The 142,901-nt window shown below is 36.7% G+C and overlaps 11 protein-coding genes, 1 long non-coding RNA gene and 2 pseudogenes across 13 annotated transcripts; 7 read left to right on the top strand and 7 right to left on the bottom strand.

The window, feature by feature from the left end:
* Nucleotides 1-427: 427 nt before the first annotated feature.
* On the bottom strand, nt 428-20,900 carry LOC145228353 (calcium/calmodulin-dependent protein kinase type 1-like). The gene is made up of 11 exons (XM_080093390.1): nt 20,738-20,900; nt 20,255-20,386; nt 20,110-20,184; nt 19,861-19,999; nt 17,955-18,081; nt 15,892-15,967; nt 14,884-14,996; nt 9,295-9,373; nt 6,567-6,654; nt 3,941-4,024; nt 428-2,640 (listed from the first exon to the last, which is right to left on the bottom strand). The coding sequence occupies exons 1-10, from the start codon at nt 20,800-20,802 to the stop codon at nt 3,950-3,952; spliced, it is 969 nt and encodes a 322-aa protein (XP_079949516.1). The 5' UTR covers nt 20,803-20,900; the 3' UTR covers nt 428-2,640; nt 3,941-3,949.
* Nucleotides 20,901-45,730: 24,830 nt separating this feature from the next.
* On the bottom strand, nt 45,731-46,843 carry LOC145229695 (uncharacterized). Its single transcript, XM_080095028.1, has one exon. It carries the CDS (start codon nt 46,841-46,843, stop codon nt 45,731-45,733), a length of 1,113 nt encoding a protein of 370 aa, XP_079951154.1.
* Nucleotides 46,844-51,723: 4,880 nt separating this feature from the next.
* Nucleotides 51,724-56,892, top strand: LOC145229935 (alpha-L-fucosidase-like). Its single transcript, XM_080095274.1, has 7 exons — nt 51,724-52,117; nt 52,645-52,777; nt 53,209-53,419; nt 53,696-53,876; nt 54,525-54,725; nt 55,825-56,623; nt 56,801-56,892. Exons 1-6 carry the CDS (start codon nt 51,782-51,784, stop codon nt 56,239-56,241), a joined length of 1,479 nt encoding a protein of 492 aa, XP_079951400.1. The 5' UTR covers nt 51,724-51,781; the 3' UTR covers nt 56,242-56,623; nt 56,801-56,892.
* An 80-nt stretch (nt 56,893-56,972) lies between these two features.
* Nucleotides 56,973-58,688, top strand: LOC145229936 (uncharacterized). Its single transcript, XM_080095276.1, has 3 exons — nt 56,973-57,241; nt 57,871-57,942; nt 58,307-58,688. The coding sequence occupies exons 1-3, from the start codon at nt 57,040-57,042 to the stop codon at nt 58,354-58,356; spliced, it is 324 nt and encodes a 107-aa protein (XP_079951402.1). The 5' UTR covers nt 56,973-57,039; the 3' UTR covers nt 58,357-58,688.
* A 1,903-nt stretch (nt 58,689-60,591) lies between these two features.
* On the top strand, nt 60,592-71,226 carry LOC145229694 (uncharacterized). Its single transcript, XM_080095027.1, has 13 exons — nt 60,592-60,678; nt 61,494-61,592; nt 61,799-61,987; nt 63,457-63,573; nt 64,775-64,876; nt 65,027-65,107; nt 65,243-65,362; nt 66,121-66,234; nt 66,984-67,052; nt 67,127-67,318; nt 67,740-67,851; nt 69,714-69,892; nt 70,307-71,226. Exons 1-13 carry the CDS (start codon nt 60,592-60,594, stop codon nt 70,472-70,474), a joined length of 1,629 nt encoding a protein of 542 aa, XP_079951153.1. The 3' UTR covers nt 70,475-71,226.
* On the bottom strand, nt 68,118-69,692 carry LOC145227955 (uncharacterized; annotated as a pseudogene).
* Nucleotides 71,227-74,165: 2,939 nt separating the features above from the next.
* On the top strand, nt 74,166-76,847 carry LOC145229693 (uracil-DNA glycosylase-like). The gene is made up of 6 exons (XM_080095026.1): nt 74,166-74,213; nt 74,337-74,411; nt 75,508-75,576; nt 75,647-75,817; nt 76,007-76,121; nt 76,636-76,847. Exons 1-6 carry the CDS (start codon nt 74,166-74,168, stop codon nt 76,845-76,847), a joined length of 690 nt encoding a protein of 229 aa, XP_079951152.1.
* A 6,814-nt stretch (nt 76,848-83,661) lies between these two features.
* On the bottom strand, nt 83,662-85,042 carry LOC145230413 (uncharacterized; annotated as a pseudogene).
* A 1,422-nt stretch (nt 85,043-86,464) lies between these two features.
* On the top strand, nt 86,465-91,246 carry LOC145230414 (myeloid leukemia factor 1-like). The gene is made up of 7 exons (XM_080095841.1): nt 86,465-86,563; nt 86,680-86,761; nt 86,907-87,032; nt 87,443-87,559; nt 87,619-87,691; nt 88,016-88,102; nt 90,488-91,246. The coding sequence occupies exons 1-7, from the start codon at nt 86,526-86,528 to the stop codon at nt 90,667-90,669; spliced, it is 705 nt and encodes a 234-aa protein (XP_079951967.1). The 5' UTR covers nt 86,465-86,525; the 3' UTR covers nt 90,670-91,246.
* A 787-nt stretch (nt 91,247-92,033) lies between these two features.
* Nucleotides 92,034-103,208, top strand: LOC145230409 (uncharacterized). Of its 2 annotated transcripts, XM_080095838.1 has the most exons (18): nt 92,034-92,114; nt 92,168-92,307; nt 92,919-93,180; nt 93,783-93,898; nt 94,013-94,148; nt 94,212-94,301; nt 94,554-94,647; nt 95,421-95,626; nt 95,971-96,208; nt 97,049-97,288; nt 97,780-97,914; nt 98,353-98,598; nt 98,667-99,205; nt 99,279-99,454; nt 100,093-100,182; nt 100,485-100,677; nt 101,306-101,505; nt 101,783-103,208. In XM_080095838.1, the coding sequence occupies exons 3-18, from the start codon at nt 92,941-92,943 to the stop codon at nt 101,898-101,900; spliced, it is 3,057 nt and encodes a 1,018-aa protein (XP_079951964.1). In that variant the 5' UTR covers nt 92,034-92,114; nt 92,168-92,307; nt 92,919-92,940; the 3' UTR covers nt 101,901-103,208. The 2 variants fall into 2 exon arrangements, with proteins under 2 accessions (XP_079951964.1, XP_079951963.1); XM_080095837.1 differs by having other exon boundaries at nt 92,034-92,307.
* A 313-nt stretch (nt 103,209-103,521) lies between these two features.
* On the bottom strand, nt 103,522-111,629 carry LOC145230412 (lipid droplet-regulating VLDL assembly factor AUP1-like). Its single transcript, XM_080095840.1, has 10 exons — nt 111,542-111,629; nt 111,283-111,432; nt 109,919-110,066; nt 109,126-109,298; nt 107,806-107,881; nt 106,092-106,232; nt 105,546-105,657; nt 105,270-105,359; nt 104,726-104,838; nt 103,522-103,779 (listed from the first exon to the last, which is right to left on the bottom strand). Exons 1-10 carry the CDS (start codon nt 111,571-111,573, stop codon nt 103,642-103,644), a joined length of 1,173 nt encoding a protein of 390 aa, XP_079951966.1. The 5' UTR covers nt 111,574-111,629; the 3' UTR covers nt 103,522-103,641.
* A 467-nt stretch (nt 111,630-112,096) lies between these two features.
* On the bottom strand, nt 112,097-126,751 carry LOC145230411 (sulfite oxidase-like). The gene is made up of 14 exons (XM_080095839.1): nt 126,486-126,751; nt 126,155-126,219; nt 125,510-125,566; nt 125,045-125,156; nt 124,680-124,800; nt 124,224-124,354; nt 123,097-123,287; nt 121,922-122,116; nt 119,515-119,703; nt 116,208-116,394; nt 115,544-115,699; nt 114,669-114,788; nt 113,990-114,060; nt 112,097-113,032 (listed from the first exon to the last, which is right to left on the bottom strand). Exons 1-14 carry the CDS (start codon nt 126,495-126,497, stop codon nt 112,987-112,989), a joined length of 1,653 nt encoding a protein of 550 aa, XP_079951965.1. The 5' UTR covers nt 126,498-126,751; the 3' UTR covers nt 112,097-112,986.
* A 724-nt stretch (nt 126,752-127,475) lies between these two features.
* LOC145229954 (uncharacterized) lies at nt 127,476-135,129 on the bottom strand. The gene is made up of 13 exons (XM_080095296.1): nt 134,957-135,129; nt 134,598-134,653; nt 134,474-134,532; nt 133,671-133,857; nt 133,096-133,233; nt 132,553-132,629; nt 132,418-132,486; nt 132,147-132,221; nt 131,538-131,719; nt 130,991-131,058; nt 129,874-129,946; nt 128,867-129,000; nt 127,476-128,185 (listed from the first exon to the last, which is right to left on the bottom strand). The coding sequence occupies exons 1-13, from the start codon at nt 135,017-135,019 to the stop codon at nt 127,951-127,953; spliced, it is 1,416 nt and encodes a 471-aa protein (XP_079951422.1). The 5' UTR covers nt 135,020-135,129; the 3' UTR covers nt 127,476-127,950.
* Nucleotides 135,130-135,435: 306 nt separating this feature from the next.
* Nucleotides 135,436-141,645, top strand: LOC145230323 (uncharacterized). The gene is made up of 5 exons (XR_013860628.1): nt 135,436-135,560; nt 135,771-138,575; nt 138,639-138,778; nt 138,846-138,967; nt 140,362-141,645. It is a non-coding gene; the product is annotated as an uncharacterized LOC145230323 (long non-coding RNA).
* The last annotated feature ends 1,256 nt before the right edge of the window (nt 141,646-142,901 follow it).

The raw sequence follows: 142,901 nt of genomic DNA, 5'->3' as shown, positions 1-142,901 counted from the left end.
CAGTTTTTAAACCCGTAAGTGTTATCTGCAATGCAATGTTAAACTATACAAGGATTTTGACCGTGCAGTGTGCAACAATTTGAAATTCGAGATTTTCGACACGCCCTGTGGCTGTAAATTTACGTATTCTTCAGTATGTTGTTCCAAAATCTATAATTTGTGGTGGTTATTCCCAAAAAATAAAACAAACTGCTACTTTAGTGGTTCAGTCCCTGTTTAACTCTAAACAAATGGGGCCCAATTTCGGTTCGCGTTTTAAAAAACTGTAAATTACGTTCCCGGTCTGCGTTAAACGCTCGAACCGGTTCCTTTATCGGTTCCTATTCGACTCCCCGGTCTAAACTGTTCATTTTACTCAATACACATCTTGCGCCACACATAAGACAAATATCTCTACTACATAAGAGACTTATGATGCAAAAAATAGTCAAGTTATGTCGAAAGTCTATTTCATTCAACAGACACAAACGTCAATACAGAAATATAATAGATTTTTCTCCGACGATGTACCAAACAAAATATACACATACACGAGTGCTGAGAATTAAAACTGTAGCATTGGGGTGGCAAAAGACCAAAATCTTGACGGCAGTAACAATATTGCTTTCTAAAAAAAAACAGTTAAAAAACTGTAATCCATGTTAATTTGACACGCTTGGGCCTTCAGCGTTCTATAAGTCTGGATGCAAAAATAGATATATTGAAAACTGCTAATGTACTAGTTGAAATAGCAATACTGTAGAGAGGGTTTCTTAACAAAAGGTACAGTTTAAAGCATTTTGAAAATTTTATCTTTAAAATTTACCACGGGGTAAACCAGATAAAAAATTTGAGGGCTTCCAATATAGGGGTAAACAACGAAAAAGTTTTTTTTTTGCAAATTATCAATAAAAAAGAGTCTTGGGCAATGGTTTACAGCAAATAAAATAGGTGAAATAATTTGGGGAACGAAATGTAGGCCAGAAAATGGTCATTCTTTTTTGTTGCATGGCGAAAATCATACTTAATTGTAAATATACACACGATGCCTAATAATAAAACAAAAGGCAACTGCATGATATTGATGGCACACTTCAGTGGAAAAATGAAATCTCAGGGTCTTGGAATTGAATGTATTAAAAAGTGGAAGCTACTTTGGGTTTGGTAAAATCACTGCTCTTTATAATTAAATTGTTGCCCGCTTGTTGGCGCAAGAGAAACAACAACCCACACGGAAAAATCTTTTTCTAAAATTCAGCAGCAAAAAAATATACCAAACTGGTTAATGTTGAGAGGATGTAAGCTTTACAGAAAACAACGCTTGAATTAGAAAGCTGTTGCGAATTGACATGATAAATAGGAAGAAATTAAAGAAAGTCGAAATTTCATTTTCAAACACACCCCTTTCATATTTTAACCAACACCTATATAACCAAGCCTATAAAAGTTCGACAGGGCAATGAAACTTTGAAAAAAATTGTGCTGCTTACGACAGAGGTGTGGAATCAGGTGCAAAAACAATGTACAAGTTTCAGCGGTTTAAAATCTCTTTTTATAACCGTAATAAAATCTGTAATGAAACTGCAGCAAAATAAGAAAGTGCTTTTTGGTTAAAACAAACATTTGAGAAACTGTTCAGTGCAGATTTCATTCCGTGGGCCATCGACAAAACAACGCGCATTCTTAAAAACAAGCACACATGTTAAAAAGCCCGTAAATGGTCAGAAAATATCTAAGAGTATAATGCGCTTCATTTTTTGTTGACCGTTACTTTTTGGTTGCACATGCGATTTTATCAATGTTCTATTTTTGTGTGGTTGGCCAAAAGCGAACGTTTTTATTGCAAAAATTATAAACACCTATTAGCCATATTCAAAACTTTGAGTTGCACTTTGCTGTAAGAGACGAAGTACCATACCAAATTGACCAAAATTATAGTTAAGCCATGATATACTATTTATGCTAGAGTAGATTTGGAAACTTTAAAGAAAAAAAAAAATTAGTTTAGGCCATACTAAGTTTATGGTTTTACCCAGGGTTTTTTTTAATACAAAAATAATGATGCTTGTACTTTGGGGCTAGGATATTATTACATGTAGCAGTGACATTTTTTTACACAATTATTACCCAAAACAATCAATCACAGTAGCCATCTTTGCTAATTTCCGGTAGGTGACGTAAAGAGTGCAGTTATTTGAAAAAAAAACAGTGAGACTGGGAGAAGGTTAGGGAGAATATTTAAAATACAGAGCTAGTTTTTTAGGTCGATTTTATTGTTATTATCATTATAATACCTCAGACCAACCCTAAAAGCTTTAACCGTCAGCATTTTTTTACACGAATTGCATTTAAAATATACCGGATATTAGCAAACCTAGCTACTGTGAGTTTTTACGTTAGCCAAATTTGACCTTTAACCCGTGTTTAACGGACCGGAACGCAACGTAAAAGTGCAAGATTAATAAAAATTACGAAACATGATCGCTAACAAAATAACAAATAACAAACAAACCACCGAAAAGCATCTTAAAACGAAGCCACAAAAAAGGTTTGGGTTGCTACCCGTGACGCAACTCCAGTGACGTAATTGTATTGTGACGTAATATTGCTTCGAAGCGCTGATAAATGGAAGGCTAGAAAGATGCAGGGAGACGATTGATTCTAAACAAACAAAAGTTTAATTTACGCTTGTAAATTTGGAATAAAATACCTAGTGGTCTAAAACGTCGGAAAGCCGTTTCGATAAAAGTGGTTATAAAACCGGGGAGAAATTTTAAAACTCGAAGGAAGGAATTTACTTCAATTTTTACATGTGGTTTGTAAATAGACACTTAAGCTCTGAGAATATAACCTGTGAAATTGATAAAAGGCCCAATTTAAATGATCTTTGTATGGTTTAGCATCTGCTATGTAGTCTGTTGGGGAGGTTTGAAAATGTTTTGAATTGTTGAGTGAGGAATTCGACGATAAAGATTGATAACCACTGGCCAAGACAATCTTTGGATTTTCTTAAAAATCGCTACAAAATTATCTTGCAGTGATGTTTTTATGTTAGATAGTCTTTGATGGTTTTATATTTCTTATGCTGTCTAAATTTAGGCTTGAAATTTGCCACAAATACCTGGTCGTTCTGGCATAAAAATTACTCAAATTTACGATTTTACAATAATAATAATAATAGTAGCGTTCAAAATAGTAAAACGTGTTGGTTGTTCACAAGCTCTCTGGGGGCTGATCTGGTCTCATAAACAGTTTTGCACACCAGACCACCCAATCTTGCCATATACATGTCTGAATTAATTCCGCCATATTAGCACATCAATTATTCAGTAGTGTGTCCACACGAAACGCCCACGTGACTCGTGCGTCATTAATGGCCATTGTGTGGTCACAATTACCTAAATACGTTTAAACTCCGCAATATTACGCATTATTACATACACTTGTAAGGCAGGTCTAGCATATGTCCTTTTTTATGGTGAAAATGTTTTTTTGAAGAAATTTAGCTTGTCCTCTGAAGACATTACAAATATGCCCCAATATTCATTATTTGAGAAATCTCAAAAAATATTGATTAAAAAGTTGCAGAAATAATCTTTGACTATAATGTGTTCTTTTTAGGTCATAAAAATATGGTAGGTCTATTTATGATGGGAAGGCAAAAAAAGGTTAAACAAAATTGGCGTTTTTGCAGAACAAATGTGATTTACCCCTTATTATTAAAATATTTGTATTTGTTATAAATAATCATGGCCGTTTTAACAGCCTGTTTCGGTAATGTTTAAATCTGTAATGGATAAATGCTGTAAAAAAGTTCAAACAACTAACAGTATGAAAGTGTACAAGAGTTGCTGGAAAAAGGGCAGGGGCAATGACCTTTAGAAACCCGACAAATTGACCTGCAATAACCTCACAACAGGTGGTAACTCCTTTTATAGCAACTGAGTACGCTTTTCTATACCTTGAAGCCTTATGTAGCCGGCTTCTGTGAAGTCATATTCATCTTGCGAATGCGTGCCGTTGCCGTGGCGACGTTGATGGCTTGCTGCAAAAAAAATACAACATATGTATAAGTTTGAGGGATTTAAAAATCATTAAAAAACCATTTTATAATTCCTACGTACTCCCAACGGTTAATAAACTTGTTCGTTTTGTATAATAGTCTTTTTTTTCAGCAGAACGGAATAGTTTATAGGCAGTGGTGGGATTTGATTTTTTTGTCAGCCGGTTCTATCACAAAAGTCATAGTTTTTTTAGCCGGTTCTGTTACAAAAAGTCGATTGGCAGTAACCAGTAATGCTAACCGGTTCGCTGATCTCATAAAATTTCGTGAGACGGTTCTATATAGAACCGGTGCGAACCGTCTGAGTCCCACCACTGCTCACAACTGTTTAAAAACTTGTTCGTTTTGTATAATAGTTTTGTTTAGCAGTAAGGAATAGTTCATAGATGAGCATTTAATCCTTTCAGGTATATATGGCAGTTTTTAATAGTTGGGAATAATTGATAACTGAGGCTTTATACCTGCAGGTACCATACCATCTCTCGGGCAGTTATGTTATTTAATTGAGTTCCCCTAACACTTAAAACCTATACAAGGCAGGTAGAGTGATTCAAAGCAGTTCACATCATAGCCTAGCAATATGCAACATAATAATCAACAGCCCTCATACAGAATCGCACAATGCTAATCAGGAAACCACAAACTTGCAACAACTCGAATTAGCTACAGACCACACAATGCTCGGGAAGTGAATGCATGATAAAAGATGTTAAGAAACCAAATCTGAATATTACATTGTAACAAAAAGCGTCTCGTTTACATAGCATTTGTCATAACATTGAATTGCGACTTGCTAGATCGGTGTAACGTTTGTAATAAATTTTATCACACTTACAAATTATAAACTGTATGTAGTATATTATACGATCACGAGTCACCATAGAGTCAGTATCAGAGATGGAGACAACAATCGCGTATAATAACCGACTGAAATCTTTGATAGGTCTTAAGTCTTCCACAGTTTTTTAAAGATGTATACATAAGGCATACATAAGGAAAAAAGGTGATTGCCGTGTTCTACAGCTCGATCGACAACCTGCACTGATGATGACAACAGAGATTGTTGAAACGTCTGCATGATGTATTCAATATACACCAGTACTTTGGCAATTATGTTTATAATTAAATTACTTTTCAAGTCCATGTATAGTGTTTCTAAATATATATATATTTAACCTTAGTAATAGGGATCTTTAGTGTCAGAAAGCAACAAACAACCCCAGAGAACCGCGTTAAAAAGTAAAGCGTAAAAATGGCTGTAAAATATAGTGACGTTAACTTTAGAATGGACCTTTTGTAAGCCAGCCAAAAATATGTAGGTTTAGTGTATTCGACATTGGTATCATCGCTAACAGCAAGCTCAGCTATTACAAGAAAACCAGCTGTTAAAGACGTGTTTTAAAACAAAATGCAATTATGCGGTCAGTAAGCAATGTATCGACCTACAAGGCCTCATCATAGGACGAAACAGTGTGCACTGTCTGCAGCTTATTGGTCATGCAATGCTTCAATGCTTTTATGAGAAAAATATGCTAGAGTACAAAAGATTCATAAAAAGACGTTTGTACACAAAACCCGAATGGAAGTTGTTTGTTAAAGCTCAAATTTCGCTTTCTGGGCTTCACACGGAAGTTCTGGCTGGAAGTAAAAACCTTTGAGTGAAGCTTGACGTGAAATCGATCAGTGTATTGAAAATCTAACAGCTCGTGGATGAAATTAATGACCAGGCTTTTATAAGTAGACTAACTTCCCTACACCCTAGCTGGTATACGAGCGCCATAGACACCAAATAAATGTACCCATGGCCTACACTAAAATCCGCAAATTCATTTTTAATTGTTTTTTTAGGTTTAACGGTAACAGCCTTGCGTGCACAAAACACTGCAGTGCCAGTATTTCACCCCAGCAAATCAAGGTAACTTAAACAAGTACATATGTTCGTTGTCACGAAATATTACTATTTCGGGCTTGGTGAGTCGCTTGTTACTACAGGATTCCTACATTTTTCTTTTTTGTTTGTACAAAACGATGTCGTATCCACACCAGTTATTACAGGCTTTAAATAATCCTTACAAAACCCAGCAGACTGTGAAAACATTCCATGCCACGAAAACCGCTTCAAACAGGACTTTCTCACGATTTTGGCGTTGCCAGGTCAAGCTAGGATGCGTCTTAAAGTAAATTTTGATTGACAGTTGATACGGAAATGCAAGTTCTGTATTGCACTGTGTTAAACATGTTCATGTGCCCTATTTGGCAAATGTGTTTGTGAAGAATAATGCAAGACTGTATGGGACTGTGCAAACCAACGTGGTATACGTTAATGGCGGAAATGAGTGACGCAGTCATGACGCATAATACGTTGTGACGTAATAATTATCGGAGATTTAAACACTGCTTGCAACCCCCTTTTGATATTAACAAAAGAAAACTGCATTTTGAACAGTCGAGCAATGGTCCTTAACCGGTGGCAAATTATGTACATACAGAAGAAACAACTGGGTTTTTGATCGACTTTTCTCACCTTCCATTTGTTCCTTGCAAAATTCTTCTTGATATTTTTGCTCACATTGTCATGGATGTTCTTACTGCTTGCCGCGTCACCGGCAATCCTGACGTAACAAACAACTGTTAGTGACGTCATAGTATCGAAAACCTGCCAAACGCAGACCACCCGTCTTATACAGATGGCCATTTCATAGCATATCGCTTACTATATTAGGATTTTTGAATTTAAGCCCTCAAGAGAATTAGAGGTATAAGCCACCACCTGCCTCATTAATAAGGAGTTGTTCTAATTATTGTCCAAACGTCGGATATTAAGCTATACCAATATCAGTGTTTATTATCCACGAGATTAAATAGCCCGGAAAAGGTTTTCAGGAGTCCATGGCCACGTTACAACAGGCAAAAATATTTTTCAGGTCATTTTGTAACCTATTACTTTTGTCTGTGAATGTGTAAACTCAGGCCGAAACGTAACTGGGTTGAAACGGTTGACAAACACTGTGTTACATTAAACTAAAATTGCTTCATCTTTATTAAATCCATTCCTACTTTCTGTATTACACAGATGTTTTTAAAGCCAGTAAACCTATTTTAATTAGGATTCGGTTAATCCAGATCTTCGCCCAATTCGGACAAAACTCGAAGTACAAATTATTTGTAATGTGGAAGGCTTTAACTAATCGACATCGGGTAAACTGGTTCTCCGCCTATAATCCGGACAATTTTTTGGTCCAAACGGGAATTTTTATGGTGGGTGTTTAGCGCAATATAGGATTTGAAATCATCTGCCGAAACTTTTAAAGTAAAGCTTTTGACAGCCTGGTAATTCATTTACCCCACTTTCATTTTGACGGAGGTTAAAACGCCAAGCAGGGTCACAGACTGTACGACCCAGAAACTGTCAAACGGGCGTCGAAAAAATGATAACTGGCAACTTTATCAAGGCAAAAAGTCCGTGAACGGTTAATAAAGTGTTGAGGGTGTGGTTGGCGGTAGAAAACCAACCATGTGTGACGAAAATCAACAAGCGTGACGAAACTAAAGTTTTGTAGACAACCTAGACGTGATTTTTTGTGCTTAGATTGCCCGTTTGGCTTTTTCGAGTGGCCTGGGCTTTATTTTTACAAATTTCGGGCTCCTTGTAGGTTTTTGGGCCCTACTTCAGACCTACTTACAACTTTATTTTACTAGACTGAGTAATTATATTGTCTTGCAGTTAGTTTTTTTAGAAACATCATAATGTGCACATTTTTTGCTTTCAATTCATTACGTTTTTAAATTGAATCTAAGACAAGTTTATTCAATTTGTAAAGTGTTTATACGGGTCTAAGCGCCCAATTCCGTTTCCACAAGTTGAATAAATTATTGCAAAACAAGGGATTTACACTACTAATGACTGCTCAACTAAAATTAACCGTTTAAATTTACGATTAGGGAAGCCGGTAGCGCTGTAAGAGTTGTGTACAGGGCCCCAAATTGGCAAAATTGTGACACAAATGAGCCAAATGTGCAGTCAGAGTCAAAATAAGCCTATTTTATTCATATTTAGGCCCGTAGTGGTCCCTCACATTTTGGGCAGTGGTCCCGACCTGGGGTTTACGGAATTCATTAGGGGTCTTTGAGAGGGTTACACAGATCCATGAAATCAAAAAAACTAAAAAAAGCACTTTTAGGTTCTAAAATGTTTCCAAAATACAACTTTACAAATCCATACATCCATTCCCGTTCGAACTATAAAAATTGTCAGGATTATGCAAAGATCCGGATTTACCGATGTCGATTAGTTTAAGCCTTACCACATTACAAATCATGTGTACCTCGAGTTTTGTCCGAATTAGTATTTCATTCTAGGTTTGCCGAATTTAAGTTTTATTGGAAAAAAATGCGGAAAGGCAAGAGAAATTTGAATAAAAATTGGTCGGTTACTTCAAAAGGGTTGAGAACCACTAGAAATGGGAGTTGTTTACGAGTCTTTGTAGCTGGAGTTCAAAAAATTATAGCATTTATCGAGGTTTGACAATAAACACAAATTTCACAGTGCCATCTTTTCAATCGTACTGTCGGAAGCGTGGAACGTTAAAATCGATTTTCAATCTATAATTGCGCAATTGGATTGCCCGATTGCCGCAAGTTGTTCGCGAGAAATTGAAAGGCGAACAGAAGTGCTCACAGGGGAATACTCGGCCTTTTGAACGAGGAAAATTACGTAAAATGACACCTTTTAGTGAAATTGCGAATTGCTATGTGTTGTGGATTTGTAAACGGTTTTCAAGGTAAAATGCTTATTGGAAATATATATTTGGTGTTGTTGAAGGGCTAGGTTTGTCATATGGGCAAAAAGGCTTTAATTTCGTTTTTTGTGCAGTATATGTTTTGGGTTTTAAGCTGAAAAACAGCAATATGTTTTAAAAAAAATAATAATAATAAGATTTAAAAAACGGCTTTTTTGACACTAAAACGGTTGTTTTTATAAGCACTACACATTTATATTTTTGTAGATAGGCTTCATATGCAAACCCACGAAAACATCTAACACACAAGGCTATGATAGAAAATCCATCCAAATTCAATTTGCAATCATTCCGAGCTAAGTGGTCTGTTACCAACCACGAATTATAGATCAAATTTTTTTTATGTCACCAAAAAATTCCATACAAAATCAAATTTAATACATACAGGTCTGCATTTTCTTCGGAAAAAACTTAAAGCCATTATAGTGGGTTTAAAATTATGCACATATTTACCATGGATCTGTAAGGGCTTGCTTGCAGGTATATCGCTTCGATGGTGTTTTGTGCATGAGATGTCGAATAAAGGACTTGGCTAAAAACAAAGAAAAACAGCAATGTTTATTTACATTTAGTGGATCTTTGGTGGCCTAAAACACTGTACACCAGTAGTTCTCAAACTGTGCGTCGCGACGCCCTGGTGCGTCGTTTCAATTTTCCAAGGGCGTCGCAGAATGATTACGTTTCGTGGATTTTTGTTGTTGTACCAATAAACACAACTTTTATAATAAGTTTCCTCATTGACTTTTATTTGCTGGAGCGTCATAAGTCCGGAAAACTTTTCCAGAGGCGTCGCAACAAAAAAAGTTTGAGAACCACTGCTGTACACGGATCTGTTCATAGTTTTACTACGGCAGTGATAGTTAACAGTTATTCCGCAAAACATTTATTATTTTGAATATACTACATAGAATACCTGCCTAAAATCACTGGTTTGACACAGTGGACGTAAATAGTTTTTCATTTATGAAAGTAATTATACAATATCAACAGTTTGAATATTCCGCCTTGATTTGCTTTATTTATTGCTGTGTCTAATAATAAGAATGTAATTGCGTGGGCCTGTTGCTGCTTGAGTACAATATAGCATTTAAGTGTTTACTTTATTGCATCATTGTAAAAATTCGTTTGGTGTTCCGCAAAATTATTCTAATGCATAAAGTGTTCCGTGGCCCCAAAAATGTTGAAAAACAGTGTACTAAGGAATACAAAGGCCGAAATAGACAGGGAAAAGCGACATGCTTTATTATTCAAACGTTTCGACAAATGCTCGTGCCATCATCAGTTATGTTTGTGGCCATAGGCGCCGAGTAGGCGGTGACGGGGTGGCGCCGCCAACTTGGGTTTGTGAAGCAGGGTGGCGGCCACCGTTGACATTTGGTTAGTTTGTAGCGGTATCGTACCAAATATCGTCAAATCTGAAGAAAATTAGGAACAATTTTGGTTTTAAATAGTGATGTACCGAATCGGCTAAATTTCGATTCGGCCGAAACCGAATATTCGGCGGTTTTGCCGAATAAATTCGGCCGAATCAACCGAATCGTTTATGACGTCACGCGAAGTGGTAGGCTACGCTTTTGACATAAAAACAAAAGTTTATCTATCAGGCAATTAGTGCAGAATGGTTGTGTTTCGTCCTCATTTTGGTTCTGTGGGGTTTAACATAGCCTTAAGCATAATTTGCAGCCCGACAATGAATTACTGATTAGTTGTCTGCAGTGGGAAAAACGATAATGTGTCAAAAAATACAATTATTTACGGGATTTTCGTTGGTACAAAGGAGAAGAGACACGCTTAACGCTTTAAATGTGTGTTCGTAAAAGATTCGGTTTCGGCCGAATCGCAACAAATTATTCGGCCGAAACCGAATCTTTGCAAAAGTGGCGGATTCGGCCGAATAAATTCGGCAAACCGAATATTCGGTACATCTCTAGTTTTAAACAAACATGTTGGCGATACAGCCACAAAACGTGACTTAAAAACTACAACCTGTTTTGGTTAGTGCTTTGTTTATGAATTCAAACACACAATTGTCTGCAAGTGAATGTTGGGCCACTGTTATGTACAGTGAAAATGTGTTGTAATAAATGGTCAAACCTGACGAAACATTTTTTAAATTTGTCAAATTTTGGTCAACATAGGCAATAAAGTAGATGGTTTAATTCATTTTTTATTGGCTATATAATATATCTTTGGTTCTATTCCAATGAGATTAACCAAATTTCCTAATTTTTAGTTATATTCCTTGAGGGATTAAGAGCCAGTGTACAAAGGTTTAGTAACACCACAATATAATCAGTCCATCCGCAAGTTTTAACCTAATCACGCCTCAAATATATTGCATACGACCTTGCTAGTTTACTAAAGAGAGAAACACACAGGTTAATAGGTATGTATTTTCTAAATTTTTTACGTTAAAAGACTCCCTGTCTTAGGTAAATTTATAGCCGAAGGGGTAAATGGGACATTTTTTGGGATTCAAGAATAAGATGACATAATTTTAATATTTATTGTGACACGAAAAAACGATATACCTAATTTTACTGTGTAGTTTTAACTGTATCAAGTATGCACGCAAGCAAATACAATATTAAAAACCAAGATTTTGTTTTGAATTTTTCTAGAATTTGTCTTCGAAAACGGGTAAGGCAGTGGTTTCCCAACTGTAACACGCGACTAATAGCTGTATGCGAAAGCCTTTAACTTGTTGTACAAGCTTATATATTAGTACACTAAAGTTTAACCAAATCATTATAACTGGTATGTCCCCATAACTATTGTTTCATAACGGAACGGAACGAAACCAAATAACGTTATTCGTTCTGAGCAAATTATTTATTTCGTTATTACGTTCTGGACCGATATTTTCATTTCGTTCCGGTCTGACCGAAAAAAAATTATAACGGTATTTTTCGGTATTTCGATCTTAACAAAAGAACATTTCTTTGTTGTCTTTACAACTATTAACGGAAAAAAGGAAGAAAATTGCAACACACAAGAATTATTGTCGGTAGTTGTTACGTCATTTAACATTTGTCAATAATGGTCAAACGGATGTTAATTGTAGGAGCCTCAATTTTTATTATATCTTATCGGCGCGAAATTTTCAGGAATATTTTTATGTCAAATGTCTAGAACGAAATACCGGAATAAAAAATACCGGTATTTCGTTCCGTTATTTTGAATATTTTTTATTTCGGTATTTCGTTCCGGTATTTGAGCCAAATATTATTTATTTCGTTCCGGTATAACGTTCCGTTCCGGTATAAAACACTGCCTATAACTGTTAATTGTGTACCATAAATTACTTCTAGTCAAATTTTCGGTGTTACGCGCGAACTGAAGAAAACATCTAAACTCGTTCTCAACTGGTGGTCCATGATAACTTTTTTGGGTGGTCCACAGGACGTTAATTATATTTTGTGTTAAATTGGAAATAGTTGCATATAATTGATTTAATATTAAGTACGAAAAAGCTTATCAAAGTTTTTGGCTATTAATTGTTAGCTGTTAATTGTTTGATATCACTCCTTGAAATTATGCATTGAAGGAATATATTTCAAGCCAACATGCTTGTCGTGTATGCTTTCTTTATCCTTAGTTAACAATGACTGGTCCACGATCATAGGCGTCCGCAGGGAAAAATACAGGGGAGGGCAATTCTATCGTCACATCGCCGTTCGATAAACGGTATTTGAGAACAAAAATCATCTGACAGTGCTACTCATTCTTGCCATTCCCAATGTAGCAAAGTAGTGCAATAAACAGAATATTAACTATCACTGAAGTTTGTGGTAGGTTGGCAAATACTTATTTCACGGAAGTAGGATTTGCATACACGAACCTTATCAGATGTAACAATAGATACAGTGAAGGTATCACATAATGGCTTTTTGACACATCAATCAATGACGTAATAATATGCTTATTACCGAGCTATTGTTAAGTAACAATGTTCGACACGCGCCCCCTCTTGCTCTTAAGCGGTTTGTGAGTGGAAAGTTTGGGAATCAATGGGCTAAGGGCTAAACCACAGGAAATTGTTTAGGAATCACTGATCTGAGGGCTAAACAAGGCAAAACAATTTGGGAATCACTGGGCTAAGGGATAAACAATTTGGGAATCACTGGGCTAAGGGCTAACTAAACAAAAAAAATTGGGAATCACTGGGCTCAGTTCCACACGGTAAAAAAACTTATGAAAGACGAAACAATTGTTACAAGCGTCTCCATTACAAATTTGGGGTCAATTTGCGCACGGGCTATTGTTACGTGACATTACGGTTTCGGTTTTCACTTGTGACGTGATAAAGACACATGAAGAACTCCAACACCTGTGAACCTTAATTGTGACGTCATAATCATAAACAAACGTGAATACATGTATATCCATCATCATTAACAAAAATTGACAAAGACGTAAGAAACGAACTTAAATTTCAAAGGAGAAACACATCTTCTGTTTTTAGCTTTACTTGGTAAACGTAAAATCAGTGTTGTCAGGGTGGCGTTTTTTCCGCGAAATTGGGCTTGTTTTTAACATTGAGTTGCGGGTTACGTTTTTTGGGCGGCGGTATTGTCCATACGGTTTGTCTCTGTTTTTTTTAAAACATTCATTTTAATATGCAAGCAGTTAAATGACGGTAAAATTTGGCTCGTTTTGGGCTTGTTTTTAACTCAATTCGTAGTTGCGGTTTTGGGCTAGTTTGACAAGCACAGTTGCGGTTATGGAGAATTTGACCTCGCAACGCTGTGTATAATGTTACCGTTTTTTTATTCATGCGTAACTTCGTAGGGCCCAAAATGGCTTTTTTGTAGGTATTAAGTGTGTAAATCGATTCTATGACTGCAAATTTAACAAGCAAACTTTATATTGACTATACATCGATTTTTACATAGCTTTTAGCATTGGTTTGTAAGCCAGCAATTTCGCGCTTTGTTATGCACTATTAAAAGGTTTAACTAAAGCCGCACGAAGCTTACTCCAAACCGCACTTACATAACAAAAGTAGTCAAGTGGGACAACAGGTTGCGGTTTTCTGGCGCTGTGTTTAGAAGCTGAAATTGCAATGCGGTTTTAGGTTTCTGAAGACTCAAATCCGAAGTACAGCACATTGAACTCGGTACACAGCGTTTTAAGTTGAACTATTATATGGATGTCTAAGCCCGAAACCATATTGTTTGTAAACAAAGTCAAATTTAGGCCTGAAAGTTGGTAAAACGATACCTGGCGTGAAGTCAGGCCCCCATCAAGCTTGCTTTATTGAAATTGAGGCCTAAAGTCTACAAGAAAAGCCTGACCCGACTTGCAACTCTAGTTATACTTACTAATGTGCACCTACCATTAACGTTTTAACAATTTTAACAACACATAAATCAGATGTAAAAAAATTGCCACCAAGCTTGTTTTAACAGACTAATACAGGATAACGTTTTTTGCTTGTATATTAGTGCCTCTGGCCTATAATAATCAGGGTTGCCATTGACATGTTCCCCAAAATAAGGACAACTGAAAAATTAATTTTCATGGGAACGAAACAAACGTTTTTGAACCATTTTTTGCATTTAAAAGAGCTTTTACATGTCGTATTTTGTGCAAGAAACAATTTTTTTTTGTTTTTTTTTTTTGTTCAAAATACTTTGTGCATCTCATGACAGCTCAGGTCTAGGTTTGCCTTTTTGTAGCAGGGATTTGACTTTTAAATGTTGAAATTAAGACAAAATAAGGACTCAAGTCAAAAACAAGGACATTTCTTAGAATTAAAGACTTTGCTCTTCAAAATAAGGACAAATCTTACAAAATAAGGACAGTATGGCCAGTAATGGGATTCACATTTTTTATCACAAAAGTATTATTTTTCAGCTGGTTCTGATACAAAAAAGTCCATTGACAGTAACCAGTAATGCTAAACCGGTTCGCTGATCTCATAAAATTTCGTGAAGCGGTTCTATAGAATGGGTGCAAACCGGCTGAATCCCACCACTAAGTATGGCAGCCCTGCCCATAATATACTCTATATTTTTGCATTCAAGTCTGGCAACATACCGGACTCTGAAATATCATCCCAGTAGGGGGAGTCAAACTCATAGTCAGCCTTCATGATTTGTTCGAACAGTTTTTGATCATTTTCGTCATAGAAAGGTGGATATCCACACAACCTGCAATGTAAACAAACAAGATGTCACTCAACATGCTGTCAGGGCTCTCTTTAAGGATGTAGATCAATTTTCTACATCATTATTAGATTGACTGTTACAGGATTTCCTTCTCTAGGCCTTGACTTGTTCAATAGGCACTTTGCCTAGTTGATTGACTTTGACATGAAATTTGACTTTCAAGAACACAAATCTTCTAAGCCTTTTTTGTTTACATTAATAAATAACATAATTAGGTCTGCTGGCAGGTAAAAAATGCAGACATTAACACACTTTCATGAACACAAATCATTTGTGTATATTATTAAGCATTTTTTGTTTACATTATTAAATAACATAATTAGGTCTGCTGGTAGGTAAAAAATGCAGACATTAGCACACTGCCGTCAATGTTTATCTTTCTTAAACTTTCAAAGCTACAAACTATATAGCGTGAATACATATTTACACAAGTCTTTACTATACTTACAGGTTGTGGTACACATAAAAAGTTGTTTTACAGATCAAAATGTGGATATCAACACTATGGTCAAAATATATGGCACACAATACCTTTACGCACAAGACATTTTCTTTGGGTTGGGTTATGGGCAAATTTTCAACAAAAGATTCTAACCCAATGCAAACATAGTGGCAGCCTGAAAACGCGATGTTTATGTGAGAACAGCCACATATTGATTCTTGGTTTGATTTTAAGACTGCGGTTTTATTTTCAAACGAAAAAGGCTTCTGTTGGACTTAAAAACTAAAAATTTCTGTTGTAAATAAATGCTACAAATGTTTATATGTTCAGCTACGTTAAGACTTGTTTGCAAACAGAATACATATGGAAAATCCTGTTAGAAAAAGCTTACATGTCAATCTTAAAGTATCTGACAGTTCTGAAAATGGTACTCACAAGATATATGCGATGACGCCAATCGACCAAATGTCTACTTCCTTTCCATACAGTTTTTGCTTCAATACTTCAGGTGCTGCAAGAAAAGCATTAGATGAAACGGCAATCATGCTGCATAATGCACTTAAGCTTGAACACATTTTACCACAGAGGAGCTTTTTTGCCAACATAACCACCATTTGAAGGGCTGTTGAATGTAGTAAAGCAGTTTGAGCAAAGTTTACCAAATCAGTGGAACAAACCGAGAGCAGAATAGTGTTTACATGAAATATATATACGCACAAGGGCAGTGTGAAACTACATTTGTTACAAATAACAGTTGTACAAGTGTTGGGTTGTGAACAGAAATGCTAAAAAAGATTTTCTAACACATGCCCTAGGGATATAGGCACACACATTAAGTACAACTAGGTTTGTCTTTTTGACATTTTTGCAACCAAGCTCTTGACAGCAAAGAGGTTTAAACGAAACGTAACCATGGACAATACATGATATGCCATTTATGAGTCACCCTTCTGTTTTTTGGTTTCTCCGAACTTATTTTACCCTGGAGCTAATGCAACACAGTAATATAATATGCAATGCAAATACTGAACAAGGGTTTCGTCCACCTGGTTGCACATTTAACAAATTTGTCATTCAACTGGTGTAATGCTATACAACACACTAATGACAAATTTGTTAAAAAATGCAATGCAAAGATAGAAAAATGGAAGAATCAACTTTAGGAGTGTTTTTTATGTTTTCTTTGTGGCACAGTGAGTTACAAAAAACAGACCACTATGGATAATTTTGACAATGTCAACAAAACCACAGCAACCACAAAACTTTGACTTCCCGTCTTTAAGAGCCATGAGAAAGTCTGGCGATCAAAAGCAACTTTATAAAGTAGCGACAATGGGCGTGTTTATTTGCGTAATGCCCTTTCATTGTGTGGTTCAGCCTGTTTTCTGTTTCGTTTCGGAGTCATAAATACACCACTCGTCAAAGCAAACATTAAGGTTAATGCTCAACCTGCTTTGTGTTAACCGCCAACTGCCCGCCATAAAATGGTATGTGGGCCAGTGCACAATACTGGACCTACAGTACATTGATTGGAAAATACACAGTATTGAATGTTAGCTATGTTGACACCTATTTAGCTGAACTGATTTTATTGATTGGATACACATAAAAAATCTATAGAACCACAAAATTGTTATGACCAATTATATGTGTACCAAAGGAAAACACAATCTGACAGATTTTCAATGGTCGATTTAAGGATGTTTTATTGAAATAGACATCAATTTCAAATTTGATTTGCAAAATGCTAACATATCTACAACCCATTTTGGTTACATTAAATATTTTAAAAAAAGTTTTGTATTTTGACTTCAATTTGCATTTTTCTTTGTTTTCATTTTAAAAAGTAACTAAATTTTTTTGTACTTGATATCAATAAATTACAAATGGTTTGCATATTGCAGGACATCTATAAATCCATTTGTATACATAGGGTTACCAATTTAAGAAAACCAATACACAAAATTAAAAAAAAATGATTTGCAAAAATGCAGCAGAACAATAAGCCGTTATTGCTTGCTCTGGGCTTTTGTAAAACGAGGTGTTAAAAATTTGCTCATACATGCCAGCGCCAACATATTGCTGTTTAATAATTCATCCAATATTTAACAGCAACTAACAAAACCACATATCAGCAGTGATTTACAAAATACACTCTCCCCAGAAACACTACCTCTAATTATTCGAGAGCGAGTCGAAAAGGGCCCCTGTAATGCACTGCACTAATGGGAGAGATAATGGATACGCTTTTCACTTCACATTAATAATGCACTATGTCTGAGAAACAGCATGCATTTGGTTGTCAAGCATATTGCTGAAATACACATCCACATTTCGCAGTTATGTAATATTTTGCCTAATGCATAAAATTTTTTGGGTCGAAATGGGTGTGGATTAACCCACATTTAATGTGTTCATTGAAAATATAGTTTTTGGATATAACCATCAAAACCTCAGTTTTACTGGATATAACCATCAAAACCTCAGTTTGAACCTACCAACATATCCAGGGGTGCCACAGGCAGTTTTTAACTGTTGTCCATCCTCTTCTACTTTTGACAGTCCAAAGTCACTGATCATAATCTTGGAATCTTCATTTGAGCTGTGGTACAGGAGGTTCTCTGGCTGTAGTGCAAAACAAACTGCAATTACTCATATGTAAACATAGTGCTTTGAACCTATGTACATTGCAGAGAACTATGTACATTACATATACAAAGTGCAACATTGGGTGGAGTTTGTATGTGACATTTGTTTTCCAAAAGATTTTGTTTGCATAAGCTATTTATATTTTCCATGTTTTTTCAAACACATCTCTTTGCAAGCAAATACAAGCAACACAGGCTTGTGTAAAGAAGATAGAACGACCACAAACATGTGTACAATGCAGAAGTCAAGATTATGTATATGTTAAATATATCAGAGGAACTAATAGCCCAAGATATTGACTTGCTTCAAGTAAATTTGGGGCCAATCGCTTGCACTTCGCTTACACCGATTCGCTTTGAAAGGTTCTTTTCCAATTATTTATTCAATACATTTTATTAAAAAAGTTTGACTCAAATTATTTCCTTAACCTCTATCTGAAAAAGCTGCACTTTATGCCTTAATAATGTTACTGCAAAGGTCAAAAAACAAGGTTATTTCCTGATTAAGATGGAGGCCACAGTATCAACCAAGCATTGCAAACTTTGCAAGAAAATGTTAACAAAACATCCCATTATATGCCATTACTTCATAGCTACGCCGAGAAAAGATAACACATTGTTGACACACATATTTTGGGCATGCTCTGACTAAACAGGAAAATAGCACTACATCATTATTTTCACACAGGTCTGCATTTGTGTTTATTTGCTATTAAGTTTAGCTCCCAAACTTCTGACAAAAAATAACATGTACACACAGAAAAAAGGGCTTGAACTAAGCTACCTGTAGTAAATAAATTTCGCATGCACAGACAAATGTGCTTTGGTTACTATCTATAGCTGCGAACAGAAGGTATAATCTTGAAATTGCATTGTTGGTTTAGTCTTGAAAGTACGCAAGCATGCCTTACAATCATAACATTGAGAGGGTTTAATACCAGGTTGGTATGCATGCTTGGTATAAGTGTTAAAAGCAAAGGAGAAATATTGTGACAACTTTAACCTAGTGTAAAGCGGTTCTCTCTGTTTTGTGTGGTGTCTGGGCATACACACAAGCTCCTTGAATACGCCAAGGACAATTGTAAGCAACATGTTTTGCTTCAAATACTTTACATTGTATTTCTATTTTTATTTTATGTGCAGCACATGTGCCAACAATGCACAACCGCATAAGTGCCCAATTTAGAGAAAGCATATAGTGTATTGTTAACACATTGAAGAGAGTGCAACCAACATTTATGGAAATAAATCTCCAGACCTAAGCCTGCAAAGTTAATGACCTCAGTTTAGTCATAAACTAAATTCCCCAGGGTTTATTGCACATTGACAGACTGGATAAATTAGCCAAGGTTAACAAATTCAATTATAAATTGAATGGGAAATATTAATAGTGTCTGATGATATCACTGATACAAGTAGCAATTTGTGATACTTATGAGTGGGTGGATTGCATGCTAACTGAAAGTGCACAAAGCTGCAAGTGTTTGCAAAATTTGCAGTTTTGTTTCACTTCACAACACTTTCACAACACAAGAGCAGTGACCTGCATAGCTTGCATAGCAAACAAGGCAAAAACCCACATCTAAAAATAGCCTAATACTGGTTAGGAAACCTGTGGTGAGGTTTGTTTCCAAAAACGGGCGGTTACTTCATACCAAAACTTAACTCAAGAACACAGACAATATGTGGTTCATACTGTCATTTGCGCTTACACAAAACTGTAAAATTCTGAAGACTTAAACAACGACAAAATTACCTTTAAATCTCTATGCACAATATCTTTGGAATGCAAATAAGCTACTGCATCTAGAATTTGAGTTATGACGTGGCTAGCATCCTTTTCTGTGTAACTTCCCTTTTCAACGATGCGATCAAAAAGTTCTCCACCAGTGACTCTGAAACGAAAACATAAACATATTTCATGGACCAGTCAAGGCTTGGGTACACGTTTATGCTGAAATGAAATTGTTTAATGCTATTTACATGATTACATTGAAATACTTACAGTTGCATGACCAGATATAAATGCGAAGGATTATCATAGATCTCTGTTAGTTCAACAATGTTCGGATGTCTGAGACTAAAAAGATAGAAAATACCTTGTTAGTGATCAGCAACTTTGTATTGAAAACATAAATTGTTACACTTGCCATTTCAAAACTGCAATTTCATTATAAATGCTGTTTTCTTTTCCTTTGATCAGTCTTCTTTGTATGCATTTTACAGCAACCATGGATCCGTCTTTACGATGCTCTGCCAACCACACCTTTGAAAATGCTCCTCTGCAAAAAAAAAAAAGTTTTTCAATACGGGATTAACATTGCTTAGCAGGCAAACTGAATCTATTTTAGACCAAGAACTCTTTTTCTAACCAATTTTAGCCAATGTAAGCAGACAGCTTAATGACAAGCATCAGCACATTGTTAAGATTATTGTAAACAAATTCAGGAAATGAATAAGCCAAAAAACAATGTGCTGAATTTAAACCTTCAAAATTCTATTGTCAAGGATATACATGTATTTTAACAATCTGCACTTCAAATCAGAAATCGCAAAATAATATTTGTTAACATAATCATAAAGCGTTAGTGTTTGTATCGTAACATTTAAAAACATTGGTTCCCAAAACTTACGTTCCCAAAATATCTTTAAAGTCATATTTTGTCCGAATGTCTACTTTGTATGATTCTGCAGTCATTCTTGATGCTTAGGCTGGCAATAGTTCGTTCAAGATAAAGTTTGTTCACACAACAAATAACTTATCAACGCCACATTCTTAAAGATAAAGTAAAATTGAATTGCAAAAACATAACAAACACAAGTAAATGCAAGAAAACTTTTCATATTTTCAGTTTCACTTAAGTGAACTTAATTCCTTATTCTGACAGGGGTAATATAAAAAAGCAACTGTGCTTTTAAAATACACTAAAACTCAACTTATATTAAAATGCATTCACTACTGGGAATTTGGGATCAGCCCATAAGCGTTTAAGTTCATTAGGACCAGCAATCACAGCATATATTACACATAGTGTACAACGACCTATTACATGATTTATAAACAACAAGAAAAAAGTTATCTGCAAAGCAAAACGTAACGTAATTCTACTAACTGCATGATACAATATGTTAAACTGGGTCAAATACAAGTCTTTCACTGCCAAAAAACTAAGACGGCAGTGAACTGATTACGAAAACTGAGTGAAACTTGCTTTTTGAATGCAGCAACCAGCAATAACACAGCGGATTTTTTTCAGCGAAGAAGTCACTATGACGGAACAATTCAAACGAAGACAACCACTGAAATGCGCCGGAGGCATTTCAGCCTGTAGCAACACGATACATAAGATCTGTTTTACGCTCGCTGCTCTAGACTAGAATGAAATGAAGCTGAACGGCGAGAGGCGTGGTAAAAATCCGAGCCGCTGTTTTCTTTTTCTTTTTACGCAATCGCCCATACCATACTTTATTTCCAATCGAAAAAAACTTTGATTTTTAAACAGTATCTGTAGAATTCATCTATTTGTGAGTATTTTAACGTGCTTTATTAAAAATCAGCCAATTCTTAGCCTATGCATTATCCCGTGTAGCCTACTAGTTGTAGGCCTAATCTTAAATTGAACAATGAATCGATAATATTTGACTTGATGATTTAGCTTGAAATCGACTTACTGCGCCATAAACATCAGACTTTTAGAACACTCAAGAATAAACAGTCAACAAAACAGTGGTTTCAAGTTCTACAGGACACGCAAAAGCTTTAAACTGGTTACTTCCGCGTTTGCTGCAATGTGCCGTATCTCTTTGGCAGACATAAGGGGCCAAATCCTGTTCGATTTAGGGCTATGGGCAACAAACACAAGTTCCAAACGTTTAAAGAAAGCTCCCATCCAACGTGCCATTGACATATGAGAATTAGGGTTGCAATATAGCAAATAATTACACATGCCGTCGATTGAAAACACTTTTGTAAAACGACCTGGACCAATGTCTAAATACCAGATTCTTCACTTAAACAATTTTGTTCTGCTCACAGGCAAGTGAAGCTCATGACAGCACTTTTTTGTTGTTCAATGTTTTGCAACTTCCATGAAGTAGCCTAGGCAGGCTAATTCAGCTTCCATTTCCACCTATGTTTTTCGACCAGCCGTAACTTCAGCGCCTCTCGCTTTTCCAGCGAATTTTCATACCTTCTTAGCCCCCCTTTCTTCAACCAGGTGTATCTGCAGCATTTTTATTATTGTTTTGTCTCATCTACTGTTGTATTACCCATAGTTGTTTGCAGATGCGTCCCATGTTTTTTTCCACGTAATTACAATGTGTTACTATCTTTGTTACATCGGCGTGCATCTGGAACAGATCGAATAGCTACAGTACAGAAGGTTGTCAGATCTTTAGCGCCCACTTTCAGACAATAGTCTAACAATACGTAGCCGAAACTACCAAGCCAGGCGAAATAATTAGGTCTCGAATGAGAGTTATTTCGCTTGGTGTAAGAACACGTCGAGATTGCGGCAAAACCAACCTAAAAATAGCTGCGCAACGTAGGAACGTTTTGAACAGGAAAAACAGTGAAGGGCACAATTTGTGGATTATGACCAAACGCTACGCAGCTACGCAGCTACGCAGCTACGCAATGTTATAAAGTGTGGGTCACATTCCAGTTTTTGCAGAAACACAATTGGTGTTAGTACCGGGTTCAATAAACTCCTTCGAAGGTGCATCTTTTAAGTTTTATATGAGCGTAGTTTACACACATGTCACACAATACCAAGAATAAGACGGTTTTTATTTGTGGTATCCATAAAATTACTGAAATCCCGCTTGTCATTAATATGTTCTCATTTGGACCAAAAACAACATGAGCCTTATTTGGGTCTTGTTTTTTGGGGAGTTCGGGACGGGCTTCGGGCCCAAATTCAGGCCAGTTTACAAATCTGACGCAGGTATTTCGATTCGATGATGGTTTTAAGTTCCAACGTGATTGAGTAGGCCTAATATTTTTTCCACAAATTCCAAGACGGTCCCAAAGGGCAAATCCCTATCAATTATTTCAAAAGTATGTATATGGGTCAGGCGCCCTTTCCAAGTTCCACCAGGTGAAACATAATAATTTTTGACTTATCATCAAGCGCACAATCAAAATACAAATTTACTAACACTAGATGTCAGTCATGAGCTTGTGTACGAGAAAATTTTGATCACAGACTACGTAACAAAGATCATAACACCAAACGTACGGCAATACGACTGAACACATGTTTCACACGAAAAGTAATTAAAAGAAATAATGATAAATGGTTGAAATGAAAGCCTATAGGCCTATCTGTGTGGAACAGTATTTCAACAATTAAATGCAGAAAATGTATAAGGGGTATGTATGATATTTTTGGAGCAAACATTATGTATTTTATTAATACACACAGTTTGAAGATTTTTGCACGTTTGGATCACCTAGTGATAAATACATAAAGCCTTGTTAAGCTGGCAATTGAACGCATTAGATCAGAAATGTCATGACACTCTAATGCAAAACGCAGTTTCTTCCGGAGAATTGATGTTTATTAACTAAAAATTTAAACCATGTACGGTTGCATGATTTTGCTTAAATAAGTCTCAAATAAGCAAATAGTTCTAAGCAATAAAATTAAATGTTTCAAATAAGCAAATAGTTCTAAGCAATAAAATTGTACAACACCTCAGTAAAACGTCTCTTAACGTTCGTGTGAGTCAATTACCCCACCAAAGTCATTCTCGTCTTTCCGTTGTACGATAAAATTGTATAAATCTATCAACACCATATATCCGCATGTTGTGATAACGCACCATGCTTTCGCCTTTGCAAAAGCAAGCGATGCCTATAGTGGTCGTTTGATTTCTACTTAGCCGTTTTCCGTCCTTCGCTATATAGGTCTCTTTGGCCATGACCAAGGTTTAAGATTTTGTTTGTATTTGCACCGGTTTTTAATACAACAGAAAAGATGAATAATGTAATTGGATTTATGAGCCTATTCTGCATGGCTAGAGAAAACGGGTTTGGAGAAAATTTATCGGTAGAAAGAAAAAAGCTTATGCTATATGTAGGACTGATTCATACACCGTGAAATGCGAAACGCCTGTTTGTTTTGTCAACTAATCAGGTCATATACTAAAAACTAGAGATGTACCGAATATTCGGTTTGCCGAATTTATTCGGCCGAATCGGCCACTTTTGCAAAGATTCGGTTTCGGCCGAATAATTTGTTGCGATTCGGCCGAAACCGAATCTTTTACGAACACCCATTTAAAGCGTTAAACGTGTCATTTCTGCTTAGTACCAACGGAAATCGCGTCTATCATTATATTTTGTAACATACTGACACTTTTCCCACTGCAGACAAAAAAATCAGTATTTCATTGTCGGGTTGGCAATCATGCTTGAGGCGATGTAAAACCCACATAACGAAAATAAGGACGAAACACAACCATTCTGCACTAATTGCATGGTAAATAATCTTCTGTTTTCATGTCAAACGTGTAGGATACGACTTTGTGTGACGTCATAAATGATTCGGTTGATTCGGCCGAATTTATTCGGCAAAACCGCCGAATATTCGGTTTCGGCCGAATCGAAATTTCGCTGATTCGGTACATCACTACTCAAAACTAACAATTTAAGCCCAGAACTACAAATTAATAGTGAGAAACAACAAATTAACAGTTTTTTTACGGTTAGAAAGCATTCCGATGCATGAAGTTACTAAATTTGAACGCGCCAGACAAGTTTGACCTAAAGTAACCTTGCCTTTTACGCCTAACAATCAACGGACCTAAAATGTTTTCAGCAAAGAAAAATGCCTTTAACCGAGGATGCTCCAAAAATAGCTAAATCTAAATCAAAGGAATGATGATTTACAGAGTGTTTTCCTAATATATGTATATGCAATAAGTTTGTTCAAGTGTTCAGGCATTGGCACTTGTTAGCCGTTAAGTGTCAACTTTAGGTATAATACACATGAACTGACAATAACAAGAGGTGTTGTAAAAACGTCTTTATAACACGAATTCACATTTGTTATCTATCGTTTTTACGCGACGCTTGTTTCACATCGTTTTTATCAATCTTTTACGTGGCTCAAGCCATAAACGGGTATCACTGGCGTGGCCCTTCATATCACTGATAATGGCAACAACATTTGCCGAAATATTTGAACAATAAAGCATGCCGCTTTTACGTCTATTTGGGCCGTTATTTTCATCACTAAACTTATAAACAGATTTGCATATAGCGTTCCAATGAATTCACTTCAAATCAAACAAGAATGAAACGTTTACGTTAATGACCAATCTACTTTTCACAAAAAATCTACCTATCCATGTTTTAAGTCAAGTAACATTCAGCCTGTTTGTTAAAAGGGCGACAGCAAGGAGCCCACGATCGCCGAGCAGTGGTCAAAGCAATGTCCTAGCAATACATCACAACAAGTTTCTCGACGTTAAACCTGCCAAAACCGCTTTGAAGCAACTTGACGCGACGCGTAATTCCTGTTTACTGTAAACTCCAAGAATATCGCTTCGAAGGCGTCCGCAATCATCCACACTTTGATCGGGCGGCGCTGGTTGTTTATGCCGGGTTATGTCCCATAGATTGTCGGCACCGTCTCGGCCACGACGCCTCGATATTAAGCTGAAGTCAAAGCCGATTAAGCAACCAGTACGAGAAGATTGATTACTGTCGCCGGAGAGTCGGGTTTATTTTAAGGCGCCCGACAAATTTAGTGGTCGTCGTTTGAGGTTCCAACCACAGCTTTAGGATTCGAGAGATAGAGTCTTGTACTGTAAACTGTTTCGGCTTAATCCTCTTTCTTGGTCCCTTTGATCCTAATTCGCAGCCGAAAAGTTTAGATGCCGTCATGGGAATCAGACATTGACTGGAAAACGTGGCAAACACGTGTTTTTTGCGCAAAGTTGCAACTAATCCGTAACATAAAGCCCCTAAAATCCTAAGAAATTTCTCCTATTGTTGGGAGGTCTATTTATAAAGAGCGTGTTACATGTTTATCACAAACAAAACTATAGGAAGATCTTTTTTTGTGTGTGTTTAAACCAGTAGTTTAAATCTCGTTTCAGGCCATGGACCACCAGTTCAATTAAATGAACGTCGCGAACCAGCCCATTGTTAGGTAAGGATAAAAAGCCTACACGCTAAGCATATTGGCTTTAAATATTTTCCCTCAAAACAGAATTTCATGGAGTAATATCAAACAACAGACAGCTATCAATATATGCTTTGGATAAGCTTTTGTTTCAACAATCTCTCTTGTCATCATAAGTAGGAGCGTCAAAATCCCAATTAAATGATAATTATATAGTTTTCCTATCTACTCCCATTTAGCCATCAAATTCCCACAATAGCATTTGGAGGTGATTACAACGTAAGCCCTTGGCGTGTCTGTATCACAAACGGACGCCATTAAACCGACGAGAACCGGCGTTTTAGCGTGACAAGCTTTTATATTAAAGAGCTACGGTGGCTCGTTTTTGATAAGGATGAAAGCAGCAAGGCCCAAGCGGTACCTTGTCGTTTGCATCTGTCAATCAAATGTGATCTGTGCGCTAGCAACCTCTCGGTATAAACCCTGGTGTTGCTCTCTTGTGCAAGCAACATACAACAGATGTTAGGCTTAAAACGGCATTGAAAAATGGTTCTTTAAATCAGTTAGTTTGTATATCAGACACAAGCAAACGCGTTTGCACACATGCACTGGAGCCCGGGTAAAGTCCTTGTAGGCCAGCAGTTTATAAACCAAATATTGAACAACCCTTTTGCTGGATATTAGGCTAATAATGGGACCTATTTGGCTGGAAATATACCAAATGTTTCTTGCTAGACTTTTTATTTAGGTCTAATAGACACACTTCCAGGTCTATAGAAAAATAAGAGTATATTATGCAACTGGCAAACAACAAGTATGCACAACGAACAATTTGCTCACATATATACACACTAGTTGTGGTCACAACTATACACAATAAGCTAAACATATTTAAAAAAACAGTGTTGTTTTGGAATATGGGTCGAAAAAGGGCATCGATTAGTTTGATGGACAGGTACTGTTGCTTTAAGTAATAGGCATTAGCGGATTTTGAACTCAAACTCACGAACCGTTGTGAGAAATCGCCTACATTTTTAAAATCTAGGTTAAACTCAAAAACGGATTTTCAAGAATAACTTTCTCAAGTTGTGAGTGGTTTTGCTGAAGTTCAACTTTGCGTTCAAACAGCATTCCAATCCTCTTTATTTCATAGCCACAGTTGTTGCAACTAAAAAAGGGTTAAAGCCCAGCCTGTTATTTCAAGTAATTCATCCCATTTGACCTACAGCAGCAACATACTGGCGGCAAAACCGATGACAAAGCACCGTAAAATTTTCCCACAAATTAGTTGGCAGACCGCTCGGCTCCTCATAGAGTCTAAGGCTTTTGCCCAAATCCCTATTTTAATCTCGCCTTCATCGCAAGAAGCAAACATTTTGTTTACAGCTTTCGTTTAGCCTCGTTACGCATAAACAAACTTCGTTTTTGCCTCTCTATCGATTACAACGCATTAAGAAAGGATCCGGATTCAAAATGGCGCCCGTCTTGCTTAGGGGCAACCAATGGGAACTGGTAAACAATGGCAAGGCAATTTACTTGTTGCAGTTGCTTGATTTCAGGCTTAAGTCTGTGGACAATATGTCGGCATGCGCTATACCAAACGCTTAGATGTTGTTCTTTTAATTTTTCAGTATTTTGCAACACAGAAAAAAACGTTTTTTATCACTTTAATATACATTAGACTCGAGTTATAGATGTTTAAAGGTGACGATGTATATAATAAAAATGTCCGTTGGTCGTCTGTTCAATTTTTAAATTACAGCCACAGCTTGTCGGTTTTACTTTAAAGTTCCAGCAATTCGCAGCTTCTTGACAATTAACTGACGTTTGTTTACGGCGACACGTCACAATTGAGATATCCCATTCATCAAGCGTTCGACGACAGAGCTTAGATTATGACGTATGATTGACGACATCCACTTTTTCAAGAAACTTCGGAAACAAACTGTCATCGGAACTGATAATTAAATCGCCACTAGCTTGATAAGCGCCAATTTCCAGCTTTCGCATGCGTTGTTTGACGGAAAACCATCAAAAGTGTCTCTAAAACGATTACTGCCATTCGCTGGTCATATAGTTTTGAAGCATTTAAACGCTTATAAATGTCATTTTTTTGGCGCCATATTCCACTTAATTACAATTCTTTAGAATGGAATTAATGGAGTAGCAAGTTTACGCACTTTACGGACACCCAAGTTGAAAATATAACCTTAATAACGACCTAAAGTAATCTCATCAAAAAAAATACAAGTGTAAAACTTTCCAACGTTTTAACAATCACTATTTTAATCGACATGTGAAATAAAAGCCAAAGAAACGACGTATATCCTACATAACAATAGTGTTAATGTCGAAACTTTGCGATGCTTTACAGAAATTTATTGGCTTGCATTTATTTGCAGACAATATTAAGAACCCGACCTAGTAAATTTTAAAATAAATAACAGGCGTTTTTTCTACTTTTCTTCAAAGAAATACCAATGGATTAGAGTCAAACACATAAGTTTGGAAACGGTATCATGTCAAGGCGCTGGTGTTTCAAAATTTTGCGGCATTCGTTATCTATCTGTTATCGAACAATCAGTATAGAACGATACAGCAAACAGCTGGTTATTACCCTATCTGCGTTCGCGCTATAATTTCTATAATCTCCGAATAATTGCGAAGTATTACTCAGCCTTCGTTTGTTCAGCATTTAAACTTAGCATTATTACCTCGGCAAAATCTAAAATAACTTTGGTTGTGTTTTAAGAAAGACAAAACATATTTTACCTAGAGTCCAAAAATCCTGGTTTTGACCAAATAAAGCGACTGAAACATGTTTTGCAAACGGTACTTTATTAATTACATATGCTTCTTTGCAGTTCGTATGAGGTCATAAATTGTATGTTATATATTTCAAATACGTCTTATTGTCTTTAAACGTTTTTTTGCTGCTGAATACATTGTCTCAAATTAGACCATACAAAAACAATTAAACGTTTAGGGAAAACGAAAATCAATTAATCTTTAAAAGTGAAATGTTGGATCACAATTAAACGATAAACAAGATTACAAAATTGAAACTCTTTGTGGTAAAAAATACCCTAACCTAAAAAACATTAAAACCGGAATAATGAATAAAAAACATGTGTCTTTTTGTCAAACAATGCTTTAAATAGTGAAAGTCATAAAAGAGTTTTTATTGGGGTTCTTAGTGTTTAGGAGGTATAATAGAGTCTGAAAAATGTAGAACATCAAGGAACTTATAAACCTGGACAGAATATTTCTGCAGGGAAGACAGAATGTACGAACCGACTGAGGAACGTGTAGCAAACAGTGGAACCGTTAAAGTCGCATCGGGAATGAAGAATTTAAAACGAGGAACAATAAAAACATAGGCACAAACAACGGAAAAGTAAAATGTGTTATTAGGTAAAGCGTAAATGCCAACCACTTTAGTTGCGACTTGGCAAAATATAGGTAACAAAAAAGAAAAATTATTATCACTTTAGCAAAAAAAAATCAAAATTTTGCCGCAAATATGATATTTTAGCTGAAACTTTGAACAAACTATCAAAGCATGAAAAACTAGTAAGATTTTTATGTGTTTTACACCACCTAAACCATGCAGCAGGAAAGTTACAAGCGCAGCAATCACTGCATTTATTTATTTGAAACACTGCAGAAACAGATAGTTTTATGTGTGATGTGAACAACTCCGAGCATTAATTTTTTGTGGAATAACACAACACGCCAAATCTTAATATTTTTGTGAGAAACACTGCACGCCAAATGTTGTCATTTTTTGTGTGGGAAACACTGCTCACGCATTCTGCAGCCGAGCTTGGAGGTTGTGTAGAGCGAATAAGGAAGCGTTCCGCAGACACATCGCATCGGGAGCAGGGATTGGAGTTCGGGCCAAGGCTTCCTGCTGCAGTTGGCTGATCAGACGTTGGGCCGCTTGTCTTTCTGCCTCTCGTTCTTCGGTAGTTTGGCGTCTGTTAATAGAACACAAACCATGTTACTTAGTGCAACCAAATGTCGACAAACAATAGGTCATGTTTTATCTTAGCCATTAAATAAAATAGTTTTTTTTTTAAAATAGCAAATTGAAATGCGTTCTGAATATTGTTTCAAAAGTGTAATGGTTCAAAACATGGTTACCTAATATGAAATGGCTTAACAACATGGTTACCAAAAATGAAATGGTTCAAAACATGGTTACCTAATATGAAATGGTTTAACAACATGGTTACCAAAAATGAAATGGTTTAAAAACAAGGTTACCAAACATGAAGTGGTTTAATAACATGGTTACCTAAAATGAAATGGTTTAAAAACATGGTTACCAAAAATGAAATGGTTTAAAAACATGGTTAAAAAAATGAAGTGGTTTAAAAACATGGTTACCAAAAATGAAGTGGTTTAAAAACATGGTTACCAAAAATGAAGTGGCTTAAAAACATGGTTACCAAAAATGAAGTGGCTTAAAAACATGGTTACCAAAAATGAAGTGGCTTAAAAACATGGTTACCAAAAATGAAGTGGCTTAAAAACATGGTTACCAAAAATGAAGTGGCTTAAAAACATGGTTACCAAAAATACAATTAGTTTCAAAAACGAGGTGAACAAAAATAAAATGGTTGCAAATATGGTTAAAAAATGAAATTGTATGAAAATACGGTTACAAAAATACTATGGGTTGAAAACCATGCCATAAATAGAGAAAGGTTTTTCTGAATTCTTTTCGATGGGACATTAAAAATAACATGAATGAAAACGTCCGCTGTGGTCAAGTAAACTAAGCCTACATGTTTCTTGCATTATTACAGCAGTACTCTATTATACGCGGCGACCAAATGAAAACAATAAGGTATTTTTGTATCCGACTCACAATAAAATGATGAAATCGCCTATTAAACAAATTGTAATTAAAACAAAACAAAATCGAGTCAAAATCGAAAAATGTTCAAGTTTAATAAAGATTGCGTTCAAGGTCTGTCGTAGCAAAGTAGACATGCAAAAAATGTTCAATTTGTCATAATTAATCTGTTCATTAATATTGGACACAAAACGAGCAGAGCAATTTGTTTCACGTCGTGAAAATGCGACAGGCGGCGTCAAAATTCAGCGCGTGAAATTCGTTCGCGAAGCCCTGTTAGAACTTCTTCAATCCAGAACGAGATGAAACGATAAGACTCCAACAGTTTGGGCGGTCAAAATCACCTTCGAAACCCTAGCCCTTCGCCCGCTTTGAGCAAAACCTCATTTCTTTACTAGCAGAAAAATTAGACCGGCTGTGGTGACCAGGTGTGCTTGGCTTTATCGTAACTTGGCATGACTTGATTTTGCGCCCACGGCGTGGTATCAATATTTGAACATGCACACGTTTCATAACCGCGATTTTGTCACGCCTGTTCCGCTCTGTAACGGTGGTTAAGTTATATTTTTTTGCTAGGCATAGTAACAGCTGTTCCGTCATACCAGCTGCTGAGGATTTGAATTAATATTTTTTGGACAATAAAAACTTTTTGATTGCGTTTTATAGAAATCAACAAACATTTTTCTTATTAAATATTGTGTACAAATTTGACAATTTTTGTGAGTTCATATTTTTGGTTTATGTTTAATCCAAATAACCAATGAAAGGCAGAAGTTTCCAAAGACGATAACTTTACACATCATGATGGTTAAAAAAATGTAAAATTTGGTATGATAAAAACGTGTTCGTTTTGGCACGCAACTGTAAAAGAGAAACCATCCAACACCACAAGCAAATTGCAATGCTATAGTAAAATTTTAAGGCACCAATAAGTTTCAGCCAACTTCAACGAATTAATAACGATGTGGCCAACACCTTTACACTGATGAAAAGATTCAATTTTTTTTATAATGCGTCGCTTTTATATGCTTGACTAGAGCATTATTTCCCAACCTTAAGAAGTGGAAAACTTGAATGAATCTAAGAAAAGTGATATTAAATTCCTCATACTGTTTTCATTATTTTATATTTATAATCAAAATACAAACGCTTTACGTTTTTAGACTCAGGTGTTAAGGGAAAAAATAGATGTAGACCTAAATAGGTTGGGGGCACTAGAACAGACCATACATGTCTGTTTCATGCCCTCATCTCGGCGCAAGGCTTTCGTCAATTAAGCTTACTTGTGTTGTTTTGCATCGTTGTTATCACTTCAAGCTCTTCGACACGGTTAGTTTGGAAAGTATTAGGCAATTGCGCGTATCTAACGACGCGCTAAAAACGAGCGTTATCGAAGTAAAATCGCTATCGAAATTACACACAGGTTCCGACCAAGTCTTTAAAATTCAATTTTTGTTGAGGAGATCAACATAATATAACTGTGTAACGCGAATTTGTCAACCAAGTCTATTTTATTCATGTTTTTGTTGGAATTTATGTATAATAGTGGCGCAATCGTTTGTAAAATACACTAAGGGACTAATTCAAACGAGATGAAAGAATTTTGTCGAAAAATGATAGCTTTATCATTGAATTTTTAAGATGCAAAAAAACAACGTATTGTTTGCAAAAGCTTTAATTTGACAATTCATAAACACGTTTTGCAACAGACAATACGGCAAGCAATTCTCAATTTCGAACGACAGAAACCAAAAAGCAAATTTTATTATTTACAATACTCGTAATTGAAACTTAAAGCTGGAATCACCCAGTCCGTTGCTTGGTGGATGAAGACTAAAAAGCCTTATAGCAATAGATGTAAGTTCAGAAAAACCACTTAGCCGTTCACCCTTTGGTTTTAAAGATATATATATTTCGCTATTACAGCATCGTCAGTATCTACGAACAAGCAGAAAGATTCATAAAAATAAATGAAAACGGTATTCATAAAAAATATTTTATTATTTACTTCCTAATTTTTGTTGAAAATAAACCCTTTTAGTGGGGGTTCATTTAAGAGCAGACAGGACGAAAAGAATTTGGCGTTCAAAAAGGCGCGTGAGTGCTAAGCCCCGACTAAAACAACATCGTGCGCACGGGCCAGGTGCGACCCAAGCCCCGCGCAATCGCAAGTCAAGCCCCGATGTCAATCGCCACCTGGGTTAAGGGAGCGGTATGACAAAGGGTCAGATTGGTATCACCGTTTAAAGACAGCTCACTGCTTTGCTATGGATAAAAGCGGTGCTAAGGGCAGCGCTGGTATTGCACCCAGCTGGGTTGAAGTCTAAAGATCTGAATGTTTTGTTATGTTGAAAGGGGCTCTATTACCGGTAAACAAGTGAAAAATACGGATAAAAATATCTTGTTGTATTCCGCTTAAAACAATACACATTTTGGAGTACAGAATAACCCGTCTTAACGAACAGTTTTTCATAATGACAAACAATCAGTTATCTTACTTGTCATTCATAATAGATTTTATGGTCAGACTGCAAATTTGAACAAAAAAAAATTGAAAAGCAGGAGAAAACCTTACTCTGAAACTGAAACTGTCTGGTGTGAAATTTTACCAAATTCACACAAAATCGATAAAAATTTTGCCGCGTAGCAGTTTTAGAGATAACGTTATATTTTGCTGTTCGCTCTATAACAACGTTTCTTTTGATTTTTCGACGTTGCTATTTTATAACAAAAGAAAACTTACAAGGAAATTTATTATGCGAAACAAAATGGCGGTGCATAAGCAAAATTTTTACAACAAAAAAGCTTTACGTTGGCAAATTATATTTCCTGATTTTCGAAAATCAAACAAATGTTGTGAAACAATCAGAACAACATCTTTTAACATAATGTCACTTCAAACTACAAACATAAAACTGTTAGTTTTTAAAAATATCAAAATTTCCGAATATTTAACAAAAGGGATCCACAATACATTGCTTCAGAAAAAAGAAGGTCGCTTTTAGTTTCAAGTCTTTAAAGTTTTCTTCGTATCTAATGAAGTCAAAAGTTGTGTTTAAACGTGTTAAAGAGGGTTCGGGCCATTAACTAGAGAAGCTAATGGGGTCAAAAAAGAACCCAAAGTTCAACAGTCCGGCTCTCTCTTGGCAGGGGGCCTTCAACCCGAATCCGGCTCCCAAATGAATTGTTTCATTTCTCGTCTTTTCTGGGGTCACGGCTAATTGGGAAAACTCGATAATAAACAGGGCGAATTGATTTGTCTTAGCGGCCTTGACTTTTATGCGTCTTTTATTGGGCGCTAATGTTCGCGAATTGATTCAAGAGGCGCTAGGGGCACGAAACCGGCGCGAATCGATGCAGAATTTTGTCGTGGCACGATGGAAATCGCATTTTATAGGAGACGCTAACGCGGTTATCGCTCGCTTTGCCAGATGCGCAGCGCTTCTATAATCAAGGGCGAAATTAAAAACGCCAAAGCGCGCGATTTTCTTGCTAATATTTAATGACATTATAATCACAGGCAAATTGAGAATGAAATTTCGACTGACGGAGGTCCGAGGGGTTGTTTATGTCGTCACAATGCAAGCGCGGCGAACAAAGATTAATGTTTGGTTCGTTGGAATCGATAAAAATTCGATTATCGCAGATAGATTTGCGTGTGGAGCGAATTATCGCCAATTAAAAAATATTGTTAAGTTCAGACGTCATTACTTGCGCCGTTGAGCATTTTTAAGTGTTCATTAAAACTTTTCACAACGTTTCATTTTGTCCCGCTGTCACTGAGCGCAGCATTAACCCTCGGATGCAATACGTTTTTATCGATTTTCCAATGTTTGCTTTTTCAATGTTTAACTGATATTTTCAATTTCTATGCTTGGGAAATAAGGACATTTAACTACCAGAAAATAATATTTAAACTTTTGAGTACATGCTGTTCAAAAGGCGCTCTATGTTATGGATAGGAATTTTCACAATAAAATTTCAACTGAGGAAATAGATATCTGATTTTTGAAGGTAATAGACAACCTCACGCCGGTTCTAAATGATAGGAAATAAGATTAGTGACATTTTTTGGACTTTACCCAAATACTGGTTTCAGGAATGTTGTAAAAGAGTTTAACCTAACTTAACTTGCGCAAAGGGATTATAATTTAGACAGTGGTGGGATTCAAGTTGTTTGTCAGCCGGTTCTATCACAAAAGTCATATTTTTTAGCCGGTTCTGTTACAAAAAGTCTATTGACAGTCCCCAGTAATGTTAACCGGTTCACTGATCTCATAAAATTTCGTGAGACGGTTGTATAGAACCGGTGCGAACCGGCTGAATCCCACCACTGAATTTCGACCAACAATACAAGGGCATATCAATGCTTGAAAGTTTAGCTTGCTTGGACACCACACAATAGCATTATGCACACAAAAACATTTTCTCGAACAAAAACTTTTAATATAACGGCATAAAGCCAATAAATGACAAGTAAGCTGCAGACAGTGCACACTGTTTCGACCTATTTCTCAAAACTTTGAAAGTTTCAAAATTTACTACATCGGTATTGTCTGAAATTTTTAGTGGACGTTCCAGCTTGAAACGGTAAAGCACCGCGGCGTTTCATATATTGATGGACCAACACACCGTTTTATAAACAGTTTTTGCTATGCTTGTTAAAAATATTTGTTGCCAAATTCGGGTAGTGAAAAATTTTCAAGAGAAAGAAGGCGAATTACCAAAAGTTGAAACCACAATTGTCCTTATATGGATGAAACCGGGACGATTGATCGAGCTTCAGGCTTTGTATAAAGTGACACGACAGAATAACGTAAACAAGTGATATCGGATCAATAAGATTTATGTGTGATGACGAGCCGCATGGACGTTTAGGAAGAATCTATAATCTTCAATGTCAATCATAATCGACTAAGCGCGAATGACAAATGAAGACGCTTATTCACCAAGCGTTCCATTTGTATATGGCGGGCATAGCACCAATGAAGTCAGTATTAATGACCAAATTTTACTTTCTAAGAACATTAAAAGTATTTAGATATATTTATTTTTGATTTACAATTACCAGTCCTTTGAGTAGCACACGACGTTTTTATTTTGAAAGGTTTTTAAAGTAGGGTATATTTAGCCAAGATAAACTTACATTCATGTTGGTCAGACCTGAAGCGTTCACGCAAAGTTGCAAACCTAATTCGGTAAAACGCTTTTAATGGGCCTGACGTATGATTATTGTATATTTATCATTACAGATGCTTTGACGAGCGATTCTGAAACACATAAACCAGCAACACACCAAGCAACAAAATTTTCTTTCGCGTGAAATTTTGCAAGTTAAAAAAAATCTTAGCAAGTGGCCCTGTTTCAGTATAGCAAAAAAGATCGAAAGGAGGTATGGCCTTGTTATTTATGATACTATTTCGACACCAAGCCCTATAATGCGTGAAATTGCATTTAAATATTTCGCTGTACGCTGGGGAATCACTAAACGCGCCACGGCCTACAGTTCAGGGACCACTGCATAAGGTAAGTACACCGCGTTTTTGCAGTTGTTGTTTGTCAAAGGTTCGATAAAACATGTTACTAAGCCTAAATAGGTCTAAAATATTTGACCAACATCATAATATTATTGCATCGTAATGACGCGGTTTTAGTAAAAAAAAGTCTGGGTTGAGTGCAAATCTAAATTTATTTTAAAATGCCACTGCTTTGTAAAGACTGGAAAGTTTTGCTTGAAATTGTGATATCTGTTAAAAACGTTTTTGGCAAAATCTTTAAACCGCAGATGTTCTGAGGGGTAAATTTGGCATTTCCTTTTCAACAAGTGTAATTCTTTTCAACGAGTTTTAAATCAAGAAGAATATTAAAATATGATTTTTCGGTCATCCTTTATTGACGATCATGTTGACACAAACGAACAAAACTTATTGGTAATGCTGAAGCGTGGTGCAAACAAAAACAACGTTTGTGGTGGAAGACATAATAAATAATGCATAAATATGAGGGCGGTCGCGTTCCTGTCAAAACTGAACGCGGAATATCAAGTTGGTGACATGATGTAAAACTTTTTATTGTCGCCGACGTTTTGCATCAAACGTTATGCAAGTTTGTGACAACAGATAACAAATATTAAATCAATAGTTTGTGGAATTGGTGACTGTTTATTGAACGCATTTTATTGCTTTGAATATTATGGCATGGTTCTGACCTGTGGGTTGCAAAGCGGGAAACATCTTTTGCAGCAAAGATGTTAGGCATGCATTTAATCATTTTTTCTGCCTAAAACATGTTTTGAATCAGGGGAAAATTCGGAATGCTTTTTTGGAAAAATATATATTGAAGATTTTAGAATATTTTTTTAGACATTTAATATATTTAATCTGACTGGTTTTATAGAAATGTGTTCTTAAAATGTTACAGACACGCGCTAGCCGTATACTGTTAATACAGGTTCTTACCTATATTGTTTTGGTTCAGTTTTGCGTTTTGTGTATGTCAGGGAATAAACAAACTCTGTAAAACGATATTAGCGGTTGTTTAAATTTGCGTGATAACTGAATTCAAGATTTTTTCGATGTCTAAACTCATTTGGCCCACTAAGAATTGTTTTTGCAAGGATTACTCAATCAATGCCAAATAACCATAATCAAAAATGCAAATATTACATTGCGAAACCTAAACACGAAATACAACTTCATCTTTCTAAAGTGAGATTTTGAAAAAGGCTTATTTCGTAAGGCCTTGCTAGATATACGTACAATACAAAAATGGCCGTTCGTGTTTTTTCCCTTCTACTGTCTAAATCGGTGGTTCAACTTTTTGTAGGATCGTTAATCAGAGAAATGCTACATTACTTTAATTAAAAAACCAAAATTCCCAATTCTGACATCACACAAGGATGACATCGCAAAAATGAAATAATGATATTGCATTAACCCTAGGTTAAGAACCACTGGTCTAATTAAACGTCAAAAATCACTGTACAACTTGCAAAGAAAATGACATTTCTTTGCGAAATGTACACAGACCTTAGCATTTGCATACACTTGGTTCTGAATAGCACGTACATTTAAGCAAAAGTATCTTAAAATCTGTAAAAACTTGTGAAATCCTTTTAGCAAAAAACTTTAAGGAGTACAGTTGAAAGATGGAAGCGTTCCCGAAAGGACAATATGTCGTGAAATATTTCTCTGTTTTGAAAGCAAACACAACGGTTGTAGTTACGAGTTGAGAACATCTGCTCTTCCAAGCCGGATGAGAGGAGTGCAAAGCTACGAAAACACCACAAAACGTCCGACTGCTCACTTTATAGTCGGAATTCTTGGTGTGGCATTGTGAATTCGAACCGGTTCCAGTTTGTTTTAACAGTATTACCAGTGCCCTGTATCTTAAGGTATAAAATTTTCAGTTGTTTAAGCTTATTGCATTTTGGTGTTTAAATAAATTTGCCCATTTTGAAACAAGGTTGTAAAATAAAGTATTTTTTTTTTCATTGTGGAGGCTCTTTATATTTTCTATGGAAATAGATATGTTGCTGGATAAGAATGTGTTTAAGCTGTCTTTCATTATAAAGAAGGTGAACCAAACATATTTCTTTAATATTTTCAGGAAATAGATAGAGGGTAGGGTAATTTATTCACTAATGATACACTGGTGATGATATCAGTGGTTGTTAGAAGTCTGAAATAAAACAGGTCAAAAAAGGCTCGATGTTTTTCCAATAAAGTAACGGAATTGAAAACCCACTCATCATGCTACATGAATCAAGTTGATGATCTAAAATTAAATCAAAACACACAAAAAAAACCGCTAGCAGCATGTTTTTGTTTATCTCTGTTTAGTGGTTTATAAGAGCGATGTTTGCGATGTGTTTTACATCATGTATTTTCTTGACGAAACGTCGGTTACTTAAAAGTACAAATGCTAAAATCGCACCAAATATAAATGCAGACAGATTGACTGGCAGTAACAGCTTTTTTATGCCATTATAAAATTCCATCATCTATTACATCATGAGGTTATTGTACAATGTGAAAACCCTAGCGTTGCGCAACTCTTAGAACAATGTATTAGCTACAAAAACGTTTCACCGCAATTGACGTTTAAGGGGTGTGGATTCACAATATGTTTTGACAGTTTTATGTCAGCATTTAAACTTCAATTTCATACTTCCACCCTCCGGTCATCCGACGAGTCAAAACAGCGAAAAGGGGAGTTGAAATATTTTAAATTAATTGACGTTTACGGTCGGCAGTCGGCGTTTACGCTGAAACCGCAAAGTCTTAGTCACTGGCAGAAACGGCAGGATATTACCAGGTTCAGGAATTTAGGGAGGGGGGACACGACGGACAGAAATTGAAAAATTGTCAAATATTTAACGACAATTACGCAATGTTTGGTTATTACCGATGTTTCAAACATTTTATCATGTGTCGAGACCACTGTGAGCAACATTAGATGCGTAAAAATATTATTTTACGTGCAGCAAAAATTTTCGTGTAGTTTGACATGTACATGAGTTTCCCGGGTACACCTGGGACCACTGTAAGCAACATTAGATGCCAAAGTTGTGGCCACACACAATTGTATGTGTATCATAATTTTTTTCGTGTTTGGGCATACCCACAAGCTCCCAAAGTGAGGCCACTGTAATTAAGATACGTATACGCTGTGGTCACACCACTTAAGGACCAAAACAAAGATTTTTATATGTCTTTACATTCCCTTAAGCTCATGGATAAACCGCAGTGCGTTGGTGTTTTAAAATGGCTCACTTTCATACCAACGCACCTTCGGGTTACCTGAGGCCTACATTTTGTTTCTTAGATATACTGTATATACTGACAGTGGTGGGATTCAATTTTTTGGTCAGCTGGTTTTATCACAAAAGTATATTTTTCAGCAGGTTCTTGAACCAAAAGTCGATTTACAGTAACCAGAAATGCTAACCGGTTCGCTGATCTCATAAAATTGCGTGAGACGGTTCTATGGGAACCGGTGCGAACCGGCTGGATCCCACCACTGCATACATATATGTATAGATGTGCATACATATTTTATTAAACTATAGTTTAAGCAAAATTGCATAACTTTGCATGCTATGATGTGTCGTTGAAGAAATGAATCATTTACCTCCACTTTGTTCGTCGATTCTGAAACCAGGTTTTTACTTGTGCGTCGGTCATCTTTAGGTTTTTGGCCAGCGACGCTCGCTCGGAGCTTGCCAGATATTTCTGCCGGTGAAATCGCTTCTCAAGCTCGCAGATTTGAATTCGGCTGAACGATGTGCGTGGCTTTTTCTTTTTTGGCGGAGTTCGGTTCTGATACGGATGTCCAATCCGGCGTGTCACTGAAAGATATTTTTTGTGAAAACATTAGATTTTGGTTGATATACATACCGGGCTTCTGAGAAAAAAAACTTATTCAAATGGAATAAAAACTTTTTTTAATAGCATTATTTAAAAAAGGGTTTTATAAGATGGTTGAAAGAAGTTTGAAACTTTTCCTTAAAAATTAAGTATTTTTAAAGTATTATAGACATACATCGCAAGGTGTTTGTGTAACGTGAACCGGTGTTCACTAGAATACAATCGGGATAGTTGGGAAGGTTTAGCGGTAAAGATCTCGCACCCAAACAACTTTCTCTAAATTTCGAGGTTACCAAAATAATTCCGTAACATTTGTGATAACGTACTCCAAACATTCTGTTTTCATTTGAATGTTCACATGCGATAAAACATTTTTTAGAAGTTAAACAAGGTGATGTGTATACCAAACAATAAAGAAAACACCCATTTCTGTGATATTTATTCAAAAGTGTGACAGGAAAAAAGACCAACGTTCAAAACACAGTATTGGTGGGTAGAGCAAAGTTTGTCAAACAATTGCAAATAGTTTTACATACAAAATAAATCTCCGGAATGAAACGTAAAAATATTACGTATATATATCAACTTTATGATGTATTTTAGTTTTGAGAGTTTGTTCGAAGTAACAAAGTAGTGTACAACCTACTCCAAAGCTGTAGATTTCAGTTTGTTTAGTACAGTGCTTTTCAACCGGGGTTCCGCGGAACCCTAGGGTTCCGTACAACCCTTAGAGGGGTTCCGTGAACTTTAAGAGTCGCACAGGGGTTCACAGCGGTTTGGTGTAGCAATTCAAACAAAAATGATTCATAGTGTCATTGTCATAGTGTCAACAGCAATGCTCGCCTGTACAATCTAGTTAACCTTGGTTACACCATTGATCAATTGTGACGTAATAAACACAGTCTTGATACATTTTGGCTAAGTTGCAAGAATGTGGAAACAACCGACCCAAGTAACATGGCAATGCATTTCAGTGAATCGTTTAATTGAAGTCAACTTTTGCGCTTGGGGTGTGTTTTTTCTTTGATACTTGTATTAAATTAAAATTATTTTATGGGGGGTTCCGCAAAGTTTGACAAAACACCTTAAGGGTTCCGTCCACTAAAAAGGTTGAAAAGCACTGGTTTAGTACCAACCGACCAGATAAAAACTAGTCCGTGCTCCATAACAAGGAAAACTGTTGAAACACACCAACTATAGCTACACCACATTAGTCATGGCAGCCAATGGTATTTGTTTATTATTCTAAATCCGAGCAATTATTGTGCAAGCGCCGGTCGTTCAGCCATCGAGCCTTCTATTGAATTCCTACCAAGTCTAGCAAAGCACTATTAGCGTGCGAAAATACATGTCTGGTATTTATCTACAGTTTGTGTTCACCAGCCTGACACAGCGGCAAAAATGTTGGTTGCTCTTTAAGTAAACGTTGTTAAACTGCCAGGCCATTACCAGTGAGGCTACGGGTGTGCCTTTTGCCATGACATCGTGTCAAATACAAATCATCGCCAATTAAACACTTTTCAAAGTGGTTACTAAATTTCTTGTTCAAAAACGAGTTCAATTGATAACTGTTTTATATTTTACAGATATATTCTACTGCATCTACAGATCTATTATATTGTCTCATTCAACAAACGCTTAAAATGACAATAGCCATTGTTAGCCACTTCTGCAACAGAATGTATTTACAATGTACAAGCTATCCAGCAGTTTTATGTTTGAGTAAGTCTTCTTTGCAGGTTAATTGATGACCTTACCGTAACACGCAGATGCGAGAAAATGGCGACATGATTCCTTCAAAGCATTTTAGGTTTAACACCGCAAATTTGAAACTGCCTTTAGTACTTGAAAAGAACCTGTCCTTTGGTGGTGGTTTTGGCAAGTTTATCTAATGTTTAGTATAATCAGAACTTGCAAAATAAACAATTGAATCAAAAAGAATCCACGCAAAACAATTTGGAAACAGACATAGCAAAGTCCGTGTATATAGTGTTCCTAAGTATAGCAATACAGTTGTGGAGATTTAAAATTCATTTTGATAAATTGTTTATTATCAAGAAGCACCACATGGAATTAAACTAATACGATTATCATTGAAACCTACACACGAGCCATGAGAGATCCAAGCATCGCTTTTAGTCAATCCGTTTGTCAAAAAACAAACGTTTTTGAGAATGACACATAAGAATTGTCGAAACATGTTTTTTTACATATATATAGGCTTTATTGTTGTCAAACATTTTTTTAGTTAATTGTGTGGTAAATAATGCCTACCTTTTACGATTTAGAAACCAAAAACAAAACCTGACCTCTTATCATCTTAAATGGTTGTTTGGCCGGAAAGTAATCACATTTAACATGCGGATCGGTAATGAGGACTTTGAAGTCGCTCTGAAAAAGTTTTTTGGAACATCATGCTTAACTTGTCTTAAATATATATGCTTGTCTCTATTGCACGAATTGGAAATGACCGGTTGGCTAGATTTTAACAAAAGAAATTGTTCACCGCATTAATCAGGTATTACAAAACACTTTTGTACAGCAATAATTAGCAACTATGGTACGTTGCTCAAAATCCAGAGACAGAACAGTTTTGGAAGCAACATAAACGAAAGCAATCTCATCAAAGAATGTTTAAACTCAGGCAAATCTCACATTAGTAGCACAGACCACGTTTCAAACCAGTGTCCTCATTTGCATCCTACTATCTGTCTATATATAGTCTCAATAAGCAACTTTGAACACAGGCGAGGATAATCTAAATCACCACGACAAAGCTGACTTGCCCAAAAATAGTATATGCTGGTAATTCACAATGCAGTTTAGTCAACACCGGCTATGGATTGGTAATCGGGTTCACCGGTGCCATCAAAAGCATACCAGAGCGAACGGTGGGTCGTGTTGCACAAATCGGGCCTTCATTAGACGATTACTGCGAAAATCCATAGCTCGTACTAATCCCTACACGGCCGACAGAAGCTATCGCAGATCAAAACAACTTCAAAAGTTTGATTTTGGTAATCGCACCAAGGCAACGGTTTTATCATGAATCAAAAGTTATGATGCCTTGCGACACCAATTGGTTGTTTACTTATATTGTTTATAGATTGTTAGTGAAAAACGTACATTCTATTTGAATACGAAAATGACAATGTCATTTTTTGATAAAAACTTTTTATTTTGAATTAAACTACTTAATTAACATAAAAGTGAATCTAGTAATTTACATTGCAAGACCTTTGAACCTCGCTATCCATCCTTTAGCTATAATCAACTTAACTACATGCCTGTTACTTTGTAAACAAGTGTGGCAATTTTCGTGTAGTTCAATCAGATAAAGTTTGCAATGTATCCCGTTGACCTCATGAAGGTCAGATTTCAAAAACAGTCCTGTGTCTTTAAGAAGTCATGCGTGTAATTGGCAATATTCAGTTAGTGTGAAATCTTGCAACTGCAACCGTTATTTAAATGCACCAGCACCAAAGGCGTCTGACTTTGAATAAACAACCTTTCTTCACAATAACTATACGTTATGTAAAGGTATAAAATCTCATTGGTTGTCGTAAAGAGCGTTTTTAAATTAGTTTAGTTTCGGAGGGTTATAGAATCAAAACAACAGGTAACTTATTTAAAGGGTACACGCAAACTGCCAATATAGAAAGAGACTTTAAATACATATCCTAAGCAAGTATAACATGTTAAGTATACGACTTTTTGTCAAAGTATTTTCAGCAGTCTTTGAGCGACTTTGCGGATAGAACAAGTTGCTCAAAATGAAAACAATTCTTTCGATTTTTAGAAAAAATATGTTGGTGAGGTACAGATATTTCTAACACACGAAACAGAACAAACCCCAACAAAATGGCGCTGGTAAAGAGAGTTCCCTACATACCCAGCCATTACCTTGCGGTTAAACGGCCTTCGTGATTCCTAGACCGTACAAGGGGCGGTTATGAGTTGACCCCACTTACCCCCTCATTTGTTTGGTCCGTCCTACGGTAAAAGCCTATGCGGTAGCACGGACATTTTAATTAGCAGTGCACTGGTAACAAACATAGAAATATATGTTACAGTAACACTTTGCAATACGTGTGATATGGTTTTCATGGGCAAAACTCTATGTGGCGGTTCTCAATCTTGGCATTACCTTTGGGCGTTTCCTAAAATTCGGTAGGCGGTAGACACTTCACCACACAATAAATCGCATATATTGCATTGGTGGATAAAATGACTCTAATTTTGCAATAATTAAAAAGTATGTAGTAAAATAAAAAGATCTGCGGTATGCCATACTTTAAGACTTTTAGATTTGATAGAGGAATCTTGGTAGACAATTTCGTCAGCCTAGTACTAATTACAAGCGTTTTTCAGCAAACGCAATGTTACCAAAACATGTAGACAAGTCATGACAACTTTTAACAAATCGCTATCATACGGTTTACTATTATTGCTCAAGTAAGCCGATATTATGTATTTATAATTACACTTAAGTATCAACACTCAAACCATTGATACTTAAACCATCTTCAACATGACAACATATTGAATAAAACATAACCACCAAAAGGTATGTGTATATGGAACACCTGTTGTTATAAACTCTACAGCGATAATGTTGATAGTTATACATTTAGCAAGAAAATGCCTTCACTAAATACACAAGTTCTGTATGTATGCTTCAAATCAACCTGTTAGTATTTAGTAATGTTCGAAAACATAAGTTACATTAGAATACACACACTTCTCACAAACTGCCGAGAACAGAATCAATTGAACAAAAAAGTATTTGAGGGTAAACATTTCGCGTGGCTCTACCCAAACACCAAAGTGATTATACCGAAAAGAATTAAAAACTTTCTCACCACAAGTTTCGACATAAATGTTGGTAAATGAGAAGATAGATTCTATATACTCGTATAACGTACCAAGCATTTTTTTTTGGTCAAATGTGGTTTTTGAGGTTAGCGCCAGAAACTTGCATGCGCCATATAGAGTGGATTTAGATTTTATGTTGTAGTTTCGATTGTACTTTTTTAATCACTGCAGATGCGTTTTTGATTTTGCTCTTTCAAACTATTTAAGGTTTGCAAATACATAAAAGCGCAAGAACTTTATCAATTTGTCTCAAGTTTGACACCAAGACAATTTTCACTAACCTAATCCAAATTAAACGTTTCATAATTTGCTATCGTTTTAGTTGCATTTTTCCCTAAACAAACGGCTACAACGATCTAATTTTGTACCTTAATTGCATGCCTACTATTGAATGGACAGATCTAAGTTCTCAAACCAGGGATCATCTGTTACTTGGCTGCAGGGTAACAAAAACAAACTTAATGACTCACAAGCTATTCTTTCCCGTCGACTTTCCATCCAAGGGAATGTTAAGAGGGAAGGCCTGGACAGTTGTCGATGTGGAGGCATCCGAAGTAAACTTCCATTCGCTACTGACACAGCTGCAACCGCTGAGTCAACCGCCGCAATCGCCGCAGCATGCTGATTTAAACCCGATTGGGAATTATTACAAGTAAACGCCGGACCAGGAAGACTCGAAACCCCGCAGGAAGCAGATTGTAATCCTGAGCTTAACAAAGCCGCCGCTGTTGCGTAGCCATTGCAGCAATTTCCATAGCATTTTGCCGCCGAAAAAGCGCCCGTATAGCCACCTTGTTGGGTGTTTGTCCTTTCGTTGTGGGCACAGCTTGACCCTTGGGTGACGTCATTGTTGCGTTTTGCGTCACTACCGTTTTCGGCGTCTTGGTGGTAGCGACAAGTGCTGTAGGCGGTAAAATGGCGGCCTGGGGTCTGTTCGTCTACCCCTTTGGTGCGGGGGTCGTCCGACTGATGGTTCTGCTGGTTGCCAGGCGAACCTGAGTCGGATGAGTTCAAGGACGGGTAGCCGTAGCAACCGTTGCCGTGGTTACCGACCGTATGTCCATTTGTTTTGTCATAAGTGTTAGTTGTTGAGTCCATGTTAAATTTTTGAGTGTTGTTGTTGTCCAAGGGGAGGTGAGGCGCTGAAGGATAGTCGTGGCCGTAAATACTGGAGCTACGATTTCCATAGCCGTGATAATAAAAAGAAGAATCTCGAAGTCGACTGTTGTAATATTGACCATTGTACAAGTCGCCACCCCAGTAGTTGCCCAACTGCGGGTAAAAGTATCCATTACCAAGGTTGCCATTGCCGCCGCCATTGTTGGCATTGTTCAAGTTTCCCTTGTCAGCAAGGCTAGCACCTTTGCCCTCGCAATACGGGTTATAGCTGTATGGTTCACGATTATCTTCGTCCATTGCTGATCCGTCAGAGTTGGGGCTGAGAATCTGGTTAATGCTGAAGGATATATTCTCCTGGCCTTGCAAATGCGGTGGCATGGGTCTCGTTTGGTGCATTTTGCAGTGACACAACAAGTTCAAGGCCTTACAAAGTCAGCAAACTGTCAGTTATTATACTCGAGCGACCATTTTGAAATACACGCTGTTCCTAAGAATGAAAGCTAAACAGTGATACTTAAACTTACCACACAAGCTTATCAAGATGTCAAGTAAGTTTAAAGTCAAGAAAGTTATGTAGTGCGTAAATGCTTATCACATTAGCATCAACTTTTTGTATTAAACGATTTCAATTTCTTCTAATGTAAACTTATTTTCATATATTCTACCCTAAACTGTTAACCAACCTAGCAATGCAGTCATACTGTCATTTAAGTACTTTCAAACAATTACAGCTTGATCAGAAAATATGAATTCACCTTCCAATCAGCCCTTGAGCAGTCTGTCTGCCTAGTGACTAATCTCTTCTTGTCTTGCGCATTCGACTCCTTTACGCTCAATTCAGCCTTAGGAAACCTTTTTCTTGTCATTACAGATTCTCTCCGTGCCAGACTGTGCTGCTAGCATAAGGGAAGGAATCGACCATTTTGTAATGTTTATTCCACAATTGGAATTCGATTGTTGTTGATATGGGTAGCTAGGCTCATTGTGCTGGACTGGGAAAAGTTGTTAAATGCCTGGCGCCCAAAACAGCAACCTCCTTATTTTAATTCATTTTTTAGTTCAGTAAAATTTACAAGATATCCAATATAATTCGTTTACTGACAAAAGTGCAAAGTCTACATAGTTAAATTGGTTTGCAAACTTTACCCAAAAAAGTAAATGTTTAGTGGTCACAGATTGTTTTTGAGGACAGCAGATTAAACACTTGATTTTTAGTAATAAACACTTGCAGTATTTCTGGGTTTATTAAAGATTTAATACACAATAAAACTGAAAACCTTGTTACCGGTTTACGAAAAGTCCCACTTCGAATTACTCTTTTACTAAAGTATAAAATGAATTTACAATCAAATCGAATCTAAACAAATCTAAACAACCAACATTTTAAGTTACCTGTGCAGATATAAAAACGATTTAAAATAGTTGGAGAGGCCAGACGTCAATCATGTTACACCCAGAACGCATTAAATTCAAGGACCATCGATCAAAAATGCTTCTCCCATAGAAGGTGTGAAATTGGTGACAGGCGTAGCAGATTCGGTTAATTTCGAAGCGCGCAGTTTAATGCGCTTCTGAAACGGCGATTTACTACACCCGTTTAACACAGAACAAAGTATATCGAAGTAATGTAAAAACCGTTTATGCGATACCGGTTGAATATACGTTGTCTACAATAAGTGTGAATTTAATGAAAACGAATTTTTATGTCTGGTAACTGCCTTAAAGTATCAATCGAAGTATTTTAGTAAAGCGTTGTTAACAACATAGCGGAATGACATATTGTTGGAGCCGTTACTTGTAACAATATGATTCTCAAACCTATTATTACGTTAACGTCGTCCGTTTAAATAAGAATATTGTTTGGCAGCATGCAGACGATAAATTCAAAGCAAAATTAAACGTAAAGATATGAACAAAAACAATTTAAAATTCAGTGACACATATACGATCAATTTAGGCAGCTACCTAATAGAATTTTTGTTTTATGTGTAGGATTCGCCGAAAAACCTGTTTTAACAAAGTTTGGGAATTTCCATTTCGGTCTATTGCACACGTTTTGTAACGTTTTACAAATTTCAAATGTTGCTTTTATAAGTCGGTAAATAAAATGTTTTTTTTTATGAACGACCATTAATTGCTTGTTTATCGATATGTAAACAAGGCAAACAAAAGGTGCATTTTGCAGTACATAGTGATCCACATATTCTTGTAGGATCAACGCATAGTAACTTCTCGTTCACAAACATTTCCATCAGACTATTGTGCTACCATTTATATCGTCAAAATGGCAAATATGTCCACTCGTTGCCTCGTTGAACTTAACTGATCTTAATACTGACAAAAACTAAGACTTATTGCCAATGCAGAAGCAAGTGGCGCATAAACATGCACAGTAGGCAAGCCGAATTCGGTCTACTTGTAATATCCTTCACTATGTCGGCACACTGCGATATGCTAAAGGGACACAAACGCGCACAAAATGAAGTCCTATCAGTTCGCACGGGGCTGTAGAGCATTCCTCAACGAATTAGCTCCCCCCAGCGGACCGCGGGCAAAAGATCAAGTTCAAAGACTCTGCAAAATCGGTAATCAGCTGTTTGGCAACAATGATCAGGCGCTAATGGCAAAATGCCGCCGGATTAATTTCTGTTCGTTCGGTGGGCACCCTGTGGCCGTCTAGGATCCGATGTCTTCGGGTCCCTCCGATAAGCATCTCCTCAGTTCCGTCATCGCTGGCGCTAATGAGGCGTGACGTAACACCATCCGAGCGTGACGCTTGTTGTGATTGGAGGATTTCAACTTCTCGCCACCGCCGCGTGGATTATTGCCAGTTTTATTAGCGGATGAGAGTACAGATTTTGCACGGACGCGGTCGAATGACTAACCTTATGATACTACTTGGATTAGTTTTATGGCAAGAAGTCGATTTCATAGAACAAGGGAAGACGTTGTTTGAGAGCATTGCTTCTTAAAGAAATATATGTAAGCCTTTACTTTGTAATAATGTGCACATCTTTTTGCAAAATTCCACTTTAAATAGGTCAAACAATCTTTGCCAACCCCATAGAACCGTGTGCAAATTTACATTTTTAATGTGCACTCAAATCGCTGATAGAAACTATAAGATTAATGTGGCATTACAAGAATAAGTGGGCCGACACAGAATTGACAAAATACTAATAACCTTTAACAACAGGGACAAAGCAAAACCCATTAGCAAACATTTTGCCTATTAGTTATAGTGATTCCATCATAGTTAAGATTGTAACAAATACAGGCATTTGCCTTCTTAGTTGAAGTAACAATTTAACAAGCTTCTCCAAGTTGGTGAAAATCAAAGCACAAAAAAGGCTTCTCGCAAGCAGCTGTTTACAGCACTACAGGCAAAAATCAACGAGGCCATTCATTGTTGGCTGAATCCAAGTTTTAGGCCACACAGGAGCTGTTTGGCAGCAATTTTCTGCCATCGACAGCCTGCCACCCAGTACTTCAAAGCCGATGTTAAGCGCCTTGTCCAACTGCGGGGTTCTATGTACAAAACACGACGGTATATCTCCTTCAATTAACGCCCTCTCAGCTTACCAACCGCCGTTGAAGCCGTCAAAATAATTCCCAATCGCCGTGTTGTTTTAGTGCCCGAACAGGCATCGCTTATCGAAGGACGTCTCCGGGTACATCGTGGCCACTACTCGGCCCACGTGCAGTCCCAATCAGCGCCGGTCTCAATGGGCCGTAGCAGGTATTTAGCAGTCAAAACGCTTTACACAAGCTGGACTTTAAAAACCGGTGATTACGGCCCTAAGCACGCGACACAACGGGCAGTATGACATCACAATTCAAGTGGTGTCATCCATCACAAGTGGTGACGTTTGACGAAGCGGCGCACGCAGGTTTTGTTTTATTTGCTTGTGATATGATTTTGCGTTTACTTTTGCAAAATGGACGGCCAATTGAGCAGCCTGTTTTGTATGACAGGCCATTGGCTTATCGTCAAACCACTTCCGTAGCATGGGCCTCTGGTATTCATTTGCAGTCATTTCACCGTGAATTGGCGTTTTTCCGCCTTGGTCAGTTTCTGTCGGTGCCGAAACGATGCTCTTTTGGAAAATCAACTTAAATTTGCACATCTGAGAGCACTGAATTGTGCCTTCAACTTTGTCTCGCTTTATGTCGTCTCAACGTTGCGCAGCTATTTCCAACTTGATGCATATTTTAGCGCTATTGTGCTTCTATGATTTGTTCCAGCCGGCGAAATAAACCCAACTCATGTTTTTCTCTTAGAAATGCAGTAACTTTAACATTGTGTGTTTTAGTTTCAAGAGAATGGACAATAATATATGTTTTGGATGTAGTTGTATGTTGTTTAAAACTAGGTTATTTTAGTACAAAATGCGGCATATGTGGGCTTCATTTACAAACCCTTTTTGCTTGGCAGAGTTGGAACACCAAAGCAAATCGCTTATTTGTGTTTTTCAAAACAAACTAGATTTTTTTAGAGCGCTGTTGTTGGTCAAAAATTATAGGCAGCTGAAATTCAACACGAAATGTTGCTTAAATCAATACGGACAAACTTAAATAATACTGATTCTTAACAGTTTGTAGGTGATTCCACAAACAGGCGGGGAACAATTTAGGCAAATGCTACAACAGCGCCATCGAGCGACAGAAAAAAATGCATGGCAGACAATGCAGCATTATTGTCACATACACGAAAGGTAAACTTTGTCGTTTTAGGAATGTTTGCTTTTCTTAATAGCCAAAGATTTACGCATGTTGAACAACTTTAGTATTTAAGATGTAACCTTATCAATGCCCATGCATTAAACCGCCTTCAAAAGTGTCAACAATTGTGATAATACGATAAACATTACAGATACAAAAGCTTTTAAAGCTGCTCTTTATAAGACCCAATATAAACGACTGAATATGGTTATAATTACAAATTTTCCGTGTTAGGTGATTGCAAAACACAGACGTTACTAAACAACAGAGAAATAAAAAGGTTGCGGTTCTCAAACGGGGATTTTTTACCCTTGCGAAAAAAAATTCCCTGTTGTGGTAAAAGTATGTCCCGCGAAAGTGATTTCTTGCTAATAAACCATTCGTTTTTGTGGTTGTTAGGTCTTTATACGTGTGATTGAGTTTGTAAGAGATCATAGGCGTAAGGAAAATGATATTACAACTGCGAAATTGGCATTAAAATTCGTGATGTTTCATACTTACACATTTTGTGAATAGTTTTGTGACATCGTGTTCAGTTTCACTTAAACATGTCCTCCAATTTAAGGTGTAAATGTTAAGGTTGCTATTTTGGACATGAGAACAATAAGAATGCTTACAGGGGCTGCACGGTTTCGTGTTGTAACCGTCACTGGCATACTTGCTCTGGTAGCTATTATATACATGTATAACCATAACCAATCTAAAGATAATGAAGAAACTAACCAACTTCGTATGGATCATCAACTTTTGGCTAAAAATCAAAATGAGCCTTCATTGAAACACAGTACACTTTATAAACCAACCTGGGAGTCTATTGACAGTCGACCACTGCCTAAATGGTTTGATGAAGCAAAGTTTGGTATTTTTATTCACTGGGGAGTTTACTCTGTACCAAGCTACATATCAGAATGGTTTTGGTGGGAATGGCAGGTAAATTGAAGTTAAGTGATTGCAACTGTTTGTGACTCTCACCTTTATTGAGATCAATAAAAGCATTATAATAAACATTATGATACCCATTAAGTATATGTCCGGTAAGTCTAAAACTGCAAAAAAATGGGACTAAGCGACCACTTAGTAGACAAACTAGGCTAAAGGTCTTTTATTGGATTGAGCGCGGACTAAGCGTCCTTAGTGTAGGCTAAACAAGCTAAGTGTAAGCTAAGCAGGTTTGTAGTTTTAGACGGCACCTGTGTGTCCTGAATTGTTACATTAATAAATGTGGTGCAGATAAGTCTGGTTAATTGCATAGTGGTAGAATTCACATGTTATAACCACTATGTTCAGTTAATAGCATTGTGATGGTAAATCTAAACTTAATATTTGTTGGTAATGAACACTCATTTATTGCTGATGCAATTCAGTCTGACTGCATAAAAGAGCTTGAAAAATTGTAATTAAGTATGTGATTTACCTCTATTTGGTATGCTGTAAATATAAACTGTTTGTTTACAAAGGGACCTAAGCCCAACCCCGATGCAGTAGAATTTATGAAGAAAAATTATCCACCTGAATTTACATACAAGGATTTTGAAAAAATGTTTACTGCAGAAAAGTTTGACCCCAAACAATGGGCAGATTTATTCCAAGGTATTAAAATATAGCTGCTAAAAACCTGGTAGTATTGCAATGAGCTGTGTCAACAGTCAATCTTTCAAAACATCCCACTAATGCGGTATATATTAGGAAAAATAACTCTAGATTACAGTGACAATGTCATTAGCGATTGGTAAAATGTCTACTACAAAATGCATTAACTATGTACACACTATATACACAGTGGTGGGATTCAGTCGATTCGCACTGGTTGCATAGAACCGTCTCATGAAATTGTATGACATCAGCGAACTGGTTAGCATTACTGGTAACTGTTAATGGACTTTTGACTTTTGTGATATAACTAGGTGACAAAAAATTTGAATCCCAACATTGTATATGCCACATTTCTGACAAAAACAAGGAAATTACCTCTTTCTGTAAATTGTAATGGAAGAAAATAATAACATGATGTTTTCTCACAGAGTCTGGTGCAAAGTATATAGTTTTAACAAGCAAACATCATGAAGGATTCACAAATTGGCCATCACCATACTCAGAGGGTTGGAATTCAGTAGATGTTGGTCCGCATCGTGATTTAGTTGGTGACCTCGCTGATGCAATTCGAGGCAATACTGACTTAAAATATGGCCTGTACTATTCCCTGTATGAGTGGTTTAATCCAGCGTTTTTAAGGTGAGGTTTCCATCAGGAAATAATTTTTACTTCAAACATGTTCAAACTGTAAGAAAAAAGCATTACCGTCTTCTGTATGGCAATGTTACTACAATTAATCATCTTTTGTTCCACTTGTTTCTTATAATGTTTAGCAAATGATGAATTTTACAGTAGATGTTTTTCCTGGCATTTTTAAATTTTCAATTATTGTTTACTTTCAGTGCCAGGCAAAAAAGACACTGCTTTGGTGGTAAATAGTGCTCTGCTATCCAAAAAACTTGTTTTCTTTTTAAGTGACAAAAAATCAGACTTCAAAAGTTCTGAGTATATCAACACTAAAATGGTGCCTGAGATGACTGATTTGGTAAACACTTATAAGCCAGATATAATGTGGTCTGATGGAGATGAAGGCCCTGATAACTATTGGAGATCAACAGAATTCCTTGCATGGCTGTACAATGAAAGCCCAGTGAAGGTATTATTGTGTTGAAATATATCGGAGTTGGACTTAAAGCAACCTAAATAGATTTTAATGGTAGCAATGCACTAATGCTACTAAATTCAGGTTACCATATTCATATAAGCAAAATTCCTGATGGTTTTAATAAATATCTTTGGCAACACCGAACTGTTGTTTTGACAGGGTTTTGTTGGCTTTCAAGATGACTTTCTATTCATGCTAATAAGTTGTTTCGCATGTATGTAGGCTGTATTGTGCATCAGAAACTGCACAGAAAACAGTTAAAACATAAAATTTTAAGAACTACTATAGGTTAGGCTACTAGACACTAAAATTCCAGGCATTAGGAGTGTTTTTAAAACACTTTTAGACACAGATTGTACGCCCAAATTGCTAACATGTCCAGGAAATTCCGGATGTCCGGGAACCCTACTATAAATAGGTCGTTTTTACACTTTGGGGCCTTCAGGTAAACCGTTAGTAAAGACTGTAATATGATGTAAAGTTTTTAAAATGATATTTAGGATACACTTATTGCTTTACACAACTGATCCTGAAAAATCTTGGTTTTAGTCATACTCATGGAGTCAACCAATGTTTACTTCCTAAAACATAAGTACACAAAGACAACAAATAAAATTTTGCACAATTTTTTTTGTGCAGGATGTTGTGGTGACAAATGACAGGTGGGGAACAGGGAGCGCATGCCGTCATGGTGGGTTTTATTCCTGTTCAAACAGGTATGACCCAGGTATTATTCAGCCCCATAAGTGGGAGAATTGTATGACGGTTGACAAAAAGTCATGGGGTTATAGAAGAGATGCAAAACTTGAAGATTATTTGACAATTGAAGAGTTACTGTCAGTAAGTTATACATATATATTTGTCACAGTACGCCAGGCCTATTGAAGGGACCATACCAAATCAGTCGGTCACCAAGCATTCACCACCATATGGCAAGGCATAGACTAGAAAATCTAGCGTGCGGTGGGATTCGAACCAACGGCAGGAGTCTATCCTGGACTCGCGCTCTACCAACTGAGCTAAACTCAGTGGAGAATCCGACGAAAGTTAAATCACAAGCACTTTGCCTGCCTTGTATGCTGCACTGCATAGACACTTCAGGGCTGATCCCAGTTATGAATTTATGTTCATCTTATACATATATTTGTGTTTGAATAGCAAGTTGTGATGTTGTTAATGCTGCACATTATTAAGTTTGTTGGACGAAAATTGCAGACAAAGATATTTTATACAAGTAAAACACCACATGAAATAACACCAACATGATACCAATGTTGCAAAGTGTTTATACTTTTAATGGGATTTAGAGCTATTATAACTTGTTGCATTGCACAATAAAAAAGACAGTCATATAATGTTTGTGACCAGATGATGATAGTCACCATCACCCATCCACCCACCCACCTAACATGTCTAAAATAACTTACATCTAGCTGTCATGAAAATTTAGCATTTTTTAGCTGACTTGCTGTTTAAAAAGGTCAAATAATTATGGTTTACATTGACTGAAGGGGAAATTTAGACAGAATATCAGGTTTACATAAAGAAAACCAATGTTTAACACACTGCTTAATCAATTGTTTTTGTGACTATAGTCAAGTAGAATCGTATTTCCTTGTTTGTTTGTTTCATTTTTCTAACCTAGGTGGGCGGGCAACGCCTGAATCCATTATGCTCACAATGAGTCCGCAGTCGAGCTGCCTGTTTTATTGCAAGTCCGTTGACCATTTTTTATTTGATTTTTTTTCGGCAGTTTGTGACTTTAATTTAGTTCAACCCATCAGGAACCACTAGGTTGGAGCAATGCCGCTTAAGTTTCCTGCTCAGGGAAACACAGGTAACCAAGATAGGAAAAAAAGTTAAATTGCGTCATTTTAACAAGGATCACTACTAGTATGTTAAAACTATGTTGAAAGTAAATAAGTATATCTACCTTTAGACACTCGCATCCACTATTAGCTGTGGGGGAAATCTTCTAATGAACATTGGCCCAACTGCAGAGGGAACTATTCCTCCAATCTTTAAGCAACGCCTGAGAGAAATGGGACTTTGGCTGAAACTTAATGGACAAGCTGTTTATGGAAGCAAACCTTGGAGGCAACAAAAAGATAAAACTGCCACAAATGTATGGTTTACAACAAAAAATGAAAAAGTTTATGCTTTTTTGCTCTCCTGGCCTGATGATAGGCAAGTTGTTTTGGGAACTCCAGTACCAACTCCAACATCTGTTGTTAAGATGTTAGGCACTGAATCAACTATTAAATGGTCCAAAACGAGTGATGCTATTAGTATCACTTTACCAGAAAAAAGTCCTTGTCCCTGGGCCTGGGTTCTGGAACTTACTGGATTTGAATAGTTTGTTTGGTTATGCTAATGGTGCAAATGTTCAATCCATACTTTAATACATTGTTTTTAAATTATAAACCTTAATTGTGTTGGACACAATGCATTTTTTATTTGTTTTAAAAACATTATTGCAGTAAAACTATCAAATTGCTGAAAAATTCGTTAGTTTTCAAGGTCCCCAACTGTAAATGCTTGAATTGTATGCAACTGTGTTATTTTTTTGGTGCTCTTATTACCGACTTGTTCATAAATTGTTCGTACTGAGATTAAAACGTAAAACACGAATTGTACCTGTGCGGAAAACAATCCTGGTTCCACAAAGTATGCTGTAACAACACAAGTGTTCTGACGGTGCTGTGGCACTTCTATTGAATTATCTTCTGTATAGTGAGGTAATAGCGCATTTTTTATGTTTTGATTTGGTCATAGTGGAACCAGAGCCACTATATTGACTATAGTGGCTCTGGTGGAACATAGAATAAGTTTCAATCTTATTTTTTGTTTTATTGCTTGTAGAAATTTAGATGTTTTCATGTTCTTGTTGCTGATAAACATTTTCTTTTTTACAGTCTATCGAAGGCCTTCTCGGCCCCCAGTAAAATAGCAAACGACTATCACGGGGGTCGCGACCCACACGTTGAAAACAACTGTTCTTAGGGGTAACTAATAACTATAATAAATTTGCAATTGAAACAATAATTGTTAAAAAATATGATTTCTATGTAGCGGTGGTTTCCCACATATCAAAACAGCAACATTTCATGTGGTTAAAGGTTTGTTTTTATTTTTCGTGTTTCAAGGTGAAAAAATGCAAACAATTAAAGATATTGCACGTGGTGTTTGGGACACGATTCGAATGGACGACGTAAAGAATCCCAAACGGCGCAAACCGGTTTGTCGAGAGTGTGAAATTATTGGAAGTGGAGCGCTTGGCACAGCCTCAATTTACGTGCTTCATATAACAAAAATGGGGCGAATAATGCCCTATCCAGGCATAACAATTAGCCTAGGTAAGATAAGATTTATTTAAATACTTTTTCCTAAAAACTAGTTGACTAGGGTCTGCAGATTTATGAATTAATTAAACCCAAAGTCATTGTGAGAAAATAAGATAGGGTTAGAAACATTTTTACATAATACATACTGATAATAACATAATTGTGAAAAAATATCAGTTTTCCAGGCAAAAGTTGTTAAACACTCTTTTTGCAGTACAACTTTCAAATCTTGTGTGACTTAAATTAAGTCATTTGCTCGATAGGAGGGACTTTATTTTTTGGGGTTCATTTGATAACTTTAACAGACACTTGCACTGAAATCAATCACTTTTGACATTGCAACACTACTTTACACACACTGTTGTAAGAAATGTTTGTGCCCAGTGTTGTTTTTAAGGTGTTTTTCTCCAACGGTTTCCCAAAATTTGGACTTGCAACTACAGTACTATTTTTTGGTATTTAAATGAAACACTTGTGGTCTCTTAAAACTACTTAGCGGTCACCCAAACCAAACCTTAAAAAAAACTGTTTGTGCCTGTATGATTGTTACACCTCTTAAATGTAGTTAAGCCATTATTACCATGTTTAAAAACATGTTAAAGGTAAAGTTCCATTTAACCTAAAATTTGTTTTCTTTTCAGTGTTGGCTTGTGCAGCGATATCTTTAATGTTCAGTTTTCCTCCAGACGAAAATATTTCAACCCACTTACCAAGTAAATATGCATAGTTTATTTTTGTTGTGAACCTGCTGGTTTTGTGACAGGCTGGCAACTTAAAAGGTCTTTGTTTTGAAAAAAGGATGTGTTTGTGTAAATACTAGTGATAGTTTTTTGTCACCTGGTTCTATCACAACAGTCATATTTTTCAGCCGGTTTTGTTACAAAAAGTCCATTGACAGTAACCAGTAATACTAACCGGTTGGCTGATGTCATAAAATTCTTTAAGACGGTTGTACAGAACCGGTGCAAACCTGCTGAATCCCACCACTGGTTATAGTGTACAACAGCTTGTTTTTAAAGATAGTATATTTGTTTGATTTTCTACAAATGAATGCCATTTAACATACTATATTATCAGGTATTCAGAATAAACCATCAGACTTTCAACATCGAGGAAAAAATGATTGAATGTATTCATTTAATTTGTAAAAAGTAAGGACTGCTACAAGATTGCAAACCATTGCAACACTGGTCAGCTTGTTTGTGGAAATAAAGTTGTTTCAAACCACTTATCTTGTTAAAATGGCTGCCAAAAGTGTTCTCACATGTTGCATGCTCAAAGAATATTTGACGTTTTTAGAGCCAAGTGGTTAAGGCCCATACCCACTAAATATCCAATATAATAATTATAGCGTTGATAAAGGTGTTCGGAACAAAGAAACAATGCTTTGTTGGTAAAATTGTGTGTGAATCAATAAAAAAAAGTTACCGACCAAAACCAATACAAATTTGTAACAGGTCTATGTGGTCAGTCTATGTTAGTAAAACAAAATGGACCCATTTTAGGGGAAGTCACTCAAAAAATATTTTCCAAGATGCCTTTTCCAAATACAGAACCATAAAAAAGTGAAAAAAAGTTAATAAACTAATGGGTTTGCTCACAGCAAAATGAAAAAATTTCTTTTTCCAACAAACAAACAACTTTAAAAACAAACAATAGTTTGTAAATATACAGGAATGTCCATTCTGTTTCACCCACGTAACCAAGTGATTGAAATGATTAAAAGTGTGAGAATCAGTAAAATATGGGTTTGGCTTCGTAAACAATACAACAACTAATGAGAACAGCCCTACTGGTTGTCCTGCTTTGTTTCTCCTACATTACTGATCAGGGATGTGCCGAGCCGAAACCCGAAAACTCGGCACCGATTTGATGCTCGGTGTTCGGCCGAGCAGTTGCACAAACTGACCCGAGCATTTAATTTACATATTCATCCCGTGCTAACATACTCCGTTAGATGGTGGAAAAGCGTACTTTTAGGGCCCATACAGCGTGGCGACGCAACGGATCTTAAAAAGCTAACTACGATTATCGTCCGCATACTATGTGGCTTATTCGTTTGTGATTTCTTCATTGAGATTCTGTTTAGCATTAACACTTTGCTACACAGTGACTCTTTGTTATAACACGGTCATAAGAGAGCAACTGTGTACGTGCAAAATGCGTTAGTATTGTATGGAAAACGGTAACCCAACCCCTTAAGCTACAATTCTTGTTTCTTGCAATGACTTCATGATGTTTACTTTGCGGGTGACCAACGCGTGTGATTGATTGCTCGGACGCTACATTTTTCAGTAACTTAAACGTTCATACTTGATGTTCTGCAAGTAAGTGGTGGGTTGTTGGGACGCTATATTTGCCAGTTCATTCTACGTCCACATTTGATGTCCTGAACTTTTTTGAATTAGCAAAAACATCTAATTAATAACCGACAACAAGCAACTTTTTCTTTTTCTATGAAAAAGTCTATGAAATATACTGAACAGTTTCATAATTGAACGATTTGAGTGTAATACAGTAAACTACACGTAATACAATATCCAAGTAAAAAGTCCCTACAAAACACGAGCTTCCCTTAAGCAAAGCAAATGAAATGGTTCATACAAACAAAGGCCAAAACTTGTCCTGACTTGCTGCACCATTGACACATGGCCAGTTTGGATTACACGTCAGAAAAAAACAACGCGAGTCCTTTAGCGAAACGTTTTAAGCGTATTAAATTACAGAGGAACTTGTCAAAATTGGAGATTCAGTATTGTCTATTGTGCTAGTTGTGTCAGTTGTTCGTGGTGCTTTGTGGTTTGCTAGATTGTAACATAACTTACTCGACAACTAGTGTATGAGGCCAATGTTTGTTTCGCACACGAGCAGCATAGAAAAGTGTTGTGGTGTGCATTTGGCTTAGCAAGTTAGTTGCAGTTTTAAATGAATGGCGCTTGTTTAACGCATGTATATATGTATACATTAGTGTATGCCTGTTGTACGTTACGTTGTTCCAGTTTTATTATGCCTATTTGAGCCACTAGCCCAGCAGCCAGTATGTCCCGGTTATTTGGTTGCTCATTACTTTTCTTAATAATTGTTATCGTTTACACGCCTGAATCGGGTTGCTTATTTTCAATCTTAAATTTTGCTTCGTCGAAAATAGGTGTTTCCACAATCATAGATTGTATAAGGATAATTTTTTTGGCTAACAAAGTGCGACCATCTGTAGTTTAATTCGGCTTAATAAAAAGAATAATACCACATTTAAACGTCATAATATGGCTTTAAGGGTATAGGTTTTGCCTTCGTGAACAAAAAGGTTCCCCGAAATCTAGAACACCCTATCAGTTAAATATGCTTTTTTCTTAGCAGCCACAATGGATTTTCAGTATACTGGGGAAGGATGTACATTTCTTAAGTTAAATGATATTAGCATTGGGCAAATGATGCACAGCGTCGCTGCGGTAGGTTCAAAGTTGCAGTACTAATTTCGTCACCCTATTTCTCACAACTGACCCAGCTTATTGAAAAGCTTAACATTTGTTATGGTCCGGTGATTCTTGTCTGGTGGATGTTTGTCAAAACTATGTGGAATTAAATAGTGACTCGTTCATTTACGACGTTTAGTTTAATACCGTACCCGTTAGAACCAAAGCGACCATGTACCTGGTACCTGCATTGACCAAACTGCAAATGTTGCGCAACATGGAGTCGTGATATAAATATTATACCTTCGTATTAACTGTTTTAGTACCTAACCAGTTTGTGGGATACGCAACAGGTTGAACAATACTACTTTCAACTACAGTTGACTGATTGCTTAACTCATGGGTTCCGATTAAATCTACTTTAAAACGCATATATGTTGTAAAATACATTGCCCAAATTTTTATAGTTAGATGGTCGATACCTTGTTTTACCAAGCGTTCGAAAACATTGTTTATATTTTCCTGGTGTTTATCTCCAGTGTTTTTGCTTTTTGGGGCTTGTTTGCAGTGGGTACCACATTATTTTTAAACAGTTGTTTAAACCTTTTTTGACCAATTCCCCGTTTTATAATTTAACATTATCTATTCTCCTTTATATACCCAGTATAGACGCCTACACCCAAAAAAGATTGGGCCTCGTATCATCTTTACAGGTCGTATTCCCTGAAGTAAAGCGTTTTTTTGCAATCCATTGGTAAAAGAAAAATCCTTCTCTTAAGTATTTTTCAGAAGGGTTGATATTAGGATGCGGAATTTAATCTTTATTAAAAAGTTTTTGTTTGTTTTTGCAGCCAAACATGAATCCATATGTCGATTTCAAGCATACGGGTTTTGGAAATATTTATGACATTACATTCAAAAAACCACAGCAAAACACGGAAATGATTGAGGTACCTGCAGTAGATTTGGTGTTGTGTTGCAATAGACGATATGTATTTGATTGCCAAAGTCTATCAAACCAATTCTGGGAACTGCATATAATTATAGTCTTCAAAAAAGTGTAGCATTTAAAAAAAGAGGAACCAACGACATAGACAAGAACTTTTTCAACGGTTTGTTACTTTTGTTTGTACAACCATGCTTTTGTTTTTTGCAGCCACACGTGGCCATGGATCCATTTGTAGTTTTCCTGGATTCTGGTAAAAAAGATTTGTTTAATTTGATGATTGGACAAAACACCTGGGCGCAGATCACAAAAATGATGCAGCAGATTTATCCGATGTGGCCGATGCAGTCGTTGCTTCAGATACAAATGCAGATGCAGCAGACAATGCTTCTTGTCGCGGTAGGTTTAAATTAGATACAGCAGGTTAACAAACACTTTGTTTTTTGCACTTAATTCTTATGCCGAATTTAATTAGATTATAGAGTTTACCTATAATATAAACAGTGGTGGGATTTAAATTTTTTGTCAGACGGTTCTCTCGTAAAGTCATTTTTAGCCGGTTCTGTTACAAAAAGCCCATTGACAGTAACCAGTAATGCTAAGCGGTTCGCTGATCTCATAAAATGAGACGGTTCTATAGAACCGTTGCCAACAGGCTGAATCCCACCACTGATGGTTATAAACTATTACACGCAAAGGTTAATATGACATGTTCAACGTAGCTTTTCATTTTGCCTGAGATGACAAGTAAAAACGAGCCCGGTTAATCACATCATCGAAGTGCAAAATGCAATGTCGAAACTGAAAAATGTAAAAGCCGCAGGTGTGGATAATATCCCAGTTGAACTCCTACAAACCGTAGAATAATTGTTACGGTACTTCGTAGAATCTGTGCTTGTAGAATGCATTATACCAGGGGTGGGGAACCTATTACTACTGCGGGCCGCATGAATTGCACAACTTTTTCGGGCGGGCCAAATATTTGCTTACTTTTAAATTCCGTGTAAAAATACCCAAAGCACAAGTGCTTTTATATTTTATCGCTCCAGATTTGATTTTTTCTTTGCTGCTACATGTTAGCAACAAACAAGGCATGCAAGTTTATCACTTATTTCGACTAAAAAATAGTTTGTCCATTCTTTCTGGAAACCCTCTAGCTCCATTATCGATCTGTCTTTTTTTCCAAAAATTTATTTTCGAGGGATCGCACGCTACTAGCACTGAGATCAATTTAACCACATGGCAAATGCTTTGTTAAGGAGATGCAATCGAGTGACTGTTACGTCACAAATATAGCAAGTGGTTGAATGTGTAGGATTGTTTATGGAAGTTTGACGTCATAATGTAGAAATGGAAGATATTGGAAATAAATTACCAATAATGTGCAAGTCATTTCAAGGAAATATTTGTACATAAACATTTTGTTTCTTTTTTTTGTGATGCTATGTTGTAGACTTTAATACATTGTGACGGGGGCCACATTAAAATGGCAAGCGGACCGCAGGTTCCCCGCCCCTGCATTAGACTAACAGAGGATGAAGAGAGATGATCCCAGGACTATGGGAGTTACTTTACTTTTGCGATTGCCTGTATTGGGCGATTAAACGTATTTGTCGGTACTATTAAATAGTTTTCAAAGTAGTGAACTGTAGTTCATTCTTTGCCTAAGTAACAGATTTATAAAACAAGAAAAATAAAGACGTATACACTGAATATAACTTAGTCCCTCGTCATTAGTTAAACGAAATTAGTTAAACTGTTCCGCTCTTAACGAGAAGTACCCTTTTATTCTTAGTTTCGTCTAATACAGTTTTCATTTACTCAACCATAACCAAATATTCGTAAACTTAGTTTTTTTGTCTTTGCAGCTGCCAACCACGAAATGTGTAGTTTTCAAGTATACGGGTATCGAAAACATGTATGCTATGACAAGCGGAATGTATACTCAGGAACAAGTCTATCAATTGATGCAGATCGGCCCTGTGGTAAGATTAAATTTTGTTTTAACATTTGTCAGGCCATATTTGGTTAAGGTTTTGACCCAGGCAGATCAATTAAAAAAATGAGATAAAACCTTCATTAGCCTACTTCAAAGTTTATAACCAAGCGTATTTCCAAGTATACGTATCTATGACACATCCTTACTACGATAAACCAAACAAAAAAAAGAGAAAAACAAAATATTACTTGGTCCAATCTGGCTCAGAACAAAACACACAAGCAAAGCAAAGTGCTAAAATTAGGCGCTACGTCCATTCATAACTGCGTTAATTATTAAAGAAGTCCTCTCACATGACATCTAAACACATAAAAAAAACTTGAATGTATATGTACACTCCAACCATGAAATTCTGCCATGATAAATACGACATGTGCACGTATGTTAAACATATTTCCATTGTAACAAAATGACACTTAACTGTAACCTCTAACAACAACATAAAAAGGGCCGGAAAAGAAAATGTAGACAAAAAAGTAAAGCCGAATCCACTTCCTATTAAAGACCTATATTAATTAGTAGACATAATACAAAACTAAAATATATGAAAAAAGAACGACAAATCAGAACGACTTGGACAATGGATAACTTACACTATAGCAATTTATAACTTTTTACTATTATCTGGGCTGTTATTATCGTAATTAAAGTACCATACCTAAGATTCCAAAACCGGGGTCACTTTGCATGACGAAATATGCTTAACCAAGTGAGGTCTACTGTCCCAAACTTTTATCTCAAAGTCAATATCGACCCTTACCCATGAAACTAATAAGAAAAACTTCGCCCACCGTTCAGATAACCAGCATACCACCCTTTATACCAAACCATGAATTGCGAAACAGTGTACATCACAGTTGGCAAAACCTGCTGTAATATTTACCTAACAAAAAACAAACAAACAAACAGGTGATTTCACACAACAAAAAAACATGTTTTAAGCAAACAATTTAAACATATGGACACCACAACTCTGACTCAAAATCAAGCCAAAACTGCTACTCCAAAAAGACAAAGTAAATAGCATTCGAGATCTACCCCAAACATTTGCAAGTATAAATGTCGCTATTTAGAAACCTATAGTGACGATTTTACTTTACTATTTACTGCACTACCATCTCAACTGTTTGCCATAGATTCCTGGTGTTTTACAGATAGACTTATTAGTTTATGTATTTTTTTTGCAGCCACGAATGAGATTGAATCCTTTTGTGATTTTCAAGTATAATGGTCTTAATTACAATTTTGTCTTGGAAGATGAAATGGGAATTTCGCCGCAAGTGTGTCAGGTCAGTAGCCTACATTTTAATAGTGTTTTTTTTAACTTTGACGTAGTTTGTTATTTGTAAAGGTCCATTGATTAGCCTTAACTGCTAAGACCGACGAACGTGTGTTATTATCCATGTTGAAGAATATTAAGGTTTATTCTTATTTTTCAGCCAGCGACTGGGATGCCTACATACGTAATATTTCAGAAAATGGCTTTTTGGAATATGTATGCCATGACAATTTCCATATCGGTACGTTTAACCTATTTGCCGTAGTACCTACTACTAACTACTAACACTCTGTTTGCATCGAACAAAAGTTTTGTCGAACTTTTACTACTCTGTCAGTATTTTTTTTTGAAAAAACATTCTGTTTATTACGTGCAGAATTTTTGGCAGCCACCTGGGCCAATGGATGCTTTTGTAGTTTTCCGGTTAAATGGAAATGGTTATGCTATAACAGTTGGAAAGGACATTCGGCCCACACTAGGGATGGGGCAAACGCAGGTGCCGCAGTAAATTTAAATTGTGCTTCTAAAGTCTAGTAATTAACAATAATTAAGGAAGGGGGTGGTTAGGGCAAGAAAAAGGGAGGCACCATAGAAACTTTTTATAGCTGAATTGTAAGTGGTGTCTTAATATTTAATTAAATGTACAAAACATTTGGATTCGTGGATAAAGCAAAATGTTATTTAAACTGTATTACGGAAGTTAAGCGATTGCTATGCTGTATCGGTTAGGGGTATAATGTAGGGTTGCCAGAATTTGGCGGAAAATCTATGTTATTTATCCTTAAGGACTCAAACGTTTTTTTTTGCTTGTTTTTACTTGTTTTATGGACTGCTGCATGATGCTGCCTACATTCATACGAAACAAGTAATCAGGACGAAACAAAGACTGGAAGTAACAATACTCTGTTAAAAAGACCAGATCCCGTTTTGTATAAGAAACAAAGCGCATGTCTATGTTTGGGTTGGTAGCATGTAACAACATGCTAAAAAGCCATGGTATATAGCGCATTTTTGATGTCGCCTAAGATGTTTTTAAAACGGTTCGAAATTTTGCTTACGCAAATATGGTAACCTATAGTTAAATTTTACTTGCACACGTTAATATTCTTTTCAAATTAGCAGATAACACCGATAAGTTCTCCTGCCTTAATTAAGTAGTCCGGAAAACTTGAAAATGTTATAACTTTTGACTTATGTTGACTTATTACTATTTTTATTTCTATTATTATACAGATGTTTTTTTTGTTTTTGCAGGCATTGAATTCAGATGTGCTTTGCAGGTATATTGGTCCCGGAAACAATTATGCTTTAACAATCGAAAATTATGACCAAGAGCAGATTAATCAAAGAATGCAGGTTAATGCTGCGGTAGGTTAAAATTTGGTAGTATTTTTCTATTTGATAGATCAGAATATTTCCAATAGTTTTCGCAACGCAAGGTCTAGTAACTTTAAGAGGCACTACGCCACACCGCGGGCGACCAAAAGTCCAAACGAGCAATATTTTGATCAAGATTAAATATAAGTTACAAAAGGTTTGGGCTTGCCGCTACGTTTCATGTCATGTTCACGCCTCTGACCACTGAGCACCATTGACGCCGAGAATGGTCCGTAGCCATTTACCAGTTAAGGCTATGCAGTACTGCAATAGAATCGAAAATAATTTGTTACACTTAGAAGCATAGAAATTAGAAACTCAAACTTTTACATTTTACTGATTTATTGAAAAAATGTATATAGAACATTTCCGTGTTCATGTTTGTGTTCTAGTGGGTAAAATGTTGTGCCTTCCTGACCTGAGGTAACATCCTTCTAGATTTTGATCAGTCGATTGTAAAGCCTTGTATTGTGTACACTGTACAGTATTTCGTTGGGTCATGTTTACTTGTGTACTTTCGGCAGTCATAATAAACGAAACTCCACAGATTTGTTTTTTATTCTGGCTAATATTACTTATGTTACTCATAACCAGTTTTCTTCTTTCAATGTCGCCCTCAAAAAACCACCAGAAACAAATCGGATTTTATATTGCGTATGTTTCTCTTAAACCCTTTTACGCCATGCAAAAAACGTTTTCAGCCAACCAATGTATTTATCCAGTTGTTTTTGTTAAATCAGACCGAAAACATGGCACCATCGTGGAAACAACTGCTGGGGAAAGAATTGACAGATCCAAACTTCGTTAAAGTAGGATTGATTATTACTTGCCTACCCTCATAAAACATGTAGCGCACATTTACGTTTGTTTTTGTATACTACAGTTGCAGAGTTTTCTTAAAGCGGAGAGAAGTTTACATAACAAAATTAAGATTTACCCTCCGGTTGATGAAGTGTTCTCATGGACACACCACTGCTCTCCAGAAGAAGTTAAAGTGGTAATACTTGGCCAGGACCCCTACCCTACCCCAGGACAGGCACATGGTTTGGCCTTCAGTACAAAGGAAGAGATAAAAGTATGTAATATTAGCTCTGCAACGTTGTGGCTGTTTACGACATGAGTCAAGGCAGTTACGCATGGGCGTTATTCTTATTCGAATAGTTTTTTTTAATATTGTACAAAAAAATTTAGGGACACACGGCTTCTCAAATTTGATTAAAAGGGTCGCTAACCATAAATTACAAGTATAGGTTATAAAGCAAAGCATAAATAAACAAAATTACTAACACTTTATAATTGTTGCTCAGAGCAACGAAATACAGTTATCTTTATCCAATTCAACACAGCATTCAATGAACTTCCTAAACACCTTTTTGTGTTTAGGTAACGAACTAGAATGTAGTTTGTTTGTATGCCAAAAGAATTTAAAACTCACCGATTTACAGTTAACAGTTTGTTATACATGTTTAAACGAAGTATGCATGTTTTCGCTTTAGGATGGCAAACATCCCAGAAGTTTGGAAAAATTTTTCGATGAACTTGAGCGCGACATACATGGTTTCAAACGACCTTTACATCATGGTAAACTCACAAGCTGGGCAAAACAAGGTGTGCATTCAAAAATGGTTAATATTTTTGTGGTTAATTTAATATTGTCAAATAAATGAGTTACCGTGGCATAGTTTAAAACAATGGCATTCATCCTGCGACTTACTTTAGCAAACAAATGTAGCTTGCAATCGTTATACTGTAGTTTAAAAGTCCACTTTTTGGCAAACCGGAAGAGTTAAGCTCCTTCGTCTTTCCTTTCTTACACAAATCGGTTCACCTGGTTACACCAAACTAGCACGTTTTTAGCAGTAAGCAATGATACATTATCCTGTTTTGACGGTCGTTTGCTTACACCGCGTAGTGCAAATTGCGCTGAGGCCATCATTTTTTGCATAGTCTGTAATAAAGTATTTTTAATGTGATGTAACGTGTTGTTCATATGAAGTATTAAAGATTTGAATGAACTATATGTATTTAAACCTAAAGCATATTTACAAGTATAATACTTTTTTTAACTCTCAGAAGCCCTTGCAAGGCCCGATAAAATGGCAAACGTACAAAGCCTAAGATCAAAAACCACTAGTTTATATATTTAAACAATACTGTGTGACCCTTGTAGTCCACAAGTTGAACCCAATATACACAAGTGAATAAAGGCCCCTTTTAAAAAAGGTTTTGTTATGTGTAGAGATAGACCGATATGGTATTTTAGGGTCGATAGCGATAACCGATTATTATCGATAGTCAAGAAGGTCGATAACCGATATTTTGGGCCGATATTTTGTTACATTTTAGGGAGAAAAAAAATTGTCTCAGGAACAGTTAAATATCTCACTTAACCTTGGCTGTATGCTTTCAAGCACATGTTTATTGGACAATAACTAAAACGTTTTTTCAATGAAAACAAAAACGAAACAAATATGGTAACAGATAACCCAAAGTCAGCAACAAAGTGTCATTAATTAATATTCCCAATTAAGCAAGGGTAAATTGTGGTGCAAGAAGCACAATTGCTCAGTGTTCTGTTCTGTGAAACGGCTTCTTTTACTTTTATATATCTGGAAAACTTCGCTGAAGACACGCTTACTTGGGACTGATGATGGTGGTATGCCAAGAAATTTTCTTGCTTGGTTGGCAAGAAGCTTAAAACGTTCTTTATTTTGTTTCCACCACTGCAATGGGTGCCCTACGCGTCTGTCGATCGCAGACTCTTTAAGATATAGATGTAATTTATCATAAATGCCACTACTGGTCAGCAAGTCACCAGTGAGGTGAGAGTAAGGAACTAAACATCGCATCAACCCTGCTGGATGTGTTTTCCATTCGGCACCTGTTGTTGCTCATGTTTCCCTCGGTTTCATTTGCTTCCTGCTCTGTCATACTGGCTTCAGTGGCAGCTGGCTCTGGCGTGGTATGCTGTGTTATCTCTTCTTTTTTCAACCATTCAATGGCCTTGCTCAATGTGGTAGCACAAGAGAATGCATGACTCTTATATCTTGGATCTAAGAGACAAGTCAACACCACAGCTTTTGTGTCTTCTACTTTAAAGAAGCGTTTGCTGATGCTCTACTTTATGACCTGCCTAATTGTTCCAATGCATTTTGAGGGGCCCTCATCATCACAAAGAAGCATCTTCAGCACAGTCAGACATGGAATTATACAGGAAGCTGATGAGTTGCTGTGGCTTACATGAAGTTTAACTTCTTCTATTCGAATAAGAGTCTTAATAAAAAATATCGGCGACGATAATCGGTCTATCTCTAGTTATGTGTAAAACAGTTTATTGTGAAGTGTTTTAATGAAACCAGGAATAAAGATTTATCCGCAACTATAATTAGGCTTTTGAGTTTTATTTTCGGTGATTGAATTGTTGGCTTGCAAAGAGAAATAAATAGCATTCTGTTCTGGTTTTGTTCTAGGTGTACTTCTTCTAAATGTTGTACTGACTGTGCGAGTACCAGAACCATACACACACGAAGGAAAAGAGTGGGAAAAAATCACAAATGCTGTTCTCAGTTATTTGGATAAGAAATGCACTGGACTGGTTTTTATGCTTTGGGGTGGAAAAGCAAAGAGAAAAAGAGGACTAATTAAAAATGTAAGTAAAATAACAAAACGTAAAATAAAGTGTAGGCTAAAGAAAGACTGTAGGCTAATTGCAAAAGATTGATTCTGAAATCTCCGATAAGCCCAAGTTAAAACAAAATAAATACAGGGCTAAAGAAAATGGCAACGTTACAGAACAAAAGACTTTGGTGTTCCACCAATGCAGTTTTAACAGATTAGAACACTCATGCGACAAAATTTTGTAAATAACACTGGTAAAAAATAATTCATACGTGTGTTACCAAGTACAATCATATCAAAAAAGAAGTTCGATTAAAAACGGCAATTCTGCGCAACCTTTATATCAGCAGTTGGGTAATAATACCTGAATAGTTTATATAAAAGCAATAAAAAAAATCTAATTTGTTTGTACAATTTTTTAACCGTTCCGATTTCTTTTTTACAGCAGTCTCATCATGTGTTAGTGGCACGCCATCCATCGCCACAGTCAGAACGTAACAAAAAAAGCGTTACCCCACATTTTTCGGGCTGCAACCACTTTTCAAAAGCAAACGAACTTCTCAAAAATGCACTCAAAGGTGAAATTATATGGAAACTACCCGAGTTCATTTAACCGTTACCAGCTTCAGACCCTATACCACTTGTTTGAAAACGGTTTTCGTTGACAACTTTGTCGACACCCGTGGCAATAAACTGCTCTAACAATACTTAGTTTTTGTTTAATATGTGTCCCCTTCCCTGAAGGGGACACATATTGATTTTACTCAAATGATTTTACTTTTCTTTTTTTTTTCTTCTACCCAAAGTTTGTCCGACTCGTTTTTCCATCAAATGTTTGATGGATTTGGGTGAAATTTACACAGATGGTAGATATATTCATGTAGAAGTGCATCCCACTTTGTTTTTGTTGATAACCCCAGTATTTACCTCGTAAAATGGTTGAGTTTTTAAACAGTGTCAGAATTGGCTGAAATTTGGATTTCTTGTATAGTATGCCATTTATAGGTGTCGATTGTTGTGTTCAACCCTGTAATCCTAACATTTACCCCACAAGCCCCTAAAGTGTAAAACGTATTTGTATGTTACCGGGCACCACAAACGAAAGATTTCTTTGGCGCAATAGTGTTACAAGGACAACCAGTTGTGTGTTGCTCGTTGGGGGGTTGCTTGGTGGTCGTTTTTTGCGCCATGGCAGTTAGGGGCTTGTTAACAGCCCTATGACTTTAGAAACAGTAACGGTTGTTGCTCAAAACACCTCTAGTGGTCGAAATTTCAAACATTGGCGGATTGGGCTGAAATTTTGCAGTACTATTGATTGAGTCATTGTAGTTTTTATATAGTTTTTAGTTTGTGTGTCGAACCCAATTAGTTACCCTACTAGCCCCCTAAAATGGGTCAGTTTTTTAAAACGTTTAATAGGACATACTTCAAACAATATCTGGGGTGAATCTAATTTTATAGTTTGTATTCTACATGGTATTATTATTTAAGCCCAGTGCCGATCATTGTGTTTTACCTTACAACACCCGACTTTCTCATGGTTATCTCTTGAATTGCATTATTTTCAACTTTGCATGTGTTTTGCCTGCAGAAACGACTAAAGTTATAAAAGACGGTGACTAGTATGTGACCCAATACAAAATAAGCATAGGAAATATATTTATGTTTTAAAATAGGTTATAGTGTATATGAAAGGGCAATATGTGCTAAGCCACCCTTCTAGTTTTAATGGTATTTCATATCTCAAAAATGAACAATACATGTTGAATTAAAAAACAACAATGCTTTGAGAGCAAATTTGTATGATCAATATTGAACAACAGTATTGCTATGTATTTTGATAGGGTAAAAAAGTTTACTTACTGAATGACTGTTTTGCGTTAATTTCAGCATTTACCTTTTGTAAACTTTTCTTTTGTACCATTCGCTTCAACCTAAAATGCTTGTAGTTGATTTTTTGGCGAAGTCCGTTCACAAAAATAAAAAAATGGATTTTAAACCATGCGTAGTTCAAGTGCTTTTACGCTAGAATTTTTCGAATATTCACGAGAATGTGAATCACTTTCGTGAACAAATGCAACCGACGAAAGCCAAAAGACTGGTGTTGTAAACAACATGTTTATGCTGCTAGTCCGTGTTAATAGAAATGTACAGCATTGTAAGACCGGTTTTCTTGCCGTGACAAGAACGAAATATTTTATGGATAGAACACAAGACGAAGCAAAACAAGTTTCGACCATGTTACGCAACGATAGAATCACATTTCGCTCCACCACTTTTGTTAACACACATATTTGTTATTTATTTACGAGCACGAAGGCTCGTTGTGAATATGGATTTCAAAGCCATAATGTGACTATACGAAAGAAAAAAGTCAGGACAACAAAGTTTATATTGTGATTTTAAAACAAAGAAATTTTTTAAGCGGGTCATCGCACACAACGGGTCAAAAAGGCAAAGATTTCAGAAGTATTAAATGACACGCAAACTTGTCAAGAGAGAGCGGGACGTTGGAACGGAACAACCACTATCCCCAGACAAAGACTTGATTAAAAATAGCTTTCAGTTGTATGACGTAAATGGCGCTTAGTATGCCCTTCCCAGTCACCTTGTTGACGACTCAGAGTAGAATCAGTCGGAGGGTAGGCTAAACAAGTTTTTTCACATTTAGTTGTAAGTTTGGAAAAACAGGTTGCTTAAGTAAATGTCACTACCAAACAGTGGATTAGATCCTGAAACATGTAAACCTAGGATATGTTGTTCTGCGTGTTAGTTGTGGTGTTTGATTCATTGTCAGTTACAAACCATAATATAGCACTAATCATAAGAAGTGTTCAGTAATGTGTAAATAAAAAAATTAAAAGTTTTACGGCGCAGACGTATGATGCATTTATGTGTCGGCGGCAGACAGTAAGCTGTATACTGTGGTGACAAGACACAGTCCATACAGCTTACCCTGGCTATATAAGTATGTACGGCCAATGTCTTGTTATACCTTACAGGTTAAAACTCCTCGCCCTGAGTACTTTATTTTTGTTTTGGTATCATTTTTTCTCCACGAGCATTTTTTTAGTTTTACTGGTAGTGTTTACAAACCAACTGAAAACTTCCAAAAACAATTTTGAATTTTAGCTTATTTTGCTTTTTTACTTGATGAACGAGGGAGGCTAGTTTAAACTAGTGATGCACCGAAGTTTCGGTTGGCCGAAACATTTCGGCCGAATCCGCTGTTTTCCAATGTTTCGGTTTCGGCCCGAACTTTTTTGAAAATTCGGCCGAAACCGAACTTTATTATTGCATGGAATTAAGGCCTTAAATTTCATTTACGCCCATACGAAACATCATTAATTGACTTTTTGTTGTATTTATGAAATACCAGCCACGTTGTCTGCAAAATATTAGATGTTTAGCAAAGTTTACCACGTGTGAAAGCGATTTTAATTTGTCAAAATTGAGTTCACTCGCATCAACAACACAAGGTTCAGTTGAAACCATCCAAAAAACGGGGATTTTAGGTTCGGCCAGATTCGGCCGAAATTATTCGGCCTCATGGCCGAATATTCGGTTTCGGCCCGAACCTTTTAGGCGGGTTCGGTGCATCACTAGTTTAAACTACCTCCTTGATGGATTCGCCACCGGCCTGTCATGTGTTGAAACTGTCTGTAACCACAAACCAAACCATTGTTTTCGAACAAATAAACGTTTGTGAAATATTGGATTTATTGTTCTTGCTTGTTGGTGTTGACACACCTTGTCTTACAGAATTACGCAATAAAATTAAGTCTGTCATAGTTACTTAATCTACGTACTAACAAGTGTCTTTCTATTTTTCGAAAGTTTTCAAGCACCAACTATGACAAATTTTGCATGTTTTCCTTTTGTTTTGTTTTACTTCAACCAACCTTATTGGTTTGGAACGCCATGGAGTGTTTTTGATTTCAGGTTTTGTTTTGGGATGCCTCCATTTTTGCCAAGTTGGCCACAGGTGAATGCAGCGTTTTAAAAATATCACTGTAGCCTATATGCAGTTTTTTTCATTTTGAAACCATTAGATTACAAATGTTATGCGTTTTTTTCAAATTCTTTAACGATACAATGTTTTGTCACATTTAGATGTATTTTTGGGGGTTTTCAGTAAATCACTGGCCTGTCAATGATAGTAAAATTAGAAAATAAATTACCGAACCATAAAAACGTAAAGCATGTCCCTTTTTATGTCTATTGGACCGTTATATTCGTCATTAAACATAAAAACGCTTTTTTAGCAATCCATGCCAATGAATCAATTTTGGATGCCCGGCAACATGGGATTTGGTAATACTGTGATGGGTGGAACTCAGTTTCCGATGCAGGTGATGCCGGAGGGTGCTGAGATAAAATCACTGTTATAACTATTCAATATACAATCACGTATTCTACTTTCACAGAGGACAGTTTCATAGAAAGAAATTAAAAAAACTCAATGTTGTTTGCAGTTTTCGAAGGCTACGGACTTAATTCCAAAGAATCCAAACTATTCTGAGGAGGATAACATGCTGGCCATCAATGCGGTACGATTACATTTTTTATGAGTTGGGTAAAGGTTGATATTTTTGAACCTTTGGCATATGCTTTCCCAAACACGTTTAGCCTATTGCATTGTTTTGTTTTTGAGTTCGTGCCCAAACCGCATTTTAAAATCTGCCAAAACATTTTAGTTATTTTAGTTCTGCCGCAGTAAATACCCGTCTCGTGATGCTATAAGAAGTTTAGAAAGTCCAGTTACTTTTTGCCGCTTTTTTGTTATTACATAGTTGGGCGAAATAAGGGCCCCATGGTATCAGCTTATGTTGTCGAGTCTGTATCATATTGCTACTCTGTCGGATCATGTTCTGTTTTTGACGTCGGTTGGGACTTTAATTTAGTTCAACCTATAATGTCATCTTGGGCTTTGCGATACACTAGAGCCCTCTAAAACATTTCCAGTCAAAGGCCAATTACGTTGGTCCGAGTCTGGTCTATTTCTAAAGTTAGTTCTCAAAAATCGTATGTTGGTAAAGCAAGTTATCAATATCTCCAAAAGACTCTTTGAAACATCGACGAGGCAGACCACAAAGTATTATTGCAGACAATGCGATGTCTGTTTTGTAAAACTTGAGAGTGGGGCACCGCTAAAACAATGGAATCGACCAAACGTTTTGCAAACGTAACTTTTGATTATTTTGATTGTTTAGAACCACAACGTTGTCTGCCTCTGTCAGTTAGGTTCCTCGCCTGTCTGCACGTTTATTAAAAGTGATACTGTTCTACATTGTATAATTGCCTCTATTTTACCGAAATTATTCTCTTACAAAACTGAAAACAAATGTGTGTTGTTCATTTATCAGATTGCCTAAACCTTATTACAGTGGCTTCCCCCTGGGGAGAATTTACTTTATTTTTTTACATGTTGTTTGTAAATAGACACTAAGACTTTGGGAATATAACCTGTGAAGTTGATAAAATACCAAATTTTTAAAGATCATTATATGGTTTAGCATCTACTAGCATATTAGGGAGGAATGAAAATATTTTGAACTATGCCTTATTGCTTAAGTAACGCTATACATAACTGTGCAACTAACTAAAGGTCAAAATTGTCAAAATCGTCAAAATTTCTCTAACCAGGCTGAAAACATGGGAGAATCTTGGATAGAAGCTCTCAAAGACGAATTTACGAAAGCATACTTCATTGATGTAAGGGCATATTTGTTTGGCCGGAATCAACATGTAATATACCTATACATTTGCGTTTTCTTTCCCACAGTTATTGAAATTTCTCCGTGAAGAAATGAAAAATCACACCATTTGTCCCCCACTTCACCAGGTGTTTTCATGGACTCATCACTGCCCCCCAGATAAAATTAAAGTGGTAATTATTGGACAAGACCCGTACCCTCAGCCAGGGCGTGCTCATGGGTTGAGTTTTAGTGTACAGGTAAAGTAAAATGTCTGTCAAACCCATCACTTATTAGGTACCGTGACAATTTACAATATCGAAGATAAAAAGATTTTCGTCCGACGTGGCAAACATTTTTTTGTAATGTGTAATAAATGCTAACAGAGTGACCCAGAAGTTTAAATGAAGTACTTTTATTTTAAAAATTTAACTGAGCCTTTGTTTTAGAATGGTCGGCCGAAATACAGTTTAAAGAACATTTTCAAAGAACTTGAGACTGATGAATCTTTGGAGGATTTTGAAATTCCGTCACATGGCAATCTTACTGGCTGGGCAGAACAAGGTGGGCATTATTTAGAGTCTTATATTGTTTTAAACATATGCCACTTAATAAAATTCCGCTTTTTAAAACTTATTCCATCCATTTAATAAAAATTCCACTTTTTAAAACAAAAACCATACTCGTTGCAAACGCCGTGTTGGGTAAAGATTCGGTTTTGGTCTGATTATTTGTTGCTTTGTCCACTTTAAATAAGCAATCAGATATTAATCTGCTTGCACAACGACCGAGAGAAACTTAAAACTCATGTCACTAATTCATTGTAAAACACAACCATGCTGTTGTAGTAACACCACTGTTTGCATGGCAAAACGTTTTGTGGCAAAAGCGTTGTGTACGACTTCGCGTAACGTCAATAACGAAAATAAGGTTTAGGTACGAACTAAATTTAGCCGATTCGGTTCATTACAGTAGTGTTTCCAGCATGTTTTTCATTGTGGCATTTAAACGTGCCAAATTCGTGAAGTGTGAGTTTGTTCATATGTATACAGTGGAATAAAAATTACTGCAATTTCAGGTGTACTGCTTCTCAATACTGTACTGACTGTGCGAGCCGGGGTGCGGAATTCTCATAAAAATAAAGGATGGGAAGAATTCACCGATGCTGTAATTAAGTATTTGAACGAAAACTTCACTGGAATAGTTTTTATGCTTTGGGGCGAACCTGCAACGAAGAAAGGATCTATAATTAACCAAGTTAGTCCAAATCTGAATGTAACAAATGACTAATTCACAATAAACTAATTCTACGTTCTAAATGAATGTACACTCTGCTTTCTGCTTACTTCTAAGAGTCTAACACAAACTAATTCAACACCATTCGGAAGGCAACTCGGCAATTTTACACCATGCAGCTCTAACTTGAACCAATGGATTTGATCCCGTAGTCCGTAACCTAGTTGCCTTTCGAAAAAGTTGCCTTTCGAAATATTCCAAAACGTAATTCTCTGAACCGGGTGAATTTAATTTAACATTTTTGAATATTTTCGCACAAAAGAAGTTTGCTTTCAGTTGTTAAATCGTGCCTTCTATTCGCTGAGATATTTTAAGATTGAAAAAAATATTTAGCTGGAACCTGGGGTTGAAACGTCGGAATAAAATTACATTTGCCAGAAGAGCTCTTTAAACTTGATACTATGCCTGGCAGCAATAGCTTATATATGGAACCTGGCGTATTTGGAAAAATAGTTCAAGAACATTTAGGAAAAATATAATGTTTTGGAAACTATCTTTTCCTCATTTCTGCGGTCTCAGATAGTATTATGTAACGATAAATCTTTTTACATAACTTTTTTTACAGTACCACAAAGTATTGAAAACATCCCACCCATCTCCATTCTCGGCAAAATTAGGCTTTTTTGGCTGCAAACACTTTTCATATGCAAATGAATATCTCATATCGAATGGGAAAGATCCAATTCATTGGGATTGGCTGTAAATGACACACTTTGACTTTTGGAGTTCACAATGTAATTTGACCAACTTTCATTTCACTGGACTGGAGCATAGTGTTTTATTGTAGTGTTTATAGTAACAAACAAAAGTAGTCGTGCCCAAGTGATTAAATCGTCGGTCACAATTGTTAGAACTTGGTTAAGGCGAAAATAAATTGGATGCGTGTAACAACTTTAGGGCCATGAAATGTTTGCTCTTTCCTAGTATACATAAAAAAATCTTTGTGGGCCGATGAACTTTGGTATCGCGTTTTACTTAAGATGCACATATAATTATCCCACTACTGGCCCACTAAAATGCAGAGTTAAATATAGGACACATTTAACAATATATTGTAAGTTTCCCAGCACATAGGCTATACCCTATTAATAGTATATATTTATGTTTTAGTCAATAATCTAAACTAGTTTAAAAGACGCAAAGTTTTGAAACCTTCAGTTAATATCCGTCTTGATGTGTTCGTTTTATTTATTTCGCATTGTCACATTTTCTTCGCAAATTGATTTGAATACAGTATTAAGCTTATTTTTCGTTAATTTTTTTTTACTTGTAAATGAATGCAGAATTCGTTAACAATGAGGTAATATTTAATTGTACAACAGCAGTTATAGTTTTTATTTTATTTTATTACGATAACAAGTAAAATGAGAAAGAATACGAACAAGACAAGAAATACGCCAAGTCAAGTACGCGACAATCAAAGGCCGCACCACTTACGTAAAAAGTCAGGGCGTTTGTTGGTTTTAATTGCAAGTAGAAACTCCGAGTGTTTTAGCGTTTTTAGGGAATAAATAAATCTTTGCAAAGTTGGTTTGCTTTGCGCGTATCTGCTCTGAAAAATAACATATCGCGCACACAGAAGGATGCAGTTCAGTAACAGTTCTTGGCCATCAGTTCCAAATAAACATAAAATTGCACGAGGTCTAACATCAATTAACAGTTTGCTCGAAATCCACGCAGTAACATTTTCCCAATACTTTGCAGTTACAGTGCATGAGTAAAAAAGATGTAAAAGGGTTTCTGGAGAATCTTTACAGAAAACGCACTGTTGTGAGGGTACTATGCCAACTGTATATAATTTATCATTAGTTATGATGGCTCTTAAATTCAATTTCATTTGAAAGGCTCTTAATTTTGTTTCTATCGTACAAATATAGTTATTAATGTATATGTGTTCCCAGTTTGGTATATTCGTTCCCGTACCCAAATCCCTTTCCCATATTTCCTTTTGGTGGAGGGGTGATTCTGTGGTGTAATCTGTTACGTGTAGGTAGGCTTGTTTTACCTCGCTAAATTTGGCGATTGTGTTTAACCAAAATGGGGTCTTTTGAACGTTTTCTTGGCTGGCATGTTTGTCTAGTTCATCCCAATTCGCTGGGATGGCAGAAACCAGTCTAATAAATTCAATGAATCCGTGATTGGTTGGTGTGAAGTTAAATCTTAATGCGAGGTCGTCGTAAGTCATATAGTGGCCTTCTTTGTTAATTAGATCGTAGTGACTAAGTAAACCGGCGCGAATAAGAGTTGGGATGTAGAACGCATTTGAGCGATATTTAATTTCTTTGTTGAGCCAAAGGGGCCTAGAGATGTTTGTGGGTAACCTAGTTAGTTTAGCAAAAAGTTTGCAATCGAAGACTGCTTTTCGTAGCGTGCGAAGTGGTATTGATTTTATGTAAACTTTTGAGGTGGGCGAAATGTTACTGCTTAACCATGAGTTGAATTCCCTTGAATTGGCAAGTGAGGTTTCGATGGTTTTCCAGGGAGACGTATACGAATCATCACACAGCCGGCTGACCCATTTAACGCCGAGTGACACTAAGTACGCGTCGAGGTCCAGCATATTAATGCCTCCAGCCTCAATTTTTCCACACATTTTAGTGCGCTTGACCTTTTCCCACTTTGAGTTCCAGATAAACTTGAACATTGTCCTTTTGAGGTCTTTTAGAAATGCACTTGGCAGAGCGATAGGCACGACATTAACTTTGTAGGTCAGGGTGGGAATAACCAAACTTTTTAGTATGCATACCCGTCCGATCAAGGTAAGTCCCCTAGAGCAGGGGTCCGCAAATACTTTTGGCGCGACCCTAAAAAAATGCTCTAAATTCTCGCGACCCAAAAATTTTGTTAGCGTGTAAGTTTGTGGAAAATACCAAGCAACTAAATATCAATATTAAGACTGCTATTATGCCATTGTCAGTTGCTATTTTCACATAAAACAGTGGGTAAACGAAAGAATTTCTAACTAATGAGAACTGTGTGCTCTGTGTTGAGAACACAGCAAATCAATTCAAGATTTAATTTGAGAAACACCAACCGAAGATCGTCCTCTACTTCTAGTCTTGATCTGTATTTGCTTTTAATAAGATAGTGCAGAAAACGCAAGACTGCTTGTACAGGTGCGCTTAACTTATTGCATTGTTACATAGACTGTACGTAGTCATATGTAACAATGCAATAATAATTAATTAAAGCAGGGGTGTCCAACACGTGGCACGCGTGCCAAAAGTGGCACGCAGAGCATTTACAAATGGCACGCGAGCTTTTGCACATTCAGGTAGTAAACATTTGTCACGCAATTAAATTTGTTTCTATTGATTCTTCTTGGCCTTTATTATAACCTCTGTAAAGATTAAATTGTTCGTTTTTGACAAAATTTAAAGCCTCCTTGCCATAGGCGTAGAGCTTCAAAAAAATGCCAGGGGTGCGACTTTTGATCAATAGCGCCGATACCTTCTGTGTTTTAGCCTGTAGTTTCTGTCACATTATATTGTAAATAGTCACTTGATACATTTCTTTGTGTGGTTGGGGTGTTTGCTGTGCGTCCAATAACGTATGCACATAACGAAAGGACGATTTGCCGAATCATTTTAACAACGATTTAGTTTTTAAAGAACTTGTTACGCAGGAAATAAAAGTAAAACCAATTCACGTTTCAAATATAGCTGACCGAAACTTAGGTCATCTTGGATCAAGTTTGGGCCGTTGCAGTGCTTGGCAAACGGACATTTAACACGGCTTAGGAATCGGTAATGCAAACGTACATAACAACATCTAAAAGCGGCTATAAACCCCTTGCATTGTTTAATGTTGGCATGGAATTTGTTAACAAAAAAATTATAATTATTTTTATTTCAGAAAGTTATTGCGCCGCATAATACTAAAACGTTAGTGAACGTGCCATGTTTATGTCGCAATAAAATGCCCGTTTATTTCGAAACAATTGTAATTGTTGCTTTTCAACCGATGTCTGTTCAATTAATTACGTGACTACAAACGCATTTGTGTTTAGTTGGAAAAACATTTTAAACCGACGTAACTTGAACAAAGATAAGTTTTTGACGCACACAAAGTACTCCAGTGCCCCATTTTTTTCTAACCGTTTAGTAGGGTTCTACATATTGGCCAAATATTCAGATTGAGCCCGTGCCGTTAAGACGTTTGAGACATGGTTTGGAAAACGCACCAAAGGCTGGCACGCGAGTATATTTTGAAACCAAAATTGGCACGGCGGTGTGTTCGAGTTGGACACCCCTGAATTAAAGGATTGAAAAAAGTTGAATTTAATTAATATTGTAGATGCGTTATTTATGTTCATGGAAATTTATATTATTTCGCGACCCAGACCGGAAGGTCTCGCGACCCATTATTTGAAACCAAATATTTAGTATTGTTTTGGTTTTTTTAATAATACCAGCAAAATTTAAGTCGAAAAGTTCTTTTGGCGACCCGTTGACAGGAAATTCGATTCCGAGATAACGAAATGACATCTCTGGCCATGTTAGGCCTTTATCTAGGTAAGGTTTAATCTGCGATGATCTTTTGGACCCAATGTAGAACGCTAACGATTTTTTGATGTTTATTTTACAGCCCGACATAAAGCCAAACTCATTAAGAATCGCAAAGGCTCGATCAAAATTGTTTGGTTCCCCTTTCAAAAAAACCAGCGTATCGTCTGCCAGGAGCGACACTTTAAAGTCATTGCCCAATAAATGAATTCCTACTTCGTCATCTTTTCGCATCGTAGCCGCTAGGCATTCAATGGCAAGTACAAATAAAGTTGGAGATAAAGGGTCTCCCTGCCTTACCGCCCTTTTGATACTAATTTGCCGTGACAAAAAATTATTGTTAATTATGGTGCTTGTGGGATTCGAGTTACAGCATTGTACCCAATGCAGAACATTATTTCCGAAACCAAATGTTTTTAATGCGGCGTAAATGAACCTCCACTCGATTGTATCAAAAGCTTTGTACATATCTAGAGACAGTATAGCCCCTGGATATTGTTGATTATCAGCAAGGTCAATCACATCGAACAGTAAACGAATATTATCCCCGATGAACCTCCCTTTAATGAACCCGTTCTGGTCTCGATTTACGAGGTGATCCAGGTTGGATTTTATGCGGTTGTTTATGACTTTGGACACGATTTTGTAGTCAGCGTTTAACAGTGTTATGGGTCTATAATTGGTGATGAGCTGTTTGTCTTTATTGGGTTTTGGTATGAGGGTCACCACTCCTTGGCACTGCGTTGGACTGAAGTGTCCTACTTGCGCGGAATAAGTCGATGCATCCTTAAACATGTCCTTAAGGTCATTCCAAAATGTGTCATAGAACTCGACAGGGTATCCGTCTGGGCCCGGCGATTTATTTCGGGGCATAGATTTAAGCGACGCGTATAACTCGTTTTCGGAAATCGGCAACTCACTATTTTCAAACTGAGATTGATTTAACGTTGGCAAATTAAGTTTTAAAAGGCGTGATGTCACCTCTGATGTTGCATAATGAGAATCAGGCTGTTGGTAAAGATGTTCAAAAAATTTTACCAACTCATCTAAGATCACCTTTTGGTCTGAGCAAGCGTTATTGTCTATTTTCAATTGATCGATCGATTTTTTCAACGCATGGCGTTTTTCCAGGTTTAAAAAATACTTCGTATTTCTTTCGCCCTTTTCTGCCCACTTCGCTCGACTTCTTACCATCGCACCCTTTGTTTGGGCCTCTATTAGAATGTCCAAATCAATTTTTAATTTGGTTAGTTTTTCTATTAAATCAGGGTTATCTTGGGTTATTTCCTGTTCAAGTTTTTCTATTTCGCTCTCCAACTTCCGCTGTTTAGCAGAGTTTTTTCGTTTGACTTTTATGCTGTATTTTATGGTTTCTCCACGAATTACGGCTTTCAAAGCATCCCACCGAATATGCGGATTTGTGTCACAATGAGCGTTGTTTATCTTATAATCCTGAATGGTTTTTTGGATGATGGAAATAAACCTCTTATCCGATAGCAAATTTGTGTTTAATTTCCAATACCCTTTACCTCTAACAGTTTGTGAGAATTTAAGAGAGAATGATACGATCTTATGGTCTGATTTTACCCCCTGTACAATATCGGCAGATGCTACTTTGTTTTTTAGGTATTCCGAAAGCAGGAAGAAATCGATGCGGGTAGCTACCAAAGGGTTAAGTTGTACTCGCGAAAATCTTTTGGTGGTCGGATGCATCTTACGAAAAACGTCGCATAAATTAAAAGTTCCCATATGTGAGAGAATACTCTTTCGTGAATTACGATTGGGATTAGGGGGCCCTTGGCTTTTGTCTAAATTATCCTGCAGCGTTACATTAAAGTCACCGCCTATGATGAGATTTGAGTTATCCTCCTCGCCTACTTTCGCAAAAAGCGTGTCGAAAAAAACTGGGTCATCGTTGTTTGGCGCGTATAGATTGCAAAGTTTCAATTCGCGGTTGTTATATTCGAGGTCGATGAAAACGTACCTCCCTTCGGGGTCTACTTCTACGACTTTGGGTGAGTGCAAAAAGTTTTTTGTGAGCAGGATTGCCACACCTTTACTGCGGGTAGAGCCATGTGCCCAAGCTATTTTGTTACCCCCATTCTAATTCCCATAATTTTTCCTCATTAATTGAACAATGCGTTTCCTGGAGAAAAATGATATGAAATGCCTTCCTCTTAAGAAAGTGAAATATAGTTTTCCGTTTTTTTATGATTTCTTATACCCCCCACATTAAAAGAGGCAACATTTAATACAGACATCACCGAAAGAGAAAATTAAAAAAGCAAAAAAACAACAACAAACTATTGATATTTCTGAACACCTTCTTCTATATCCCACTCATACTCAAACTCACAATTACAATTATAAGGTTGACTAGGTTCAATGTTGACAGCGGTTTTTTTCCCACAACTGCAGTGGACTAATTTTCTTCTGCAGGCGGGATTTGAACATTCTTTGCTCATAGCTATCTTAGGAAGAGCGTTAACTGTATTACATTCACAAGTAATGGCATACCTTTGGCATCGGATGCATTCGAACAAGTTTCCGTCCATTATGTATTCTGGTTGCATTTCGTTACAGCATGGCATCAGCCTCATTGGTGCTTGACATTTTGGACATTTTGTTTCTGTTTCGAATTGTGGCAAAAGGAACAAGGTTGCCTCATCGCAACAAGCCTTAGCCACTATATATTCTTTTTTGCATTTACAGCAGAAGAAATTCTTGCAGTCTGGGTCCATTAGGCTTCCAGTATTGCAGCTTGGGCACTTTACTGGGATTGTGTATTCGCATAGACTACGAGATTTACTTTCCGGAAAATCTGTTGGGCTATTACGTGGTCGTTTGCGAGTCACTGTCGGGGCAATAATTGCCGAGATCTCCTGTTTTTCTTTGTTGATTTGTTCAGCCTCATGTAATGCCTCTGGGACAGGGTCATTATCATACTGGAGGCGTTGAGTCGTCACCTCCTTATCTGAGATCTGGGTTTGCAAGCGTGACCCAGTTTCCTTATCTTGCGGCGCTGCTTGGGTTTTGTTTTGTTGCTGCCTGTTTTCTAACAAAGGAAAATCCTCCTTTCTTTTTGTACAAGCAGACTGTTTGTGGCCTGTTTCTCCACAGTATTTACAGGTAATTGCTTGACCGTGATATGTTACATAAAATTCACTACCATGTACCCGAATGTAGCTGGGTATGGGTTTTTTTCTAGGTCAACTTTGTTCATGGTAAGTATCCTCATACCGGAAAAAAGTCCTTCTTTGTCTTTTCTATGTACTATTTTATTTACTTTGCCATAGTGCTCCTCCATGTTTTTAGCAATTAAGGCGTTTGGAAACGGTATCGGGACCCATCCAACGCCTACATTAATCGTATCGCTTTCATACAGCCTCGAGTTTTGAACATACGATACCTCCAATAATTTCCTGTGCAGGTCCAAAACGTTTTCTGTTGTTGTGCAGGTTACATCCACAAGAGTGCCCTTCATTTCAGCCATTCCTACGATTTTTCTTAAAGGGAAATTGATTTCCTTCATTAGGTTCCATAATTCTGATCTTTTAAGCTGTTTCGTAGCTTTAAAACTCTTTTGGTCTTTTTAGTGCACTCACTGCACTGTCGGTTGCCGCCTGCGCATAACTTGGCTTTTTGCTCATACCTCCTTCCCTCATGAGCGCCAGACACGTCTGCCAGTCTAACAGCAGTTATAGTAACCACAAATAAAATGAGACATGTAGAGCGCGCCCCCAAACCAAAGTAGCTTTGTTTAATTTATTTTGTCTGGCTGTTTCTGATGGTAGGAGGCTATTTGCCTCAATGCGAAACACCAATCATTTTCTTTGATTGCACTTTGTTTTGTTTTGTGTGTTTAAATAGGCCTACTGTAGTTAAGTTTTAAGTGCATTCACGCAACTAGTGTACATTCTATGTTAGATTTAATTATACAAAGCTTTTTCGAGAATTAAAATATGTGACAACACATTTGTGTGGTGATTCATAGTCATCGACAGTCGTAGTAAAATAAAAATGATTCGAGCATTTCATTGTAAACTATACGTACACACCGAAAGGGGGCTCAAAGTAGGCTACAGGTTAAGCGCCACTGAGCTAGTGTAAACGGCCTTTAGAGACCTAAAATATGGCAGGCTTTTTATCACTTAAAAGGAGGACACACTTTTATAAAAGAACATAATCAGCTACTTTGGCGCCCAAAGAGAGTAAAACCAAAGACTATGGTAAAACCATAATATATGACGAATTCCATGCAGTCAAAAAATATAGCCTACGGTAGTCCTAATTGGATAATGTTAAACTTACAAATTGTTTGTTTCAATCAACCATTATTACAATTCACACTAAACATGTGTTGACGTTTTAGCTGGGGGTGTATATATTTTTTCTGTTTTTAGCAAATACAGGAAATTAACAAAGGAAGACATTTTGGCATTTTTTATCGTCCTCGGAGGACAACCTGCTTTTTGGTACAAAAAAGGCGTTTTACATATTCATGAAAATAAGTAAATGACCTGGCAACACTGCAGTCCACGTTTAGTCCGGATTAATTTTAAATCATCTCACGGGGAAATTGGTGTTTCGACATATTTACGCAATCATAGAAATCATATTTACTCGCTTTTGTTGACGCACTGGTTCGTCAATCGTCATCTTGTTTGTTGTTTCGTCTATTCATGTTAGGACTAGTTTATCAGTTCTTATGTCATTTTGTCAATGGAAAGTAGCTTGCCAGTTCAACTGACATGTTGTACTATCATTGACGTATAACTGTGCGTCTTAAAACAGTTAATTGAGTTGACATAAGATCCATTGTTAACTTGAGGTTTTTTTGTGTAATAGATGGACCAAATACAAAACAGCACACATACAACATACAAGTGCAGAAATATGAAAATTGCATGCATTAAAAAAGATTTTCTGCATCAGACATTGCTTTGTTTGTTGAAAACTCTTGAACCAAACATACATGGGGTTTATTTTGTAGAAAGTGGCAGAGCAGAGTTCATGGTGTTTGGAAATAAAACTAAAAAATAGGACCAACAAAATGGATAGTTGATAGGAGAAAGAAAAAGTAGTAGACACCAGCAAACGACATAATTCAAATATTGTATTTTAGACTATTTATTTGAACTATTGCTTGTTATTTTATTTAAAAAACATGTTTCGCTCAGCATTTGATGATGATCCCTTCTTCCAGTAAGTAATAAACAATATTTTTTATGTAATTTAATTGTTATAATGTACTTTTATTCTAGTGCACACAATAAAGTGATTTATTGAAAAAAACTAAAAAATGATTTAAAATATTACAGAGACCCTTTTAGAGAAATGCACCAAATGATGTCTCCAGTTCCTCAGCGAAATTATATCACAGCGGGACGGAGGCATACAGAAGTAAACTTTTTTAATTTTGTTCAGGAATATATACATGAAGCAAATTCAGTAATAAACCATGTAGTTGCCTCTATTAAAAAGTAACATATTTTTATGTACATCAAGCAACACATAATACAGAATCTAATTGACCCCATTTTTTCAGCCACATATGGCAATGTCTCCATTCGGAATGTTCGGTAATATGGGTTTTGGAAATATGTTTTCAAGAATGGATGCCATGATGAACGGAATGCAATCTCAGATGCAGATGATGCAATCTGGTGCAGGGGTGGGTTTAGTTTTGATACTGGTTACACCAAGGCTACTCAAACTTTAATGGCATATCGCCTGCTTCAAAAATACTAAGTATTTGGAAGGCATACTTAGCCTAGCATGTATGGAGAACAAAAGTATAATCCAGAAACAGCATGTGTATCTTATAGTTTTTGGACTGATAAAGCATATAAATCCTAGTTGCGACTGATATTTTATGATTTATCATGTGCTAAATTTGGGGTCAGAAAAATGTTTTAAGTCATTTGATGTGAAAGTACAGGTTGTCCACTCAAAAGTAGTTGATTTTTGCAGCAATCTTCCAGTTGAGCAGCCATGTGTAGTGTTATGAAAAGTTACACTGCAGTGAAAGGGTTGTAAAAAATATTTATGCACAGTGGTAAAGGTTGTGTTTTACATGTTCAGATGCCCAGTAGTGGTCAATCATTTCACTCATCATTTACCTCTATAAGCTATGGAGGTGGTGACGGTCAACCTAAAGTATATCAATCTTCCTCATCCACCAAAGTTGGACCCAATGGGGTAAGTGTCTTTGACAATGAACTATTATTCAATGTTTTAACATTCAATTACTCTTTTAGGTCAAAGAAACTCAAAAAAGTGAACGAAACTCAGTAACCGGTTTGCAGAAAATGGCCATCGGTCATCACATCGGTCAGTTCTGTTCAATTGTCTGCTGTTTGTGTTATGATACTGCTAATAGGAGTTATGTGATGTACTGAATATTTATTGCAATAATATGCCTTTATAAAATGAGTGTTCGAAAATTGACACATTTGTATGGCTTGTTCAAATTTTCAATATGTTTTCATATATAGCTGTAAGAGAAAATGGAAAGTCTTAAATGTTTTGGACCTTCATTATTTGTCATACACATTTGCGCTGTCACTTTTTTCACTTCTTGATAAAATATACTGTCGTTTACCCTATGTACCTATAACAATAGCCTGTGTTTTTGAAATGTTGTTTTTCTTGTAGGAGAAAGAGCTCATGTAATTGAGAAATCCCAAAACTCAAGAACGGGCGAAAAAGAGGAATCACAAGAATTTGTAAACATTGAAGAAGGTACGCAAAGTTTAAAACGTAATCACACTATGTGTACACAAGTAACCAGAAATGCTGAACATGTACCAAAATCAAATGGGGATGTTGTTGCCTTGGCTAAAGCAAGAGCAATCATGTCATGAATATCCTGTGTTGGTTAAAAATGTCCGTTGTGCAGTCATTTAGTTGTGTTACTTGTGGAGTTAATTGCATTCCCACATACACTGTGACTAATCGGTTGTTTTAAATGCTCGTTACAACAGCTGCCATGGTACTTCATAGAATTACCACGCAAAGGAGCTTGTCACATGACAGGCTAAACATCAATGAGCTACAGATATACACGCCAGGACTGTTTATTACACGACTGAAAATGTGTCAAAACAAGAACCGCGTTTGTCCAGACATATCGCAACCGGTACTTTCTCAATACTCGGTTTACGACATTGACTAACGTCAGAAGGGAATGACCCAATTGCATGTGATCTGATTGCTATTGTAGGCCCAAGGGAACTAATACGTTATTGCTGCCACTTGTAATGTTTCTTAGGCGCGGGAGGTACCGATTTTTACATTTCATGGCGGACAAACCGTCAACTGAATAATTTATATAAGCCCTTGAATGGCTTTCCTAATTCGGTAGCCTCTGGCGCTAAAAACAGCTTGAGGTAAAGTAGTTAAATGGCCCACTGTTGTAAGCTCTAGCTGTTTTGGGCCCTTATTAGGTTTGCTAGAAATTGTTGATTGAAGCAGAGTTGCAAGCGGGCCCGAAATCTGAGCTCAAACCCGGCCCGAACCCGAAACGTTTTTGAGAAGCCCGTTTAGGCCCGAAATTTTGATTGACAAGCCTATCCACGAAAGCCTTGCAACAAAGGATGAGAAAGAAAAAAGAGAAAGACAACAAACACTAAAAACAATTGTAGACAATGAGGTAAACAATACGTTTTAGTGTAGGGTGGGCATTAGGTCAAAGCCAGAGACTTATTACTTAGCTTAGTGATTTTATTTAAAAAAAATGGTGGACATGAAACGTAAAGTCAGACCCGTTTTCTCACAAATACCTAAGCCCGAAAAGCCCGGCCCGACTTGCAACTCTGAAATGAAGTATTTAATTTGTTTTGAGACTTTTGGAATAATTTTCGGACAAAAAATGCCAACGCGACAAAAAACGTTTGTTTTTGCTTTTTAATATATCAACACACGCAAGGCTTTTAAAGAGACCGAAAGCCCATAGGAATTATCTGCACACATGCCCACAATACACTACAGGGGCCCAATCGATACCGCAAAACGCTAGAGAATCCTTCAAAGATCTTGATGTCTCTAGCGACTTTAGTGGCATGAATTGAAGTGAATTTCAATGGTAGCACAAATAACTTTTTTGTAGGTTGCATCTCGATCTCATGTGCAGGGCTCAATGAAGTACTGGCGTACACAACTGTTCTAAAACTCATTTTAATATTATTTGCTAAACAACAGCCCCTACTGGTCACAATTAAGTTGCGATTTTAAGTTTGGGAAGTGTGCCGCAAAACAAATTAGTTTGTTGGTGTTTGGAAAGCGTAGAATGATCGAGAACCACTCGCTTACAAAATCTCGACTATAAAGTTTAGGAACCACTGCCTTGACAACCACAGCCTGGCATAAGAGCTTGAAATAGCCCCTCAAAAGTGCAAAAATAAAAAAACAAACAATTTATTAAACAGAACAACTTAAGGAACAGTATATACAAATCTGTTCATAAGTTTAATGGTGAAAATAACGGCCCAAATGGACGTAAAAAGCAAAATGCTTTATTGTTCAAACGTTTCGGCAAATGCTCATGCCATCATCAGTGATCACTAAACAATAAACCAGTAGTTCTCAACCCTTTGTGGACCGTGCCCCCCCTAAAAGTAACTTTGGGGCCTCGTCGCCCCCTTCAAGTAACCCTGTAAGACCTGTGCCCCCCTTAAAATATAAAATGGTAATCTCATGTTGGAATTCGTTACTAATTTCGGCTTTAAACAGGCCGAATAGATTTAACAAGAATCCGTAATCGTAAAAAACCTCAATATAGACAAATAGTATGTAAAATAATCGAAATAGTATGTAAAAATAATTAGAGAATAAAGTTAAAAAGAAAATTGCTTTTAGTGGGTGTTTCCGGTGAATTTAAACCCGTGACCCCCCAGAACCAGTGCCGGATTAACCATTAGGCAAAGTAGGCACGTGCCTACAGGCCAGTCAAAAATCCAGGCCATTTTGGCGATTTGGCAACACTGATAATTCTAATTTTTTAGTTGGCAACCTGATTTTCGGGCCACTTGTAAAATGTGCCTACAGGCCAGCAGACCCTTAATCCAGCACTGCCCAGAACACAGCTCATGCCCCATGAAAACTTACATCAACGCGTTTTGCTTTCAGATGAAGCCGAACAATTTAACAACGAGTTTAACCAGCGAATTCGTAGCGCTCCACAACATCAACATAGAAGTGTGGGGTACCACGGGGAGCGACATCGCCCGTATCGCCAGCACCATCGCCAGCCACCGATGGCGATCGAGTACACAGGCGAACCGACAAGACAAAGACGCCGTGAATACTGATCATTTTTACTACCGTATTTTTTCCTTTTGGGTGTTTTGCAATTTCTTACATTCTCTGTTTTATATCAGGCAGCGACTTTCTATAAAGGAACATGCTTCAGGCGTTGAGACAACGTTTTTTATTTAATTACAATTATTTAACGCATACTTGTATGTATAACCACTGATGGGATTCAAATTTTTTGTCAGTCGGTTCTATCGCAACAGTCATATTTTTTAGCCGGTTCTGTTGCAAAAAGTCTATTGACAGTAACCAGTAATGCTAACCGGTTCGCTGATCTTATAAAATTTCGTGAGACGGTTCCATAAAACCGGTGCGAACCGACTGAATCCCACCACTGCAAATAACGTACTACTTAAATCTTAAACAGGGTTAAAACAAGGCATTTCTTTACCTATAGTACAATAGACTGCATGCCGAAAAAATGCAGATTTAAAGCAATTGGTTTTGCTAAAGTTAAGCTTCCGCAGTTAACAGTGGTCGCAGTGAAGTGTTTAAACATTTGTGTTTACTCCGTTTTAGGTATCTTCGCGATTGTGTTATCATTTTTCGCAAATAAACAGGTCATTGATGTAACGTGTAATTTTTTGTTGATGGTAATGTTTTGAAAGGCTTTTGGCTGATCAAAACAGTCAAAAAATGTGCCAAAAACCAAAAAATAAAATGTTACATCCCCCGTTTTCCACCAACAAGTTCCAAGTATCTATTCTATAGAAGCTACCAGACAATAGTCAAAGTTACCAGGTGGCTTTTCATAAATTACTTTTTTTACCGTTGTATGGCTTCAAAATCACTTTCCATTTCAGTAACTCAAAACTTTTACCAAAAAAATTAAACTTGGCGTTTACATATGGACATCTTCTTTTCAACATACAGAAAAGTATGTTACTGTTCTTACGCTATGGAAAAGCAAATTACATTACAACCCAAGTACAAAAAACATCCACACATCATAATATAACACGTGTCCTTTAAAGCCAGCGTGAAAAACATGTAAATCGTTTTAAAACCAACATTTTTTGCGCCTTTGATCAAAACGGTCACACCTCGTTGATTTCGAATAATCAAAGTAATTGCAAAAAGCGCCGCATTCTTTTCAAAGCAGTTTTGTGCGCCTGCTAAGCTGTCGGTTTTCTACAGACTTAGTTCAGGTAGTAACTGTTTTATTGAGCCTATATATTTGCAAAGCAACCTTTATTTTTATTAACAGGCATTAATCTATGTTTTAATGCGTTGAGTTGTTGCGTTGAGTGCGTTTATTTATTGCAAGCAGGAAGCTAAAACTTAAGATAGGGCAACATAGAAAAACGACAGCTACTTATTTTAACACAGTTTTGTTGTACATCTATTTTTTTAGGTAAAAAGGTTAAATAGATATAAACCTGAGTTTAGGAAGTACAGGTCTTCTGCCAAAATCTACCCAATCTGCTGCACGCGTACAAAAGTAAAATTAGATTTTCTGCTGCCAGCCATATTTGGTAAAAACGGTTTATGTAGGTATCCGGTTTTAATTTGATCGAGGTGACCACGTGGACTCCTACGTCATAATGATTTCAATGATGTCACAAACCCTAAAAGAACAATCGTTTTCGTCACGCTTGCTTAGCCCGCTCAGACGACCAGACTGGATTTGAAAGGTAATCGTGTTTATACCAAAACAACATCTTTTCCCCTACGCAACTCGGCAACGTAAACTACTTTCGGGCAATGAAAGAAGTTTCTATTTACAGTTTTTTTACACGTTTTCCGGAGCTGGGGTATATATTACCAACTACTAGCTAATTTAATGTTCAGTTTTGTGCTAAGTTTGAAAAGCAGTTGGAATACTGGTGCGAAAAGCAGCTAGTTTTAGTGGAAAGATTTATGTATAATTTAGTTATACTTTATGGCAGTGATTCCCAAAGTTTGTGATTTCCCAAAGTTCAATTAGGCAAATGCAATCCCTAACTTGTATTTTAAGGTTTACTGAAATTAAGACGCATAGGCTACTGTGTATTGAACGGTAGAACATCGTTTTAATATTCCTTGACACCAAAAGCAGTTTTACCAATCAGCATAAAGTTGCCTTTTCCACTACTTTTTATGTTGTAGCCGTAAACGCAAACAAGATAATTCATTAATGTGCCGCGAAGCACTGCTGTCTATGATAAAACATAATGCTCAATTGGCCTGCAAGATTACAAGCAATAGCTCTAACGTTCGATACCTTTAAAGTAGGACCTATTGTAAGTGTGTTATATGTTTTTAGGCTGCAAGACAATAGTGCCGGTATGGCTGGTGCAAAGGAGCTTAGAAGCAAGTTAAACGACGAATTTCTGACATGCCAAATTTGCCTGAACATATACTCAGACCCTGTGGCTCTGGATTGCCAACACTCATTTTGCCGGGATTGCGTTGGCCAATGTCTTGCCAAAGTATCCGGCTCGTTGCATTGTCCGATGTGTCGCCAGAAAACAAACCTGCCTAAGAAAACTGGGACACTTAGCCTAAAGAAAAACTTCTTTTTGCAGGTTTGGTGATGTTAATATTTGACCAGATTTTTAGTTATTTTAAAGGCATTCAATGGAAAATAGCCTTATTTAAAACAATATTGCTAGAAATCTTAAGTAAATTTAATACCTTTTTTTGCAGACGTTGTGTTGTCTGTCAGTGTAAAATGTTAAATACGATTAAACTGAGAACCAGAGTTATAAGGCGGACCGGACTTTTCGGGCCAGGCTGGGGATTAAAAGAACGGGCTTAGTTCGGGTCTGACTTTACACTCTGTGTCAGTATTTTTTTGAAAAAATTTAACCAGCTAAGTAGGTGCTGGACTTGACCTAATGTCTAACATCCCTAAAACGCCTTGTTCAAGACCAATAGTCTATTGTTGTGTTTGTTGTCTTGGTCTTTCCTGCTGGGGCTTCAATGTATAGACCTGTCAATCAAACTTTCGGGTCTAAACGGGCTTCCCAAAAACGATTCGGGTTCGGGCCGGGTTTGGGCTCCAATTTCAGACCCGTTTACAACTCTGTTCTAGATTGTATAATAGCGATTGTAGAAACGTTTGTAATACAATGTATTATTTACTTTCTCAATATCAGTTTTTTATTGTTGCATACATGCTTTGTAGAGTTTAATAGACGCTTTGAATGAAAGACGATCGTCCCGAATTTCAACATTTTCATTTGATGACGTAACTGTGATTGACAGAAATGGAAACGAGTCAAAATCACACACAAAGAAAAAGTAGGTGCTGATACAATACCTAACCGTCCTGTTCCAACTTTAAGACAAAACTTACGTCCATTTTTTGAAAACTTATTTTGAAATATGGGTAGATTACTGTTATTTGTATTGTAGGAATGGCAAACTAACTTGCGACAACTGTCAGGGCGAAAAATCACATGCCGTTGCCCGATGTCTTGACTGTACTGACTATCTTTGTCGGGATTGCGACTTAGTTCATTGTCAGACCAAGTTTACCAGGAAACACAAAGTCAGAACATGGTTTTAATGGTGGACTTAAAAAATGTCACTTTTTAACGGAATTTGTTATCAGGTTGTACCTTTAAAAGAATTGCGTTCCGGAAACTACGCGTCGGAAATCCAGATGCGTGCGAAAATATTCTGCCCCGCTCATCCAGAAGAGGTAAAAAATGTCGTTGCATTTTTTAGTTTGCTAATTAATTTATTTCTAACACTAAATAAGTTACAAATCTGTGTACAAAACGTCATGCTACATAAACTGGACACATTGGTCTGGCAATTTTGTTGCTATAAGTTTTTGGGGCTACCTAGCACTTTAATTTAATTCAGGTTTATGTCTGAATTAAAACTTTCTGAAAATTCCGCTTTTATGAGCTACCTTGGTAATTCACGCAAAAACGTTTCTCTATTTAAGGTTTGTAGACTGCTTTGCGAAGATTGTTCTCTGCCTGTATGCCACGAATGTCTTGAAAACCAACACAAAGATCATACGAGGGTTGATATCAAAGGTAAAATGTATTGCCTTTCTTTTATGTTCCTTAAATCCACGCTCGTAGGCTACACTAAGGCCCAAAATGTATTGTTTACAAAATAACATAGCAAACAATATCATAATACAAAATAATGTAGGGTAAGCAATAAAAGTGGTGCAGTTCTAAAATGGTCTTGTGACAATGTTGTGCATAGCGTGCCTTAAGAGTGTTTTCCAAAATTTTACGATTTCGGAACATTCACAAACTAAATCATGTTAAATATGTTAAGTAACACGAAATCTCGTTTAAATAAGCCATGGTAAACTCCGCAAAACAAGTTTTACAACGAAAAAAGGCCCAGTGGGTAAAAAAAGTGATTTGACCGAAAACCGAATATTCGGCAGTTTTGTGACCAGAAGAGCTCAATTACAAGAAGAGCTCTATAAACTTGATAACAGACGCTATTGTTTACAACCACACGCAGAGAGACACTGCCAAATTCCATGGCTTACAAAATAAACACATTTGAGGTACAGGAAAGTGTGTTGTGGCACAAAATAATTTGTCAAACATGCATTTAGACAACCTTCTAGATCTCTTCTGGCAATTGTATTTTTATACCTACAATTTGACGTCAGATACAGGTCGCCTTTATCAGGGTATTTACCCTGTATAGGACGTCGAAACGTTGGTATGAAAATACAACTGCTAGAAGAGCTCTATAAAGTTGGAACTGGTTAATAATGCATTTAGACCTTACAAGGGTCTTAGTACACGTGGTTTAAAAAAGCTTCGGTGATTTTTAAAAGATGCTGTGAGCCGGGAGAAAGAACGGGTGCTGCGGCTCCTCGCATCCACCGAAGATAGAGAGGATGAGCTGAGCGCTAAGTTATTGGAAGTGCAACAGAGCCGGGAAAGGACAAGACGAGAGAAGAAAAATGCTTTGGATGAGATTCAGAAACGAACCAAGGCTATAATGGCTGCAGCAAAGGCTCATGAAGATAAACTAACAAAGGTATTAACATTCCAATTACCATAATGACGTTTATAAAGGCAAAATTGATAATTTTTGTTTGATGTAAAATGCCTTTGGATTGAAGTTTATTGAATTGCATTTATGCTAAAACCTGCAATTAGGGGTTTTAAAATTTTTAGCGTTATCTTTAATTCATTCCTGAAAAGCCAAAACCGTTAAATTAAAGCAAGCACTGTGAATGCTTGATTTGTGACTTGATTCGGTATGTCTCCTTACATAGGCCTGGCATATCATATTTTATATATGAGTATGCGGTGATCGATGTTCATCTTAACTAAATATTGTGAAATAATACCCAAAACTATTATTCGGTTATTCTACAGCTTGTCAAGGCAATCACGAAATCACGAAAGCAGCGTCTTAGTACAACAGAAGAAGCTGGGCAGGAAAAACTGACGTTGTTGCAAACCAGAAGATCGGAGCTTAAACATAAATCTGACGTCCTTACAACCGGGACCCCACTGGAAATTCTTGCGCTGAAACCAGTATGCGATGACGTAGAGGATGTCTCATCGGATTTAACCGAAAACTGGATGAACGCAACACAAGCTTTACATTCTGGTACGTACACGGCTAGTTGCTTTACGGAAATTTTATTAACACCATACCTCACGTCAGTCGCACATATAGCTAATTTTCAACAGGTGGCGCAAAGAGCACAAATCCCTTTTAAAAATCAGTATATCTCAAAATATGCTGATGGTTGGTGCTATTAGGGTTGGTGTTAGGTATTATCATTAAAAATTCAATAAAACTAACACTAAAATTTAGTTCTTAATGCAACTTTTTCAAAAACTTACTTCCCAACCCTACCTCCCTCTTTAGCCGCTAAATAAATAATTCAGCTCCTGCGCCACCTATCAAAAATTAGCTAAATGTGCGGCTGACGTGAGTTATAGTGTGAGTAGCTCTACCATGCTTTACAGCTGGTGACAAGACATAGGCCGTTTTGGCTAGTGTAGCCATCTAACAACACTCCAGTTTGTTGGGAGTAACAGGCTGAAAAGCCATGCCTCACCCATTCTGTTCGATACCACAACTGGGCATAGACCACTGAGAAAACCGATTAGATTCTTTACTATATGTCTAAAATATGCACGACCTAAAATATGCTAAAAATACAAGTGTTCTAATTTAAGTTGTGCACCGAGAGTGCCCGGAGTATTGTGACGTCACACTTATATCACACAACAATCGATTAGTCATACTACTTACTAAACAGAAAATTGAAACATTTCTCGACCACAGTTACAAAGAAAAGGGTTTTAAAAATCGCATGGGTTAAACTTTTTGCTTATCAACATACAGACGATTTTTAGGCATTAACATGACTCTGGTAATAACTCAGTTCATCCTAATATTAACTCCTGTTCTGTTTCTCATCAAAAACCTTATGTGCAGACTGGAGTATTGTTCCATGCGTGAACGCAGAGCGATCGTCAAGTTTTGTATTAGACCGGATCAAGCCAGTTCTCAAAAACCTGATCGGCTCTGTCCAATGCGATGCCAATGATTTGCCGCCAGGTATGCTTGACGATGATGTACTCACGAGCACCTCTAGTGGTGGTTCAGCAACGTCGGATGGAAAATCTAGTGGTGACTCTGAATCGCAAGATCAAACTTACTGCTATATGCGCTCATGTGAGTCTTAACTTCCAATAGCTTTACCTTGTAATCAAATGACCCCAGTTATTTTGGTTTATACTAGTTCAACTAATCATGCATATGGATACAAAAACAATTTAGGGTAAACGACTGATGTAGACAATGTTTTTGGTGATTTGGGACATACACATGCTCCTTGAGTACCCTGAAAACCACTATGAGTAACATTGGATGTACGCACTGTGGCAACACGCCTGTTAATGCACAGTATAGATTTTCATATGCCTGAATATAGATGCAAATGGTCTCATTACAGAACCACTGTGAGTAACGTTAAATGTGCACGTCGTGGCCACACATCAGTTTACATGCAGCATTGCTTTACTTCTGCGCTGAAAATGTGTCCATTGGCAATGAGAAATGTTGATTCTTTATTGTGTGTTTGTCAGACACAGCATTATGACCTTTTCTTGTTGCAAAGAGTTTTTACCCACGAAAGCAATTGCAATATATTTTGAAATTTACAGTGCTGCCTACGATGACCGACTCTCGCCCGACCTCCAGCGGTAATGCGTTGGACCTTACAAGTGACGACGAAGAAAATGAGAACAAACCGGCTTATTATAAGATGCAACCTGTGAGGAGAAAGGGGATGAAAAAGGGTACGTAAAAGTGTGTTTATGTTTTGCCGCTTTGATTTTATCGTCCCCATCCGTTTTAAACTATAATTATTTTATAGTTTAAAAGTGTTAAGCATGGACGCTCCAAAAAACGAACTATAAACGGTATTTTCATGCATGTAGGCCAAATGCATTAAACTATTTTGTTTGCGTTTTGAATGTTACGTCCCCTTTCCCAGCCGTGTTTTACTCATTGCGCCAAACTCAATCTCTTATGAGCTTCCGTCACATAACGCTTTATAATACGGTGTAGCTGCAGCGCGTTTAGAAATGATCCCTAAAATGTGTCCTCCTCTGTTTTGCGCTCCATAACGTTTTAACGTTGCGCAGCCATTTCCAGCTTGGTGATTGTTTTAGCGCAGTTGTGTCGCTATGTTGTCTTTCACCAAGTGAAATAAACTCAACTCAACTTTTGCACAGCCAAACCAAGTCGCCCTCCAGCGCCACCTGCTGCAGAGTCTCCTAGTTTGAATCTGATGCGAAAATTCCCGCCCAAAATCCAGGAATGCACTTCGGGAAGAAAGAACGGGGTCAGCGAGCAAAGCGACACCGAACGACCCGCGGCCACCACAAGCAAAGCCCGATCTACATCAAAGTCAGACGCTGCGAGCAAAAATAAGATCGTGGTTCGATGGAGAGACAACAGAAGCCGAAGCGCGGATCGCGGTAGAATATTTGATGTTACCGAAAACCACATCAGTGTTTACCTGTACAAAAACGATTTTTTTAAACAGTGCTAGACGAACCTTCGACTTCTACACATCGTCCCCGACCTATCTCCGACAACCCTACGTCATTGCTTATGACGTCACCACCTACCAATCCGTCTCCGAATGTCCGAGGCAGAAACCGAAGACGAAGCCTGCCGGGTTCAGCTGGAATCTCGACACTGAGGGCTCTGTCATCACCGTCTGGGAGCTGCAACTCTCTGCTGCACCTAGCGACGTCGCCTGTGGCCGCCCTGGCCGAAAACCCGGCACGTTTAGGCATTTATCAGCCTCCTGATCCGACCTCAGACGCGGCGGTGGCCTCGTTGAGCCACACAATCGCTACAGCGCCGACTATGAATGAAATAAACGACATGGGAAACGGGGATTCCCCTCACGACTCGACTGGGAGATCTCCAAAATCGTTTGAGGGACTTTATCCGATGGGATCCGACGACAACGTTTTCGTGAAATCGTTTCAGAACGCCGGGAAAGTGACGTCATTCCGTTCCGCTCCGAAGCTCTCGGTCACACCGGGCGGCCACGTGATTGCCACTGACTACAAGGTATGACGTAACGTCTAAACATTTTTACGTAGCCATTTCAGATGTTTTATTATGTTTTTATGACGTCACTTAGGCGCAGCGGGTTTTTACGTTCGGCGAAACCGGTGCAGTCCTCTCATCCATCAAAACAAAAGCATTTGGACAGAAATGTCTGCATCCAATCAGCGCTAGTGCAACGAAAAAAGGAAAATTGCTGGTCGCTTGTGGGGATGCCTTATATAAATTCACCACAAGTGGAAAACTAACGAAGTAAGTAAAGCGAAATTATTGTACAAACTCATTACATGTTTTCATACAGCGAACAAAAACTGTTTCATTGTATTTTTTCTGGCTAAAACTACCTTAAAACTTTATGAGGAATATAACGACACAAACAGACGTAAAAAGCGGCATGCATTATTGTTTAGACGTGTAGGCAAATGCTCATGTCAATATCAGTTTTATAAGAGCACATCAAAAAGCGTGTCGGTTTTTATTTTAATTAGGGCGTTGCAGAAAAAAATTATAAACAGAACCATGTATAGTGCACCTTGTAATTGTAATGAAAAATTCCAAAATATTTGGGATTTGAGCAGTGGTGGGATTCACATTTTTTGTCAGTCGGTTCTGTCACAAAATTCTTATTTTTTAGCCGGTTCTGTTACAAAAGTCCACTGACAGTAACCAGTAATGCTAACCGGTTCGCTGATCTCACTAAAATTTCGTGAGGCGGTTCTGTAAAACCGGTGCGAAACGTCTGAATCCCACCACTGGATTTAAGTCATAAATTAAAATTATTAAATTATCAATCCATGAATTTCGTGCTTTGGGGTTTTCGTAAAATACTATTGTCCACATGAGAAAAAATATTTCGTGTAATAGAAACAATTTTATTTCATTTTGAACAGAAAACTTGGAGCTGGATGTTTTCGAAAATGTTGTGGAGTGGCTCATGACTTCAGAAGCGACAAAATTGTGGTCACTGATATTGATAAAAAGTGAGTAAATGTAAAATGTGAACTTCGTTGCTTTGAAATGGATAAATATGTTGAAACGCTGAAGTAGACCTATGTAGGTTGGGATAAAGTCTGGTAAAAATACCCCCAAACCAACTAAAAACTTAGTTCCTAAGCTTAAATTTGGTTCGAAACCCTGTTCATAATATAAATAGCGATGCTCTTTACGCCACCTATCTTTTTTGTGCTACATTTATCTAGTGCCAATTCTTATTTTAGTAGCCCTATTCTAACCTACAAAATTGGTAATTGACCACGTCTAATCCATTTGCGATATTATTTAGGTGCGTTTCCATTCATTCGGCTGACGGAGGATTAGAGCGAATTTTTCGTGGCGATTCGCTGGAATCAGGACACCAAGAGGTCGGTGGTTCGAATCCCAGCGCCGAGATGCGACTGCAGACTCCATACTTTGTTGCTGTGAATCCAACCAATAGCAACATTATCGTATCGGATTGGGCCACCAACGATGTGAAGGTAAAAGTAACAAACGAAAAAGTATTTTTTATGAAATTTCAAAAATTAATCAGTCATTATATTAGTGTCTATAAACAAGCAATACAATAGTAGTAAAAAACTGTAAAATAAACAAGAAATTGGTTTTACTTTTCCTGTACATATCGTATTGCATGTTGTTAGGTACAAAATATGCTTAAATATATTTAAGGACGTTACTTATTAGTTTTCAAATCCTCAACATAATTAAAAATTTATTCGTCGCTTGTGTTAACGTTTCGTGGTAATTACAGTAACGTCCATTTTTATAAGTGATAACCCAAAAAGAAAGTAAAAATTGCTTGAGGACTGCATTTTGTTTGATATTTTAGTCCATGATTTAAAACAAAATTGTATTATTTTTCTATAAATTTTTGGCAGTTTTTTTGACCAAGTTTATTTTTTAAGTCTGCAACGTCCCATTTAATAGAAGCTATTGCTGCCAGGCATAATATCAAGTTTATAGAGCTCTTCTGGTAAATGTATTTTTATTCCGACGTTTCGACGTCCTATACAGGTCGTCTTCATCAGGGTAAATAACACTGCATGCGCGTAGTACAGTGCACAATAAACAAAACAAAGTCCCATTCAATTCTGTCTCTGTCTGTAGGTTTTCGATGTTGACGGTTCTTGTCTCGCATGCATTTCATCTTGTTCTACCTCTCATCCGAACTCGCCTTTCTCTCCTCCACCCGCAGACAGTTTCTCCAACCCGGCTGGCGTGTGCTGTGACGTCAGCGGAAACTTGTTCATAGCTGATCACGGGCGCCACCGAGTGGCCATGTTTAACAGCAATTGGCAGTTTCAAAAGTAAGCAATTTATTTGACCAATTTGACGCATATATTTTTAATTAACTACTCAGTTCGTATTCCCAGATCCAAAGTGCCTATTAACTAACCACGTGAACAAATTTAAGTTTATTTCTCCCCTCAACGTTTGAAATTCCTCCCCGGTCGGGAACCATCACTGGCCTAATTCACTCATGCTTTACTAAACCTGGGCTAAAAGTGTTTCTTACTTCGCCTATAACCTATTTTGTCTAAAAATATCTGTTAAATAATGGCAATATAACTTTCTTTTTCTTAGATTTATAGCTACGGCTTCAGACGGTCTTCAGAATCCTTGGTCGTTAGCGACATCCAGCGACGGGAGTTTGTACGTGTCAGAGTACTGGAGCAGAACCATCAAAAAGTTCCAATATTAAACACTGAAATTGCCTCAATTAATGTGACAACTTGTGTTTTCCTGTGTGGTTTTCGTGCATTGTATATTATCGTAGCATCCTGAATAGTTAAGTAGTAAACCAGATTTGAAAAAACCAATATCTTGAATTTCCTTCTTTAATCATTAAAAAATCGCTGCGAAAATTTGCAATTTACCTATCAGAACATTTTTAAACTTTTTTGCAAAAAACTCTCACAAAATTGATTTTGAAAAACGCTTTAACACAAAACACAACAACCTTCAACCGATTACACACCTTTGGTGGCAAAAAGGTTTTGTTTTTACAAGCATGACAAAAAAAACAAATTTATTTTTGTATTTTCATGTTTGTTAAACCCCCCTTATATACCGTACACCTCGGCAAATCCGGATTCGGTTAATCCGGATCTTCGTTTAATTCGGACAAAACTTGAGGTACAAATGATTTGTAATGTGGTAAGACTTGAACTAATCGACATCGGTTAATCCGAATCTTCGCCTAATCCGGGCTAATTTTTCGGTCCAAACGGGTCCGGATTAACCGAGGTTTTCTCTATTTTCTTCTTCCCATATTTACGGTAATTGTATGTTGCGTTTCCCGCCTGTTGCGGCCTTATATAGTTATCGCATAGGAAGGAGACGACAGACGCTAAATGCCATCGGTTGGTCGTCACTGGTTGAGGCGGGGTGGGGCCTCGACATACATAAAAAATAATTGAACTGGAGTGTGTAGTTCAGCTCTGAGTTGTCGGACGAGTCGGTTTTGAATTTTAATGAAACGGGCTGGCTTTTCGCTCGGCACCATTTTATCGCGTTTTGGCCGAATATTGACTTTGTAAAAAGATCTCGGGTTTGGGCCGCCATTTCATGCCCGCTTGCAACTCTGTCCCAGTCAAATTACAGGTATTTGTATTTTGTTAAAAAAACTAGCTTGACCTTTGAAAACAGTTACGACGCATAACAGTTTACCTCAAAAATGTTGGTGGATTTGAAGCACAGCAGCTATGCTACATTGCTACACCTCATTCATGTTTAGTGTTAGTTGTACATTGCGTGTATTGTCAAATATGTGTTTTTTTGTGCACAAATGTAGCTATTACTAAGCTTCACGGCAATTCGTCTTCTATTTTGGTCATGAAAACGTGGGAACCTATTAGTGCACCGAAGCGGCCTCAAAAGATTCTGGCCGAAACCCCTTTCTGATGGATGTTTTTTACTGAACCATGTTGTTAATACAAGTGAACTCGTTCTTGACACTCTAAAAATACATAAAATTACGCAAGCTTTACTAAACTTCTAATATTTTGCAGACAACGTGGCACGTATTTTCTAGATGCAACAGTTAGTTAATCCATGTTTCATGTTAGAGATGTGGAAAGCTTTGGCATTAATTTAAAACAATCAAAAAGTTCGTTTTTGGCCGAATTTTCAAAAAGGTTCGGGCCGAATCACTGGAAACGGCATATTCGGCCGAAATGTTTTGGCAACGGAAACTTCGGTGCATCACTATAATCTATCGCACAGCCCTAATTATTGTTCAGCCCAAATGTTACTTTTGCTTGATTGAAAAGTTGTTTTGACGCAACTTTGGTAAGAAAATATTTAGTGTGAGCCAAGACGCGTAAGAGAGCGAACTTGTTTTTATTGCGACAAAACCACAATTTTACACTAGGTCCTTTTCCGTAAAATACAATAAGCTCCACAGCAGGGGCGTATAACAGAACATGCATAATTCTTGGCAGTTACAAGAAACCGTGCTTCTTCAAATAAGCGTCCCGGGCTTGTTTAACGAAGGCATCCTTACGTTCTTGCAGTGACATATGGCGTAGATTTGGATTTCGACTAAACGACCTTTGATTGTGAACCACATTGGGTTTCCCCTGTAAAAAAGGAATATTCCTTACTAAATACAGAAACGACTTTTCAAATCTGATCCGTTCTAAGCTTCAGACAGTGAACACTGTTTAGGCCAGAGTGGCAAGCGGGTCTAAAACAAGGCCCGAACCCGATTTGAAAAAAGGCCCTAAAGTTACTGAAAACGAGTATTAAGCCAGGACCGAATCAAGCCTGTTTATTTGAAACTCGAGCCCAAACCCGACGTACATAACTCTGTTTCAGACCTATGTGGTCTCATTGGTGCAACTGGTGACAAGATATCAGCCGCATCGACTAAAGCAGCAAAATTACGGCCCACTGGTTTATTAGAAGTAATATGCTGCAGATTAATTATCATTTCAAAGCTCCATGCTTTTATTTTCACTAAAATGAGATTTTGTGTGTAGGGATACATTTTACCTTCGAAGGCGGCTGTTTGATAAAAATACATGTAAGAGGTCCTTGGCAACGTTTAGACCAGGGGTCTCAAACTGCTTTGAGGGCCAAAAACACACTTCTAAGTATGCCGAGGGCCGCACAATCGAAACTGAAACATTTGTTACAGCGTAACATGACAACAAACATATTGCGGGCTTAAAAAGTGAAATGGCATTAACTTCATTAAAAAACAATATTTTAATAAATAACAAACAAATTTACAATGTAGCATAGTGAAAGAGCCAACTGTGCTTTATTGGTTTATGTGGCAACAATGACACAACAATGGAGAAAATATGACGCAACAGTTGCAATGGCTTTTTCGATCATGCCATTAAAACGTTGCGTAAACCACTACCAGAGAAGGATTGTATTATGTAAACTCACTGATTTGAAAGAGTAAAACACATCACTTCTAAAACTTACTTCGCGGGCCGCACAAAAACCCTCGGAGGCCCGCATGTGACCCGCGGGCCGCGTGTTTGAGACCCCTGGTTTAGACATTGTGTTTACCTGGTTGCTAGGCGACGTTGATGACGTGGACGGCGAGCTTGGTTGCTCCGGAACAAACTTTACCACTCCCTCCAAGAGGTTCGTCACTGTGACGTCAACAGATTGCGTCTTTTCTGTGAAAGGATTCGTGTAACATTGATGTTAAACATAAATAGAGACTAATGTGTTTAATCAACAGGAAAACTATACAATCAACAACACGGCTGTAGAGGATAGTTTTGTTACCTACACCAGGCCAGTATTGCATCGTTTGTAATTAGAGTTTTAACTGGGATAAAATAACCTCTTGAGGGTCAAAGAAGAAATGTTTTTTTGGGTAAAAAAGACATTTTACAGGTTTGTTTCTTCAAATGTGTTGAGGGGCCAACAAGGAAAAAAAAAGACTAGCTTGCTTGAACTAAGAAAAAGCTGTAAGTCTAATGCCACAGGTTTATTATGTAGCATGTATATTTTTGCTGTTTTCCTGATGGTTGCTACCCTTTTTTGATGTGCACTTTTAGCTTTAACACTAAAAAGTTGGGAAACATTATAGTTTGAAACTTACCGACGTCATTTATTATAACAGACAGAGGAACATGGGGTAAAATGTCCTTCACTTGTTTCGCCATGTGAGCTGTGCGACCATCGCGTGAATCTAAACAATTTCATTCATAAAAAAATTGTAACTACATGCCAAACTTTCATCAAAGACCAAGGCAAATTTATACCTCCTAATAATCATAAAAACAAAAAATCATAAACAGCTTCTGTATATTTGTGCATTATACCTCCTTAAGATGTTTAAAACACATATTTGAATATTACAGCAAAGTGTAATCACCTGACATATGAAGTTGTGGCTTTCTTGCTTCAAATCTCATTCGCTTTAAATATTCTCTTACATCAGAGATGCCATAATTTGTACAAGGCACATCCAACTCATCGGCTATTATCTAAAAGTACACTTTGTTGTAGCTATTTTCCTTGAATTATCTATCTTCCAATGGGTACCCAGACAGCCTCGTTAATTGCAACTCAATAATTTGCCAAACAATTTCTTGCAATTAACCATAAAACACTATGTTTCTTTACTAATTATAGGATACAGTTGGGGATTTAGAATGTATGTAATTAAACAGAATCTATGATTGACTACATTGCGACTAACTGAATCTTTGTATTGTAGCAAACAGTAATAAGATACACAATTGTTCGAAAAGAATTTTGCACTTATACAGACGAATCCTGTTAATCACACAATCCATTTAATTGCATAGCAATCAAGAATCTCATATGAGCAACCTATGTTAACAATACATACTATTAATATAGCATCTGGATTATCGTAAAATCCAGTTAAAGGTATAGAAAAGCTTGACAAATTAACCTTTCGGACACGATCAGTGAAACTACTGGTGTCTTCATCAGTTTGCATAGCAACTGTCGGCAGGTATGTGACATCATAAATGGTTACTATAGAGAAATAAGTCCACAATATATCTTGCCACCAAGTGCTGTCTATGGTACTCTGCAAAACAAGCACATACATTCAGTAACTAGAATGGTGGCTTTCTGATATACTTCCATTTTATATATTCTATACGATATTTACCAATTTACTATACACATCGTTTGATCTACACATATGATTGTTTTTGTAAACAAAAACTAATGGGTCCCCACACGCGTGTTTGTGCGGATCTACGGTAAACAAATGTTGCGGTGATTTTTAAATTCTTAAGAACAAATTTTTAGAAAGCATTAACCCAACAATGAATAATTTTGTTGTATTTTTTGCACTATTGTTGTCGTATAATTACAAAAACATTAAAAAAGAACGAAACAAATACTTTCAATTTAATCTCTTGCTTTGACCCAGATATTGTCGTCCAATGTCGGGTTTCAAACAGAATTTTTTCTAGAAAGCTGTAACAGTTGTGTTACAGACAATTAAAAAGCGATTTGCTGCAAGTGTATACATAACTTTTCATTTAACTTTGTTTCGCAAAACGAGTTTTTCATTTAATTTTGTTTCGCAAAACGAGTGCCATTGACCTGTAGTAACCTTTAGGGTGCACACACCAAACGACTGTTTGACCTTTTGACACCGTTTTCAATAGCACGCCGTCCTCGGTGTTCAAAAACACCGTTTGACCTAATTTATACATGCCTTGAGTATTTGATTCAAAAAAAACAAAAACGCTACGTTATGGCGAATGAAAGTTCTGAACTGTGTTAGTAATACCTACTAATTGACCTTAAGTAACCCGTGGTCATGCAGCGGCCAACATGACAACGAACATTTAAAAAACTTTTATCTTGCAAAAAAGTCAAGTTTATTTTTTCATATTTAGTTTGTGTAACAAAGTTTTGCTTGACATTATACGAAACCGAAGCACGCTTGTTAGGTTTAAATCGCGTCATATGTGTGAAACCTTTGCCAAAACTGAAAATGTGAGTGATAACTTAATAAAACGACTTAGCATTGCTGTGCAAAACAGCTCATTTCTAATCACCGAAACGACGTCTCGTAAAACGTCTGTCCGACGTCAAGCTGAGCCCTCCCGCTTTGCCCTATTATTCGTAAACATACTCTCTTGGGACTTCTGCCTACAGTGTCTTTCTTTACCAAACGAGCGTTAGACACATTTACGTTTCGGGGGCCTGTGGGTAAACCGCTGGGTAATTTGGGGTCAAACTTCAGGTGGAGCAAGTTCAGATTAATATCTAACATATGTCCAAATTTCAATAAATTTGAAGCACGCCTTCTTCACTAAACGAGCATTACAAACCAGCGTTAAAAATTTTATGTTTCGGGGGCCTGTGGGTGAACCGCTGGGTAATTTGGGGTCAAACTTCAGGTGGACCAAGTTTGGATTAATATCTAACATATGTCCAAATTTGAATAAATTTGAAGCACTCTTTCTTGACCAAACGAGCGTTACAAACCAGCGTTAGACAGAAAAAAGAAAAAAGAAAAAAGAAAAAAGAAAAAAGAAAAAAAGAAAAAAAAAATACGGACAAAAACAATATGTGTCCCCTTCAGGGAAGGGGACCCATAATAAACACGACGCTTTTGTGAACATGTTACACTAACTTACATGTGCTATTGGCAAAAATCGTTTTACCCTTACAGCAACTGGTTGTACCGGTAATTCCATTGCAAAAGGCCATTCACTGCAATGAAATAGTGGTAAGATTTATTCACTGGTTTGAAACAATTGACAAGTATCACAATAAAGTGCACATTATGTATTTACAGGTTAAGAACACTACACATGGGCTTCAATCTAATCCAGGGGTCACCAAACTTTTGTCACTGCGGGCCGTATAAGTTTTAAAATCATTCGTGCAGCCTCATACTTTACATGCCCTAGCGCCGTCTTTCCAAACTTAGCATGTGAGGCGATTTTTTAGGTGTGCCAAGAAATGGTCTTTCTACAACCCCATTTAAAATCTGGTGATGCGACTGTTAAATTGTAGTCGTCTCTTACGAGCAACGCTTGTATATTGCAGCACAATTGTTTGGGCACAATCGACACTTGTAGTTTCGCCTGTGACGTAACAAACTGGCTTTAGATCAATCCTGGACGTTGTAATCTTATAACACTAGGTAATATTATTCTACATGTCGCGACAGGACAATTTTCGTGAGGAGTAGATTTATTTTGAATGTTACAAAAATATCAATACGATTTGGCAAAACAAAAAATGTGGTCGCGGGCCGGATGAAATGACCTCCGGATCTGGCTCGCGGGCCGTAGTTTGGTGACCCCTGATCTAATCTATAGTGATAACAGTTTTTGGCAAATGTAAATGTATCAACAATCTCTGTTGTCGTCAGCGAAGCAAAATATTCAGAAAAGTTGGAAAACAAGAAAACCAACTTTCCTTAACCAATAGGGGTCACCCAGTGAGGGCCTATACTTATGGCCCCAGTGTTATTTAGGGGGCCATGGGTGTATGCCTTCTCTGGTGACACCCACCAAAAACGCCAACAGCAAAATACACAAGCAAACTTCAACAAAGACAAGTGGTCAAATGACTACCTTGAACATAGTATTTTTGTTTAGTGAGCCATAGCCTCTTGGGTTGATTTGGTAATGCACAGAATTCCATATTTTTGTTGGTGAGCAGAGCATCTTTGGGTTTTAAGCATTAATTTAAAGGGACCACACACTACTAGCCACTAGATTAAATCATGTGTCCTATATGTACTTGAGGTTCTATAAATTCGTATTGGATTGACATATAAAACTAAAGTTGACTGCAATCCTAAAAGTGAAGCAATGTAATTTGCATGATCTAAAATACTAAACATTAGGCCTCCATGTTTTTACGCATTTATTGGATAGCTGAAATAGTTCGCTATTCTAAAGGTACAATACCAAACAAAAAACAATAAAAACCAAGTAACACACCTGAACTTAATAAGTGCTTGGTTGTTTGTTGGTAAAAGCTGGGGAAAGCAAAAAACTGAAGAGTGGTTTTCTTGAATGCTTTTGATTGTTTTCACAACTTCTGCCTTGTGTGAGGTAAGTGGCTCAACTCGAAGTAGGTTTTTCAAACCCGAAGAAAATGAACAGTTGTCAACCTTCCGGAAAAAAACAATTTATTAAAAACACTTCATCATGTCAAAGGCATCACATTTTCCGTAATCTACTTTTGAACATGCAAATTATACAAACTTGAATCAAAAATGCACTGAATTTGACCAGCAGGATGCCATATAACATATATATATATACCAACTAATTTGAACGTAATACCATTTATTTAATATGAATCAGCTAAAAGCACAAAATGCACTTATTGAACCCGAACAAAGCTGCAATTTCTTTCAGATTTGATTTATGTGATTAAAATTGGTGTCAATTAAAATAAAATATTGATTAGTATTCATTTTTCTGCTTTTGCTGTTTTCAAATTTAAGTTTTTTGCAAACAATAGCTTTGATAGTCTATTTTTACTGATAAACTGATTAAATTGGGCAAAGCAAAGATATTTATTATTACATAAACCGACTTTGTTGTGAGATTTTAATTCACATTTTCTACTTTACTTATTTCAACCATGTCATGTACATATTTGCTGTCACTGGCAATTAATCAAAGACAAAACATTGTTTATGTAATCTGTTACACTCTGACAAATGCTGTCATGTTTGCAGCTGCTTCCTGTATGCTTAAACATATGAAAATAATCATGACTTACTGATGTTGAATTACATAAGGCTGGCAGAATGATATGGTCACATCTGCTAACATGATTGGCAACTGTAATAGATTTGGAGTCTTGAATTTCTGATTTCCTTTTGACAACAAAAACTCCCAAAACCGCAAGAATACTTCTTTCTAATGATCTGCAGCAAGTACACATCAAAAATTTATGATCCTATTTATGAAATAGACTTAAAGGAGCCTAAAAGGGACTACTCCAGTGGTTCTCAAACTTATTTGTGTTGCGACGCCTCTGGAAAAGTTTTCTGGTTTTCGCACCAGTAATTTAAAGGTAATACGGAAACTTATTATTAAAGTTGGGTTTATTGATACAACAACAAAAACTCACAAAACGGAACTATTCTGCGATGCCCTTGGAAAATTGAAACGACGCACCAGGGCGTCGCGACGCACAGTTTGAGAACTACTGGACTACTCCAAAATATGCAATCTACCAATGATACTTAATAAAATTCCAATGGTTAGGGCTATTAAGGTTGGGGTATGGGTTTGCAATTACAAACCTTATAATTCAATCTCAAATATATGGCAACATAAGAAATTTATTCGCTTTTTTACCAAAAACAGTGGCATTGCATAATTGCATTGATTAAATAAGTGATTATCTAGATTACATATTTTAGAGAGGCCCCTTTAAAACAGTGGTACTAAATACCGCATGACACCACATGCGACTGCCTGTTATCACAAGGTAGGAGCTTGTACTATTACTTTTCACACACCATGAAGTATTCTAAGCGGTATACCATGCGGGAACATGTGTATCTAGTACAGCGGTTCTAAAACTGGGGTCCGCAGTCCTTTAGGGGTCTGTGAGGCAATTTTGTGGGGACCGCAAAAAGGTTGAAGTTCTTCTATAATCTTATTTGGCGTCAATTCGTGCCACTGAATAAGTTTAAATCAAAGTAGAATTGAGAATTGTCTATCCCCATTGCTAAACAATAGCCTTAATTGCATGACAACTAGCAATTGTGCGTGCACAATGGTAAGGTTCTGCTAAAATCATGCAATCAACTTTCATTTTTCTGAAATACACATTCCAGCTAAAGGACCGCAAGCCCTCGAAATAATGGCAAAGGGTCCGTTTTGAAAAAATAATAAAAAAAGTTTGAGAACCACTGATCTAGTACCAGCCCCTTTGAAAGGTCATGTAATACAACTACTAGAAGAGCTACATAAGGGTTATATAATTCCTGGTAGCAACATTTGATTTTTAACAATTGCCTAAAATGAGAAAATGGTTACCTTAATACAATTGTTTTTTGGCGGTGATACTGATATATTGCATAGTGCTTTCAGAAATAAGCAAATTATTCCCAACACAAGAAAAAAACTAACCTTCTGATAATGTTGCTGTGTGAACAAATCGAATTAAACACAAGTTGCGAGCAGAGATAGTTTAAAGTAAGAAAAATCCGAAACAATAGAAGCAAACTTCCAAAAGGCAAATAAACAAACACCAAAACAGCTCCAAGTGTGCTTTCAATTCTAAAAAAAAAAATCATTGTAATTAAGAGTTTAGGTCGATTTTACCAAAATTTAATCAACAACCTCATCGTTTTATACAACAAAATATAAGATAAACCAGATAACGTACCTTTGGGGCGCAAAAATATCCTCAATTTTCATTTTGTATTATATTAAATTTCAGCATTCACTGGGCAACCGTTCCGTTTTCGTGGTTTCTTAAAAGTTAAAACATCTGTTTGGGGATTTTTAGGCAAATTGCTTTGGCATAGAAATAATACAACAGCTCTATTTTTATTTTTTTATTGTGCGTTTTAAATTGCGAACACAGCTAAGCAAAATTGGTAAATCGTTTGTTGGACAATGTTATCCTATTGTGCCTAAATATGTCCTAGCTACTATTGTACCATAAATACTCAACACGTTTAATTTAATTACCGTTAACGTTAGTTATTTTCCTACTCAAAGCTGAAGAAACCACCAAACCGAAAAATATGACTGCAGGATAAGGAACTCTGATTTATCATCATAACATATCAAATAATACGCTATTTGGAAACCGTTTTAGTCTGAACTGGAATAGACTGAGTGTTTAAACTTCACCAAAAATGTTTATGGTACGTATTCCGCTTTATTTGTCTACATCTTATTTACTAGAGTAGCTAAATGGTAAGTGGACACAACCTTTTCACGGTAGTTCTGTTTTATTTGATTTTCGACACAGCGAGTCGCAGCACCCAATCATATAACTCGATTGAGTCACGTGTCAAGACGAAAGCATGCGTGTATATTTACAAGCGAAATACCACAACATAGCAAAACGGTTGCATATACAAAATTCGTAGAAAGGAACTTAGGCCTACATACAATCTTGCAAAGTCTATTGCTGACATACCACACATTTTACCCACCAATGGTTTCTTTTAAATGACATATATACATGATATCAAACAAAAGTCGCACAGAAAACGGTGCAAAATATCAATTCTTAATAAGCCGAAAAAGTTAGTGTGTAGCCTATGTGTAAGCTAACGATACAAAAAAACCAACATACATTTTCTAAGATGGATCTCAGGAACGCCAACTGTAAAATATTTCTTCCAAATTTTAAATTAAACTTTTATGTCACCTGTGAAAAGTTATTAGTCATAACATTAAAGACAATACGACTAAGGGCATGGTTTAAAATTAAATTGCAAAGAATAAAAAACGCAAAACTTGCATGATCATACGATCTCTATTAATATTCTGGACGGATCTAATTTTTTAGGTAGAGCTACTAACACTGAGCTTCACCTTTGGCCCGACCTGGGAACTTCTGGTAGGTGGCGCAACAGGGCATAGGCGTTTATGGTGCTGTTACAGCAATTTGAGTTTATGGTAAGAATAATTGCTGAGTCAGCACCATAAATGCCTATGCTCTGTTGCGCCACCTACCAGAAGTTCTCAGGTCGGGCCAAAGGTGAAGCTCAGTGTTAGTAGCTCTACCAATTTTTATTGTATTGCAAACTTGAAACTACATGTAAAGGCTAAAAACTAAGCAACATGGTAAAGCTTGCATTACTTCAAATCAAGTCAGTCGTCTTGAGCAACTGTAACAGGAATCCGGTGCCACGCGTTCCTGTAATAACAATTACGGTTGAAGATTTTTATAAGCTTTTGCTGTCAGGCATAATATCAAGTTTATAGAGCTCTTCTGGCATTTGAAGATTGTAGATTTTCAGATTTTTTTTCAATTGTTTGGATTTATTAATATTACTGTTTATCCAGTTAGGGTGCTATGTGGGCTTCCAGCAAGAGATTTTATAATTTATAGGTTTTAGAGCAGTGGTTCTCAAACTTTTTTATTGTCGGGGCCAAATGGTATTTTTTAAGTGTGTGGGGGGGCGCAAAACAACGAAACCATGAGAAAATCACTAAAGATTATTACTTTGAAAGCTAAAATAGCAATGCTTGGTGGTTTTTTGAGGTCTGGTGCGAGCCGCAAAATAAGTAGTAGGGAGCCGCATGCGGCCCCGAAAACCGAGTTTGAGAACCACTGTTTTAGAGTTTGTGACAGATGACGGGTTGGCAAAAATACACTTTTCTCTCTGATTTTTAGGCTTGGAAGATTGTGTACAAATCAAAGCGCAACAAAAGTTTTAGGGCCGCATGCCTCTTATTAATAAAACTCACATTACTTCAAAAGTTTTACATGGGAAAGTGCTTCGAATCGGGCTTAAGTGTAAAAAAACTTGCACTAGAAAAAAGATAGAAGGGACCAACTACTGAAAACACGTTGTTTTCAAATTTAAAGGAATATGCATTCAGTGACAGGGCTGTCGTCAAGTGTATATGTTTCAGAGTTGTAAGTTGGGCGAGTCTTTTCAGGGCAGTTCGGCCTTGATTCGATCCGGACCTCACGCTCGGTATCATTTTTACCTATTTTCGGACTCTACGTTTGTTTTTTGAAGAAAAAAAAACGGTTTTAGGCTTAAATTTTCGGGTTTGGGTCGCAGTTTTAAGACCGGCTCCAAACTCTAATATCCTTAGAAACGCTTCACCACAAACGTAAGCAAGTGATAAGATTTCTACTTACGATAGGAAACCACGCAAATTCCAAATCGCTCCCATTCCTTCGGGTTGACAATTGAACGCTGAATCGACTGCCTGTGAAACAAACAAATGTTTCAGCAAAAAAATCCGACCAAACAAGTTAATCAAAATAATCACTGACGTTACACCTGCACAAAATCATTTTATGAAAGTTTCTAGAAACAAGCTAACACTAGGGGTGGGCAAAAACGGCAAATGTTCGAACACCGAGCATCTCACGTTAATACTCGGTGCTAGGCCAAACACGCTCGGTGCATTATGACGTCACAAACATTCCTAATTCTACGCTACTTTTGTAGCTTTCCAATGTCCCTTACGTCACCAGCCGAGTTTAAGCTGTACAGGAACCATGGCTAGTTTGGTTGAATGAAGGGTTTCTGAATAACCGTGTTTGCACAATACAAGCAAATGATTTGGTGCGGAACTAGACTGTATATTAACAAATAGCTCTTCCAGCAGTCTTTATTATAATATGCCGACGTTTCGATGTCCCATACGAGACACGTTCACCAGCAGGGCAATGACATAAATGGAAGAGCTAAAAAATTGTTTATACAATAAGCCTGATAGCAACAGTTTCGACTGTATATGTAAGAAGTTTAGGCCCGCGACCCTTTTTCACTTGAGCGTCCCTGCTTCAAAAACTAGCAATCACGTGATACCTTGCACACGAGCTCCACCTTCTGGCCAGGTTTTACTGGTACATCAACATTCCATAAAGTCCAAGCCCAACAATGTGCCGAGTCATCGGCGTTTGGTTCATCCTTGGTCAGATTTGCTGCCTAGCAACAAAAAATATATTTGTTAAAGATTAATGTTTTCGCACGTGGCAGCGAAGAAGGGTCAGGTTTCCTTAACTAGGCAGTACACGAAGTTTCGAACTTTGTACCACAAATTTTACATATTTTGTCGAAAAAACTGATGAATAAAAATGACACATGCTCTTAAGTTGGTGGTTCTTAACTGGTGGTCCATAATGACTTTTGGGTGGTCCACAGGACGTTAATTATATTTGGTCATAAACTGGATATAGTTGCATATTAATATTCACAAGTACGAAAAAGTCTTATCCAAGTTATTGAATACGATATTGTTTGATATCATTCCTCGAGATTCGTTCGTGAAGGAATATATTTTAACCCAATATGCTTGTTGTGGGTGCTTTCTCTACCCTTACTTAATAATGGACTGGTCCACGATACTCATTTAATTGAACTGGTGGTTCATGGCCTGAAACGAGTTGAGAACCACTGCTCAAAGTGAGGGAGAGAAAGTCAGTAAATGCCAAAACAAGCGAGTTTACCTATGTCTGCCATATTGTTCACAAATTCTTGATATCACACGCATGTATCAACATTTGCCGTCTTTTACAAAATTTTCTGCCGGCGCCCATGCTTTAATTTAAGATGTTTACTTACAAATATCAACAATTTGTGCTCCGCACATAACCAGAGATCACTTTTTTAACTGCCAATTATACAACAAATCCAGGTTTTGGTATTTGCCTAAAATTTGTAAAAAAAGTCCCTGTACAAACCTGCCATGTTTTACCACCGTCTGATGAAACATCAACGCGCAGAATGTCCCGACCACCACCACTCCAAGCGTAACCTTTGACCTCTATATGACCTTGCTCCTCATATACGGTGGCGTTGACTGCTGGAGATGAGATGGCAGAAATGACTGGCATTTCCTGAAATCATGTTTAAAACACATAAATTGTTAAATAAATTTTAAAGTAAATAAGTTTGTAAAATTAATTGCTTTCTATTGAAGTGTTATTTTGGGGTCTAAAATTTATTTTTATCTCAGAACCACATTTAGAACCTCGAGTTTGCAAGAAAATATACACAGAAAAAAATAAAAGAACGCAAAATATTCTGAAAATTGGCACTTCCAATTTGCGAAGTTGTTTACGCTATATTTTAGCGCATGCGAATAACAGGATTTTTTCTCAATAAATGCTTAAAACGTAATATGCGATTAACAGGAATCGTCTACTTTTGGTAGTTCTTTCATTGAATGCAAAAATCAGTTAAGAGTCTCTCAAATCGCAAAAGCACTTTCTCAAAAATTAAGAAGTTTATTTAAAAATGGACTAGTGGTTCTTACCCTTTTTAGGCCTCAAACTATTTTTGTTTCAAAAGTTGAAAAACACTTTATTAAATCACCAAGACAATGAAACAACCAAAGCGGTGTACCTGTATAGAAGGTGCAGTCTTGTAGTCGGCAGTTTCAAAGGTGGTACTCGGCGAAAAAGCCTTGTAGTCGTTTCTCTGCCAATGTGAGTGACTTTCCTCATGACTGGCTGTGACCTGATGCACCCACTTCACATTTCGTGCCCCAACATAACCAGGAACAATCGCTCGAAGCGGGTAACCGTGATCCCTGAAAACAGTACAAGAATATGTGTAACTGTTTAGACCTTTCGAAATATCCCTGTAAAAAAGAGCTAACTAAGAATGGAAAGTATTTTCCAGATAACGAAATTAGACGATGAATATCTTGGAATATATATATATCGCCTAATGGCATCTTCGGTAGAACTATTAACACTGGAACTCAGCTAACGCCCGGTTTGGTAGGTGGCGCAACAGAGCATAGGCGGTAAAGGTGCTGATCTTCAGTTCCTATAAAAAGCTAAAACATTAATAGAAGTAAAAACACTAACAAAACAAAGTAAGGCGAAAACACTGAAATAAAACCAAAACACTGGAGACTTTGCTAACACTGTCGCATTCAAATTGGTATGACAAGCGGCGTTTGACAAGCTGACCCAAGCAAGTCACGTCTCTTTTTGAGAGACTAAGGCAGTGGTTCCCAAACTTTCTTCTTTTAAGGGGCATTTTAGAAAAAACAAAAATTATTTGGCACGAACATTTGAATAAAAAATATATTTGAATTTTTTTATTTCAGTTTAAAATGGCACAGCATATTAGCTGACAAAGGCACTAACTATGAGGTCATAAAGCCGCTATACAGGTCACTCTCATAGTTAAATAGCCTAGTTGAACATCTCAGAGACGTGGAGCATGTTGGCCTATTGGTCTAAGCACCTGATACTACTACTCTACTTGATTGGCCGCGGCGCATAGTTTGGGAACCACTGGACTAAGGTTTAACAATCTCAGGAAGACACACAAGTCAATATCGGAGTGTATAACACAACGTTTCGACACTTTCTATTGTCAGGTAAAATGATTTACACTCAGATGTTGACTTGTGTATCTCGCTTAGACAATTTAGAACCGCCAATTGTGCACCTAATTTTTACCTTGCTTATCACAATAAAATGGGTGTGACAAAATAAGAGCAATAGCCAGAACTATAAAAGTGTAAAAGCACTCTGATAAAGCGTTTACATTTGTTAAATAATTTTAGCCTATTCCGACCCTAATAGCCTTTACCGTGAGCATTTTTGGAAAATATGGTTTTAAATGGCTAAATTGCTTTTTGCGCCACCTATCGAAAGTTAGCTTAATGTGGGTCTGCTGTAAGGTATGGTGTTGGTAAATTTTCCGCCGAAAATCCGAGATATAGGGTCGTTTTTTGTTAGATGGCAGTTCGATTTTTGCCGCATTGTCACAAATGGTTTAAACAGCTGATCCGAATTGTTTTTGTCACAAAGGTTTCGCGATTTTACAAAATTCACAAATTACGTAACTTTTAAAATGCCACGTTGCATAACCACAATATGTTACGCAACACAAATTTGTTTATGTAACCCGGTACAATCGCACGAATGTGGTAAAAATGTGGATAACTTTACGTAGGGTTTTTAGATCGTTCAAGTAAAAGCTTTCCAGTAAAAATCAAATTTAATGAGTGTACATTGTCTTTAAAAATAAAATAGATTTGCCATAACAAATAAGAAGTGAGTGTAAACCAAAAAGTGTGTGGATTTTCGGAATAGAAAAGAACCCAATAACTCCAATCCAGTGGTTCTCAACCTTATAATAATCGAGTCCCCACCAATCGATTATTTTTACCCTGCCTACCACGTAAACCCTGTGTGAAAGACCAAGGGATGGGTCTATTTTTTGAGCAGGCGAGTATTTTTTAAAGCCAGCAAAAAGATGTCCCAAACCAGGGCTGATCAGTTGGGTCAGTTCAGTTACAAAAAAGGTAGAGAACCACTGCTTTTCAAAATTTCATGTGGGGTACTTCCAGTGAGTTTTTTCGGTTTTCGCGATTTCACAAAATTCACACCTTACGTAACACTTAGTTACCACGTTGCATAACCGCATCCTGCTTGTTGCGCAACACAAGTCTGTTTTCGTCTGGTGCGACGATATTATCGCAATTTGGCTGAAGCGTGGCGCGGTAATATCAACAAACGCACTGTTAAGTGATACTTGAACTGGCCTTGACTTTAGCCCATGTTTTGTTATTACAGCAGTTACAGCCACCTCATACACTTGTAAATGGTGTTCGTAGAATTACCAATCACATTTTTAAATAAAGGGCAATTCAAACCTTTTTCTGACACATTTAACAAGCAGACATTTAAACAACATCTATAAGCAATGAACTGAGGCGATATATGTCATAAGAAACATAGTCTTAAACTTAAATTGTTTGTCATTTAAACATCACTACAGTAATTAAACTTTTTGAATTGCCTTTGCAGTAATAGTACGAGAGGACCAAAAATAAACCAGTTCCTGTTCCATCTATAACACACAGTTAACGATACTTACACCATCTAGCAAAAATGTGATAGAAGCAATTATCTACAAAGGAAAACATTTAATACCTTGACTCCTTGAGAACCCAGTTTTAAGCGTCCAGCAACATAAAATAGGAAAGACCAATACGTTTCGTCGTTTTAGTAAACTGTTCTTTTAACTATAAAACCGCAGACCCTTAAACATTACATGAACTCAATAAACGGTTTCGGTTAGGGTCATATTTGTGTAAGGGTCTTAAATTGGCAATCGTATATGTTGTATATCATTTGCTTGGTCACAACTTTTTCAAAGAGTATAGAAAACAGCGATTGTTTTCCATTAGGCTGTACCTCCGTTATCCGTACCACTAGCGCACGTTCAAAGAGCACTGCTGCGCAATAACTGGTGTATGGCTATAGTGTGCATATCTAACGTTGCTCACAATGGTCCTCAGTGCTCAGACAGCTTGTGTACCTTTTAGAACCAGCACTTTAAATTCCACGATGTGTATAAACTAGTGCGTGGCCACATATCATGAATATAAATGTCATTCACAGTGTGCCCTCTAGGTGTCTTGTGTGCAAAATCTGTGCTGCGCGTAAACAGATCATGGCCTGCACAGCTAATAAGCTCACACTGGCCCTTAGTGTATTAAGGCAACTTGTGCATGTGTGCCCAAACCAATAAAAAAAGTGGCGTACAGCCCCAGACGCATACAAAACCAGACATTAGTAACAAGTAATGTTGGCTTATAAAAGCTAAACAATTTCGCAATATTTTGGCGTCTACATTAATGCATTGCAGTGAAGTCACCAAACAGGCAACAACCATTACAAACCTTGGTATATCCACGCCGTTCATTTTGTATGCTAGTATAACGTCGCCATCGGGGGCCATCGCCTTACTGATTGGAATTGAACCACCGTAGCACGCCTTTGTAATGTCATCGTCTTTGCCATTGAACTGGATGTGTTTTATATTTGGGTCTTTAGCGTCAATCCCAGCATCAAGCAAAATGTCTCGTAGTCTGTAATAATGAAAATAGGTGTTTTTTTGTATGCTAGAATATACACTGGTTTATAAATAGTTGGGCGTGTAAATTTGAAATACAGTAAACCTAGTTTAAACCGGATTCGGTTAATTCATATCTTTGCCTAATTCAGACAAAACTTAAGGTACAAATGATTTATAATGTGGTAAGGCTTTAACTAATCGACACCGGTTAGTCCGGATATTCGTCTAAAGGGGACATTTTTTTAGTCCAAACGGGTCCGGATTAACAAAGGTTTACTATAGTAAGTAATATGAAATCATTCGAATCCTAACACAATAAAGGCTGAAATAAACGAGTTAAATATAACGAAGGTAACTAAGCCGAAATCGAACTAATGATAAACATATTGCAGCTGTGGGCTATAAAGCAAATTAAAATGAGGAAAAATAAGTGTTATGCAATGCTCCATACTCATCAACAAAATTAATGACAGTCCAATTGTCACAGAAAAATTGAGATCAAATGATTGATAACAATATTGCCCTAAAGCGCTATTGCCTGGACAACGAAATTGACTTGATATGACTTCTTGAATACTGTATGAGTCAAACTGACACCTTTATATTAACTACTAACATTATAATAGCTACAGACAATACCATAAGCAATATTCCACCCAATTATAATTCACATCTATAAAGTGAGTTATTTTTATATGGTGTGATATATGAGCATTGTGATGTGTTCAACTTACTCATGGCCAAATTACACCAGATGCTTTCAGAAAAGCAATGAACAACAGGATATCCCTTGACCATTTCTACTCTTGTTACATTATACGCTCAATATAGATTGTGCTGTGCTTTGCAGACGAAAATTCCTGCTGACTTTGCACGTTGCAGTTTTGAAAAGTCAACATTAGTCAGTGTTTGCTAAAATGAACCGTTCACCTCCATATGAGAACCTAAACCAGTGGTTCACAAACTTTTTTATTGTCGGGGCCAAATGGTAGTTTTTTAAGTGTGTAAGGAGCCGCAAAAAAACAAACCTTGAGAAAATCTTTAAAGATTATTACCCTGAAAGCTAAAATAGCAATCTTTGGTGGTTTTCTGAGGTTTAGTGGGACCGCAAAATAAGTAGTGGGGAGCGGCATGTGGCCCTGAGAGCCGCGTTTGAGGATCACTGACTTAAACCAATAAGGACATAACTAGACAGCATTAACTACCCAAAGCCAAAGTCAGTTTACTCTGCAGTTATAACCACAACTCAAAACTAAAAGGGTGGCTTAGCACATTTTGCCCCATACACTACCATCTGTAAACGTTTCATCCAAATCCAATAAACATTTCATGGCAAAATAGGGTGGACAAACTGCAGATAAGAAAATAACAGAATAAAATCAAAAGGTGGTCCCTTCTGGAAAGTAGACCCATAAATAACTAATCGAGAGAATTTATGGGAAACGTAGGTTTAACGCGCAGGCTTTGTCTACACGGGTAGCAATTGCATTTAATGCTTCAGGCTTATGTGTCTCAAATAGTAATTGTATCCACCACACTAAAGTTGCAAATTAACCTTCTTTTAACGACTCTTGTGCGGTTGGCCTGTAAAGTGTGCCGCGGAAAGAAAATTTAGTTTGCTAACGCGCCGCATACGTGAAAAGTTTGAGAACCACTGCAACAAGGCCTTAAAGCGCTTCGTTCGTAAAACTGATAAAATAGAGGCAAAAACAAAAAGGTTCTTCGTAAAAAAATGCATGACAAGGCGACATATACAGTTGGCCTAAGAGAGACTGAACGTTCAGTACACAACGTACGTCGGGACCAATTCAATGCAAATGGAGGTTTTGATAAGCGAAAAGCGATCTTGTACCCCAATAAAAACAACGCTCATGATATATTGCAAAACAGGGGTATCCAACTCAAAATTGGATCCCCTTTCTCCAGCAAGGGTGGTTAGAAACCCCTCAACCAACGTCCCAACCCCAGTTCTGTTTCCACTCACTGTGCCACAAACTCACTCTATTATTAGCTTCCGTCACATAACGCTTTATAATACGGTGTAGCTGCAGCGCGTTTAGTTATGATCCACCAATTGTGCCTTCCACTGCATTGCGCTCCATAACGTTTTAACGTTGTGCAGCTATTTCTGGCTTGGTGATTGTTCGGTGCAATTTTGTCTCTATGTGTTCTTTCACCAAGCGAAATAAACTTAATTTAAATCTTCAAAAAAAAAAAAAAATTCTACACACCTTACTCCAGTCCATCTAGCCGTGCCAATAGCGCAGGGACCCCATGAAAGTCCTTTAACAGTTTTGTATTCCGACATCTCCGCTCGACGGTTACCAGCGCATTGTATGGTGGTTGTTATGGTAACAGGCTTGTGTCGTTTCTTCAGGTCATCCAGGGAGAGCTTGACTGTTCGTTTGCCCACTTTCACCTCCAGCCTTCAAAAAATATTACGTAAAATGTGTGTACACAAAATTGCCATAAAAGTACCAGAGTACGTATCTTTCTACATTTGAAAGTTTATTGTACCATATTTTTATTAAACTTTCCTCACAAAAAAAGTAACATAGATATTACCTATACAGTGACTTTTAAATTAGAAGTTATTGGAAACCAAAAAAAACTTTATGCAATCAAAAATGGTAAAATAAATCCGATGTTTTAGGGCAGGGGTGGGGAACCTACTTAGTACTGCGGGCCGCATGAATTGCACAACATTTTCGGGCGGGCCAAATATTTTTTACTTTCAAATTCCGTGTAATAATACCCTAAGCATACAAGTGATTTTATATTTCATCGCTCCAGATTTGATTTTTTCTTTGCTGCTACATGTTTGCAACAAACAAGGCTTACAGGTTCATCACTTAATTCGACTAAAATCTGTCCATTCTTTCTGGAACACCCTAGCTCCATTTAAAAACTAACACCGCATGGCAAATGATTTGTTACTGGAAGAAGAGACAATCGAGTGACTGTTACGTCACAAATACAGCAAGTGGTTGAATGTGTGGCAATTTTAATAAGTTTAACGTCAAATGTAGAAATGTCGAAGTCTTTTCAAGTAAATGTTTGTACATAAACATTTTATTATTGTTTTTTTATGCTACGTTTTATGCTGTACTTTAACAAAATTGTGACGCGGGCCACTTTCAAAATGCAAGCGGGCCGCAGGTTCCCCACCCCTGTTTTAGGGTCTTGTGGCAAAATGCCAATGTGCATGCAACACTACAACACTATTTCTATCATATTTGTTACCACAAGCAGTTCATTCATAAATTTAACTTTAATTTAATTTCTCAAAACAGGTTTTTACCCTGCAAAATGTTAATAGAACTTAAGTGTAGTTAGTCAGTGCGATGCAAGCTTAAAAAGATTGGAGACCACTAGTTTAGATAATCTGTAATGGACACAACATTACCTGTACGATTTGAGATCAATCTTGGGAACAGGTAGATGATTACGGACATAAAACAACTCATTTGGTGTGATATAGCTGTCTGTGAGAACTTCTAATGGTGGTTCAGCATTAAACGGCTTCTTTGAGTTGATTTTAAACACAGGTAAACGTGACGGTTCGTTGGCAAATGGGTCATTTAGGTCGACAGGTTTCTGCAAAATTTTAAAGAAAAACTGTTTCCAGTGGCTGCTCATGCAGTGTTTTGAATACAAACTTTACAGTGCCTAATTTGTGCAGATAAGGGAACGGTAAGGGGGCACTTATGGTAAATTTTGAATTTTGATTTTTTTGTGAGGTTCTCAACTTCTTTAATGTTGAAATTCTTCCATTTGCAGTCCTTTTTCTTAAGTTCCTTTAGCACAGTGTGGTCCAACTTTATTTTGTTGCGGGCCATTCAAAATCGTTAACGTACTACGCGGGCCAGGGTTTAAATTTTTGCAGGAAAAACTTTTTTCTGGCACAAACATTGTGGTAACTATACACCTTTTTTATCTATAGAAAAGTTTATTTTTATATTTTATAGTTATTTACTAAGTAGAAGCTTTCCACTCTCGCGCAAAAATGCCCCTGAACGGTTTATAGAAGCAGAAACCTTTATTACACAACAATGCCTTGTTATGCTTCACAATACGAGATTTTGCAGTATTTATTGTGTTTTAATCCTCACATTTTGAAAACATTGAATTATTGAAAACAAAACTTACAGTTGTCATTAAAATGTTGGGACTTTTGCGGACCAACAAAATTATCTCGCGGGCCTGCATTTGGACCACGCTGCTTTAGCACATAGGAACACTATACACAGACTTGGAAAGTAATTTAATCATAAACATTACTGCCAAAGTACTGGTGTATATGGAATACATCTGATGACAACAGAAGCCGCACTGATGATAACAACGGAGATTGTTGAAATGTCTGCACAATGTATTTAATATACACCAGTACTTTGGCAGTTATGTTTACAATTAAATTTCTCTAGCACACCAATCCTGCATACCCCCCATAAATTTAACCCCAAATTCACACCCACAAATGTAAAATTCACCTTTGTTTGAAAACTTTTGCTTCAGAAAACAGTTTCATACCTGATCTTTTTTGGACAGAAGCCCAATCTTATATTGTTGTAGTATCTCTAGTACTTCTGGTGTTTGATGTACAGCGTACATATTCCAGAATGCATCAATCGGTCCCCCAGCCCCAAGCAGAATTTTTTCACCTGTAACACAAATAGCAGGCTAAGTTTTGGAAAACTAACCTAAAACAGCTGTTATACACAGTTTTACCAGAAACACTATTCAACAAAGTATAGCATTAATATTTCAGACATTTTAGCAAAAGCATTGTCATAGTATCACATTTGATCAAAGAATAATAATATTACCAATACTGATAGAAAACAGTGCTTATACTAGCAATTGTGTTATATAAGCATGTCTTTCTCTTATGCACCTAAGCTTAAAACATTAAGCACATGGAGGCAATTCTATTCTTTATAAGTCTAAAATAAAAACATTACTTCTACATTTATCATAATTTTTTACCCCCTGGATGGCCATCTACAAATTTACTGATATCGTAAACAGAGTCCTTGTAGGAAACCCAAATACCACTTGATTTTGTGGAGTGTTTTGCAACATCATCAGCAGAATACACGGGAAGCGACTAAAAATAATCAATGTTCATTCATAAATATTTTCACATTATCTGTAACAAGCTAAATGTCATCTCAACATGTGTAGTTGTTCTGCAAATTATAGTAGCTGCAAATTAGGCATAAATGCTTGGCCCAGTGATTTAAGCATGGGCGTTCTGTGTTGTCGGTTAAAATGTTGGCATTACTGTTAACAGTGATTATGTCATGTTCACTTGGATTGTGAAGTTTTTTTCGCAGAATTTTTTCACTTACTTTTGCATATGCATTAACATTCGGTTTGATTTTCCATTCATCTGGTAAGTTTTTGTAAAGCAGGTATGCTGATAGGCCACCTACTCCAACCAAAGAAGCTTTTTTCCAACTGCTGAGATTTCACATGCAGAAAAAAACAAAAACTTGGAAAAATCTAAACTAATGCATTACACCAAATTTTTTTATCACTCATTTTTAAAATAAAAGTGATAATGATTTTTATAACACAGCATGTGCAGATAAATACAGACAGTTAGGGTAATTACATAAAACAGTTTGTCAATCTGTATTAGGCAATTATCTGGTTTATGCAATTAACAATTGGCTATGGTTGGGATTCACAATCTCTATGCAATAAATTGGTTATGTGATTACACAGTGCAAAAATTTACTTCTTTAATTTGCCATTGTCTATTTGTATGCTTCAAAAAATAATTTATGTTTTGATTTTTAAATGATCCTTACCTTGAGTTTGAGTGGCCGTGTGATCTACCGGAGTTGTTTGAGTAAGCAGAGGTCAGCCTTTAAACAAACAAAGTCTAAGTCAGCACATAATGCAGCCTCAAGTTATTTGAACCGCCTTTGTTTGCATACCGCAATGTTGGTCTACAGGCACTTTAATGCCGGCACCAAACTTCTGGTTTTAGCCACATAACAATCTCATTGTAAAAACTGTAGTATTTTGTCAAAATATGTCTTTCTCAGTGACAGAGTGCGGGAAAAGCAAGGAAACAACCAAAAAATCATCTAAATTTTGTTGTTGCATTACGGTAATTTTTACATAATTATAAAAAAGTACAGATATTTTTAAACAACTTTGTTTGTTGGTAAAAGTGGTGTCCAGTTTTCTAATAATCACTCTGTATCAATAGCCATGCAACATTTATTTTTAAGTCAAGGACTATATGAAAAGGCCCATAAAAATAAAAAAACACTTTTCTAAATAACTTATTGTAGACAAATTTAGCAAAAAAAGTCAGTAAAACTTTGCATTACCTTTCATATCAGGAAAAACTGTTCAAGGTAAATACAAAAAGCTTTACTAAACTGACCACAAGTCACCAAGTGCTGTTAAGTAAACATTAATTAGCAAACAAATTAATTGCTCACCGGACACTGGACACTCGGGTCATATGAAGGGCAACTTTACTGTATGGCATGGATTTCTTGATAAGCTGTAAAACAAGTAAATTTTATTTAGTGGTAAATTTGTTTGAATAATTGTTTAGAACTTTTTTTATATAGTTATTTTCCACAAAAAGTAAAATAATATTTGACCGTGTTTTTTTACTATGTTCAATTTGAAAACACTACATAATGTAGCTTAGTTATTGCACAAATTAAGAACGGACTCCAAACAATACAAATATACAATGCTCTCTTGTTTTTTTTAAATTAAAGCTAAAAAAAAAAACTAGGCCTACACATAAACTCATCTGACCTGTAACGCCATTGCAGCGTATTCCTAAATTAGCAAAAGATCAATAAAAAGAACTTCGCAGCTTAGTGAAAGGTTTACTAGGAGATTTACACGTTACAAAACGCGAACGTGCGGCTTTTGAAGTAGAACTTTTCTTCGCAATTTACAGAAGCAAACAAAAATCGGGGAACTACCCGTTACGGTTCGTTGCTCAATGAGTCAACGAAGACGTTGTGTTGGGTAACTTGCAAAATACCGTAAGTAACGAATGCCGAAATAAGTTTAAGTAATTCAGTTAAGTGGTTCACACAACAATTTTGTGTCCGTATAATATTACATAAGCCTAAAAACTTTTCCAGAGATCATTTAGCAAACTGAATTACACATTTATTTGAATAAAAATAGGTTTGTTTTTTTTATTTGAAAAAAAAGTTGTTTATTTTGTCGTGAAGTACAAAACCTTTTCATTTAGCGTTGTTGGACCCTGTAAAATGAACCTACGTTCCAGTTTGGGAACGACTAATTACGTTCATTGATTCTTTATTGATTCTCATTCCTTATAGTTGGCATTTCCCCACAGACATGGGACATATTCAGACACAGCGCTGCTGAATTTGGGGACAAAACAAAACGAGCCGTTCGAAAATACAGTTGTGCACAGAGCCGTAAATTTTCAACACTGCGTAAAGAGTTCTTCGTGATTGGGTTGCAAATATGCAGGTAATTGGAACTGCTTCATCTTATTCGTGTCAACGCTTTACTGATCAGTACAAGAAAACAGTGACCCTAGTTTCGTTTCTGATATTGTCTATTCTTTCCTTTTAATTTAATGTGGACCAAATTACCCCCTCTTTTCTTGGCATACACACAAGCGCCTAATTAACCATTCAGAGCAACATAGATCTGTACGCTGTGGTCACATAGGCCTACCATATAACACATGTTTAGAATTTAGAATCACAACAGTTTACATGGCTTAGTAAAAGAAGTAAAGTAGAGCCACACATTCAATTCGTTATCACTTCATGTTGCGTTGTATTTGATGCGCAGCATAGATTTGTCTTGTGCGTCAATGTGTAGTCGAAGTGTGCAACAACACAAGTGATACCCAGTGGTGGGATTCAAATTTTTTTTCAGCCGGCTCTATCACAAACGTCATATTTTTCAGCCGGTTCTGTTACAAAAAGTCCATTGACTGTAACCAGTAATGCCAACCGGTTCGCTGATCTCAAAATTTCGTGAGACGGTTCTATAGAACCGGTGCAAACCGGATGAATCTCACCACTGGTGATACCCATGGATGGAACGTAAGCCATTTCATAATACCCGGTCTGTTATAGAAATGCAATGAACACCGTTTCTGAGCTACCACAGAAGTTACACAAAGCATTCTTCATTGCTAATTCATAGCTGAATAGAATCTCATCGACACTTTGTACACGAACATAAAATTTACGCAATAATTCATTTCAACACGAAATATCCATTAAGCTGAAGACTTTTTCGAGAAAAATCCCATGATAGAGGCTTGCTTATTTTTCTTCAACGCGGTTTTCACTTCAGGGGAAGGGGTCTTGATGGTTTGCTCTGGGGCGCCACCGTTATTCTTGTTGCTATTGGTAACAGGCTCCTCCTCTTCGCTCGAACACGAAATCTCCTCCCACTTTTTCTCGGTTAACATGGAACCATCTTTGTCCTGATATGTGTGACTTTTTAAAACCCTTTAATTGTAAAAGAAAATTTTTTAATGCACACATTTGTGAAACACTACACGTTTAACTGTGAGCGTAAGTCAAGTAAATACCAGGATTCCATTCTCAAGCATTTTTTAGTAAATCTTCTTATTAATAAAATATCTTTGCAAGTGAAGCAAAGGACTGCGACGATTCAGTGTCATTAATTCATGACTGCAGAAAATTTCAAAATGAAAACACTAAGTCGGTCGCTGTATTTTTATTGTATTACAACAATAGCTGATTTAGTGCTTTTACTTTAAAATTCCCAAGCATTTTTATTACTGTTGTTTCGCTCAAGGTGGGTGTATTTATCTATTGCTTAAGTTGGTTACAGTTAAAATTAATCGAAACTGTTCTCTAGGCCTTTTGTGTGTTTTGCTTCACAAAAAACTATTACCCTTAATAAGAATAATAAGATGCACATAAAAAATGGTGTCCTAATGTCATAAGAAGTGCGGTAATATGGGGCAAGAAAATTGTATAGCACATTCTGTACATATTCGTTTCTACTTCGGTTTAAATTTATGGCAAAGATTTAGTGCATTGGGGCGTATAAAAGTTTGGAGACACTGGCCCAAGCAAGCCTTTAAATAAACGTACACCCCCTTTATAAAAACTTTTTGGTTGACTAAAAATATTCGCATATTAAAACACAGGCCATTTTACCGCTTTTTATGGGCGTTTTTTCCTCCCACTTTTATCACGTTTCCACTTTTTGCCATCAACGGTTCAGGGGATGGAGGTATTACGTCATCATTAAAATCGTCATCGGAGGCCTCCTCACTAGAGGAAGACAGCTCCTAAAAAGTTCACACAAATAAAAATCTGTGACTCCTGTACTTCTTGAACTTGCACCATACAAACATACAGTCAATAAATATTTCATAAAAACTTTTAATTTTAATGTGATCAGGCTGTTTTTCAGATTAAAATAAGTTTCCAGCCGTGCCATGTCCACCTGTATTTACACATCAAGCTGTAGGACAGGATATGAAAGTTTTGCAAAAAAAGCGAAAATTCATGGCATACTTGGAAATCTCTATGCAGTTTTGGGATACAGTCAAACTTCGATACTATGCCACCCTTTGGGACCGAGAGAAAGTGGCATAGTAGCGAGGGTGGCATAATAGCGAGGGTGGCATAATAGCGAGGGTTGTTTTTAAACATAGCCTTGTGATGTGACAATGTACTGTAATGCCACGTTGTGTTGTACGATTATAATTTATTACAAAAATACGGATAGATCGTGCCTAGAACAAACAAGATCTGTTAGTTTTGCCGTGACACAAGCACAAAACGGCGTTTACATAACTCGCTGCAAAGCCGTGAAACCTCTTAACATGACCACGTTTGTTTATTCAACGATTTGTTTTTCGTGTTTTCTCTGTTTTATCATGAGCTCAAACCGAAAAATGTCAGAAGGCCCATTTTTTCAATCCATAACCAGACCGTTAATACAGTAATACTGTACTCTCATGTGTCATAGTATCAAGGGTAAGGGGTGGCATAGTAATTATATTTTCTATTGAATTTAGTTGGTGACGATCAAAAATGGAATAGTAGCGAGGGTGGCATAACAGCAAAGTGGCATAGTATCGAAGTTTGACTGTATTCGATTTACATCAACAAGACAATTATGAACATAATTCAGATTTTCACAATTTTAAACCAACCTGAATTCTTCTTCTCTTTTTTGCTGGGAGTTCCCCAGAATTAGTACGTGGTTTCTTGGCCTTTGGTTTGTTTCTGTTCAACAATAATTATTCAGTTGTTATATGATACTGCTATTGGTTGGTATTTTATTTATTTATTGGTTTGCCAGAATGGTTGAGTGTTTAGCACAGTGTTTCTCAACTGGTGGTCCATGAACCACAAGTGGTCCATGATGACTTTTTGGGTGGTCCACTAAAGTTAGTGATAAACTATGGAGATGATTACATGTTGAAAGAGTATCAAACTGTTAACTGTTAATAACTTTATCTCACTTCTTGAAAATCGGTTTTAAAGAATTGTGATTCAAGCCCAAATAGTGTTTCGTATGCGTGCTTTCATCTTGCTCAAAAATGAAATGGTCCACAAAAATATTGTTACTAGGCTGGTGGTCCATGGTCCAAAACGAGTTGAGAACCACTGGGTTAGCACAACCATTTTCTGTTCATGAGGTTGTGTCTTCTATTTCTCTTAAAATATTTTGCGTTTTTTTTGAGAAAGATACTTGAGTGGCATTACACCAAACCAGAAGAGCGTGATGGGTTTAACCCAGGGGTTCCCAACCTTTTTTCGATCTCGTACCACTTCGACGCTTTGTACTGCCACGCGTACCACTTCTTGCAGAACAACTTATTTAATCGAATCATATTTTATTAAGAATAATAATATTGGCCTACTAAAATAACACTAAAGCAAATTTAATGATATTTTTGCTTTTGTTTACTGTCCACCAATTGGCTGAGCAATCATTTGCCGTAATCAACGCCCACTGTCCCACAGCGTTGTACGGCTTTTCAAAGCAACTGTGCTTCTTGTTGGCAATTGACATGACCTGTAGTTTGTAGATCGTAATGATACGAAACAACAGAAATAGTTACGTAACAATAAGAAGAGGCTTGGGGAATTTTTTTTGTAAACAAAACCAGATGAACAAAATAGAAAGTTGTGAATCCAAATTTTTGTGAAAAAAAAACGAAAGCTACTCGCGTACCACTTAAAAAACCTTCGCGTACCACTAGTGGTACGCGTACCACCGGTTGGGAACCCCTGGTTTAACCGAACGAGCTAAAAAATAAGTACCTCGCTTTTGGTGTAGTTTTCTTTTGTGGGTTTGGCTTTTTCGACTGATTTTCAATTTCATCCAGGAGCTACATAACAATAAAAGCGTTGGTACCTTTTTGTGATGAGACAACACATAAAATCTAAATCTAAATTATATAAAATCTAAATTCAATTGTCTAAAGAGCAAAATAGTACTGCAGAAACCATTCCTTTTAATATATACTTCGTTGATTAGATTAAATTTGTTGTTCGAATAAAAAAAGACAAATGTACATAAATTGGCCAACACAAAAACAAACTTAATTACAACTTTAACAGAGTGTGAGGTTACGGAATTTGCCATACCAAACACATTTTGTTGGGTAAATTTAACTTGGCTTGTTGACAACATCAGGAAACATAGTAACACAGTTGCATTAAACAATTATTAAGCCAGAAATAGCCGTGCATTGTTGAAGACAAAACAAATTAGAGGCACAGTTTGGGACAAACATATTATCATTGCCAATTGTATCAAAAACACAAGTTAGAATAAACTTAATGGCTTAAACAAATTTGTGCTTACGTCATCAGTTTTAACTTCATTTTTGATAGGAGGAGGGGAGTCAACTTCATCAATCTCCATATTATCTTCCTCCTCACTGATGGAAGGAGCGGATGATTTCTGCTGTGGGGATTTTACTTTAGGAGGACTGTTCTTGGCTTTAGGAGAGGTTTTTGCTTTCATAGCAAAGGGATCAATCTTACCTAAAAACACAAATTTCATGTGTAAATTGGATGTTATGAAATACTACATGATATCACATTTGAGAATATAAAGCCTCTGGAACAGATCATAATATTTTTTTATAAACCCACAACTGACTCAAACCTCTTACCATCAGCATAGGTCTTCAATTTTTGCATTTATTAAACACTGTTTATTACATGTGTATGGCTATTCAGTATTATATGCTGTTTAATACCACTGTATAGGAGGGTATAAAAAATATTTAGCCTGTATGGAAGTATATATAAACGGGTGTAACTGATGTGTCCTTCATATCACTGATGATGGCATGAGCATTTGCGGAAATGTTTGAAAAATAAAGCATGTCACTTTTACATCTATTTTGGCCATTATTTTCACCATTAAACTTATGAACAGATCCATATGTAGTGTTCTATTTCATACCTTTTTTCACAAATGCATTCATTCCAGATGGTTTCTTAGTTGATTGCTTAGCAGGTCCATTTTCTTGTTTTTCAGCTAAAAATGTTTATGATTTAGGTTTATTTTCAAGATTCATACCAGTAACTTATTTATGTCTTATAACTTAATAACTTAATTATGTAAACAAATTTTAAACAAGGGATAAAATGCAATATAGCAGTCTATTTATTAACAGACTCTTTGCTGACATTAACATACACTCTTTATCAAATTACACAAAGAATTAAATTACTTTTTTTCTGAATTTTCTCTTGGTTTGTGGAAACTTCTTTCTTTTTGTTGGTCTCATTTTGATCCAATCCTGAAAAAAACATTACAAAGTAATTCCAACATCCACTGCAATATCTATTGAATTTGCATCGCTAACCTGTGTCAGTTTGAGAAGTTTTCTTCTGGGGTTTTGTCCCAAACAAAGAGGTAATACCTTTTTGTGAGGCAGGCTTCCTGTAAACACAACCACCAATAAACCTATTTTAATAAACATCGTTTAAAACAGGGGTGTCAAACTCAACTTTAAGGTCCAAAAACAAACTTTTAAGTAAGTTATCGAAACATTTGTTACAGTGTAACATGACAAAAACAAATTCGCATGATTAAAACATATATAAAATGTCTACTAACGCCATATAATAAATAATAAACAGATATACAGTGTAGCAGAGTGAAACAACCCACTGTGCTTTATTGCTTTGTGCGAAAATATTGAGATACAATGGCTCAACAATTGCAACTGCTGATTCTAAAGATGGTCTATTTCGATAATCTTATCAAAACGTTGCATATACCACTAATAGAGAATGATCGTATCATGTAAACTCACTGGTCTAACAGGATATTCAGCCTAAGTAAAACACATAACTTATAAAAGATACTGGTTTAAAACATACTGACGGAGAATAACTGAACCTACTTGGTGGCATTTTTAGGTGAAGTATTTTTTGTTGTCACCATTGTATCCTCAACTGTGACTTTTTTCATTGAATCTTTCATTTGTTGTATTTCTTCTTCTGTTAGTGACTTTGACCCACTGTACTTTATAGCACTGCAGCTGTAACCAAAACAAACGTTAATACACAATAATGTATATGTGCTATTAGTTATATTGTAGGAATTAACCAATGTGGTTTTTACGGCTGATACAATTTAGCTGATACAAAAAGTAATGCTAAGAGACAACATTTCACTTCAAAACTTCAATTTCACTTCAAAACAGTCAATTCCATTACTTAACAATGTTTAACATATCGTGAGCAGAGTAACTAAAGGAAAAGTTCCTGAACTTTTAATGAGTTTTATGTTTAACGTTACATCAGAATGTAATTATCAGTATACACAAATTTGATTAATCACATATATAGTCCAGTTAAGTGTAGGGGGATTTCAAATTCAAAGCAACAGGTATATACTGCTGATGGCGATCCTGGTTAATCGCATCAAATCACTTGTAACTGATACCTATTTTAAGTCTAAAATGGTTTAGCAGACCTTCCACATTTAAACAAGGTTGTCTTTGTCATTTCATAATCTGCACTGTAGAGGGGATTCGGGTCTTTTAGCTTGGTCTTTTGAACGCTATAAGGGTGAGATGATACTACATGATCCAAACGAGCCTTTGCCTCATCTAAATCCACTTCACGCACCAGGGACACACGCAGACCTTTGGAAGTTTTGCCTGCACAAAAATAGCTTGAAATAGGATTTTTACATACATACAACATACTTGTAGTGAATCTTTTTAAGTATAATGACATTGAGTTTAACTAGAATCTTGTACCAATATTGTAAGCGAGTCTTGACAACACTAAATATTAGTGATGGGGTGATACCAGGTTTCAAAGCGAGTACAGATACAGAGTACGAGTACTACATGTATATTCCTTCGATACCAAGTACTTAAGTGCAGTGTTGTACTCAGTTATATATCACTGGCTAATTGATCTGCCATGGTTGGGGTGCAGGCATGCACACTCACATGTTGAAAAGTGTAATCACCACGTGATGGCGAAAAAAATATATATACGTAACCTGGCGGAACTTTCTGATTTTGTGCTGTCCGAAGCAAATATTGGCATAAAGTTGCCTGTATTCTTATGGTGTAAAACGGCCTTCAATACTCGCTTGTTGGCATCGAAAACTCAGACAAAATATTTTGATACCGATGCGAGTATTGACACCACTAAAATCGTTCGATACCATCGATACCGAGTACTCGTCCCATCACTACTAAAGATACATTAAACTTACCTAATGTTATCAATGAAATTTACCTAATAACAATCACTTCCTACCTGTTAATGTGTGAACCACTGAAACACCGGTGTTGTGTTTTGCGTAGTTCTCCAAAACTCTGCAGAGAAACACATGTTATAGTTGTTTTGTGCAGAAATAGATATACAAATTTCATAAACTTACTGTTTTGCTCGGCTGATCGGTAATGCCAGTTGATGTGAAACTAACTTGTATGTAACCTTAAGAAACCAAAATTGTGTATTTAGTTTATTTCGCTTGACAAAAAGAGAATAAAATAGAAATTAATCTACATACCAAACTCAGCAAACTGTAGTGTAAACTATTATGCACACGGGCGGTATATGATACTTCAATATAAATTAAATCATTAAATCTATTTCTGTGTAAACATTCATTGACCACATTATCCACATTTCCTTGTCCGAATTTCTTAGCAAATATAATGTCCAAGTGTTAAACTAAAAGTTTCCACGCTAAAGCTAAGGTAAATTGTAGATTTCATTGTGCAATTCAGGACTCACCAACTTATTTTCATCATCAACCAATTCGTCCACTGCAGCGAGATATGAATCAAAATTCTCCATGTTAAGAAAACTAATATTAAACAAACTTTAATGTTTTGACTTTTAAAGGCTTTGATGCCGAAGTGTGTGCACCAAAGCGTGTTTTCCCGCGAAATATAAATGACGTCAAATTTATCTCAAGAAATTATTTAGATTTCTGTGTGACAAATTGTACATTCTAAAGTTTAGCAAATTGTTCCAAAATTGGGCCATATTAAACTAAATTAATCAAATGAAAGTGTAATGGAACTGGGTAAAAACATTAGGAAGAAAAAATAGCACGTCACAATAAATTAGTGCATCAAGTAAACTTTTGTCTGTCGACGCAAATAATATAAAATTATGAATTTTAAAAATTTTAAATTTTAAAATTTTAACTCATGAACTCGCAATATTTTCTGTATAAAAGATAAATAGGGAATTTATTTTTGTAAAAATATCGAGTTTGAATTCGAACGCAACCAGCGATGACACGCGCCTCGACAACGAACGATTTCGCAACGTTTTGTCACCACGAGGCAAGACTTTGTCATTGTGCATTTGATCATCACTGTGAAACGTGGTAAGTGTTGATAAATTATTTGTTTTTGTAAATTCTTTTTAACGTAAAAACAGATGGTCATCGAAAGTTAACATTACCTGTAATCGCATAAATCTTCAGAATATGTGTACATAAATAACGGCTCAAAAAAGTAAATATCAGTACTTAAATATCGGTTAAAAAAGCATAATCGTACTGCTATGAAGCATTGCATCTGATAATGTTTTTTAGACGTTGTGATCTGCGATATAACTTCTCTCAAGTCATTCATCGTCAATCAATCAACATCTCTCAACTCCAAATTTTTAGTTGTATGTTAACATAAGAGTCTGTCGTGGGTCAACCGGGTTGGCGGAACTGTTAGGCTTAACTTAGGTTAACTGGCGCTAGGGCTGAGTGACCTATTCTTTGTCCGATTTAGACCCGTAGAGGTAGTCTATCTCGTGCAGAGAAGGGCCCAAGTCTGTAGGAGTGCTATTATTGTCAGCAAGTTGGCGCTAGGGATGGAATTAGAATAGCACTCATTAACTAAGGTTAGGCTAGATAACATAGGTGGGGTACGTTTGGGATTAACGCGCTACATAGGGAATTTAGCTTAAATCGTTTTCTAGCTAGGTGTGGCGCGTTGCTAAATGGCTTTAGCTAACCTAAGGTGCGCATAGAAACACGGCCTGGGCATGGCCTCTACCGCATTGCATTGGCCGCGGTGTAGGCGGGGCCAGAGTAGGGACACAGCTACTCCCAATGATGACTCAGGCTCGTGAGTTGGAGGGGGCCGGCATAGCATTTTGCCCGAAAAGTCCCGTGAGCCACCCTGATAGGGCGCAAACTGTTGTTAACATTTTCCAGCCCTGCAGTTGCGTAATATATTTGGGTCCCTACAGGGGGGTCTCTAAGGGCAGGGATTAGTGATGCACTGTTGAGTTATACGCTGTAATCATCACTGAACCCTTTTAAACAAACCATTGCGCCTTTGGTAACTGTAATTATAGGGATGTCGTGGATTTTTTTTGGTCTTGATCAGCTTTTGTTGTTCTTGCTTGTATTTCCTGTTCACTTGTTCTGAAAAGAAAATTTGAACTAGATTTCAAGCATGGATATAACTCACCTGTTTTGTCCGTGTAAAAATGTGTTCTAGATTCAAATGCGCTTAAAAATGCCCCCAATCCCACTTGTGCTGGTCAAGCCTATTTTTTCTTGTGGATTTAGATTAACTAACTACAGTTCCGTTTCCTGTTTGGCCAGGCCACCCAGTCATTATGGGGCAGTGGCTATTTGGGTGGTTGTAAAACACGACAGACTCACTTTCTACTTTTATAGGCTAATTTGCGGCATTTGTATGCAGTGCAGTTAGTTGAGGCAAGCTTATTTTGTATACTTTTGCGTCGGCCGTGCAGGAGGGGATGGTGGTTTTAGGCGTTTTTCAGGTTTATCTCCTAAATGTGGTAATCAACTTCTTCATTGATGCTGTGACCCAAGTGCAACTGCCATTTATATTATTGTAACCTGAAGTTTTTACCTTGCGCTTTCCCTCTTTCATCAACAAAAATGTGTGTAGAGTCCACTTTATCTATCCTTTAATTTCTTTTAATTAGACCAGTTCTCGGGGGGTGTTGTGCCTTTTACATCAGCCGAACAGGTTCTTATTATTGTGTCATTGTTTATTGCACGTCGCTCTTAACCATATGAACCACCATCACCAAGTGTAAGGAAAGTAGTTGAAAAATCAGAATTAAGATCTTGGTTTCAGATATTTTACTTCATTCCAGGTATGTATTATGTTCTTACATTGAAATTTGCTGTTCAGTGTAAAAACCATTTGCTTTATTTTTCAGGACTTGCTGTTGATTGAATGATGTTATTGTGTTGTATCAAAAAAAAAGCCAAAAAAATTGCCATTGTGCATTCCTGCAACTTTCGAAGGTATTAACTCTGTTTCATGAAATACTAATTTGTTATTTTTTTGCAGGTTTAAATTATATCTTTTAATCGTTTTTGCAGCTATTAACATTACATTAAACCTTTCAGGTATTTTGCAGGTTTTAACAATTTCTTTTAGTCCTTTCCACAGCTATGAACGTTATATTAAACTTTTTATATATTTTGCAGGTTTTAACAATATCTTCAATCGTTTTTGCAGCTATTAACATTACATTAAACTTTTTTGTATTTTGCAGGTTTTAACAATATGTTTTAATCGTTTTTGCAGCTATTAACATTATATTAAACTTTTCATATATTTTGCAGGTTTTAACAACATCTTTTTATCATTTTTTGCAGCTATTAACATTACACTAAACTTTGTGTACTTTGCAGGTTTTAACAATATCTTTTTGCAGCTATTAACATTATATTAAACTTTTTAGATATTTTACAGGTTTTAACAATATCTTCAATCGTTTTTGCAGCTATTAACATTACACTAAACTTTTCATATATTTTACAGGTTTTAACAATATCTTTTAATCATTTTTGCACAGATTAACTTTAGATTAAATGTTTTAGATATCTAGTTCGCTGACATAATATTATCTTTAATGACCCTTTACCTATTTTTTGTTTTTACTTGGTTTTAATATTCTGTTTTTCTTCAACAGATTTAGGGTTTGCTTTTTGCTGATTTACAGTTTCTGTTTTGCAGGTTGTTTTAGGGCTCTTATATTTAAAAATTACCTTGTTTGTTGTTTTGCAGGTTTACTGTTTTATTGCAGGTTAAATTTTAAAGCTAAGGTTATTGGGTAACTGGGTTGGTAACTCAAAATGTAAAGTAACTGGGTTTTATTTTCAGTTTATTAATCAGTGTCTTTGCAGGTTTACACTTTTTTCAGGTTTAATAGGGTTTGTTTTTTTGTATGTTAACCAGGTTGTTTGCGCGTTTATTGTTTTTTGTTTTGCAGGAGCTGTGTTTCCTATTTTTTTCAGATGTAGGGATTTAATAATTATGTAGATTTAGGTATTTTTAAGCAAGTATATGTTGTTGCATGGTTTCCCAGAGGTCTGATTTTCAATTGAAATGTGAATTCAACATTAAAGCTTGTAAGTTATGCTTTTGCGGATTAGCAATCAACTCTTATTTACTAAACTTTATTACTGTTTCAGATGTTGCATCATTCAAACCAAGAAGTGAGGAGTAGCCGACCAGTGATCTTCAAGGCCGAGCAGTTTATCATCAAGACTAATGGCTGTGATTTCTCCAACATTGTGGTTCTTATTTTCGATTGGATTCAACGTAAAAGCTTGTAAGTTATGCTTTTGCATATTACCAAACTAACTATTATTTAGTAAACTATATCACTGTTGTTTTAGATGTTGCATCATTCAAACCAAGAAGTGAGGAGTGGCCGAGCAGTGATCCATAAGCCCGAGCAGTTCATCTTCAAAACGAAGTGCATTTTCCCAACAAAGACAGAACAACAGTCATGTGCAAGGTATGCAATTTGTTTTAATGGAAGTATTGTAAGTAGTTTGCGGAAAGTCAAAACTTAAAATGTGTTGAAGTGACAATATTTTTTCATGTTTGTTGGTTTGCATATGTGCATAAAATTCAATGTACGCAAAATTGTCACATTGTGCCCACTGTTACACGAAGTAATGCGCTATTTAGTAGTTGGTATGGCAACTGTTAACTCATCTGAAGTGTGAATTACCAGACACATTTTAGGTCAAGAAGCAGAACCAATATTACAGTGAGATGTAATTTCGAAAAACCTAATAAACTATTATGTTGAAATTAGCCATTATTATAAACATTATTCTAAATGGCATAGGTTAAAACTGTCTTTGCGCCACAATATCGTTAAGTTAACATGTGCAGTTTTGGTTCTGATTATAAATGTTATTGAGGTTTCATACCTTATTGGTTTGTTGAGTTATAAACTTGTTAAGTTATAATTAGGTTTTGTATAAGTATACGCTCATGTTGTTGATGAACACAAGGGTTAAAATATGAACCACATATTTCCCAGAATGTAACTTGTAGTCATCTTGGTTACTGCTGATCAACTTAAGGTGTTGCGAAAAAGGCTCGTTGATGAACGATTTGCTAGAGATGATAGAAATGTGTGTGTGGGGACTGGGGGGCTATATATTTGTTTTGCATGCAAAACCGATCATGTTACATAGTCAAATAGGGTGCATAGTATATCGTCAAATGGGATAGAGAATATCAAGCAATATCAAGGAAAAAAGCATTTCGTTACATGAAATACTAGTGATAGGGTAGTTACAACAGGTTGGGTATGCTCCATGGTAGTGATGGGATGGGTACCCGGTACTCGGTACTCGGTACTCGATGGTATCGAACGATTTCAGTGGTATCGATGGTATCGAACGATTTCAGTGGTATCGAAATATTTTGCCTCAGTTTTCGATACCAACGTGCGAGTACCAAAGGCCGATTTACACCATAAGAATACGGGCAACTTTATGCCAATATTTGCTTCGGACAGCACAAAATTGGAAAAAAGTTTACGTATATCTTTTTCGCTATCATGTGGAGATTACATTTTTCGGCGTGTGTGTGTGTGCACGCCTGTACCCCGACTATGGCAGATAAATTAGCCAGTGATATACAACTAAGTACAACACTACACCTAAGTACTCAGTACTCGGTATCGAAGGTATATACGTGTGGTGCTCGTACTCGGTATCGGTACTCGCTTCAAAACCTGGTATCGTCCCATCACTACTCCATGGCCTCTTACAGTACTAAAATGTAAATATATGGAAGCCACCTTTTGAGCTTAATATTATTATTATTTTGTTTTTATTTTATACCAATTGATCCCTTGTTTGTATTTTAATCTATACATTTGCATTTTAGGCCTCCGAACTGATCGAAGTATCAATTCACAAGTTGACCATCTTACATGGGTGACTCGCCACATCGCGAACGGACTTGACTTGCGAAGACACACATTGGCAGATTGCATGGAGTGCAAGCTTTATTGCCATGGTACAGAATAGGACGAACTCATTCCGTTAAAAAATCAGATGTACAACACTGCGTCTATTCAGATGCAAATATTGAACATTGCTAAATGTTTTTGCCCATGATTGTTAACATATTAGAACATTGTAATTGCAATAATATGAAAAACATAATCAGTGCAATTTGATTTTAGCTTAAACTGCTTTGCTATTAATGTTCTTGTCATTTTTTGTTATGTTCCCATTCATTCACATGATTATTGTTTGTTTGTTTATCTAAGTTAATGCTTGTCAGCAGAGCTGTGTCACAAACAACCATTGCCACTTTATGAAATCCTCTTTGTGAAAACTTTACACAACAATTAGCTTAAAGACAGTATTTAAAAATAGCCCAAATGTTATGACAAAATTAGACATTTTATTGCATTTCCTATCTCCAAAATCTCCACATAGTGTTTTCTTAGTGCCAAATGTACATATTTGTTTCAATTGTCATCTGTTTCAATGCTGTGTTTCATTCATGTTGACTTATGTGTTTTAAATCCATATCCCACTATTCATTTCAGTATAATCTGTTTATCATTTTGTTGTATATTCATTACTGTGGAATTTAACTAAAAAGGTGGCCTTCCTATATGTTGCCAATTTATTTAAGTTACATCATGTTTAATGGCTATCCACATACACTATAGGTTATATTGGACATATACATGTGTGTTTCATAATTTTATTAAATTCCCTTATGGCATTTAATAACATATCTGCATGTAAAAACTGCTGTGGATTCGAATTAGTAACAGCACTTATGTTTAGGATTCTGAAGGATAGGGTTTATGTAAAGAATTTAATGCATTCAATGAAACTTTTAAACCAAATGTTTATGTTCTGTTAAACACACTAACTTGACCTGAGCTGTTCGTGATCGGTTTTAAATGTATGTAACATTTGCATTTAAATGCACATAATAAATAGTGAGAAAGCCATTTCTAGGTTAGTCGTATTTACGTTTTGAATTCATTGATGGCAACTTTTTTTCTGTATAACTGAAACTGACACACACTCCCACCAGTGTCTGTAAGCCATAAGCTGATATTTATTAATGCTACAACTTCAATTTGATTCTGCTTTTTCCTGTGCCCATTCGTTATGTTGTTAATCAAGAATATACAACTGAAGCCAGTATATACTTGGCATCGTTTAATAATTTAAAGCAGGCCAGACATGCAATAACAAGAACAATAATTTAAGTGTTGTCTTCGAAAATTCGTTGAGTCTGATATTTAAACTAGTGATGCACTGAACTCGCGTCAAAAGAGTAGAGCCGAAACCAACCATTGTTCGAAAATTCACCAGTTTAAATAAAAGTTTAAAATACTCAAAAACATTACATGGCCGTTTTTGTTTAATACATGGGTTCTTAACCAGGGGTACGTGTACCCCTTGGGGGTACGACATGCAGGGTGAAATTCTATGCTATTTAGGCATATTTGTGAAGAATGCGTAACAAGTTACTTTGTTATAACTTAGAGTATCCAGAACGGGTTAGTTTTCTACTACTTACAATACTGTTTTCATGCATGCATTCAACACCCAAGTTATGAATACACTGAGTTTAATTGTTACAATTTTATTTACTTCGGTCGGCCATTTTAGACCGGGGGTACGAGAAAATTTTATGAACGCTCAAAGGGTACGAGCGCAAAAAAGGTTAAGAAACACTGGTTTAATATTACGTTTTGAGGGCTTGTGGATAAACCACCGGGTGATCCGGGGTCAAACTCTGGAAGGGTCAACTTTGGATACCCAATATCACGTGTTCATTAAAAATAAAACATCGTTTTTTTCTTAAACAAACGGGTTGAACACACTCGCTTAAGAAAAAAACGAAGACAGCAGTGTTTGCTACCTTGTAAGGAAAGGACGCACAATAAGAGTAATGCTTGTCACACCGTAATATTATTTTTGTTCTATTTGTTGTTAGGCGGCATAAAGGTATTAAATACAGTTTGGGTGTAGTCCAAGGGTTGAACGTCAAAACAAAATGACTTAAAACCGATCTACCGTCATACGCAATGCGGCGCAAAAGTCAATGAAGCCTAGATGCAAAACACAGTAGTCCAACGCAGTATTTCGTTGAAAGCAGTATTTTTATCAGAACCTAACAGAACGTTGTACAGGACGACATAAATAATTCGTTGTCCAATTACCAGAACGTATAAAAGCATTCAAAATCTAGAAACGGACCAAAAATCCGGTATTGTTTATTCTGGTATTTCGTTCTAGACATTAACAAAGACTTGCTTGAATATCGCAGCGTTGTGTCAAAGATGTAAAGGCTCCAACGGCGTTGTTCTTGAGTGGTCTGTTTAATTTTAAATAACAAATGTCATGTGACGAATTACCCATCTAATAATAGTTATGGTTTGGTGTAAC

The sequence above is a fragment of the Phallusia mammillata genome, chromosome 5 (genome assembly GCF_965637545.1).
Source record: "Phallusia mammillata chromosome 5, kaPhaMamm4.hap1.1, whole genome shotgun sequence".
NCBI lineage: Eukaryota > Metazoa > Chordata > Ascidiacea > Phlebobranchia > Ascidiidae > Phallusia > Phallusia mammillata.
This window is presented reverse-complemented; position numbering and strand designations above follow the sequence as displayed.

Excerpts from the sequence above, each read along its gene's own strand:
- LOC145229694 (XM_080095027.1), top strand. The coding sequence starts at position 60,592 with ATGGATTTTCAGTATACTGGGGAAGGATGTACATTTCTTAAGTTAAAT. Across the intron at positions 64,877-65,026 it reads TTTCGCCGCAAGTGTGTCAG|CCAGCGACTGGGATGCCTAC; the intron begins GTCAGTAGCCTA and ends CTTATTTTTCAG. Across the intron at positions 65,108-65,242 it reads CCATGACAATTTCCATATCG|AATTTTTGGCAGCCACCTGG; the intron begins GTACGTTTAACC and ends TATTACGTGCAG.
- LOC145230411 (XM_080095839.1), bottom strand. Across the intron at positions 125,157-125,509 it reads CACGGCCACTCAAACTCAAG|CAGTTGGAAAAAAGCTTCTT; the intron begins GTAAGGATCATT and ends GTGAAATCTCAG. Across the intron at positions 124,355-124,679 it reads TGTAGATGGCCATCCAGGGG|GTGAAAAAATTCTGCTTGGG; the intron begins GTAAAAAATTAT and ends TTTGTGTTACAG.
- LOC145229954 (XM_080095296.1), bottom strand. The coding sequence starts at position 135,019 with ATGGAGAATTTTGATTCATATCTCGCTGCAGTGGACGAATTGGTTGAT. Across the intron at positions 132,630-133,095 it reads TCACCTAAAAATGCCACCAA|GAAGCCTGCCTCACAAAAAG; the intron begins GTAGGTTCAGTT and ends TTGTGTTTACAG. Across the intron at positions 128,186-128,866 it reads AAAAACGCCCATAAAAAGCG|GGTTTTAAAAAGTCACACAT; the intron begins GTAAAATGGCCT and ends TTACAATTAAAG.
- LOC145228353 (XM_080093390.1), bottom strand. The coding sequence starts at position 20,802 with ATGACTGCAGAATCATACAAAGTAGACATTCGGACAAAATATGACTTT. Across the intron at positions 18,082-19,860 it reads TTGTGCATAGAGATTTAAAG|CCAGAGAACCTCCTGTACCA; the intron begins GTAATTTTGTCG and ends TTTGCACTACAG. Across the intron at positions 6,655-9,294 it reads CAAGCCCTTACAGATCCATG|GATTGCCGGTGACGCGGCAA; the intron begins GTAAATATGTGC and ends TTGTTACGTCAG.
- LOC145230409 (XM_080095838.1), top strand. The coding sequence starts at position 92,941 with ATGGCTGGTGCAAAGGAGCTTAGAAGCAAGTTAAACGACGAATTTCTG. Across the intron at positions 93,181-93,782 it reads AGAAAAACTTCTTTTTGCAG|AGTTTAATAGACGCTTTGAA; the intron begins GTTTGGTGATGT and ends CATGCTTTGTAG. Across the intron at positions 100,678-101,305 it reads GGGCCACCAACGATGTGAAG|GTTTTCGATGTTGACGGTTC; the intron begins GTAAAAGTAACA and ends CTCTGTCTGTAG.
- LOC145229936 (XM_080095276.1), top strand. The coding sequence starts at position 57,040 with ATGCAAACAATTAAAGATATTGCACGTGGTGTTTGGGACACGATTCGA. Across the intron at positions 57,242-57,870 it reads AGGCATAACAATTAGCCTAG|TGTTGGCTTGTGCAGCGATA; the intron begins GTAAGATAAGAT and ends TTTTCTTTTCAG. Across the intron at positions 57,943-58,306 it reads TATTTCAACCCACTTACCAA|GTATTCAGAATAAACCATCA; the intron begins GTAAATATGCAT and ends CTATATTATCAG.
- LOC145230412 (XM_080095840.1), bottom strand. The coding sequence starts at position 111,573 with ATGAAAATTGAGGATATTTTTGCGCCCCAAAG. Across the intron at positions 106,233-107,805 it reads GATTTTTGCCAATAGCACAT|AGTACCATAGACAGCACTTG; the intron begins GTAAGTTAGTGT and ends CTTGTTTTGCAG. Across the intron at positions 105,658-106,091 it reads TCACTGATCGTGTCCGAAAG|ATAATAGCCGATGAGTTGGA; the intron begins GTTAATTTGTCA and ends GTGTACTTTTAG.
- LOC145230414 (XM_080095841.1), top strand. The coding sequence starts at position 86,526 with ATGTTTCGCTCAGCATTTGATGATGATCCCTTCTTCCA. Across the intron at positions 87,692-88,015 it reads GGCCATCGGTCATCACATCG|GAGAAAGAGCTCATGTAATT; the intron begins GTCAGTTCTGTT and ends TTTTTCTTGTAG. Across the intron at positions 88,103-90,487 it reads ATTTGTAAACATTGAAGAAG|ATGAAGCCGAACAATTTAAC; the intron begins GTACGCAAAGTT and ends TTTTGCTTTCAG.
- LOC145229693 (XM_080095026.1), top strand. The coding sequence starts at position 74,166 with ATGGGATTTGGTAATACTGTGATGGGTGGAACTCAGTTTCCGATGCAG. Across the intron at positions 75,577-75,646 it reads CGAAAGCATACTTCATTGAT|TTATTGAAATTTCTCCGTGA; the intron begins GTAAGGGCATAT and ends TCTTTCCCACAG. Across the intron at positions 75,818-76,006 it reads GGTTGAGTTTTAGTGTACAG|AATGGTCGGCCGAAATACAG; the intron begins GTAAAGTAAAAT and ends CCTTTGTTTTAG.
- LOC145229695 (XM_080095028.1), bottom strand. The coding sequence starts at position 46,843 with ATGCCACCGCATTTGCAAGGCCAGGAGAATATATCCTTCAGCATTAAC.
- LOC145229935 (XM_080095274.1), top strand. The coding sequence starts at position 51,782 with ATGAGAACAATAAGAATGCTTACAGGGGCTGCACGGTTTCGTGTTGTA. Across the intron at positions 52,778-53,208 it reads ATGGGCAGATTTATTCCAAG|AGTCTGGTGCAAAGTATATA; the intron begins GTATTAAAATAT and ends GTTTTCTCACAG. Across the intron at positions 53,877-54,524 it reads ACAATGAAAGCCCAGTGAAG|GATGTTGTGGTGACAAATGA; the intron begins GTATTATTGTGT and ends TTTTTTGTGCAG.